We start from the raw sequence: 104,520 nt of genomic DNA, 5'->3' as shown, positions 1-104,520 counted from the left end.
ATAATAACAATACATTAACCATTTTATAAATTACAACTATATGTATATGGTCTCTTAATGTCGAATTATATAAAAAAACTATAATAATGATATAAAAAAGCCCGCAGGGCAGCTTGTGGAGTAACGACCCCACGGACCCGAGTGCTCCCGAGAGTCGGTCAGGGTCTCCATCTCCAGCTCTTTCTTTTTATGTTCATTTCTTGGTAAGCTATAAAAATGATTTAATTATTAAATTAAGATAATTTAGTTGGTATGAAGCGGGGTAGCATGATAAAATAAGAAAATATAAATAGGCAATCATAATATATCGATATCAAAGTCGATAAATAAAGTACAACCCTAGCTGAAATGTTTACATTATTTAAGCGTAAAAATATAGTTAAATAAATCCAATCACTTCATGATCTATAACTGCACAGAAGAACCTTGCTATTTATAATGTGAAACATCCTTAAATTTCCCAGGAACATTAACAATAACCAATATTTTTCATGTAAATTATAGCGTACCTGTGTATGGTTAAAGATGGCTGATTTGGTGGTTTTCTTATGCCGCACCCTAATACACTACACACTGGCATATTCGCGACGTAATTATTCACATTTGGCTTCAATTATTTTCAATCACAAGCAAAATATTGAAAGATAATTAATAATTTTTGTTTTCACCACGACTTTTTGACAGGACAAGTACCTGCTGAACTGACAGACAATGACATTTGCGTGACTAAACATGGCGGATTTTCGGCCGCATTAGGTATTTACGTATTTTCATGGAACACTTTATGTCCGTACTGAAATACTGTCACCTTTTTTTGCTATGGGTTAAAGTGCTGAGTAAAAACGAGATAGATATATATTTATGTGTGTGCCGTCAAAATGGGTGCTATTTCTATAAGCAATTGTACGTATAGAACAATATGTCTTGTCCCTATTATATAGGTCTATGTGCTTAACGCAATGCAATTGGTAAAAAACATGATTATACTCTGTCAAGCAATTTCCGTCAGTAGAAAAAAGCGACAAATTTAAACCTTGAACCGATAAGTATAGGCGCACTCACGGAAACAGATAATAATAATACGTCATAATTTCATAGAAGTTTGACTCTGAGTTTGACGTTCAAAATAAAGTGGTATATATGTCGCAGTCGGATCGTATAATCCGCCGTATTACATTACGGCTAGCCGTTTTCAAAAACAGGGGCGTTTTGAAATGCGGCGGTTTAACGATTAGCCGGATTGAATGCGGCTGAATGAGAATCCGCCGGAATGTATTCGGCGCCATACGTTCTTCAACGCGGCTAGCCGTAATGTAATACAGCGAGTCATTAGCCGCCGCTTTGACAGTTTTTAGTTCCCATTTTTAACACCCGTGGCGCTGCCTGACAAACGCTGGGGTGTCCATCAAATCTGGAGTTCGTCGGACTGTTTCTTTTCAAAAAACATTTCTTTCGCAACTTAACTAGACGGAGCCCCGCTTCGCGGGGATCCTATTTCTGAGCGGTTTGCCCTTCGGGCATCTGAAGCTACCTAACGAACCTAACCTACCTACCTATTGATTTAGTGAGACGTCCGTGAAAACATTACACTTTGGGGAAAAAAGCATAGGTAGGTAAGTAGGTTAGGTTCGTTAGGTAACTTCAGATGCCCGAAGGGCAAACCGCCCAGAAATAGGAGCCCCGCTTGCGGGGCTCCGTCTATTTAAGTTGTGAAGGAAATGTTTTGGAAAAGAAACACATGTAGTGCGGTGGGACCATGGTAAAAATAAATTAAATTGTAAATATTGTCAAACTCCGGTTACGTAGGCGACCGAAAGAACTGGTCACTCTACAATCTAAAATAGTAGTACGATGCGGCTAAACGTTGGCCGCCTTATTGAAGAACGTATCGCAATGACAATCCGGCTAATCGTCGAACCGCCGCATTTCAAAACGCCCCTGTTTTTGATAACGGCTAGCCGTAATGTAATACGGCGGATTATACGATCTGACTACGACATATAGATGAGATCGCTCGATTTGATCAGAAATGAAATGGCGTCAATCTCCAATTTAATCACCAATTTTAGATTTATGGTGATATTAGAGCCCTCTAAATTGAAAAAAATGCCCCAGAACGAAAATACTGGCGTCACAAATTGGTATTCTTGCGTCCGCACCGCACCTCATTTTATCGGTAATATCGGTCATTATCGGCGGTTGAATTGGGCGAGCCAAATTGGAACGTCCTGATTCGATCGGGCAATTTAATCAGACTGGCGAAAAATTGACTAGTCTGGATACGCCGTAACACTTGCACTGCGTGTGCTATCAAAATCGTTGCAGACTTTTCTTGGTTTACTAACTCTACGTTATGAACAAGATCTGCAGAAGGAATGATAATAGTGACTAGGTTTTTTTTCGTTGTTTAACCCTTTTCCAGGCATAGTACGATTTATCGACCATATACGTGCCACTAGAATTTCAACTTTAGCATTCCGATTTAAGATTCAAATTAGATTGCACTTTCGGGAAATTTGTCTTGTCTTCAAATGAATCATCAAAGCTGGATTAATTGGAATATATTTGGATTTTACGGGAAAACCTTGTAGATTGGTGCGGCCTGGAAAAGGGTTAAATTACATCTCAAAATAAAAAGCTAATAATAAAAAAAATATATTGATTAAATAACACTTGACATTAACAATACCGACGACGTAACTCGCGTAACATAAACAAAACAAGACAAAAATACCGGTCATTTAAAATAAAGACACGTAGGATGTGGACACATATGCATCGGGAAGCATTTATCACAGATTGTCGTAGGATTTCTTTTACAAGACAAGCAAGGTGACTTCATTCGACCACAACTTGGTCCAACACGTCTGCAACTACTTCTTAAATAATCTGGCACGGGAGAAGATCTCGGACAGTGTTTCGGACGGTTTAAGAATTCATTTGGGCATGCAGATCTCTGACAGTGTTTTGGACGGTTTAAGAATTCGTTTGGGCATGCGCTAGTGCATTGTCTTCTTGGCGTCGGTCTTTGACAAGAAGCTTCTGGGCGTGAGCGTGGTTTAACAGGAACTCTTCGTGATGTTAGCGAGGACCGGGGGCGACATACGGGTTCAGTATTTAAGAATGACGAAGGTATACATATTCTGCCAGATTCTTCAACGGGAGTTTGAGTTGCGATTTCTACCTTGTTACCTGAGTTCAAATCCAAATAATATTCTTTCACTACGACGTATGGGGAGCAGTCAGCCTGGCCTTCAGTCGATGGGCAAGGACGAGTGCTGATTGGCATTCGTTTGGTTTGTACAGCAGATTTAGAGCACATTTGTTCAGGCTTCTCTGCATGTTGACAAGATTTATTGTTGTTACAAGGCATGTCTGTTTGACTCTCGCGATTCAAGGGCGGTGGATTCACAGCGGCATCTCTACATTGTCGTGATTGTGTACAAGCTTCACAAAGCACAGCCCGCTCTCTTATTCGTTGCATTTTTTCCTGGTCTTCTTTGCTTAATCCACAAGGAGGGATAAAAGATGCACAGGACGGGTAGCTAAATCCCCTTGGAACGCGCGGCAGTGCAAAGTCTTCACATAAACAGTCATTAGTGAGTTTAGATCTCATTCCTTCAACAAATGCTCTTGATTCAGCAGTATTTTTTATCTTGTCGACCAATTTCTTAGCCATCTCTCGTAGATTGTTTTTATTCTTTAAAGGAAGCTTCTTTAGGTATGTGGCAATCGTTGCTACTGCGATATCTTCAAAATCGGGGTGAAACTCGTTCTCTAATTCTTGCAGTTTTTGCGCCATCAGTGTTACTACTTTACTCGTATGTAATTGTTCCGATATAGATTGTCTACTCATAGGCAATGTTTTAAGCCACTCATTGATAACGTCTTTCATTCGTACAGACTCTACTTCAGTTCGCATTGATTCATCGCCGGGTACTGGCACATTCTTTAAAGCATTATACAAGTCCTCGTTAAGCTTTCTTGTATTAACGGGAGTTGCTGGACACCGTTTCAAATAGTCATTACTGTATTTGTTGATTTCATCCATTATTCTGCGTTTAAATTTAGCCCTAGCTGTGTCACATTCTACTGAATAATTTAGGTTGATAAAAGCATCTGCAAGATTCTCTTTCATCAACTCGAACGATGCCAGGTCCTCTGCCGTTGGGCAAGCTATTGAAGGCAAGACATTTGATATAGTGTCGCGAAGTTGTTGCTTGTATTTTTTTCCAATAAAATCGTCGTGTACTTTTTGTTTAATTTGTTTAATTTGATCAATGAGTTCTTTTATACTGCCGTCAGTAATATGCGTTTCCATTGGCAACTCATTTACCCGCTGATCAATAAAATCTTGCAGTATTTCATCATATAACGAATCGTCATTAAATATATCTTGGTTCATATTTATTTCACCCACTTTTAATATTATTCTATTAGCAAGTTCTTGTTTTATTCGAAAAGCCCCGCTTGTATCTGAAAGCGGCAATGCATCACACCAATCTTTGACAATGTCATTTAAATGATTTGTTGAAGACATGAAAGAAGTCTTTGTTATTTGTGAATCCTGACTATAGTCCTTTCCTAGAATTTGTTTTAGAGAATTCATTAAATCATCAGTTTGTGTCATAATTGACTGCACCAATTTTTTATCTATTAAATTGTTCAGAACCTTATAAATTTGTTCTTTTAATATTTCAGATTCCTTAGCTTCTGAGATTTTTACTCCTGGATTTAGCTGCAAATATTTCCGCCTATCTAAAGTTTCATTTGCTATAGCTTCCGCTACTTCATTCAATTTCTTATTACTTAAACGGATGTTTAAATTTTTTAACCAATCTCTTATAACTTCAAAGACCTGATCAAATAATATTTTTTCTTCATTTTGAGTTGAAGAAGCAACTGGGAAGCCGCTGTATTCACTATAGCTTCGCGATGCATTCTCAGCCATTGCAAATATTTTCTTAGAGATATCTTCGAGCTGACAGTCCGGTACTTTTCCCTTGAGCGTACTATTGATGTAATCTTGAGCCTTAGATTTATCCAAACCGCGCATAACTAGAACGTTTACAATATCACGTATATGTTCTTCAACTTTGTCTCCTTTCCTCATGCAGACGTTAGAACAATACATACTTGTACTCACATTTTGACTATCCTCTATATTTTTACCTATCTCTAAGACCTTGAGTATGGTATTTTCTAATTTACCCTCCGGAATTTTACCATTAAGTATATTTTTAATAGACTGTTTAGCTTTGTCTGCACCGATTCTTTTCATCAGTATGTCGGGTACAAGACTTTGTAACTTTTCTTCAACTTTGCGTTTGTCTTTTATATCAGGTTCTAACTGATAAAGGATATCACTTATCTGTTTATCTATATTTTTTTTAGTTTCCGGATCTGTTGATTTAAATTCAAGTTTAGTTTTCGTGGCTGATGAAAGTATCTGTTCAGTAATCTCTTTGAGTTTATCTTCTGGAACTTTTCCTTTGAGTATAGATTTTATTATACTTTTTGCTTTATTTTCTTCTATGCCCTTTGTGGTTATATCTGACACGAGTTGACTTAAATCTTTCTCTACGTTCGCTCTATCTTTAATTTGAACATTGGAAAGGTCAAGGATGTCCCCTATGTCTTTAACTGTGATTTTTGGATCTACTTCACTTATTCCTGCCAATGTAAGTGTCTTATTAGTGATATTTTCAATTTCGCTTTCTGGAACTTTTCCGTCTAGTATACTTTTCATCAATCTTTCAGCTTCATATTTGTCAATTTTTTGCGCAGCAACATCAGCCATAACAACGTGCAACTTTTCCTCTACATTAACTCTATCTTTGATACGAACACCGGTTTCATCAAGCAAATTTTTAATACCTTTATCCAAGTTTCTTTTATGTTCCGCGTCTTTAGATACATTTGATAAGCGATCTGCAAGCTCGTTAGACAATTTATTAAAATATTCGTATTTATTTCCGTTACTTATAATTTCAAGTCCATCCAGTACTTCAAACGCCTTCATTTTTAACAGATCTCTGTATACTTCATTATTTTCTGGTTTATTAAGTGCTATTTTATTTAATTCTTTAATAATATCATCTAATGCTTGTTCTGTATCGACTTCCTTTCCAAACTTAATGTTATCAAAATAGTCTCGTGTAGCTTGATTAAACATTTTCATTTCTTGAACGCTTTTTATTTTTTCTAACAGGTTGTCTATAATATCGTTTTTTAAATTCTCTCGTTCTTCTTCTCCCTTCGGGTACCACATCGGCATTTTATCTATTGCTCGTCTAATTTCTTCTTTTCCCTTAATAGCAAAGTCCGCATCATTGAATTTACTAAGAGTTTCTGCTAATTTTTTGACAATATCTTCTCTAATCAATTTATCCTGTGGGTTTTCATTTGGATATACAGGTATATCTTTAAGCCAGGAAAATATAGCGTCTTCTAATTGTCGTATTTCTTGAATATCTTTATCTAGGGACAAATCAAGTAGTTATTTTAAAATGGGCTAAAGAGGTAATTATATACGCAATTTAGCTATTTGATATCTACAAAATATAACCTACCTATAGGTGATAGACCCGCGACAACTCAGTTTAATCATTAAGTTTTTGAAATGGGTTATTATAATTATTTTTATTTATTATTTAATTGTTTTTGACGAGTTGAAGAAAGATACTTCAGAAATTTACGGTAACACGCGAATGTAATACAGCTATTCTTCTTTAATAACTCTTTAGTTGACTGTAAAAGTTCTAGAGTTAGACCAAGATAAGTCTGCAACGATTTTGATAGCGATTTTGATTTTAAACGACAAGCTTCTATGAAATTATGACGTATAAATGAACACTTGAATGCTATCAAAATCGTTTTGTAGACTTATCTTGGTCTAACTCTATAACTTTTATAAGGGGGTGGAAAAGGGCGTTAGGGGGAAAAGGGGTTTGAAGTTGTATGGGGAATCAGTAAAAGATGCCCCCAGATATGTATTTCAGGATTTTTATACGAGTAGTATATTACCCCTAACCCTATAACTTAGGAGATGGAAAATTGTCGACGTGTTGCCTCCCTTTAACACTTACGTAGGAATTTACAAGTGCGACAGAGAGGCAACACGTCGAACGTGGTTCGCGGTAAGCACTCTGCGTGTGATTTTTCGCAAGTCTTTAGTTATAAACTTATAATTATAAAATTTAACTACAATCGAGTGGATCTGCCGGCCTAGCCAAGGTTACAATCGGCGATTGTAACCTTGGCTAGGCCGGCCACTCACTCTTCGATATTAGTGTGACAGTGACAGTTGCGTGACGATCGCTACGGAGCGTAAGCGATTGGCATCTTGGCTACGCGACCTGACGTCCGACTTTCAATCCGGAGGTCGTCGGTTCAAATCCTGGCTCGTACCAAGGTCCGTAGGTACGGAATATCATTTGATATTTACCACTAGCTGATCGGTGAAGGAAAACATCGTGACTATCGTGAGGAAACCTGCATACATCCGCGAAGAAATTCAAAGGTGTATGTGAAGTCCCCAACCCGCATTGGGCCAGCGTGGGGACTACACTCTCTCGTGCTTGAGAGGAGGCCTGTGCAGTGTGACGTATATAGGCTAAATTATTATGTCTTTCCCATCACGGAACAATGGTGTTCCGGACCTTTGGGAGGCGTGCGCGGAGCCGAAGCTAACACGTAGAGGCCCTTTTGACACTTTAATGAAATGTAAGGGGTACACCGAGCGGATGCTGCCCTTGCCCGTGTCATGGGACGCACGCAGAGGCAGCACCCGCCAGGGTGTAAGGGCTATTGAGAGTTGATGGAATCTAAAATGAACTATTAGGTTATTGGGTGAAAGCGATGGACTAAGTACTGAGCTATGGGGTAAAAAACCGGACGCCTCGCCTGCCTAATAAAACGGTATGCAATTTTATTTCCGGCAGACGGTGACTCGATTGATATTATTATTATATTATATTTTTTTATAGGGAGGGAAAGTGCCTCCGGCGCGCCTCACTCTAAGCTTTATATCTGCATACATCTCGCAACTATATCAACTTTGGTGTCTTTTTCGTGTAATTCGAGGATGAAGAATTCATTTCTGTGACTACATTTTCACTCACCCATACAAAAAAATCGAGAAATTCATAAATCAAAAAAAAACTTTAAATTTTTTTTTCGTTAATCCTCTAAAAATTTAAACTATGAGGATTTGCTCTATAAAAAAAATACCTGTGAATAGCCCAGTTATCCTACTATACAGAATAGTATACTTGACAAACATTTTTTTTCATAACTCTGTTAAAAAAAATATGTTTTGTGTCGCGCGGCGTACCTGCATTGTAAGAGCGGTATGCAACGTTTAGGATTTTTAAGTATGTTTAGATGATTTCTGATAAGTTTTTATTCTTCTGGTGGTAGATTACATTAAGAGCGATATTACATTTCGGCGTTGAGCGAGTTTAGGTATTTTACGCGCTGCGGCAGGCCGTGCGAGCTCAGTACGCCGATCCCTTCTACCACACTCGCACTACAATGATGGATTAAACATTCTTGATCCTTCGCGAAGCATATTGAAATCAACCATAACAACACTAACTGTACTTAACTTTTAAAGTTCTAAAACTGTTATTTGGTAAGTACGAAAATACTAAATGCAGTGCAAATGTACATAGGGGCTGTTCATAAATTACGTCATCTATTTTTGACGATTTTTGACCCCCCCCCCTCAAATCATCCAAAAATCAAGCTTCGGATGAATCTGGTTCCTCCTACGTCATGTTACCATCATCCGATGTCCAGACCCCCCCCCCCCACTCCTCCCATTTGAAACGACGTAATTTATGAATAGCCCCATACTTGTACTTATGAAGGTATATTACTCGAAAGAAATTATAGGTACCTACACGCTTATTTACATGTTTCGTCATTGCATTTGGTACCTATAGGTTGTAAAGTTTGTATCAACGAGGGTTTAAAAACGAACTGGTACTGAGGATCTGATGATGATTAAGGTGGTCACGGATACCAATCAACCATGTAGTAACATGATTAGGCTCGTTTGATTCGTCTCAACAAGATCTTTGACACTGAAGATACACAGGGTCTGATGATGGAGCTAGAAGGTGGCCACGGGTACCAGTCTATCATGTAACTAAACAACTTCGTGTTTGGGCTCGTTTGATTCGTCTCAACAAGATCTTTGACACAAGACAGTACTCAGGGTCTGATGATGGAGCTGGAAGGTACCATTACCAATCAACCATGCAACTAAACCACATCGTGTTTAGGATCGTTTGATTCGTCTCAACAAGATCTTTGACACTAGGTGATACTCAGAGTCTGATGATGGAGCTGGAAGGTGGTCACCGGTACCAATCAACCATGCAACTAAACCACTTCGTGTTTAGGCTCGTTTTATTCGTTTCAACAAGATCTTTGACACAAGATAGTACTCAAGGTCTGATGTTGGAGCCGGAAGGTGGTCACCGGTACCAATCAACCATGCAACTAAACCATTTCGTGTTTAGGCACGTTTTATTCATCTCAACAAGATCTTTGACACAAGGTAGTACTCAGGGTCTGATGATGGAGCGCGAAGGTGGCGACGGGTACCTGTCTATCATCATCAGCTCCATCATCAGACCCTGAGTAGTATCTTGTGTCAAACATCTTATTGCGACGAATCAAACGAGCCCAAACACGAAGTGGTTCAGTTACATGGTAGACTGGTACCCGTGGCCACAGTCCAGCTCCATCATCAGACCCTGAGTACTAACTTGTGTCAAAGATCTTGTTGCGACGAATCGAACGAAGCCAAACACGAAGTGGTTTAGTTGCATGGTTGATTGGTACCGGTGACCACCTTCCGGATCCATCATCAGACCCTCAGTACTACCTTGTGTCAAAGATCTTGTTGCGACAAATCAAACGAGCCCAAACACGAAGTGGTTCAGTTACATGGTAGACTGGTACCCGTGGCCACAGTCCAGCTCCATCATCAGACCCTGAGTACTAACTTGTGTCAAAGATCTTGTTGAGACGAATCAAACGAGCCTAAACACGAAGTGGTTTAGTTGCATGGTTGATTGGTACCGGTGACCACCTTCCGGCTCCAACATCAGACCCTGAGTACTATCTAGGGCTTCCAATACCGGGATCCCGGGATCCCGAAATACCGGGATCCCGTCTGTGAAAACGCTTTTTTCAATACCGGTATTTTTTAATGCAATACCGGGATCCCGGTATTTTCAAAAACAAGGAAAATGTGCCGATTATACCGTTTAAATTCCATTAAAATGATTAAATTCAGCTGTATCAAATATTACTTGCCCATTTAAAAGTATAATAAATATTAGGGGACATCTTACACAGATCAACCTAGCCCCAAACTAAGCAAAGCTAGTACTATGGGTGCTAGGCGATATACATACTTATAGAGATAAATACATACCTATGTAGGTACATAGATCACAACCATGACTCAGGAACAAATATCTGTGTTATCACACAAATAAATGCCCTTACCGGGATGCGAACCAAGGACCATCGGCTTTGCAGGCAGGGTCACTATCCACTAGGCCAGACCGGTCGTCATAATAATTAAAGAAGTTCATTTAATTGAAACAAGATCGGTGCATATACATAGATAAATATTTGGTGATGAATTCTGATGTTCAGGATAATGATATTAATATAGTTAGTTCTTAAAATTATATCAAAGAGTGGAAAGAAATGAGCAAGGAATTGTATTATAGAAAACGAATTTTTGGTGTCAAATGAATATAGTTGGCTGGTTTATTAGGTTGAACTAAAAATGTGACTAGTGAAAGTGGTCAAGTCAACAAGGCGGATAAAATGATTGCCAACCTGGAGGGTGAAATTATAATAGGGAGTCTTACTGCACTGTTCTGCCGCCAGAGTGTAGCACTAATTTGTTTAGTAAACCATAGAGTAATTTATACATACTACGCCTTAACCAGTTTTTTGACAAGTTTTACTATGACATTGATGCTTCAAGGCGGTTAGTTTACAGGTGGCTTACCGCGAAACGCGAAAATCGAAATTTCGTTATCTGTTACTCTATCGATCGAATAAGCAAGAGTGATAGAGAGGTAGAAACCGAACTTTCGATTGTCGTGTTTCACTGTAGGCCATGTGATTGAGTTCGTGACGCCCTCTATGCAGAGTTTTGCGTAATATTCCCTATTATTGCAGATGGCGATTATTGTTTAATATCCTAAGCTAAGGACATGTACATATCTGGTGTTACAGTGAGCCATTCTTTAATAAAACTCAAAAATTTTAAGCGATTCATAATAAATACCGGGATCCCGGGATCCCGGTATTGATGAAGACAGTTTCGGTATTAATACCGGTATTGAAAGAAGTCCGGTATTTGGAAGCCCTAGTACTATCTTGTGTCAAAGATCTTATAGAAACGAATAAAACGAGCCTAAACACGAAGTGGTTTAGTGGCATGGTTGATTGGTACCGGTGACCACCTGCCGGCTCCATCATCAGACCCTGAGTATCACCTAGTGTCAAAGATCTTGTTGAGACGAATCAAACGATCCTAAACACGATGTGGTTTAGTTGCATGGTTGATTGGTAATGGTACCTTCCAGCTCCATCATCAGACCCTGAGTACTGTCTTGTGTCAAAGATCTTGTTGAGACGAATCAAACGAGCCCAAACACGAAGTTGTTTAGTTGCATGGTTGATTGGTACCGGTGACCACCTTCCGGCTCCATCATCAGACCCTGAGTATTATCTTGTGCCAAAGATCTTGTTGAGACGAATCAAACGAGCCCAAACACGAAGTGGTTTAGTTGCATGGTTGATTGGTACCGCTGACCACCTTCCGGCTCCATCATCAGACCCTGAGTACTATCTTAAGTCAAAAATCTTGTTGAGACGAATAAAACGAGCCTAAACACGAAGTGGTTTAGTTGCATTGTTGATTGGTACTGGTGACCACCTTCCGGCTCCATCATCAGACCCTGAGTACTATCTTAAGTCAAAGATCTTGTTGAGCCGAATCAAACGAGCCCAAACACGAAGTGGTTTAGTTGCATGGTTGATTGGTACCGGTGACCACCTTCCGGCTCCATCATCAGACCCTGAGTACTATCTTGTGTCAAAGATCTTGTTGAGATGAATAAAACGAGCCTAAACACGAAGTGGTTTAGTTGCATGGTTGATTGATACCGGTGACCACCTTCCGGCTCCATCATCAGACCCTGAGTCAAACTATCTTGAGTCAAATAAATACATATAGAATGTCAGGTCGTTTCAAATATTTTTAATCCTGTCCGGTAGTTTATTAAACTGTACCATTATAAATTATAATACTATAAAAACGGTGCTAGGATCAAAGTCTCTCGTTGCGGTTTACATTACACGCACACAGTATAGCGTTTTACACGGCGCCCGCCGCACACAATGATAAAAAACCTCGTCGTCGCCGTTGAAAATGTGCGGAGCCGACCGACACACGTCCTGCCTCTACAAGCTCTGCCGCGGCACTGAGCTGGCGCAGCGCGCGTCACCGGTAATATAGAGTAGTTTTCAAAAAATTGCCAAAAAATTATAGTAGAATTTCATAAACACTAATGTATACCAACAGTATAAGCAAACGTTGCAGATTGCTTGAGTATGAAAATGACTTCGATATTAAGTAGATTTTCGTAGGAATTGACACTTGTTTCGGAGAGAAAATCGAGTTCGTTTTACTTTGATTTTCTCTTTCTCAAAGGTATGTAGGAAAAATATAGTTTGATATGCCTAAAGTACAGGGTATTAGTAATACAAAATAGCCAGGTTTAGCAGAGTAAAATTCTCAACATTTCCAAATAAGAGCTCGCCATTCAGTGCTTCACGGGGTTTTTCGGAAACGACCATCAGAAAAAAAATCATTACTAATTTAATAAGTCCTTTTTCTAATATTTACAACGATATTTATAAAGATAAGAAGACGCTTTTACTGGAACACGTACTCATTGTTTCTAATAATGAGCGCAAAGTCCTGAATTTCGTCGACTAGTATCATCAATTTTGCATTATTTCGACTTTTCTTGTAAGAGCGCTCTTAATAAATGACTTCTGGACGTGATATATATACAAATATAAATTAAATATATACCAGAAAATGGGGTGAGTTGAGTGAAATTTGACTTTCAAACCTCGATAAAATTTTATTTTTACATGTAAAAACTGAATGGTGTATATAATAAGTGGTTCGGACGTTTGTATTTTAGTTTGTATTTTATTTTGGGTAGTTCCATTTCATAACTTTGACGATAAAGAGGAAAACCCACCTCACCCCGTAGTGCCTCGTATTTTGGGTGAGAGGGTTTTTCATACAAAGTTGATTTTGGAAGATTGTTGGATCGATTTTTTTTTATTATGAATATAACTATAGCTCCATTTTAAATTGGGATACATTATTTTTGTAGCAGTAGCCTTAAAAACTCACCCCTCTCTCAATCCTTCTCTCCCCATTCATAACCCATAGCTCCCCGCGAAACCTACTCACCCCGTTTTACGGTAAATAAAGATGTTGGGAAAACTTTCGCTAATAGAGTTAAGTATTATAAATGTGATAAAATTAACATAGGAGATGTTTGACAAAAAATGCGGGTTAAAATAAGATATATATTGTTCTTGCCATTACATGCCCATGGGACTGTGCATTTTAGGTTTTTTTTTAACGCAGTTGCACCTCCCTGCGCATTTTGCTTTGCAGCGGCAACGAATAAGCTCTAAACAAGCAGCAGCCGCCGCAGGTAGGCTTGTCCATATGGGCTCCCAATAACCAAGTTGTTTGGACCAGCTCCAGTCATCAGGGCATGGTGGCTGTTGCTGAGGGGCTATAATCTGTCCTCAAACATAGATCAAATCCTACACCGGAACATGCGACACAACTGAAAACCGCCTTGTCGCCGAAATAATTTCTGCACCTTGTCAACCTGGTTGGCAAGGTGCAGAAAACCCTAGAGGAAAAGCAAACCGCTCTATGTGCGTTCCTTGATGTTGAAGGTGCTTTCGACAATACGCCCACAGAGACCATACTCAATGGTACGAAATCAAAGGGAGTAGACGAAACCACCAGATGGGTACATAGCATGCTCTCGAACAGAGTAGCCACTCTGACCATCAATACTATATATAGAGCATGAATTTTATACCACTAAAGGGTGCCTACACTGCCTACAAGGAGGCGTTTTATCCTCACTATTATGGACCAACTTCTTGCAATCATGTAAGGCCAAGACTTTGATACACAAGGATATGCCGACGACCTTGTAGTCATCGTCAAAGGCCCTTGCCTCAACACAATATCCAACCTAATGCAAGGAGCTCTAAACACAATATTCAAATGGTGTAGAGAAAATGACTTGTCCATTAATCCGAGCAAGACTGTAATAGCCATTTAACCATTCACAAGGAAACGGAAGCTCGATAAACTCACAAAACCAAGACTTAATGGACAAATAATACCGTTCTCAGCAGAGGTCAAGTATCTAGGGGTCACCTTCGACCAAAAGTTAACTTGGAACCCTCACCTGAGAAACATTATACAAAAAGCGAAAATGGCCATGTGGTCATGCTGTCGAATGGCAGGAGCAAGATGGAGCTTAAGACCCAAATTGCTACGTGGTTATACACAGCGGTAGTGAGGCCAATTGTCACCTACGCCTCCGCAGTCTGGTGTAACAAAACCAGCCAAAAGACAGCAATAGACACTCTAAACAGCCTGCAACGCACGGCTTGTTTAACAGTAACAGGCGCCTACTCTTTGACACCGGGATCAGCCCTAGATGCACTGCTGGACATCATACCACTCCACTTGCAGGTGCAAAAGGAGGCCAAGCAGTGCGTCTACAGAATATGCACGCTAAACAGGCCAAAATGGCGCTCTCAGGCATTAACCAATGTAAAGGCCTGGGTTTTTGCGAATAGAACCCTTACCATGCCCTCTGATGACACGCACACCGAATGTCATCTCACCAAACTGTACACAGTAGAAATACCTCCTAGAGACAAATGGATCAACAACCAAATGTACGTCGAAGAGGGAAGCCACATCTGGTATACAGATGGTTCCAAGAAAGGCAATGACGTAGGATGTGGGATCTATGGTGAGAGATCTAAGCTCAGAGATAACGTCAGCATGGGCACACTGGCCTCAATCTTCCAGGCAGAAGTCTTCGCCATCAACAAATGTGCGGAGATCTACCTGGATAGAAATCAAAGACACCACCATATCTACATCAACTCAGACAGCCAGGCTGCTCCGCTGGCACTAGAATCCCTTGAGTCAAACTCAAAACTAGTCCAGAACTGTAAAACAAACCTAAATGCACTGGCTTACTCCAACAAAGTTACACTTAGATGGGTACCAGGGCACTCCGACATTAACGGAAACGAAGAAGCGGGCGAACTTGCTAGAAAGGGCGCAGCCACACCCCTGGTCGGCCAAGAACCGTTCTGTGGAAGCACAAAACGAGATGCATATTATCTGCTCAGCAACTTAGAAAAAACGAGAGCAATAGATTGGTGGAAGTTCGTTAAAGGACAAGAACACTCGAAAGCTCTGATCAAAGGGTTCAACAGCAAAACTGCAAAGGAGCTTTTAGGACTCAAAAGGCACAAAACCTTCGCGGTGACCAGAATACTGACTGGACACTGCAAGTTGAACAAACATATGTTTCAAATTGGCAAGAAACAAGATGCGACATGCAGGTTCTGTCAGGAGTCAAAGGAGACTGCAATGCACATTCTCTGTTCTTGTGGACCACTAATGTCAAAAAGAAGTACCTACCTACGGCGACACGTAGTGCAACCCTATGAGGTACAAAACATTACGGCCCAAAGAATCTGGAACTTTCTGGATGCAACGGGCATTAGTAATGAAGGGCCTTAAAGGGCCGTCACAATAGATAGATCAATGCTGGTCAATGCACCAGACATCGTTGCAACACCAGACATCGTTGCAAACACCAGACATCGTTGCAAGGATTGCTATAACAAAAAAAGCATACAACCAGAAGAAACAACTATTGAAATCCCGTTTGTCATGTAGAAGCAAGAAGCTACTGATTAAGGTGTACATCTGGAGTATAGCCCTATATGGAAGTGAAACGTGGACAATGACCCTAAGAGATAGAAAGAGAATGGAAGCATTTGAAATGTGGTGCTGGAGGCGTATGGAAGGCATTAGATGGAAAGACAAGATAACGAATGAGGAGGTGCTAAGAAGAGTGAATGAAAGGAGAGCTATCCTGAACACCATCGCAAATAGACGCGGAAAAATGATTGGACACTTAATACGACACGACCACTTCTTTAAAACTATCCTGGAGGGGCGGATAGGACACAAGCGGGGAAGAGGAAAACCCAGACGCAGCTTTTTGGAGCAAGTGAAAGAAAAAGTGGGGGTCGTGTCGTACCAAAAAGTAAAAGAGCTGGCGCAGGATAGGGAAAGCTGGAAGATCGGCAAGAGAATAACTCTTAAGTTAATGATGATGGTCAATGCGACACTCAAAGGCCCACAACACCACAATAATAATAATAATAATGTCCCGCGGGGGCAGGTTGTGGCGAGCTGATGGTGAGTGGCGACACCGCGGACCCCTATTCCAGAGGGCCCTGTCATCTGGCCCTCGCCTCTGTGCTTGCCTTGATTGGCCGGCCAGAATGGAGTCGCAAGAGCGGGACCTATGCTCCAGGTTGGAAGTGTAAAACATCTTTTTCCCAACATCTATATTTATATATTTAATTTATATTTGTATATATATATCACGTCCAGAAGTAATTTATTAATGTAATCTACAACCAGAAGAATAACAACTTATCAGAAATCATCTAAACATACTTAAAAATCCTAAACGCTGCATACCGCTCTTACAATGCAGGTACGCCGCGCGACACAAAACATTTTTTTTAACAGAGTTATGAAAAAAAATGTTTGACAAGTTTACCATTCTGTATAGTAGGATAACTGGGCTATTCACATGTATTTTTTTTCTAGAGCAAATCCTCATAGTTTAAATTTTTTAGAGGATTAACGAAAAAAAAAGTTTAAAGATTTTTTTTGATTTATGAATTTCTCGAATTTTTTGTATGGGTGAGTGAAAATGTAGTCACAGAAATGATTTCTTCATCCTCGAATTACACGAAAGACACCAAACTTGATATACTTGCTGCTGGGGGGAACCTCTTGGCAACCGGGCTTAATCAGCTCAGATCACCCACAGGAACACCTGTTCCAAGCGGTTTGCTTTGTCTCCAAAATGCAAGGTGGTGGACCTTAGATCTCCTGCTATAACAATAGTCCTGTCAGTGATGATAGATCGATCCCAATAGAGCGTGGCACGACCATTTTCGAGAACTGGTTATTATTATTACCTGCAATCCGACGGGCGCGTTTGACAGCATCGCAGGGGCATGGCCGCGTTTTCAAGCACTTGTTACACGTCGGCAGGTTCTTCAAGTCCACGTGAGGGGTTTTAGAGGTCGTCTGCAAGCATGTTACAACATAAACATTTGAGCGTTTTAAAAAAAAATGTACATTTTATTCATGTCTTCAAAATATTAACTTCTGGGCTCATTTTACTCAGAATCATTTGTACATTCACGCCTCATACATGACAAAAAAGTGTCCCAAAATTTTGCATGAAAAAATATTTTTCCAATGCACCACGTTCATACAAATAAAAAAACTATTCATACAAAAATGTGACGATCTGGAAAGGAAATCCTGGGACATTTTTTTCATGTATGAGGCGTGAATTTACAAATGATTCTGAGTAAAACTGAGGAGTAAAATGAGCCCAAGAAGTCAATATTTTGAAGACATCAATGAAATGTACTTACATTTTTTTTTATGGAAAACGCTCATTTACGACTGTATAAAACTGTGCACTGATGGCACTAATAAGTGATCATTTGCAAACCGTTAAGATTAATCATGTAATACTGACAATCTCACAGGCACGGTATACATTTAGATTAACCTTTTCGACGCCGTGTCAAACACAAAAGCTGTCACTCGGACGCCACGTCACCGAAGTGTCAAAACTGAAATTGAACTTTATGCATATGCACGTAGGTCTATGTTGCTCCGTGGTCTGTGACCGATTAATCCGACTTTGGCGTTGGACCTGCGGTGCGGATACATCGGTCATTGGCGTCCAAAAGGTTAATTACGAAAGTGGAGGACCCATGCGAAATCGCCTTTTCTTCAACGTAGTCCTCATTTTCCTCTCTGAATATTAACATTATTGAAAATATTTTGCCACAATTAATTGTATCACAGCTACGATACTATCCTACGATTGTTTTTTTTGACGTGAAACGTAGGTAAACGTCTTTAAAAACCCGTAGTAGAGGTGCCGGATCAAAAACCGATGTAACGAAAAAGTGTTATGGTGCGGCGGCTTATATCTCTGAAACTATAATACCTATAAACATAGTTTTGATATACATATATCGAAGAAAGTAGCCATTACTCGGAACAGCCCGTGCCGCTGACATAGATGTCGCTGATTCTGCGCTAGACACGACGTATTCGGAGCAAAAATGACCCCTATTTTCAGTATTCATTTAGTAATGACTCATCAGCCCATTAACTGATTTCGGTAAAATTGATGTCATTTGATAGATCTTATTTTATTTTAATGAAATATGAGTAAAATAAAGCACGCGGAATTATAATAAGCTTCTAAAAAATAAAAATGTGACAGTTTTTACAGAATTTTTATCACTGCTCTTCTTTGAGGCCACAGTGTGCGAAAAAAAGGGCACAAAACTGACGCACAATACCTGAAATAGTAAGATAAAGCAAAAAGGGTTCTTTACATACCACTTTTACCCTAGTAAAACATGCTGATCTCCTAAAATAATGCATTAGAATCTACGGCGGCGCGGCGGCGCGAGTTACTTTGATAGAACGCATAGAACGTATGACGGCTGCTTGACAATCTCGAGTTCCTATTGCTAATTACTATCTTAGTTGGGTACTTTCTGATGTACCTATGGGAAAAACATATTTTAGAAAAGGTCACTTCTGTGGACAATCCTATAAAAGGTAACGACTCTGGTACATATATATCCCGTTTTTAGGGTTCCGTACCCAAAGGGTAAAACGGCACCCTATTACTAAGACTTCACTGTCCGTCCGTCCGTCCGTCCGTCCGTCCGTCCGTCCGTCCGTCCGTCTGTCACCAGGCTGTATCTCACGAACCGTGATAGCTAGACAGTTGAAATTTTCACAGATGATGTATTTCTGTTGCCGCTATAACAACAAATACTAAGAACAGAATAAAATAAAAATTTAAATGGGGCTCCCATACAACAAACGTGATTTTTGACCAAAGTTAAGCAAAGTCGGGAGTGGTCAGTACTTGGATGGGTGACCGTTTTTTGTTTGCTTTGTTTTTTGCATTATGGTACGGAACCCTTCGTGCGCGAGTCCGACTCGCACTTGCCCGGTTTTTTTCTCATTTGAGTCTCAAGTACTGAAAACAAATTATTCCGCATGTAAAGGTGCTGCGTAAAAAATTGCTTTTAGATTCTCTTATATTTGCGATGGCTACAGGAAAGACACGAACGAGTTTGCTATAAAACGTGTACCTATTACCCGTATAAAAAATCTATTCTCGTAATTTAGGGGCGTTATTTACAAAAAAATAGTACCTAATCGTTACATTCCTTACTCCAAAATGAAATGATCATATAATTAAATAGGTGTGACGCTGTAATTAATTGTTTTAAAATTACCCATCAAATGCTGTATTCAAGTTCATTTAGATAAAGTGAATCATTATGACCCCAAATAATCTTTACAGATAAAATTTAAGATATTACTCAAAATAATTATAATACATCAAGCATTCGCGTGATGCGCGACACTTCGGTATGGAAACACAAAGCAATAGTACAAGAGTCTAACTAAATGAGAAGGCCGAAGGCCGAGCTCCGCGTAGGGCCGAAGGCCCGAAGCGTCCAGGATGTTAGTGCTTAAACACAGAACAATAGTACAAGTGTTTAAATGCGAAGGCCGAAGGCCGAGCTCCGCGTAGGGCCGAAGGCCCGAAGCGTCCAAGATGTTAGTGCTTTGACACAGAACAATAGTACAAGTGTCTAAATGTCCGAGCTCACTGTTTATAAATTTAAATAATATTAAGTTAGTTATACACATATTTCTCGTGTAAGTGAAATGTAATTTCTTATGAGAAATAAATATCTTTAAACCGAAATTCGAAGGCCGAAGGCCGAGCTCCGCGTAGGACCAAAGGCCCGAAGCGTCCAGGATGTCAGTGGTTAAACACAGAAATGACAGCCTGGACGCTTCGGGCCTACGGCCCTACGCGGAGCTCGGCCTTCGGCCTTCGCATTTAAACACTTGTACTATTGCTCTGTGCTAAAGCACTGACATTCTGGACGCTACGGGGCTTCGGCCCTACGCGGAGCTCAGCCTTCGGCCTTCGCATTTAGACACTTGTACTATTGTTTTCTGTTAAAGCACTAACATCCTGGACGCTTCGGGCTTTCGGCCCTACGCGGAGCTCGGCCTTCGGCCTACGCATTTAAACACTTGTACTATTGTTCTGTGTTTAAGCACTAACATCCTGGACGCTTCGGGCCTTCGGCCCTACGCGGAGCTCGGCCTTCGGCCTTCGCATTTAGCAACTTGTACTATTGCCCTGTGTTTAAGCACTAACATCCTGGACGCTTCGGGCCTTCGGCCCTACGCGGAGCTCGGCCTTCGGCCTTCGCATTTAGACACTTGTACTATTGTTCTGTGCTAAAGCACTGACATCTTGGACGCTTCGGGCCTTCGGCCCTACGCGGAGCTCGGCCTTCGGCCTTCGCATTTAAGCACTTGTACATTTGTTCTGTGTTTAAACACTAACATCCTGGACGCTTCGGGCCTTCGGCCCTACGCGGAGCTCGGCCTTCGGCCTTCGCATGTAGACACTTGTACTATTGCTCTGTGCTAAAGCACTGACATTCTGGACGCTTCGGGCCTTCGGCCCTACGCGGAGCTCGGCCTTCGGCCTTCGCATTTAGACACTTGTACTTTTGTTATGTGTTTAAACCCTAACTTCCTGGACACTTCGGGCCTTTGGCCCTACGCGGAGTTCGGCCTTCGGCCTTCGCATTTAGACACTTGTACTATTGCTCTGTGCTAAAGCACTGACATTCTGGACACTTCCGGCCTTCGGCGCTACGCGGAGCTCGGCCTTCGGCCTTCGCATTTAGACACTTGTACTATTGTTCTGTGCTAAAGCACTGACATCCTGGACGCTTCGGGCCTTCGGCCCTACGCGGAGCTCGGCCTTCGGCCTTCGCATTTAGACACTTATACTATTGTTCTGTGTTTAAGCACTGACAGCCTGGACGCTTCGGGCCTTCGGCCCTACGCGGAGCTCTGCCTTCGGCCTTCGCATTTAGACACTTGTACTTTTGTTTTGTTTAAACACTAACATCCTGGACGCTTCGGGCCTTCGGCCCTACGCGGAGCTCGGCCTTCGGCCTTCGCATGTAGACACTTGTACTATTACTCTGTGCTAAAGCACTGACATCCTGGACGCTTCGGGCCTACGGCCCTACGCGGAGCTCGGCCTTCGTCCTTCGCATTTAGACACTTATACTATTGTTCTGAGTTTAAGCACTGACAGGTGGATGCTTCGGGCCTTCGGCCCTACGCGGAGCTTGGCCTTCGGCCTTCGCATTTAGACACTTGTACTTTTGTTCTGTGTTTAAACACGTTAGTGTTTGCGTTACACGTTAGCGTCCAGGATGTTAATCCTGGACGCTTCAGGCCTTCGGACCTACGCGGAGCTCGGCCTTCGGCCTTCGGATTTAGACACTTATACTATTATTATGTGTTTAAGCACTAACATCCTGGACGCTTCGGGCCTTCGGCCCTACGCGGAGCTCGGCCTTCGGCCTTCGCATTTAGACACTTGTACTATTGTTCTTTGCTAAAGCACTAACATCCTGGACGCTTCGGGCCTTCGGCCCTACGCGGAGCTCGGCCTACAGCCTTCGCATTTAGACACTTATACTATTGTTCTGTGTTTAAGCACTGACAGCCTGGACGCTTCGGGCCTTCGGCCCTACGCGGAGCTCGGCCTTCGCATTTAGACACTTGTACTATTGCTCTGTGCTAAAGTACTGACATTCTGGACACTTCCGGCCTTCGGCCCTACGCGGAGTTCGGCCCTCGCATTTAGACACTTGTACTATTGCTCTGTGCTAAAGCACTGACATTCTGGACACTTCCGGCCTTCGGCCCTACGCGGACCTCGGCCTTCGGCCTTCGCATGTAGACACTTGTACTATTGCTCTGTGCTAAAGCACTGACATTCTGGACGCTTCGGGCCTTCGGCTCTACGCGGGGCTCGGCCTTCGGCCTTCGCATTTAGACACTTGTACTTTTGTTCTGTGTTTAAACACTAACATCCTGGACGCTTCAGGCCTTCGGCCTTACGCGGAGCTCGGCCGTCGGCCTTCGCATTTAGACACTTGTACTATTGCTCTGTGCTAAAGCACTGACATTCTGGACGCTTCGGGCCTTCGGCCCTACGCGGAGCTCGGCCTTCGGCCTTCGCATTTAAGCACTTGTACTTTTGTTCTGTGTTTAAACACTAACATCCTGGACGCTTCGGGCCTTCGGCCCTACGCGGAGCTCGGCCTTCGGCCTTCGCATTTAGACACTTGTACTATTGCTCTGTGCTAAAGCACTGACATTCTGGACGCTTCGGGCCTTCGGCCCTACGCGGAGCTCGGCCTTCGGCCTTCGCGTTTAGACACTTGTACTATTGTTCTGTGCTAACGCACTGACATCGTGGACGCTTCGGGCCTTCGGCCCTACGCGGAGCTCGGCCTTCGGCCTTCGCATTATCTGTCCACACCACGTTTCACGTCAACCATAGCGGCTGTGTCCCTGATACAGCCTGTCTCCATTTTTTTTACAATTTTTAGTTAGGTTAGTTCGTTTTTAAAAATCTAAAGAAAAATCTCAACCGTAGGGGCAAAAGGGTAGCGTAGGTTTGACAGCGGTTCAGGGTCGAATCATGCTATCCCATTCTAATATATGGCACTATCCCTTTCGGCTATATAGGGTTGTCAAAATTCAAGTGATTATCTTATCTGTGGTCGTACACGCAAAAGGAAGTCAAGTGGTGCCAACCCTAATAATTGCTCGGAGCAATGCTGAGCCGAGCGGAGCCGAGCGGAGCCGAGCGGAGCCGAGATGGAGACGAGCGGAGCCGAGCGGAGCCGAGCGGAGCCGAGTTTGGCCGAAGTCAGGAGTTTCGCACCCCTGGTTATGGTTAACCCTTCAAGTGGCGCCAGCGAAGACGCGAAAAGTAGTCAAGTGGCGGGGCCCCGGTGGGTGGTCAGCGCAGATTAAGAAAATTTTACAAAATCGTCGATTTAAGCTTTTCTATGTTTGAAAGTATATTAAATCACATATTGTTAGAATCAGCGTTATATAGGCTATTTGAATATAGCAATTAAATTATTCTAATGTTTATACATTTGGCCAGACCTAATCAAACTCCGGAAGAATGACAGTTTTCCAGCTTCCTTGTTAAAAATGACTACCACCATAAAACTAATCGATTATTGGAGGTAATTGCTATTTCATTATCAAAGGAAGACTTGTATCTTTAAGATTAAATCAATAAAAGGGACCTAAGATACAATTTCATTTACCAAACAACCTCTTAAAAAACGAGACTGACCTCAGACTAGGCGGTCGCTCCCGAATCAATGGTCCTCATCTACAAATTTTATATCAAGTGTTTTTGTGTTTCTTATGGTATGCTATCCATCTCTAACTCGCTACCTAATTTTGGGCGCTAGAAGAGCGTAACTATACTTAAATGCGTTCAATTTCACCTCTAAATACTACACCTCTCACTGGTGGATGACAGTTTACTGGTTTTCGCATCGACCATTCACGGGTTGACCGCCACTTGAAGGGTTAATATACGAGTACATCAACTTATTCACCAATTACACATATCTGAATATACGTTTCAAGTTACTAAGACGTCAGGCCAAAAAAAAATGGTTAGGCTTATTCTTACCGCATGGTATTTCTTTAAATGCACCTCAAATCTGCTCCGAAGATTAGGGCAAACTGGAAAGGCAGTCTGAAAAAAACGAATGGTTAGAAATTACTGGTAAATTTCCTTTAGAAAATTAATGAAAATTTTAAAGATGACTGTTACTACCGGTATCGTCTTGGGTCGTCCCATTCGTTATTCGTCAAGTTCTTAAATTAGTCCTATTCTGCTTTCGTCACCCATTCTACATTCGTCACAATCGTCGGTGGCTTTCAATGTAGAATGCGTGACGAAAGCAAAATAGGACTAATGTAAGAACTTGACGAAAAACGAATGGGACGACCCAAGACGAACCTGACTACCTAACTTGTAAACCTGCCAGCGGCAGCGTTGCTCATTGGGATCCTACCAAAATACCTTATTTTTTTTTTACTTTTTATTCTACCCCTATCGCGTCATGATTTATGTATCCATGCCAAATTGCAGCTTTCTACCACTAACAATCACGGAGCAAAGCCGCGGACGGACAGATCGACGGACATGGCGAAACTATAAGGGTTCCTCTTCCTAGTTGACTACGGAACCCTAAAAGTGCCCTATGGCCTATGGCAGCACTTTTTTCTTTTTGCTTCTTTGTGGTCGTATCCGTCATCCCATATCGGATCGGGCAACTTGAAAAGAGAAGGTGAACGTATCTGTATGAAAAGTGTCCACCAAAAAACATTAAATAGGTGGCGCCACAATACATCGCGAACAAATTTATGACTTAGATAAAACAATTCATATCACTGAGAACTTCACTCCGTCATAACGCCCATGTTTATATGTCATGTCCCTGTGGGCGTGTGCTACCCTAGCGCCACCGGAGAGATTTCGAACTATTATTTACATCTGCTAGCTGGACACTTTTGCAACAGTTCTCCCAGAAGAGATTGTTCTCCTTACCTCTACCATAGACATCTACCCTCCATAATGAAAACGCTCTAATTGTTATAAAATTTACGCGGTATGACTATGAGCCGAGTAAACCTAAAGCTGTTTTCTGTAAGGATGTAATCGGCCTGCCTAGAGCGGACCAAGCTAATTCTGCATCGCATTTACAATGACAATGTAGCAATTTCATCACGAAATTTCTACACTCCTCTAAAATAATAATATGATGTTTATTAATGACACTTGCTCATTTTGTTCTATTCGAGTCGGTGGAAATGTGGCTTAGACAGACTCCTACATGCTTTGGAAGTTTGGATGATTATTAAATACGAGTAACTCACCACGGGTTTTCCTACGTCCCCGTTCTTCTCTCTAAAAACATTCTTGGTGATTGTATTATCGATTCTTTTAGTTAAGTGTTCTGCTGACGATTGGGCTCCGCTTTTCAAGTAGTCGAAGGCGGTTGCACTGGGAATAAGTCTGAGATGAAGGCAGTCTCAAAAAAATGATATCCTTATGGCAATAACTTAATATCCCTTCTTCATAAAATCAAAACATTCTGCTTCGAAAAGCACACCTATCTATCCCATATCCACTTACATCCTATTTCATTCTGTATTCATAATCATAATGCCACAAATCAGCCTACTAACAACAAGCCTCCTCACCTTACAAGTCCACGATGCAGAAAATATTCCTTTTCTTTTGAATCAACATGTGCGTTAGTGTGTTTCTTCTTTCGTGATCTTCTGTAACTTTCTTTCTGTTTATGGGCATAGGGATTGAGTGACGTGAAGATTCGCGGCTTGTCCCAATGGTGACGGCGCTTCCTTGAGGGTAATGCGGTCTGGGATTGTTTTGGAGCTGAAACAATTTTTGAACTCCAAAATGTGTTCTTTTTTCGCGAGTTAAGACAAATGTAAGAGAGCCCCTAACCCCTTTTTAACTTTTCAAGTCACGAGGTCCAATCCAGAATATTATTCGTATTCGTTAGTATGTGATTGTCAGTGTTATAAAATTGCATCATAACCCTCCTTTTGCGTTGCCGTAGTCGGGTAAAACGTAAGCCAATGATCTCCGGGTGACCTTTGGAATAAGTACTTAGATAGTGTTTGTCTACAATTAGTTTACACCGAGTAGACAATGACAATAAGACGTAGTATTTGGTGTGCAAACTTAGTGTAAACGGAATCATTGTATTTTCTAAATCCAATAAGACGAAAAATGTCTGTCATATGGGATTAAAGAGAAATATCGGGCTTACAGTGAATTCGATTCGGTTCGAATTCGAATGAAGTTTTGAGGAGTTGTTCCAGCAGTTGAGTGGACGGCAAATGCTCGGTCATGCTCGGGTACTTCCTGAGGGAGCTCACGAATGCATCCACGTCTCGGTCCTTATGCGCCCTGAACTGGCACCCTTTGAATATGTAATAACCAGACATAGAAGTTTTTGTGGCAAAATAAAGTGATTGACAAAATGAAATATCGACATGTCTGTTATTGTTATTATCGATGTTACCTTAACGTTATATTTAGATAGAGTCTGGCTACTGAAATATTACACAAATGTTTGGCGGGAAATTCAAAAAATCTTGGGCTGGTCACACTTTGTGTAGTAGGAATTATAGTTTTGATACTAGAAAATATTTTTTGATTTTCTGTGCACACGTAAGGTACCTAAGTTAAATATAAGGATAATATACGTAATATACTAAGGATATAAGTTAAATATACGTTGACGTGCACTCAAAGTCAGCTCATATAATTTCTACCACTATCTAAAGTACAGTCAACGATAAACACATATGTTAACACTTTCTCACCATATACCATTGTAACAAGGCGAAAAATGAAATGTAATATAAATAAGACCTAGCTCGATAATACCGTAATATTAATCCATCACGAAAAAAAATACATAAGTATTGCCAAATATGCTAAATACTAAGTATCAAAATATTTATAGAGCACCAACCTCCTAATTTGTTTATATTTGCTTAGGACTTGTAAACATTGCAGTTTTTCGTTATAGAACGCTACACGTCGACTTCGCATATTGTCGTAATTATTTACGAACTTAAATAATAGTTTGCGAACCTCACTCAGTATAGACATTATTAATATTATTTAAAATAAACCCCGTATAAAACCGCAAACAATTTGAATGAATGACCTGAATGACATAAATTGACAACTGACTTTTAGCTTTTTTTTTAAATCATAGACAATTGGTGATACAACAACGAAATATCTGTCAACAATTTTTGGCTAGCCAGACTCTATTTATTACATTTTATAATAAGATAGCTACCGCGAAATACACAACACGTTCGATATCTTCTTCTCTTTTGATATTGGTAGTTTTATATTCTCTTAGCACTAAATATACATATAAAGCGGTACATAATTTATTTATTAAGTACATTATAAAGAAATTATGTAGCGCTTTGTAATTGATTTGCATTACCTACTCAAATTTCTCGGTAACTTACCTACAGCAAGTAGAAGTTACATATTTTAAATATTGATCTATGACTTATCGATAACAGATTTATCGATATTTCATTTTCTCAAACACTCGTTTATGCCACAAAAACTTCTATGTCTGGTAATAACGTAAATTCAATGTGATTTACATGCCAGATTTTTAAGGTGGTTAAGAGATCACATGAAAAAACCATTGCTTTTATTTACATAAACAATAGGCAGTATCTTTGCTAAATGAAACATGATAAAGTAGGACAGATGTTTACTCGTATATATTTAAGTACAATACCTAAGAGAAGTTTTATGATAATGATCCAATGCGCTGTAAGACATCTATGATAGAATTTCTTGAGGAACTATAACTATTAGACTTATATCTGTCGTAGGCCGATCGTAAGATCAGGCAGATCGTAATGTTCCTGTGTAATGTTTTGACGATAGTCACATTAAACCAATACATAGGTAGGATAGGTTCGTTAGGTTGCTTTAGATGCCCGAAGGGCAAACTGCCCAGAAATAGGAGCCCCGCGCAGCGGGGCTCCGTCGACTCAGGGAACGAGTCAAAGATTTTCACGTTTCACGATATGCCTAGGAATTTCACGATATGCCTGATCTTACGATCGGCCGCCGACATATCGACCGGGATATGAACCGTGACCGTGATTACCTTTTGTTTTCGAGCTCCCGATATAGGAAATCATGCTTCACAATGTTCATATCCCGGTCGATATAAGTCAAGTGAAACTAACCGTGTATCATTCAAAACAACTATTACTATTCTTCTTAGGACCCGATTAATGTTGATCAGTCTTTGAAAGTACCTACGCGATCATGGAGTAATCAAGGTGGCTGTTTTTCTACTTATTAAAGGTTACATATAAGACTTCTAAGTAATTATAAATGACTTAATCAGAGAAGGTAGTGTTACCTAGATATTTTAATATGTTGATTTTAGTGATGAAAGATACATATATCAGGATAAGTAGGAACAAAGGTGAAAGAAGAGCTGACTAAGTAAAAAATTACCTCGGCTTCCAATTGTATCTAAATTTTTTCGGTAATTATGGATGTCACTATGTGCACGGGAATGACGTCTGATATTGCCCACCTCAAAGTTTCCAAATTCTAAAAACGTGCAAATATAATATAAGGTCAATAAAATACGAGTAAGTGTGGTTGTGGGGTAATCCTGGGTTCGAATCCTGGTAAGAGCATTTCGTCGGGTGAGAATACGTTTGTGCCATTGGCCACTTACATTGGTTTACAGGAGAGCGAAAAGAAGCAAAAAAAAATTGTCGAAAAGTTTTACATTTAGGAAATATTGAACTTATTTATCATTTAGGCACATATGTTTACTATTTATAGTACCATACAAATATTGTAAATATAGTGGTAATCATAAAATAAAACCATTTATAATATTGCCATATCCGTTTTTGATGAGTAAATGTTAAACGTACAATGTATGATATTACGACACAAACGTTTTGGATATGTCACACTTTTGTGATAATTTTCTGTTAAAAGAGTGTAATTATCCTACAGCAAAATGCGGATATGGCACAACATTTTTCAAAAATAGTTTTTTACAAAAACCGATTACTGACAATTATAGCTATTTTTTTGTTATTTTAGGAATCATTAAAAAACGATTTTGCCAAAAATTGATATGGCACAAACGTATTCTCAACCGACGATTTATTTGTGTGATGAGCACAGATATTTGTTCCTTAGTCATGGGAGTTTTCTATGTATTTAATTATTTGTATATTATACATATATATCGTTATCTGAGTACACACACGTGAAACTTAGTCGATCTATGTAAGAATGTCCTATGTAGGGGGTCTGACGCTCGCGCGGGTTCGTTCCTGGTTCAAAGGTTGTCCATCGCCATTCAACGTGATAATGCGGCTAGTACCTTTGCGCCGAAGACGACTCGAGGGGGACTTTTTGAGTCATATAGTCTTAACAGTTATAATTTTATTGTTATTTTAGGTGAATCAATCCTGAGACGAACCTGATGATGGTTTCTGCCTCTGTGGCGGGAACTCTGTGTGCTCGCAAGCAGCGGAACGGGTGTCCACGCCGCAGTGGGACACCTAAGGGCATAATATAATTATTAACACGTTTATTATGTTTGTTTATCTTAAAACTACGGAGATATGCAGGAGTGTGTTTATGACTTATAAAAAAATTACAACAATTATTCATGGTCATAAAAGTAGGTACGTACTTGTAATGTACGTAAGGAAGGAAATTAAGGAATGATGGGTCATCATCATCATCATCATCTCAGCCATAAGACGTCCACTGCTGAACATAGGCCTCCCCCTTGGACCTCCATACGTGCCGGTTGGAAGCGACCCGCATCCAGCGTCTTCCGGCGACCTTAACAAGATCGTCTGTCCATCTTGTGGGTGGACGTCCTACGCTGCGCTTGCTAGTCCGTGGTCTCCACTCGAGCACTTTTCGACCCCATCGGCCATCTTCTCTGCGTGCAATGTGGCCTGCCCATTGCCACTTCAGCTTGCTAATCCGGTGGGCTATGTCGGTGACTTTAGTTCGTCTACGGATCTCCTCATTTCTGATTCGATCACGTAGAGAAACTCCGAGCATAGCCCTCTCCATAGCTCGTTGAGCGACTTTGAGTTTTGAGATGAGGCCGATAGTGAAAGACCACGTTTCGGAGCCGTAAGTCATCACTGGTAACACACATTGATTAAAGACTTTCGTCTTGAGGCACTGAGGTATGTCGGACGAAAAGACATTACGTAGTTTCCCGAACGCTGCCCAACCGAGTTGGATTCGGCGGTTGACCTCTTTCTCGAAGTTGGACCTACCTAATTGGACTACTTGTCCTAGGTAGATGTACGAGTCAACAACTTCGAGTACCGAGTTCCCAACAGAGACTGGGATGGGCACAACATTGGCATTTGACATAAGTTTCGTCTTGTCCATGTTCATTTTCAAGCCCACCCGTTGTGAAACTCGGTTGAGGTCATCGAGCATCATGCTGAGTTCCTCCATCGACTTTGCCATGACTACGATATCGTCGGCAAACCGAAGGTGAGTGATGTATTCGCCGTTGATGTTGATGCCAAGTCCTTCCCATTCCAGGAGCTTGAAGGCGTCTTCCATTACGGCAGTAAACAGTTTCGGAGATATAACGTCTCCCTGCCTTACGCCTCTTCGCAATGGAATCGCCCTCGTGCTCTGCTCCTGTACTCGGACCGACATGGTGGCGTTACTATACAAACACTTCAACACTTCGATGTACCGATAGTCAATATGGCATCGCTGAAGAGACTCAAGCACCGCCCATGTTTCCACCGAATCGAAGGCTTTCTCATAGTCCACAAACGCTAAGCATAATGGCAAGTTATACTCTTCGGTCTTCTGTATAACTTGCCGCAGCGTATGGATGTGGTCTATGGTACTATAGCCTTTTCGGAAACCGGCTTGTTCGGGAGGCTGGAAGTCATCAAGTCTGTGTTCGAGACGGTTCGTGATGACCCTTGAAAACAGCTTATAGACATGACTCAGAAGCGTGATGGGTCTGTAGTTCTTCAATAGGTTGTTATCACCTTTTTTGAAGAACAGCACCACCTCGCCTCTATTCCATGTTTCAGGCGTTATGCCCTCGGACAAGACGGAATTAAAGAGCTTCTGGAGGACTTTAAGTACCGGTGTTCCACCCGCTCTCAGAAGCTCTGAAGTGATTCCGTCTTTGCCCGGCGCCTTGTTGTTCTTAAGCTGCTTCAGGGCCATCCTAATCTCGTACAGACTGATGTCCGGGATATCTTCGGTATAATGTCGGGACAGCTTGGCTCTTGGATCTCCTACCAAGCTGTCAACGGGCTTTGCGATCGAAGTGTATAACTGTCCATAGAACCTCTCGATCTCACCTAAAACCTCCGCTTTGCTCGACGCTATGCTGCCATCTTCCCGTTTCAGCTTTGTCAGCTGGCTTTGCCCAATAGACTCGTCCTTTGCGAACTCTTTGGAGCCTTGGTTTCGCTCAATAGTCTCTTTAATATGGTTAGTATTAAAGAGACGCAGATCATGTCGCAAGGACTTAGATATACGTCTATTGAGCTGCCTATATGACTCCGCGTCATCGGGAGACTGCAACTGTAGCGAGCGTCGTTCAGCCATGAGGTTTAAGGTTTGCTCGGTCAATTTCTGAGGTCTATCTTTACGGCGGGGTCTAAAAAACTTAGACCCTACTGTGTGGACAGTTTCCACTAGCCCGTCGTTGATTTCGTCCACTGAAGCCAAGTTCTCTAGGCAAGCAAAGCGGTTAGAGAGCTCGAGTTGAAAGCTTTCGGGGTTTTGAACATGGGCTCGAGTAGGTCGGAGCGTAGACTTCATCAGGCTGGACCTTTCAAGTTTAATATTGATATTCAGTGTGCCTCTTACGATTCGGTGATCACTACCGGTCTTTACCCTGTTGATCACAGAGACATCACTGAATATCCGTTTCTTGTCGGTCATGATGAAGTCTATCTCGTTTCTCGTGGAACCGTCAGGACTCATCCAGGTCCATTTCCTGTGAGGCGGCTTCTGGAAGAAAGAGTTCATCATGAAGAGTTCCTCTCTCTCCAGAAAGTCGGCCATCAGCCTCTGACCCCTAGGGTTCCGTTGCCCATACCCAAATTGCCCCACTCTCAACTCATCCCCGCTTCTCTTGCCCAACTTTGCGTTGAAGTCCCCCATAACAACAGTAAAGTAGGTTTTAGAAGTATGTATGATGGGTGTTAGAATTTAATTATTACATATCTCTACTACGGTCGTGATTTGTAATTATTTGTCAATTCCCGACTCTCTAAATAGATATTATGTTTATAGTGCAATCGGAATACCTGATAGGTGCTTGCATACGGCTCTGGAGATAGGCAACGACGTTTAAAATTGTGCTCAGAGACGGTTTGTGATGCTATTGCATTTGAGGGGTTGCGAGACGGCCGCGGTGCTACAAAAAATAGAATAACAGGTTGAAATACCTTTTTTGCAGTATCCAATGTCAGTAAGAGTAATGTACCTACTGTGTTTCTGTGAGATCTTCATGGTACAATACATGGTAAAGATCAGCAGTATTTGTATTTATCTTTCCCCAGGAGCCTTAACAGGCTGATTGTCAATACAGAGTCTGTCAGTAACTCCGTATACACTTGCTTATTTCATCATCGAACTCCTTTCCTTCCCTATTTCCTTTTTTCCTTTTATTGCCTTGGTACCTAATCAAGGCGACGGATTGTAGTTATCTACAGCCACTAAAACCAAGAGTGGTTAGGTTAGCTCACCCGTTAACTTTTCCGGGGGTCGGCATTGTCGCGAGTTTTTGAGAAGATTGAACGCTAGTCCTGCTTCGGAAAGCCAACTGACCACCGCTACCACGCCCTCGACACCACCCTCCATTATTGGTCAGGTGGCAGAGGAATGTGCTGGAAACATACATCTATTTATTACATATGAACCGTTGATTTTTGGTTGTTTCCTATGTCAGCTATTTGTGTCTAATATTATATTATGTGTTACACCACACACCTATAGTGATTTGGGTGTTTTATAGTCACTGTTGCATTTGCTCTCGGAAAGCATATTTTGGCGAAGTAGAACTGATGAAGACCAACAATTGATGGCATGACTGTTATCTGCAGTTGTTTTTTGCTAATGATGATGGTTACTTAGGGAGGATAAAAACGAGCAAAATTGTAACGTTGCCGTTACAATTTTGGTTCAAATCTCGATTGTGTTGTATATACCGGATCAAATTGTTCTCGAAGAAAAATATTAAAAGATGACTAAAAATTCAGAATCCTTATCACAGACAAGAGGTTAAATTAAAACCCAAATAGATTATAGTAACAGCATAAACCGAGATACCTAATTTATACATTAATGTAGGTGAAACTTTTTTAGATGTCTCTGTCTGGAATACTTTACGGTCATCTTCATAAGCCGCAACGAAGAAGCGCACACTTCGGGCTTGGTACAGCCCTGCCACGCGTCGTGATGAGGAACGGGCCTGGAAATTAATTCCAATCGAAACCAGGGTCAATTATTATAAATCACCACCAAGCTATATTAATGCATTCAAATTAATTATATTTTTTCCATTATGTGTTTAATTAAAAAATATCGCAGTATCGCTCCGTGAATTTTAAGCTGCCTAAATTTGTGCCCATTTAAGAGTTATACGAGCTGAAAACTCGCTGATAAAGCTCTTATTCAGTTTCAAGCGTATTTGTACTTCATTATTCGGCTGCTATACAGCTATCTGGTGCTACTTGGGCTGCTGCTATATATAGGCGTCTCATATATATAATGCCAAATTAGCGTATCCTCAACTTCCATCATCCTTATCATCAGTTCATAAGGAAGATATTTCCACCTGTTTTTCGGTATATGCCTATGATATCTAAGTACTACACATACACAGGCTAGAACTAAATAAAAAGTGTACCTAATATGCAAGACTGCAAGTATGCAGCCTGGGCCTCTAGCCCTCTACAGCATGAGAAGTTAGTTATTTATTATGTTTCCATGTGTTCTTATTTTCGAAGTTACTTACATGTTAATGAGAAACTATAAATAATTATGTATAAAATAATAATTTGGAATTTCAGTTAGTGATTCAGCTTCATTTCATGACAGTTTTGAAATATGAAGTTCGAATGTTTCTTCTTAGCGGCTATTTGAATAAAAAGGTTCCAACACTGATATCTCAGTAGGTATATATATTAAGTTACTCTATGACTAATATCAATGAGAATAGAGTGAGAGTAGAGAGGTGGATTGTCAAAGTAAATTATGTAGCCACTGTAAAACTTCTATCTTTCCATAATATTTAAATTTGTGTTTTTTACAAGTTTACATTTAAACTCAGCGGTCGGCAACCTTTTAGCAGCCAAGGGCCACATAGTAGGTAGAGTTAGACCAAGAAAAGTCTGCAGCGATTTTGATAGCCCACGCAGTGCCAGTGTTATTTTAAATGTCAAACTTCTATGAAATTATGACGTATAAAAAACACTTGCACTGCGTGGGCTGTCAAAATCGCTGCAGACTTATCTTGGTCTAACTCTAACGAAGTTGACGCGGGCCGCACTTTGTTAATATTTATTTATGACTTTATCAGACATTGTCGTTTGTCAATATTACATACAAAATAGCCAGGGAGGCTCGCAGGCCGCCTGTTGCCGACCGCTGCACGCTGCTCTAGTGATCCAAAGGACTCGAGCCTTTTAGCTCTTTTTTTAGGGCTCGCCTCATTTCTTGACGCCTAAAAGGCTAAAAGCTTATTTAGCTCTTTAGCCCCCGAGCCTAGTTCTATTTAAGATCCTAGACTCTTGGGGCTAATAACCTTATTAAGCCCGGCCAGCCGGTCGGGGGCTAAAGAGCTAAATAGGCTTTTTTTAGGGGCTTAATAAGGTTATTAGCCCCAAGATTCTAGGTGGAGTCTTTTGGATCACTACGCTTCGGTTAGGACCGTTAGCAGGTCGAACCATACTGTTCTACCTTAGGGATGGCCAGGGGGCGCCACAAACCTACGGAGATTGTCATATATACTTGGAAATTTCGACCCATGCCACCGAGCCCAGGTGGCCGAGCGGTTGCACGCTCGTAACGCTCGGACCGTGCGGTTATTAGGCCCTTAGTGTCCGAGGCATAAGAGTTCCAATATAGTGATAATATGCATGATATTGCTATGGAAAGATTATTTTCCAGACTGACTGGTACCGACTGCAGTGCTGATGTCACAAAAACGGGATCCCTTTGTTTCCCATAAACTTATTGTTTCGAATTTCGATAGCCAGAAATTGATATCCATATAATTTATGGACATAAACATCAATAGTCATAATTTTTGTTAAGTATAACGTTTCATAGTTCTAATGTTAAACATCTATAATAGTAAACGCTATAATCACAAAAGATATAAAATTGTTGAGTATAACATTCAAAGGTATATCAATAATTATTAAGAAATATTTTAAGGCATATATTTTATCGGACTAATGGTCGTTAATCATATCCTTTTAATGTCGTCTCTTTGTTTCCCATAAACTTACTGTTTCGAATTTCGATAGTCATAAAATGATATCCTCTAATATTCTAATATTTAGGATATTAGAGGATATAATATTAAACATTATGACTTTCAATAATTATGTCAAACAAAGGGCCATTTTTAATGACATCCTTCATATAAAGAAAAATGAAATCTGTTTCCTCAGGTAGGTTCGTTAGTTACCTTGTGTCCCTCAGAGCGGAAATAGGAGCCCCGCTAAGCGGGGCTCCGTCGACTCGTTGGCGGGATGAAATGGCTTAATAAACTACATGAAAAATAAGAAATGGCGGGAAATCAGTAAACCAAACAATAAAACATCTGATTCCTCAGGTAGGTTCGTTAGTTACCTTGTGTCCCTCAGAGCGGAAATAGGAGCCCCGCGAAGCGGGGCTCCGTCGACTCGTTGGCAGGATGAAATGGCTTAATAAACTACATGAAAAATAAGAAATGGCGGGAAATCAGTAAACCAAACAATAAAACATCTGATTCCTCAGGTAGGTTCGTTAGTTACCTTGTGTCCCTCAGAGCGGAAATAGGAGCCCCGCGAAGCGGGGCTCCGTCGACTCGTTGGCGGGATGAAATGGCTTAATAAACTACATGAAAAATAAGAAATGGAGGGGAAATCAGTAAGCCAAATAAAAAACATCCCCAGGTAGGTAGACAAGCATGCAATTTGTTTTGTTTAATTTTATAACTATTGACAATATGACTAATAAAAATTGTGATGGAAAACGATATGGTCTAAAAAAAATCGGAACTTAAAATTTAGAGAATGCAATAGATCCCCTACTTATCATTATAACCTGCAATAAAAGACCTTACAACGATTATTGTAAGCAAGTTTATTGCCTTCAATATTATGTAGTGGTATACCTTCTGGACTTTGAATATTATGAGTAACAAATTTTATGACTAACAATAATAGTGACCTGCAAAAATCGGAACTGCAATTTATATTGTTAAAATTTATGACTATTGACAATATGACTAATAAAAATTATGATGGAAAACGTTATGGACTGAATAAATCGGAACAAAAAAATTATGGGAACCAATAGAGACCCCACAAAAACACTTCATCAATGTGACTGAGCCCGATTTGTGCAGTTTAAGACCATATGCGTTAGATTTTCTATCGACCGACTTTTATTTGTATTGTTATTGACTTATTGTATAGTTGTAGATATTTAGGTAAGTCAAAGGTATTTAGGTAGGTAAAGAAAAAAAATACTGGGCATAAAGTAAACGATATTTAATTCCTCTTTTTCTTGCTTACGAATTTGGACCCAAAAACGTGTTTTATTGCTTTTTTGACATAGTATACACTAATCATGCCGACTATTATAACAAAAACAATAACATCGAGGAACATTTTCTCCCACCAAGGCATGAGGGAGGCTGGGGAGCGCAGATGCGGCGCGCCGCGCGTGCGCACCACGTGCTCCACCCAGTGCACCAGCTCTGTGCCCGGGGTAACGGGACGGTCGTGGTATATCGAAGATATTTCCTCTGCACGTTTCTTGAATCTAAAGAAAAAAATAAATAAATAATAAAAAAAAAATTGTGGTATCTCCTCGATTTCATGGGGTTTTGCGAGTCAGGACATAAAGTCGGAACTTCATAGCTTGACGATGACTGGCTGGAGAACCTTAAGCGGAAAAGTCTTCGACGTGCTCTACCACCTCCTGCGGACTCGCGTTTTGTGTCCGATCATTTTGGCAAGAAATGCCGCGCTGCTATAGGACTTTATAGCCATCAACGGCGATGCGGGACCCCATAAACCCACAAGCGCCGTAACAAGCATCTACGACAGATGATGTGGCCAATGATGGTGTAGCGAATCCTATTAGCCCCGTCACAACTACTTCGAACCTCTACGAGGGTAGTAGCAGAAACAGAACACTACATGGTTATTTTACCAATATCTTTAGGATACTATGAAAAATGGGCAACTATTCCCAGTTTCCATAAGAGCATAGTGTTTTATCAGGCAAACTTACGTTTTATCCTTAACCATCGTATCAATCGCAACTTTCAGGTCCCTAGGCAAATTCATTGACAAGTCCACCCTGAGGGCGCTTCCCCTTTGCACCCCTCTGTCAATGTTGATAAACTGGTCAAAGTATATGGGTACACCGATGACTGGTACTGCGTAATGCACGGATTCAATGGAAGACAGTAGGCCTCCGTGTGTGATGAAGAAGAGAATATTCGGATGAGCTGAAAACAAAGCATAGGTATTTACTATTTTACCTGTAATGTAACCACCATAACATTTATAGTAGAAGAGCCGGCCGCAAATTTTTTAACCGACTTGATACCACGATGAAATGCACAATGGTTTCCCAGAAAAGTTATGCTAAGTCCGAATTCGATAGTCTGCCACGGCGGAACTTGCCGAAAGTACGAAAAAGAAGGCCACTTCCGGTGCGAAAAAAGGGGCTGATTTAACCCATCTGATACCGAGATAGTAGTTATGGCAGCAGTTAGAAATTTACATGTAGACACAGAAAAGCGAAGTCTGCCACTATTTTTTTTGCCGGAAGTGCTTGGCAGACGCTCTCAAAGGTGACCATCGGGACCCCTAAATTAACCCATCTGATACCACCATGAAACCAATGCCAGTCGGTAGGTATGAACTCTCATGTCAGGAATATATAAGTCTGCCAAGGCTTTTCCTGCCGAAACACCATGGCAGACGAGATTATGTAAGCAAGGTCGCCATCGGTTACCCTACACTAACCCATCTGATACCACCATGAAACCAATTCCATTCGGTAGGTATGAACCCCCATTTTAGGAATATATAAGTCTGCCAAGGTTTTTCCTGCCGAAACACCTTGGCAGACGAGATTATAAGCAAGATGACCATCGGTTACCGTACACTAACCCATCTGATACCGCCATGAAACCAATTCCAATCGGTAGGTATGAGCCCTCATTTCATGAATATATAAGTCTGCCAAGGCCTTTCCTGCCGAAACTCCTTGACAGACGAGATTATGTAAGCAACATCCGCATCCGTGGGACCGGTATACGTGATTACTGTAGGCTTATTTATTACTTTATGCTTTTACATATTTGTATATTATTATGTTATTAATGAAATATATTTATAATTTATTAAACCTATACCTAATACATTGGGAATTCATTACCTGCTTACGGCAGTAGTAGGGAGTAGTGGGTGAGTTCTGGCTCACTTAGCCAGGCCAACAGTCCCTCCCCCTTTTTTTCCCTTGTTGAGGCCCTGCAACCTTACCTTGAACCCAACCTAATGTCATTGTAGCTCGAATCTAACCTAATCTATTTTTATTGCTTTTAGAAAATATTCTAATAACAATTATCTACTTTTGCAAAGTTAAATGTTGAATTCTTTATTTCGCAAAATGGAATTTTAATGTGACTATAATGTATGTGCAATCTACTTAGAAACTGGGTTTAGAAATATAAAAACACACATTTTATATAGGATAATAAGTTTATTCAAGTAATATTCTGAACATATGAGATATAGTAACATCATTACTTATTCTGTGTACAGTGGAGAAAACATGCAAGTTGACATTTTTCGTTTTAAAATAAAGATAAACTAAACAGTATTTGCCACAAACCGATGTTAAAAAACTTTGCAGTTGTTGGTTGGCATAATACCATCTCTTACAATTTCTCTTCATTAACATTTTATGATACCTTCCTGTTTTTATTTACTTAATTTAATTTTTTACTTTTTATGTGATCGGTACTTCATTTATTTTAGATTTTGGGCTAATATTAGTTTGTTAACCGACTTCCAAATCTCAAAGGAGGTTATCAATTCGGTTGTATGTTTTTTTTATTTTTTTTATGTTTGTTACTCTATATCTCCGTCATTCCTGGACCGATTTTGAAAATTAGTTTTTTGATCGTATGTATATGCATACAAATTGGTTCCGTTTTTGTCAAAACCCAGTTCTGATGATGGGATCCATGAGGAATCGAGGGAACTCCTCAAATTTTAAACGCATACATATAGTGATTTTTGGGTTTTATTCATCAAATTAAGCATACACATTCAAAAAAGTGACATTTGATGAAGTGCAACTGCTGATGATGATCAGAACGGAACTCTTCAACGACGCATAGTTCACGTTTGGCGATTTGTCGTCTTCGTTATGTTTGTTAAGCAAGTCAAGTTTTTAAGCCACATTTTTGTCAAGCTCGAGTTCTGATGATGGGATCCATGAGGAATCGAGGGAACTCCTCAAATCTTAAAGGCATGCGTATAGACATTTTTGTATTTTCATCAGAAAATCAAGGATTTTCATTAAAAACTGGCGCATTTGATGAAGTGGAACTGCTGATGATGACCAGAACAGAACTCTTCAACCACGCATAGTTCACGTTTGGCGATTTTTCCTCTTCGTTATGTTTGTTAAGCAAGTCAAGTTTTAAAGCCACATTTTTGTCAAGCTCGAGTTCTAATGATGGGATCCATAAGGAATCGAGGGAACTCCTCAAATATTAAAGGCATAAGTATAGATTTTTTTTGTATTTTCATCATAAAATCAAGCATTTACATTAAAAACTGTCGCATTTGATGAAGTGGAACTGCTGATGATGACCAGAACAAAACTCTTCAACGACGCATAGTACACGTTTGGTGATTTCTAATTTCGATTTTGACTTGGACTGCGACCCGGACTCGGACCCAGAACCGGACTCATACCCGGATCCGGTTCGGACCCGGACTCGGACCCGGACTTGGAATCGAACTCGGACCCGGACTCGGACTCGGACACGGACTCGGACTAGGACCCGGACTCGGACTCGGACCCGGACTCGGAACCGGACTCGGAACCGGACTCGGACTCGGACCCGGACACGGACTCGGACACGGATTCGGACCCGGACTCGGACTCAGACTCGGACCCGGACTCGGACCCGGACCTTGACTCGGAAAACCACTATAATATATATTATATTATAATTATTATTATTACACGTAAATTTGTTCACGAAGAAACCGTGTACCGACTCTTCATGCCATTATATTTTTAATTTGCTGTTATTCTCTACAAATCGACACTAAAAGTATCAAAATATCAAAATATGGAGTTCCGTTTGAGAAAGAAGCAAAACAATTTTGTCTTTGACAGTAATTGAATTATTGTGTGATTTTGAAAGCTAGACAATTCAAGATTTATATTTTTACTCACAAAGACAACACAGAAATTCAATCTCAAATGTAAACCTTCGAACAATTTCCATACATTGACGACATCACTCAAAATTCTTCTTTAAGTCAGATGCCCGCTGGGGCTGCACCGGAGCACACGTATAATTCTTCAAATAAAAATGACAGCTTGATTTGACATTAAATCATATACGCACACGAGAAAGTATACCAGTAGATAAATTGTATTTCAAAAAATAGGGTACATAAATATCAGCTCGCGTCTCCTTTAAATTTGATTTGCTGTTATTTACGGGTCATAATGGTTGAAAACCTCAGTAAACTATCTTAAAACAATACGATTACAGTCGAATTTAAGTATTATGTTCCTTCAAATCAAAACTCGCTTAAAATGAAAAAAGTTTAAAGACTCATCCTTTACTGATTGGGATTAATTTTCATTTTGCGTCATTTTAAAAACGTATTTGACTTCTGTACGTCAATTAATTTTGATGACAATTGTAATCTTGTAATATATTATAGAACTTTTATCTTAAAATATTGCCTATTAACAGGAAGCGTTATGTAATTCGTATATGTAATACCTGAAAGTCTTGTACCTAGATCTGTAATACCATGGATTGCGACGAATAAATGATTATGATTATGCCGTTCGTTCCGTCTATATGTATAATGCGAGTACGTGCTGTTCTCTGAAAATCTTCAAGAAAAAATAACGGCTAGACCAGCACGAAGTACTAGCGAGTTTTTGCGGCTTTGGAGACCGAGATAAAGCTTACAGGCCAATACCGCTGTGGCCTGGTTATTGTTATGTATACCTATGTATCGAATGTTTTTAAAAAAAATTTACTATAAAAAGCAATGTTTTATTTCGATTAGATCTACATTTTGTGCATATTGTATATCTGAAGTATTTTCGTACTAAACTTGAAACTTTCGTTGAAACTAAATAAAATAATTATTCCTAATATACAGTCACCTGCAATTTATGTTACACAACACACAACGAAGGCCGCAAAAATATCTGACACGATCTTATTTGTAGAACCATAAGAGCATGTCATATATTTTTGCGGCCTTCGAAGAGTAGGTACCGGTCATTATCACCAACTTTGCCCGCATTAAAAAAAAAACACGAATTTCTCAAAAAAAAAAACAAATCGTAATTACTTTTTTTGCTCAGCACGTCCATTGTGATCAAACGCATCAGTTTATTTGAAGAAAAAATATTTTTATCGTGTTTTTACCCATTTTTTTTGCGTTTTAGAGGGTGGGCAAAGATATCCGGAGTTTTCGCCAACATTGCCCACGTCAATTTGGTATTCAAATACAGCTCGTATGATGATGATGTCTAAGGATCACTGGTTTTGGGCAATCCTACCATTCCCTGTTAATAACTTAGCGATAAGTGTAAAAACTTTTAAATAAATTTGCTGGGCAATGTTGCCTACCCGTTTTTGCTCATTTCCATATAAGGCTCGCCTAAGCATTTTACAAAGGCTAGGGTTGTCACTTTTGAGAAAATCTGTTACAATAGTTTAATGGCCAAAAATATGATTTTTGCTGTGTTTTTCATTAGTTAACGGGATAAAACATCTAAGTAAAGGATAATAAGACAAATGAAATACAGTATATATTTATAAACTTACTTTAGTGTACAAACATAACCTTATTTTACATGCGAAGTTGGGTAAATTAGATGAAAGTGACAACCCTAATCCGTTTTTGGTGGTGGGCAATGTTGGTATGGATGCCAAATCACCGGATTACTTTGCCCACCGCTAAAACTCGCTAAAAATTACAAATTGAAGATATCTTATTGATACTGTTTTAACACCCCCTGGCACTGATTAAAATAACCGACTTGGTTTCACATTACATCTCAAAACTTTTTGAAGTGAAAATTTCTTTAGCGGCGTGTAATAGTGCCCTTGCGGCCTATTTGCTGAATAAATGTTGAAGTTTGAAGTTTGCATGCCAAGTTTCGTGCTTTCTGCCGGATGGGACAGGATTTAGGATGGGTCAGACCAGGACCGCATTTTTGCAGGTTCATCTTTTATTAGCCAGACTCTACCTCCATACTAAATCGAGCTAAGGAGTCGCACTATAAAGAAATATTGAACATTTTCTTTCAAGTTGATATACAGGGTGTCCATGCATTAGGGTATTTATATTCAATATTCAATAATTTATTCATAAAATCAATACAATTTTACACGTCAATGGTATTTAGAACCAGTATACAAAGTATCATAACAAATTACGATTTTTTTACTTTGGAGCAACCTGTATGTGTTAGTAGCTCCTGAGGTAATAAATAGTATAGATTTTGCCCTGTGCGCGGGGCCCGAGGGCCCCGCGGTCTTCTTGTAGTTTGTTGTTGGTGCTGTTGTTTTTGTTGTAGTAGTAGTAGTAGTAGTTTGTTTTCCAAAGGGAAAAAGAAATAAAGTTGTACTTTTGCTAGGACGAAAAGATCCGCGTGAAAGCACTACATTCCCGCAGCTCGGCCTGGCCTCGCGTGCTTGGGAACTCGTAAGGGACGCTCCGGGCCTTCGGCCCTACGCGGAGCTCGGCCTTCGTCCTTCGCTGGGTTTCGAAGCTCAGCGTCGGGCCTTCGGCCCTACGCGGAGCTCGGCCTTCGGCCTTCGCGAGCCTCGACGCTTCGCCGTCGGGCCTTCGGCCCGCCGGCTTCGCTTTTCAAGACAGTTGACTTTGTAGAACGCTTGGGGGAACTGCATTCATGCAGCTCGGCCTTCGGCCTCGCGTTTTGGGAGTCGGGGTGGAGGCTCCGGGCCTTCGGCCCTCCGCCGGGGTCGGCCTTCGGCCTCCCGGCCTGAAGCTCGCCCTTCGGGCTCGCTTAACACACTTTTTGTATAGGATTTTGCTTTGTTCGTCATTCCCGCAGCTCGGCCTTCGGCCTCGCCCAAAATTACTGGGGGCGGGGCACGCTTGGATATTCGGGGTGAAGCTCCGGGCCTGACGGCCCTACGCGGGGTCGGCCTTCGGCCTCCCGGCCTGAAGCTCGCCCTTCGGGCTCGCTTAACCTACTTGGAAATTTGAATTTTGCCCTTGTCGCCCGCCGTTTTGGATTTTTCCAAAAAATTTTTTTACATGGTAATGCTGGGCCCCCTAGCTCACCGCATGCCAAATCTCAGCGCACTCGGACCAACTTGAAAAATTAAAAAAAAAAGTCGGCCATTTTGAAATTTTTAAATGCAGTTTGCTTTGTTTCGGGGCCCTCTATGACATTTGGTCGAGCACCCCCCACCTACCTCGCACCGTTTAAAAGTTGCCATACAAAATTAAAATGACCATTATTTCCGCCATCTTGGATGTTTTCCAAAAATTTTTTTTCATAGGAATCTAGAGGCTTTTATCTCTCGCCATGCCAAATCTCAGCGCGCTCGGACCAACTTGAAAAAAAAAAAAAAATCGGCCCGTTTGAAAATGTTTAAATACAGTTTATTTTATCTCGGGGCCCTCTATGACATTTGGTCGAGCACCCCCCACCTATCTCGCACCGTTTAAAAGTTGCCATACAAAATAAAAGGGGCCATTTTTTCCGCCATCTTGGATTTTTTCGAATTTTTTTTTCCCATACGAATCTAGAGGACCCCGAGATTCCGTGACCAAAATTTCAGCGCGCTAGGACAAACTTGAAAAAATTAAAAAAAAAAAGTCAGCCATTTTGAAAAAAAATGGCGGCGTCAAAAACTGCCAGGGTGCCTCTATGACATTTGGTCGAGCACCCCCCACCTACCTCCCACCGTTTGGCCGGGCCGTCGAACATTTTTCTGACCGGAAGCGGTAGGCCAAAAGTCGGAATTTTCTGAAGTCACGAGACCGCCCTCTATACGACCGTACCAAAGTCTAACACCCCACGAACCTCCTTCTGGGAGAACAATCATGTCAATTAATCAGTCGTGTTGCAGCTTTAAATAAGATTAATTATTAATTATTAAATTATTAAATTAAATTAAATTAATTAAAACTTTCTTCGACCGTTTTGATTATCTTTTTTATTTATGCCATTAATAAGATTCTGACTTTTGACAAATGTCATCATTGCCGCACATTTTCAAACAAATTGTCAAAAGCACTGCCAATGATTAATACAGTATGTTTCTTTTTGTTGTCGATTATTGGAATTAACTTTTGTTTGATAATTTAATGTTTTATCTTTTGTTCTAATTAAAAAGAAATTACCGTTAGAGCATTTCTGAGAAGTAACCCTATGTGGGATTTCAGGGTTTGTCCAATGGCTAAGGTCACCCTGTATTTAAAAACGTAAACGTTAAAGTTTTTGGGATATATGTATAGTAGACTATTTATACTCCACATTCATACCATAAGAAGTTAATAAAACTGCCTGAAAGTTAGAGAGGACTATGGAGGAGATTACTATTTACTAGCTTTTGACTTAACTCCTGGCCCCTGTTTCACCAACGTGACAGGTGCGACGAATTGTAAAATCACTGTTGCTGACGTCACAGGCATCCATGAACTACGGTTACCGCTTACCATCGGGCGGGCCGTATTCCTGTTTGCCACCATCATTGTATTATTAAAAAAAAACTTTATGATATCGGAAAAAAAACAGATATTTCTCTTGCTAAGTTTATGACAATTGTCACAGAAACACTGCAATTGTCACGAAATTCCGACATATAACTCATTACCTGTCAAGAATTACCTACAATTCTTCTAGATCTTTGACAATTGTCAGAAACTTCACAGGAGAAATATCTGTTTTTTCCGATATAATAAAGTTTTTTTTTAATAATACAATGATGGTGGCAAACAGGAATACGGCCCGCCCGATGGTAAGTGGTAATCGTAGCCCATGGATGCCTGTGACGTCAGCGATAGTGATTTTACAATTCGTCGCACCTGTCACCGATGTGAAATTGGGGCCTGGCCTCTATTTCACTACGGTGGCAGGTGCGACACTTGTCGACATCACAGTTGGTACTGACGTTACAGGCCTCCATAGGCTACGGTAACCGCTTACCATCAGACGGGCGGTGTGCTTGTTTGCCACCAACATGTTAATAAAATAAAAACTCCATTATATCGCCAAATACTAAGTACTTATTTTGCGAAGCTAATGACAATTGTCACAAGAAACACGACAATTGTCGGTAATTCTTGACAGCAAATGAGTTCTGTGTAACACTATATGAGTAAAATGAATATAGGCGTGGAATCGAATGTATTTGCAGCCAACAAAATGCCAATGTTTGTTCAGCTACCTGTTCACCTGTTTAAATTGCTTATTATCAATTTAGATCTGGATTTTAAACCTGGCTGACATCGGATAGCCATTTATATTGATGTCAATGGTGTTGGTGAATATTTTAATTCATTCGGGCGAAAACCGGAAGGTTGGTTGGGTATCATAAAATGTTCATGGAGAGAAATTGTAAAGGCCCCAGTACACAATGGGCCATTGCCGGCCACTCCAAGGGACGCAGCCATGCGGTAGAATGAGATAGCAATATCATTTGCTCCCTCTAACGCATAAATGCGTCCCTTGGAATGGCCGGCGATGGCCCATTGTGTACTGGGGCCTTAAGATATGGTATTGTAATCAACAACTGCAAAGTTTTTTTTACATCGGTTTGTGGCAAATACTGTTTAGTTTATCTTTATTTTAAAACGAAAAATGTCAACTTGCATGTTTTCTCCACTGTACACAGAATAAGTAATGATGTTACTATATCTCATATGTTCAGAATATTACTTGAATAAACTTATTATCCTATATAAAATGTGTGTTTTTATATTTCTAAACCCAGTTTCTAAGTAGATTGCACATACATTATAGTCACATTAAAATTCCATTTTGCGAAATAAAGAATTCAACATTTAACTTTGCAAAAGTAGATAATTGTTATTAGAATATTTTCTAAAAGCAATAAAAATAGATTAGGTTAGATTCGAGCTACAATGACATTAGGTTGGGTTCAAGGTAAGGTTGCAGGGCCTCAACAAGGGAAAAAAAGGGGGAGGGACTGTTGGCCTGGCTAAGTGAGCCAGAACTCACCCACTACTCCCTACTACTGCCGTAAGCAGGTAATGAATTCCCAATGTATTAGGTATAGGTTTAATAAATTATAAATATATTTCATTAATAACATAATAATATACAAATATGTAAAAGCATAAAGTAATAAATAAGCCTACAGTAATCACGTATACCGGTCCCACGGATGCGGATGTTGCTTACATAATCTCGTCTGTCAAGGAGTTTCGGCAGGAAAGGCCTTGGCAGACTTAAAAATTTCCGAAATGAGGGTTCATACCTACCGACTGGAATTGGTTTCATGGAGGTATCAGATGGGTTAATGTAGGGTAACTGATGTACACCTTGCTAACATAATCTCGTCTGCCAAGGTGTTTCGGCAGGAAAAGCCTTGGCAGACTTATATATTCATGAAATGAGGGTTCATACCTACCGACTGGAATTGGTTTCATGGCGGTATCAGATGGGTTAGTGTACGGTAACCGATGGTCATCTTGCTTATAATCTCGTCTGCCAAGGTGTTTCGGCAGGAAAAACCTTGGCAGGCTTATATATTCCTAAAATGGGGGTTCATACCTACCGAATGGAATTGGTTTCATGGTGGTATCAGATGGGTTAGTGTAGGGTAACCGATGGCGACCTTGCTTACATAATCTCGTCTGCCATGGTGTTTCGGCAGGAAAAGCCTTGGCAGACTTATATATTCCTGACATGAGAGTTCATACCTACCGACTGGCATTGGTTTCATGGTGGTATCAGATGGGTTAATTTAGGGGTCCCGATGGTCACCTTTGAGAGCGTCTGCCAAGCACTTCCGGCAAAAAAAATAGTGGCAGACTTCGCTTTTCTGTGTCTACATGTAAATTTCTAACTGCTGCCATAACTACTATCTCGGTATCAGATGGGTTAAATCAGCCCCTTTTTTCGCACCGGAAGTGGCCTTCTTTTTCGTACTTTCGGCAAGTTCCGCCGTGGCAGACTATCGAATTCGGACTTAGCATAACTTTTCTGGGAAACCATTGTGCATTTCATCGTGGTATCAAGTCGGTTAGAAATTTTGCGGCCGGCTCTTCTACCATTACCCTTTTTGAAGGCTGGAGTCCTAAAAGGCGTCGAGATATCGTGGCCATAGCTCAAAATAAAGAGTCAAAGTAACTTCAATCAATGATGTTGGTGTGTGAGTAACATTTCTTACTGAAAATGACGGCGAATGAAAGGAGAAATAACTAAATTTAGTACTTAATTTAGTTCTTTGTGTTACCTAATATACTAGTTTGTGGTGCCCATTTCAAAATGTGCACGTTCTTTGGGACATTTTGCAGACCTTCCTCATACTTCCATATGACAGTTTCTTTTAAAGTTCCAAACATTTCTAAGAGACCCTTCGTGACTTCCTTTGGTATGTCCTTGCTTTTCCAAGTTGAACCCATGCTGAAGTAAATAAATCCGTGCTTGGCGTTGTCCAAAATTGTAAGTATTTCCTGAAAAGTTATTGATTAAGTATATCATAAAAAAATTACGCCATAGATATTAAATTCTTTGGGGCTGAATTTTAAGTTTTAATCAGGAAAATAAACTTCTTATTTAATAAAACTATAATTAGTACCTTTCACAAATATCATTAAGTACTTACATGTGGTAGGGGTTTTGGAGGTGTCTCGATATGATAACCCCCTATAAATTTAAAGTTTTGAGGTACGCTTGGCATCAAACCATTTCCAGGAAACTCATTCGACAGCACCATCGAAGCGTTATAGATTACATCTTCATATTCAGGTAGGCGCTTATTTCTTTTTGCAAAGATTGGTTCAAAGTACTGTTTGTAGAAAGTCCTTTCCTGGCGTATAACGTTGGTCCTGTATGTATAAAAGGATTAATTACTAACTTGGATAATACTAGCATGACTGACCACAATTTGTAGTATGCGTTATTAAATAGGAGATAGAGCCTGTTCGGAAAGAGGAGAGTCGTGGAATGTTCGACCCCGTACATTCCACGACTCTTCTCTTTCCGCACAAACTCTACAGAGAATGAGCGTTGTTATATTTTGTTTTCGTCATAGACCCGCTTTTTATAGCAATTGATTACTTAATGCCTTCTGATTGTACGGTTTCCCTATGTATTTAAGAACCATTTCTCTATCATCTATCACTTATCTATTGTACTGAATCCAGATAGCGCCATCTACAAATAGCTTTTAATTACCTTCCCTAATGCAGCGGTTGGGATTTGATCGAAGTACGTTGACAGTTGTGTTGGTGAGACCTAATACTCTTTGGGTGAGACACAGTTCTTGGGTTTTTTGCTCTCTTACGGGGCACTTTCTCAAGTGTCCACTAATTTTCTATCCTTCGCGGTGATATGGTTTAATTTTGGTTGGCTAAATATGTTTATATATTTGGCTGCTATAGGGCCAATACAGTAAATGAAAAAAAAACATATCAATCGCTGGGCCATTAGGTGTACGTCCGTGATATATTCTTTGTCCGTGATACCACCACATCCATCAAACGACCTCTTTTAGCTGCTTGGCCGGGACTGTCATGTCAGTGTCAGTTTCAAAGACAATGTTAAAATTACGTTGTAGGTATGTTGTATTCAGTATAACAGTTCTGTTTGAAAATATTTTTTAGGAGTTTGTTATGTTGTGAAAATATAACTTGTGTTTTGTGTTATAATTATATGAGTGAATGACTGTGGACACTATCTTGACTTCATATCCGACGCTGCGAGCTACTATGCGTGAGTATTTTGAAAATTACTCGGCTGCTTGTCAATTACATCGCGAAAATTGTACGTACATTTTTATAAAGAACCATTTGATCTGAGTCCAGAGCTTTAATAGCCGCGGTGCCCACATACGGAACGGCGGGATGTCAGGCGCCAAGTAGTCCATCGCGTACGCGGGGTTGGTGGTCTCATCGACGAGCCGCAGGGCCAGCCAGTGTGGACCCATGGAGTAGCCCCAGATGAACGGGCAATCGTACAGAGCGCCTAATCTGCAATTTACAGATAATAATGAATAAACTTGCCTTATATGACGTTGATGGTGGATACAATTTGCAACGATCCAAACTTTTGGCGTTTATTTTGTCAAATAATTTATCACTGAACGACCTGACTTTAACCTACATTTGATCATGTAATGTTTTCATCAACCCCCAACTGGCTTAAGAAGTCATTTGAAGGTAGATTTTGTTTACTCTTTTTTAAATTCCTAAAGATACAGACTTATATAGTTTGTCAGTCAGTAAGAACCAGGAAAACTATACGTACACATCCTTTTCTTGTGGGTGCTAGTACTAGAGTGTAAGACAAAGATAGTACCTATGATTCTCTCTGTCTATGATTGAAATGAGACAATCCTTTGACAAACTATACCTCTGGACATTTACTTATAAAGGTTAGGTACATTTAACCAATGCACCATAATAATATTATAATGTAGGTATAATAAATAAAATAAAAAATAAAAATTATTTATTTTCAGACAATTACAGTCCATAGCTGTTAGTATTAACTTACAGGCTATGTTACGTTACATTACAATACACTAAGTTACATAAATGAAGTTATACAGCTTACATAGGTAGGACAATGATCGCAAACGTATGTTTAATCGTATCTAGGTACTTACGCTGTGTACAATTCGGATTCAAAAAGATCACTGATTACCACATCAAATTTCTCGCTTGTGTCTTCTAGAAGTTTTTTGACTTTCTCATTTTCGAATGTAGTATATGCTGTTATAAGACCCATATTCTGTAGGTATTCTATGTCAGCATATTCAGCTGGTGGGTGCCGTATTAAGTGCCCTATGTTGAGTATATCGTCCTCTGAAATTATAAGACAAAGGTTACCTAATTCCACATATTATAAGAATTATTAATATTTGTTAATATTTTTAATTATCGACAAGTATAATGCTGTTATAATATGTAACCCCGTTTTAATGTCATTATTGTGCGTGTTGAAGGGTCTGCCATCTCGTGACCAGGCGGCTTAGCACGGTCGCGTTTTTATCCCTTGTCACCATGCCTGTCACGTTCTAACAAGTATGTAAGTGCGAAAGGGACGCGCATAGTGATAGTCGATAAAAATGGAACCGTGCTGAGCCCGCTGAATTGAAAGCGAAAACGATTCACGCTTCTAAGCAGGTGCTGCCTACTTAATACTCTTCACGCTGGCTCTGCGCTGAATGCCGACTCCGCCTTGTAGAGGAGCGCCGCAGGATCACTATCAGCATTCGACTGCGTAACTCATAGTAGGGTCTGCCATCTAGTGGCTTAAATCTAAAAATGGAAACTTGACACAATGCTTCGCGCCAATGAATAGGAAGCTTCTGTGCTGCCGTCTACAGGTTATTCATACTCCCTATAGGTACACAATGCGTATTATCAGTAACACGTTTAACTGACCAAATTGGCAGAGCCTATCTCGTTGTAATTTGGTTTATAAACAGGTTACTTAATTGTATGAACGATGGAATATAATGATATAGACCGGCGGTCGGCAACCTGCGGCCCGCGGGCCGCATGCGGCTCGTGAAACTGTCACTTGCGGCCTGCGAGCCTCTCTGGCTATGTAATATTGAGAAACGACAATGTCTGATAAAGTCATAAATATTAACAAAGTGCGGCCCGCGTCAACTTACTCATCGTTAACTACGCTACTAAAACTACGCAAAAAAGGTTGCCGACCGCTGATATAGACGACCGAGTGCGTTATGGAGGCATTTATAAATTTATAGGAAAAAAGGAAGAGAGGGGAGCCAAAAAAGGCATATATGTGGCATATAGTGACGAGGAAAGGGAACATCGTGTTGTATCAGGCTGCCAAGGGAAAGCTTTAAGAAAGAAAAACACGGAGATTGTTTCACTGACAAGAATGAAGCTCATATATTTATGATGATGATAAATATATCGAGCGAATTTACGATATGCGTAGTGAAGAAAATCTTTGCTTTGAAATTGTTTAATTTTGTGGAACTCGTCAGTGAACAGCTATGGATAAACTGTGTATTTAACAACATGACTGTCTACGTTGATGCTAATATATGTACGAGTATAGGACTCCAAAATAATACTTACGGCTTATAAGATCCATATGCGTACTGCTGAGGTCGATGTGACGAAAATTCTTTTCTGAGATGTTTTTTGGCGGGTAAACTGACATGTAGGTCACCTACAAGCATGAATTTGCCCTTTTATTGCATCTCAATTACCTACTAACATAATGTATGTACAGTCACCTGCAATAATATGTTACACAACGAAGGCAGCAAAAATATCTGACACGATTTTATTTGTAGAGCCATAAGAGCGTGTCATATATTTTTGCGGCCTTCGTAGAGTAACATATTATTGCAGGTGACTGTACCTACATTACAAACGTATGGACACATACGTCTGACGTCCTATTCATCTGACTGAAGGTATTGTACAATTAATGATTTATTTATTTATTATTTTATCTTTATTGCACAATACATGAAGGTACAAATGGCGGACTTAATGCCAAGGCATTCTCTACCAGTCAACCATTGATTATGCATAGGTAGGTACATCTAATCTGTTTACGTAATCTCTAAAATATTTTACTTGTATATACCTTCTTACCTAAGTAAGTTGTGTTTTAAGTCACAAAGGCCGGTGGTGGTTGACCGTGAATTAATGAGTCAATGGCTTAAGAGTTCCACAGTACGAGTACCTAAGCTTAGAATAAATTTATAAGTGGAAAAAATACTGTCTTGGGTGAGACTTGAACTCACGGCCTCTGGATCGATACTCCAGCGCTCTGCCATCTGAGCCACCAAGACCTCATCCATAGCCAGCAAATCTTTCCACCATATTATGGGTCAAGGGGACCCTAGCGACATCTACCGTAAAAGTGTTACACTTCTTAAACGCCAGAGGCTGTGAGTTCAAGTCTCACCCAAGACAGTAATTTACCCACTTTTAAATTTAATCACTCGCAGACGTTTCTGCGTGTTAAAAATTTAAATTAGTACGAGTACCTACTCTTAGTATTTAGTACCATTTTGTACCACAAATAATAGGAACACTATGATCCGTAAAGTAGGTAGTGCGAAATTTCTTAGCCGCAGTTTTAAACTTTTAACAGCTGAAGTTGATATCATTAATTATTTTGTACATAATAAAAACGAATACTGGGAATGCTGTTAAAAATAGTCAAGCTTAAAGCAGAATAAACACATAAGTGAGAGCCCATTGAGCAAGTTTATGAGGCTAGAAATCTGGGTCTCATGATGGACAATGGTCTCCGTTTTGAGAAGCATACTGCTGATGTAGTTAGGAGTTGTTTTTATAAGCTCAAGGTGTTATACAAAATCAGACCTTTCATTAATGAAACACTGCGCATTAGGTTAGTAGAGTCACTTGTATTATCAAAGTTAAATTATGTAGATGCGGTAATTGGGCCACGACTTCTTTGTAAAACCAAGAGACTTATACAACGTATCCAGAACGCGTGTGCTCGCTATTGCTTCTGCATTCCTTTGCGGGGCCATGTGTCACCATTCCTTAATCAGCACAATATTCTAAAAATGCACCACCGCCGTAAGCTGCACCTTGCTTCTTTACTCTTTGGAGTAATTAACTGTCAGACACCCATTTATCTGTACGAGAAGCTGTCCATAAGCAGGCCACGCGAGGGTCGGCGGTCTGCGACCCGACTTCTTACTCCTAGGCACGCATCGGCAGCCTTCCGGGGCAGTTTTCGCTACGCGGCCAGCCGATGTTGGAACAACATTCCTCTTCCCATCAGGAACCTGCAAAGTATTAACAGTTTTAAAATAACCCTAAAAAAATTCATGCTTGAACACCAGCTTAGCGAGGGATGCCTCAAACTTGAGACAAGCTGCATTTAAATATTCATGTATGTATAAGTACTTACCATCTTTTTCTGTCCCTTCCGCAACTGCCATTCAAACTCATTTTTATTGTTTTACGTAGTTCTTAATTTAATTCTCAATATGTTTTGTCGTAGTTCTAGTAATTGTAGTTAGTATGTATTATTTTCGCTTATAAAACTTTCCAACACGTGAACTATGGCTCACGTATATTTGTTGTTTTTGCTGTTTTTGCTTAACGCGTTTTAATCCTTGCTGTGTTGTAACAGATGGCGCCAACTGCTCGACACTTATGTCACAATTGGTCGCGTTCACATTTTAGTCTTTCGCCATTATTTCTTTTGGTTTTTATTTTATTTCCATAAAATGTAATTATTTTATAATATTAATGAATTACTGTTATTTATTTATTTCCAACTCGTTTGTTTTTTTGCCACTGTTCATTATTTAAATGTTGTGTACTATCCGTTTCCGTGATTCACTCGTCCATGGCCCCGACGGAAGACCAGCGTTGGCCCATTAAGGCTAACACCATGCTGAGTCGGGACCATTTCGTGGCTATTTACTTGTTCTGTTATGTAATGATATGTGTTGTAATGTTAAGTGTAAATTTTAATTTTCGTTCTTCTTTTTTTTCTCTTTTGTCTGTTACCAATTTTTTATGCCACGAATAAACTATTTCTATTCTATTCTATTTCTATAAAATAGTTTGACTCTATCTTCAACTTGTTGCCTAGGTACCTCTAGTCAAGGCCAGACGTCCTGGACTGCAATTCATAAATTGATTTGACACTGTCTTAGTAAACACTGACCTCATGCCCGGCGTGCAGCAGATGTCGAACGTAGCCTTCTCCCAGAATGTTTAGACTCCTCACTGGCGTTTGAGCCAGTAACAATATCTTGTACGCCTCGAGGCCCTCGAGACATGATAGGGAACACAACAATAATGTTAAGGTAAGTACCCCTATTAACGAGGGGGTTAAGCAACTTTTACAAAGAGAGCCAAAAATGAAGCATAAGCTGGCTCTGGATGAACAAAGACATATTTTTTTATGATAGTTTGTATATCGAAATTTATATTTCATTTGTTTTTGGACTTGTTTTGGCCAATTATATAGAAAAAAATAATTATTAAAACCAAAACGTCGAAATCGCCTATTACCGTGGTAATTGATAATTGTTACCCAAATACCGCGGATAAGGGTTCCTTTTTACGAGGGTAAATAAACCCATCGCATTTTGAGTTCCTTATTTTATATACCTAAGTACTTATATTTATTTGACAATAGTAGTTAAATAAATAGTAGGCATTGGTATTATATTTAATCTGATTTCCGATCAAAAGATTCAATTTATTTATTTTTTTGACTTTCTTTAACGAAACAAGAGTATTTTTAGTAAAACATAATTATGAATATTAATTCCTTTGAGCCTACACCTACTAACTACAGTTAGATAATAGATATGTGGTCGTATCAAAAATACATGCTGTATACGAGTATCTACATAAAATAAATAAATATAGACCGACAAGAAATTGTAGAAATTAAAAAGTCGGTCTATATAAGAGGACATCTAACACAGATCAATATAGCCCCAAACTATGCAAAGCTTGTACTATGGATAGATTGGATAGTATGGATACTAGGTGACGATATACATACAAATATCTGTGTTCATCACACAAATAAATGGCCATACAAGATATGTGAACTCAAATATTAAAATAAATTAATATTGTATGTTGGTGTATTATATGTTCTAATAATTAAAATAATACAATAGGTTTTATAATAATTATATTAAGTATTAACCTATTTATTTCCTACCAAAGTTGTAGGTGGATCGGTATTAGGTTCCCATACATCTTATTACCGAGTGATGTGTTTTGTAACCATCGCTAAACGGTTTATTTCACATTATTTTAAAACTCATTTACGAGTAATAAAAATAAATAGAGATCGTGTATATTTTGAACACAATAAAAAATGGAAGATTCTAAATATTACAAAACATAGTATAAAACAGACTTGACAGCCATGCTTTTGTTTTTATATCAATATTTAATCAAGATTCTCATATAATGGTTTCTAAGAAAACCTCCAGTTAAGTGCTTAAAACTGTAGCCAAAATTAAGAGTTCTTGAATAGATTTCATACCACGTTAATAGCTCTTTAGCTTTATAGATGGTTAAATATTTCAATAACATCAAGAGTTAAGGAAATGTGTATTTACATATGAATATACAACCCTTCGAACTTAAAATACCGTTTCCGCTATTACCGAGGTATACCTCGAAATTAGGAACCTCACCAAAAAATGGAACCCAACACCGAGGTTTTGAAATTCCTATTTTTTACTATTGGCAAGCAAATATTTACAAATTGAGTATGTGGGAACCATAAATATCATAATTAAGAATTGTTATAAAGTCTTAGTCTTTCTATAATATTCACCATTACTATGAAAATCACTAAATAAAATACCCGTTTGCTTACTTGAGGTGTTGCGCATTAGTATGGAGCATACAAATCATGCGCCCCCGGTGAGTTAGTTTACGGTTTTCGAATTATTTACTTTGTGTTTCTTTACTAGTGCTATACTTATTCGGCAGTCAAAAGAGACGGCTTTATTTGTGTGTACTTAAATTAAAAAAAAAATCAATTGACTTTCTTATAAAACGTCTTTTTGTACATACCGCGGTAATCACTGCCGATTTTAATGGGCTCGTTAATAGGGGTACTTACTCGTACCTTATTTTAAACATGTCGGGGGCACAGACGCAACCGTGCTGTTGTCAATCGCCCTCGCCGGTCTGGGCCGGAATGAATAAATTGGGTATTATTTTATTTGGCTTGCAGGCTAATAAAAATATGTCGTCCGCGACCTTCTAACCTCTGCCACCTTAGACAATTGGTACTTAGTTAGTTTTTGTTTTGTGCTCATGCAAGGGTTATCTGCGATCTTGACATTCGGCCCACCTTGTTGGACTGTTTGGGTTTGACAAAGCCTTTGATGTAGGCTTGTGTCGGTCATGAACTATTAACTGTTAAAAATGAAATCCCGTCAAGGACCGAAAGGAACTAAATTTTTTTACACGCTCTTAATCGGTCTTTAGGTCCGTTAGTTCAGTGGGATTGGTGAGCGCTTGACATGAGTGAAACAGAAAATAGACTGAACGAAAAGGTTCACAATTCACAATGACGCTGGCACGAGTGCGAACGAGATAAAAGAGTGACAAACAGTCCTAAACCTGAAAAGTATGAAGAAAATTCAAACATATCTTTTTATTTTATTTTTTTTTATGTTTAACCGTCATATAGTATCGTACAACTTGAATCGTAATTCAGTTGCCAAAAATTTAGAAAAAAACTACTGTAAAATCGATTCATACATTCCCAGCTCTCAAAGACCGAACTGAACTAAAGGAACTAAAAGACCGAACTAGTTCGTTTGACCGATTGACCGAGAGTAGAGCGCTCTCTGTAGTGACCGAGCAGGCACAAGCCTACTTTGATGATAAAAGATAAATAAATAAATATATTAGGGGACATCTTACACAGTTTGACCTAACCCCAAACTAAGCAAAGCTTGTACTAGGCGACGATACCTATATATACTTATTCATATACCTACATAGGAAACAGCCATGACTCAGGAACAAATATTTGTGTTCATCACACGAATAAATGCCCTTACCGGGATTCGAATCCAGGACCATCAGCTTCACAGGCAGGGTCACTACCCACTAGGCCAGACCGGTCGTCAAATAAGGTCGATAAAAGTTATATTAACCTATTTGCTTAAATATAATCAGCATTCTAAATATGAATGTATGTATATTTATGACGTATGTAATGGTACCTAGGTTCTGATTTCTGATTCTGTCTGACCTTAATGAAACAAAATTTTAATTGTATTCGTTCGTTTATTTTAACTACCTAAGTAACATACTCGTATTTTAGTTAAAAAAAAAATTACAAATACGTCCAAAATTTCTGAATATAATTTAATTATGCTTTTTCTCCATGTTCACTTTGCGAGAATTACGACTAAACAATCGTATGAATAAAATAAATGCGGTGGCTACAACACTAATGATTATTGCAGCGACATCTAAGTACATCTTCTGGTACCAGGGCAGCATCAGCGCGGGGGAGCGCAGATGCGGCGCGCCGCGCGTGCGCACCACGTGCTCCACCCAGTGCACCAGCTCTTTGCCTGGCGGCACCACGCGGTCGTGGTATAACTGGGACAACTCCTTCGCTCTTTCTTTGAACCTGGTAAGTAAACAAGTTCATAATTAACTTATAATACTTACGTATTAAAATTTATTTGACAAGATGTAGTCATAATAATAATAATTCAGGGTAGCAAAGATCTCAGTGTCATACAACCGATGTCTTTACACATTTACACTTACGTCGAATTTGCAAGCATGTTGTTAATAGCGATCTTCAAGTCGTTGTGGAGATTGTAAGTGAGGTCCACTTTAGTGGCGTATCCGTTGGCTACGGCCTTGTTAATGTTGATAAACTGGTCGAAAAAGATCGGTATCCCTATTGTAGGCACGCCAAAATGGACGGTCTCGATGGAAGACAAGTGGCCGCCGTGGGTGATGAAAAATAGACATTTGGGGTGAGCTAGAAAGTAATTAGCAATCATTTGTTAGTTAACATATATGTAAGCATTCAACGATGCTCGAATACTATCTTTAACCCAAACAAAAGTTTCACTATGGTAAACTGTTGCTGATGCTGAGCACATGGTTCTATAGCATTTAAAAATTTAAAAATAAAATGAAAAGTATCTTTCGTAAAATGTAATTCCTTCTTAACCCATTCATGGCCACGTACCGCTGAGCGTACACAATACGCCGGGCCACCATACAAACCGTTTTTAGCTAAAACGTATGACTCAGCTTATGGGTCTCGAGCCTGGCGCGCACGGTAAATAAATCGCCGCTTATGAAGCCGGCCAGTTGAACAGCATTATGCAACATTTTTACTAACCACCGTTTTTCTGTGCCTATAAAAAAAACTAATTACTTATTGCAGTTTGGTTAGGCGGGTTCAAATTCTGGTAATCCATAGCCATGGTCACAAAATACGAAATCACTAAACAGCACAGGAGGAGTATAAAGTCGCCTACGAATAAATCGTGACTAAATAATATTTCCCATGTTACTCCAAAATACATCTCTAATCTATACAATAAAATACATAACTTCTTGAACTCTTGTGACAAATATCACATGAAAGATAATACCGCCGCCTCCGCTCCGATGCATTCCTTGTTTATTGTCCAAGTGTGTCCGATAAGCTTACATCTGGTCGGTCATTTATCTTTGTTTTGGTAAACGCCATTATATTAGTAACAATAGAGAACTTAAAATGTATTATAGTACTTACTTTCTAATCTGCCGTAGAAACCACGATGTTTTAAAGAACTTGTAAATATTTGTCACAAACTATTTGTAATATATTAAGTTATTAATATTAGTTAGTGATGACTGTTTCAACCGCCTTGTTTTATATTGAAACGAAAAAAAAAATGAACCTTAACATAATTGTTAGTAGGTAATTGCCTAAGATACAATACAACGATCACCAAATATTATGACATAAAAGTACAGTGGGAGAAAATCCTAGTTGTCTTACCCCTCATACAAAACAAAATATTATAATACTACGGTTTGGTTCCTACAAAATGTGGCTTACCATCATCCAAACAGTAATGGATTGTAAAATGGTACAATATCAAACAGCGTCAACATGAAATAAGCTTTAAAACCAGCCAATAAAGTTTATATTAGCCTGCTACGGAAACATTAGTAGTTTTTACAAGTAGCGCCAGGCCACGGTGACCCATACCTTGAGCCATGTCAATAACTTCTGAAATATATATATTTTTTGTATTTTTTAAATATGGATTTTTCTGTTTGCTTGCATCGCATATGTATCTAGAATTTCAATATATTTACTATATTGCACTGATAGTAAACCAAACTTGAATATTCTAGACCCTGTTTTCATTAAAAAATACGTGTTTATAATTTTTTAACCTAATATACCTTATAGAAATGGTTGTTAGCTTATATGATACTTACGTTATTACATCAAATTACGTTTCGTTTAAGTTTAAATCAGAATTTATTCAAGACTCAGATGTGAGTCACTGGCCCTGCGGAACTGTTTGAGCATGACCCATACGCTGAGTCGCTGGCCCTGAATGGGTTAATACCTTAAAACTATAAACTTACCCAAAATGCTGGGCTGCGGTGCCCATTTTAGAATGTGAACATTTTTTGGTAAGTTAGGTAGCACATCTTCGTATTTCCAAATGACTGTTTCCTTCAGTTCACCAAACACCTTCAGCAGGCCGTTGACAATGTTGACGGGTATGTCTTTGCTTTGCCAGATGGAGCCCATGCTGAAGTAAATGAAACCGTGTTTCGCAGTGTCCAATATTTCTTGAATATTCTGAAACGTAAAGTTGTATTGTTGGGATATTTTGTGCATAATCCAAACTGGTTCCTTCTCACCTCGATGGTAGAAACAACACACATTTAATAGTTATCAAAGAACCCTCGTATCTGTATAATATTTACCTTCCCTTTTTTCATTGCTGTTGACTCTAACTTGAGGAAAGTACATCCGTTTGCTACTAGTTTAACTAAATAATCGATGTAGTTTATCTACAAACACCAACTTACTTCTGGTAGCGGTTTCGGAGGTGTCTCCACGTGGTAGCCTCCAATAAATTGGAAATTTTGAGGCGTACTCGGCATCAGACCGTTTCCTTTATAGTCATTAGCTAATATCAGAGAAGCGTTGTACATAACGTCGTCGTAGCTTGGAAGAGACAGCCCTCGGTTTTCGAATATCGGCTTCAATAATCTCTCGTAAGTAGCTTTTTCCTTAGGCAATGTGTCGGCCCTAAAAATGTTTAAATTAATTCCAGAGTCTGTAGTGATAAGCTTGTAAATTGTGAGTTACACTTTTTCTGGTGCTTACCGGTGATCAAAATCTACCTAGTTAAATTATGCCTATTTTCCTTATAACTTTAATTTAAGTGCTGCAAGTTGAAATGAAGTTAAAGAGTTATGCCATAGACTTAGTTTGATGATGAAATCTGCAGGTGCAATTTTAGCACCTATGGTCTCGTCAGAAAATTTTGATTATTTGATGATTGATAAAATCAGAGTACAATCTGCAGTCATTTTTTTCTCTACGATTATAAGAATCTTACCATTTAATATAACTCCACTGAATTTGCAGCCAAAGCTTGTTGAGTCTTCCATAAAAGTCGAATGGAGGTACCTCCGGTGAGAGATAATCCGCGGCAAACGCTGGATTGGTGGCCTCTGCGACCAATCTTAGAGCCATCCAATGGGCACCCATTGAGTAACTCCAGACTAATGGGCATTTATATAACGCAGCCAATCTAAAAATTTATAATTTCAGTCAACTTATTATCTAACGCTTCTCTTAAAAGGTGACATTTAATTTTTTTTTAATAACATGGCAAAATTGGAAAATAACATGGATGAATTAAACTCACAAAGTTCGAATGCGGGTCGATATCAAAGAGAATAAATAATATTCCAACTATATATAATAGGCTGATGCTTTTAGTAGTTAATTTTTAAATTTCTAATCTTTAGTTTTCCGGTAAAAATAACAAGTATGTCAAATGAAAGTTAAGGTTGTAGAAGGAGTAAGACTTCTGTCACTCACGCGGCATATAACTCTGTTTCGTATAGTTCACTGATGACCACATCGAATTCTTCTTTGGGATCTTGTAAAAGTTTCAAAAAGTGTTTATTTTGGAATGTTTCATTTGCAATTATATACGCTACGTCTTGCAGATAACGAATGTCGTTCATAAGCTGAGGGTTTTCCATCACCCAGGCTAAAGTGAATGAAGCACCATCATCGTTACCTGGAAATGAAATGTTGGTCAATTGCGAGGGTGGCTAATAATATGACAATACAATATTAAACGCGGCGAGTCAACAAATCAAAGATTAGCCCTTAAATGCATGATTTTTTCTTTTTGCACGAAATTAATATATGTATCACATAATTGTTTTCAATTTCAAGGAAAAATAGTTAAAAAAAATATAACTTCGATTTTCACTGCGAAATCAGTGTTAGAAGCTGAATTGGCTAAATCATATTTATGTAAATATGTAATTTTCAGTAATAGATATATCAATTTTTTTACTACCATTAGAAAGGTACACTATTTGTGATAAAGATTTTAAATATAAAATAATTACAAACCCCGAAAACACCGTTCATGATCACATACTTAAAATTATCAACTTCTGGATGTTTCCATGCTTTCCGACTTTTCGTCTTAAAACGAATGTAATTCTTATAAATTAAAAATATTCCGTAAATTTAACCGTTTGGTATAAAGGTGCGTTCAAGAACGTAAGCCTTTTTTTTAAATATGTGAGCTGTCTAATGCTTTGTAGACATTTGGCAATACTATGCATTTAAGGGTTAGGCGCTATGACGAATTGGTGTGTAACTGCATTTAGCGAGTTCAACTTCATTACCGGGGCTTTAACTACATAATATGTCAAATTGTTGTCCACTCTGAATTCTGAATACCCCTTACCGCTTAGAGCAAGTGCATTGTCGCTAACATCGATTTGACGATAGTTTTTAGTATTTTCCTTTGGAAATGCCGTGACAAATGTGACCTGAAATAGAGATAAGTAGATAATTTAGTTACATGTATATTGTAGTATAGAGACGCCCAGCCAGAAACAGGCGGGCTATCGATCGTTTGTTGCATCCGTTCATCCCAAAATTGCCCGAATTTAATAACATACCGTCATCAAATTACCGTTTACCTCTCATCCTACCATAAGCGCAAACATGGTGTGATAAATTGACAAAAATACGTGGAACAGGTAGGTACCTACGTACTCAACTACTACTCACCTACCTAATTTAAATGGGTAAGAAGGTAATGAGGTGATTTTGACGTTACGAAAAAGCGTTTTTACCAATACACTTAGGGTTATAGCGAATTACAAAGTACGTGGTAGGTATTTTTATGGTATGGTTAGTTATTCGGTCATTATTCAGTGGATTGAATTGACTTCGTTAGCCCATTTTTGTACGCTCCAATAAATGAGGTAGGTAGGTATGAAACCACTACCGCACCCGAATGTAACAATGTTGTGATGCTTCATGATTTTCATGAATTTAGTTACCTATCTCACATTAAATTAGAATCCAATGGAGATTTTTTTATAGACGAAAAAATTGAAAGGCCTGCAATTTTTATGCGATATCTATGTTTTATACTACCGATACATTTGCAGTGTTATAGAATAAAGTAAAAATAATATTCTAAAGGTACCTATAACATATTGCAATTCAGACATTTTCTCTTAAAAATAGAAACCATGACAATACCATATCGCGACAAGCGGTAATCTCCCGACAACATCAGTTTATTGTATGTAGGTAATTTTAAATAAACCTTTAATATGATTTACCGTAAATACAATGCATAGGTGGGTCGTTCTACCGTTTCGTGCCGATTTGGTGTCCGAGCCCACATCAAGCCTTAAAATTATATTTTTTTACATGTGGTTATTTTTAAAAGGTATGTTTATGTGGTACGGAAAATGCGCCAGTTTTGGAATTTAGCTAAACCTAATGATCTATTAAATAAAAATTAAAAACATGCGAAAAATTCATTTCCCTCGACCTAAAATGGCGTACCATTGGGTTCGAAAATTTAAAAACACTATTATTTGCAGATAAACCGTACTTTCCATTATTGTTTATAAATAAGCAAATAATCAGTATAATAATGGTACATGGTACCTACGTATTTTAAAAGTTAAATTATCATAGAGAGAACGCACTTTTTATTTTTGTCACGCGAAAGACTTCATTTTCACTCTAAAAAATTGCCACTCATTCCAAATCTAAACGCGCCTTTATTCACGAATACCTGTGATTGCTACGTGTTTTTACTACCTTAGTCTACCGCAATACGTCAACGAAGGAGGTTTCGCGCTCTTGATTTACGAGTAATTTTGGTTCTCCTCACCGGAAAAGCACTTTGTCACGGTTACTACTCATTTTTATCCATTAAGTAATTTGGTGCTATCTATTGCAAAAAAATCACCTTGTTAATAATCTGTCAGCATTTTGGTATTTCTTCATTACTTTTACTTGATGACATTCTAGCCTTAAAGACGATAAAGAAATTTAAAAAAACGGTCGAAAGTTCATTCCACTCCAATTCATCCCTCTCCATTTCTTCCAATATTTTCGGGTAAAGGAAATGAACCAGTTTGGAAGGAAATGAACAATAATTTTGTATGACAGATGTGATACCTTTTTATGTTTTTAGCCCACATCCCAAGAGTTATATGCACATACGCTCTCAAATCATAACTCTCATGTTTCGAAACGTATGTATGTCCCATTCTTTCGACTTCGTTAGACCGTTTGACAGAGTTTCAGGGTATAGATTCTTACCTATACCCGACACTATGTCATGGGAATCCTGTTGGTTGTGGATATTGCATATAAATAAGCAGATAGGCGCGTAAGCGTAAGTAGTTTTTTTTTCATGGGAAATATTGTAAATATATCGGATAGATACATCATATTTCCAACATTTTATAAATGCGGAACATTTTGGACAGGTGACCCTATTGAAACTTATCTAACGCCTAACTTATCTGCTAATTAAAATACTGAAAACTTTTGATAGTCCTTGAATAAAGCTCAAGAGCGAGCCCTCCGACGGCAGATATTTATGAGGAGGGTCTCACAAAGATCTGCTCCCGGGAGCCTCTTCTTGTGCTAAGTTAAAATACGGGTTGGCCGTATCAGGGAAATTTCTTGTAACTTTGTAACCGTCTAAAGGCCAAGCTTTAGAAAAATCTAGAAAGTTCATGAAACAATGGTCCAACACCATCTAGAACTGGAGAGGAGCGTCCCATTCCCACCCCTTTCTGCGAGTTCCGCAAAGAAAGAGCAGCCAGCTCGGAGCGTCCGATTGTGGCGCGCTTTCCTGCGAGTGCGAGGCTGAAAGCCGAGCTTTCGCAGGAGAGTAGACCTTAAATTGTTTCAATGCCCAAATGCAAGCGATGTCGAAAGCCGGGCTCCGCAAAAGGTGTTCAAAATTTCTTTTAACTATTGGCAGCGGGCACAATCGTACGAGGTCAAAGACTGAGCTTCAGTGGAGCTGACCTCAAACAAGAACCAATAGCCGAATGTATTAAAAAGCAAGGCCGAAGGCCCGGGTGAGCTTCAGATTTCCGTACAAGGCCAAATATCAATCTGCAAGAGTGCAGAACTTTGCTAAGTGAGGCCAAAGGCCGAGGTCCGCATAAACGCTGAAGGCCCAGTCCGTCTGATCACGTTGCGCTTCCATAGAAGACCTAACTTGAGAACTAAGAGAGCTTGAAATTTAACCAATGTGATCTCGGACCCTCCTGCGGCTTGACCTAACATTTTTCCTCGAAAGTGCGACTTTTTGAGTCTACAACCCTATGGAGTTTGTTATTTATAATAAGTATTTTGTTTATTGGGGCGTACTCGGCCTTTGGCCTCTATCTACATAGGGTTTTGGTGTTTCGTAGAGTACGCTCTTCGACCTCCAACGGCTTTAGAGCTGCACATCGTGTTTGCAGTCCGCTAGTTTTGCTTTTTAATACACAACTATTTGTTCGTCTCCAAGCTCTGCTGTCCTGCAGCTTTACCTCGGCCCGCCGTTCCCTTTGAAACGGCTTATAATGGTCGTGTCCGAAATGTAAATGTAATATAGTGGCCCACTTCATTATTTAAAAAAATCAGCATCTGCCCTTTACAAAGACGGCTAAGTCACATTACCTACATCGATACTGGATAGTTTAAAATTATACCTCAGTTCTTTCCCGAATAATATATTTTATCATAAATAACGATTGTTTTTTATAACAATTTCTAGATAATTTAAGCTTTTTTAATTTCATTTATGTAAGCAGTTTTTTACATTACAAATCTCATTATTATATGTTTCTAGTTCTGACAAATAATGAGACCGAAGACGAATACTGAAACATCGTAAAAAGTATTGTTAAAAAGTAGGTTATTATATTAAACAGGTCAACACTACTTTTTAAAAGCCAAGATATTTATGGTTCCATCGTTTAAAATATTATTACTTTGATTTTGACCAATAAAGTTAATTTGTATTTAATCTAATTTCATTTCCTTCTATTCGTGTTTCATTACCTTCCCTTGGTTTTTCATTTCCATATGTGCCTTCATTACTTTCCTTATTTGTTTTCCAAAAGTATAACTAGTATATAGGTGCCTTTCTTAAAATAATATACACAATACGTATTCACATTCACAATATCAAAATCTACACTGTAACTTCAAAATAAAAAAAATCTCCAAAAAAGTGTCAAATCGGCACGAAACGGTAGAACGACCCAGGTATAGTTTTTAGTGGTGGCGACCTTAATAAATGGACATAATTGCGGTTTATGTCTTTTTGGAGTGGTTAATTCACATGTCACGGATTTTTAGACCAAGTATCTACTTACTTCATGTTTCGCCTCAACAAGATGCCTCACAATGGCCTCACCCAGCACACCCAAACTCCTGAACGGCGTCGGAGCCAACACCAATACTTTGTACGCATCTAAACATAACACTAAACTCACAAATACCAAAACTTTAAAAAACATTTTGTAAATAATATTTTCAGCTTTACATATTATGATACTGTTTCATTTAGGTAACTTTAGATAAGATCAAATCGATAGTTTATCAGTGTCGCTATATGGAACGGTCTGGTAGGCGTCTCTGCGGCACGGTAGTTGCCTTGGTTACTGATTGTAACTGCATCGTGCTTGGATACGAAACTTAATTCGTTATTGTTTATTAATAAACAAAGGTTGGAATGATACAAATATACACTAGCAAAACTAGAAGTATTCGTAAATGAATATATGTAGAAGTTAATTATTACCTAAATAAATTACCTACTTGTCTAAAGAGTGTCTGATTAGATAATAATATTGTTCGAATACTGACCTTGCCGATTCTAATAATAGGCGCGGGTCATAACAGCATGAAACCAAGGTCACGGCCAGTTTATTTGAAATAAGAAAGAGTTGATACATAGTAAAGAGAGTGCATAATTGTTTTCCTTCGTATTTTCACGGAAACGTACGAACGTATCTTACTATTTCAGTCAGTCTCGGTACAAAAAGTATTGAGGTTGACTGTTTCCGAGAAAATACGAAGGAAAACAATTATGCACTACATCTGTACCTAGATAATAACTTCATTGCTTGCACTGTTTTCATAAAAACCAACACCTATTCTGGGATATTTCCTTCGTCCTTTACTTGTACCCAAGACAAATAAATATCATACCCTACATCTTACTAAGTATAAGCTGATATATACTTGCACTTGGATCATAGACTTGGATTGATGTCATTAACTTTTGATTGGATCTTTTCAAACGATTCATACGTTTATTTTTTCCTGAAGAATGTTTAATAGTACTTATCCAATTTTGAAACTTTGTGTCGGACTTGCTAAATTACAATTACAAAAAGGAAAAATTAAACAACAATAAAAATATAAGGCGCGGTATATATAAGCTTTTCGGTCATTATTCATTGGTTTGAATCGATTCACTCATCCCATGCTTCACTCCAATATAATATAATAATAAATCAGCCCCTCTCATTGCGCGAGAGAGCTTGGGCTATAGTCCCCCCGCTAGCCCAATGCGGATTGGAGACTTTACATACACCTTTGAATTTCTTCGCAGAGATGTAAGTATGCAGGTTTCCTCACGATGTTTTCCTTCACCGAAAAGCTAGTGGTAAATATCAAATGATATGTCGTACATAAGTTCCGAAAAACTCATTGGTACGAGCCAGGATTTGAACCCGCGACCTCCGGATTGAAAGTTGGGCGTCATATCCACTAGGTATAGTTGAATTATCGAGAAGATGGAATTGCATTTGTAGTGGTTGTATGCTGATAGTACAAGAAAATAGAAAATTCAAATATAGAATGCCTGTAAACAAACAATACTACTACATATGCAATTCCACGCTCTCGATGATTCAACTATACTAAAACTGATGTATGGAGTGAGCACTCTATTCCTACTATACCTACATATTTCTCTATGGCATTGCTTAAGTTTGAACAGTGGATGCTGGGAACTGGTTACTTGTAAATGATAACGCATTAATTTGGTGATCATTAGATTACTTGCATTTATTTATTTAACAAATGTACCTAGGTATGTACAAAATAAAGTAGGTATGACTATTTTTTCTTTTCCTTCTTTTTCAGTGTGGTCTGTTTTGATTTTTTCGGAATACAGCTTCTTAATATCAAAAGAGCTAATATAATTAATACAATGAGATCTAAATACATCTTCTGGTACCAGAGCAGCAGCAGCGCGGGAGAGCGCAGATGCGGCGCGCCGCGCGTGCGCACCACGTGCTCCACCCAGTGCACCAACTCTTTACCAGGGGGTACTGGACGGTCGTGGTATATCTGGGATATTTCCTTTGCCTTTTGCTTGTACCTAAGACAAATAATAAACCTTCTTACAGAAAGCCAAACACTTACCGAGGTGACTCTATAAGTGCTATTTTGCTAAAAATATAAACTACTTTAGGAGTAGTAAATATTCTTGCTAGGTTCTCCTAATACAAATAAATATATATGTGATTTTTTTCCATATCAAAAAGTATTTTTCTCAGTAGATCGTCTATAAAAAATACCTCGAAGGACCAAACTTCCAACAACAAGCTAGTGTTTGTTTCCTGGATTAAAAATGTCGACGTTTTATATTTGATCAAACATGTTCAAATATCAATCAAGAGTTATTTAAATCATTAATGGCAAAAAGCGGTGTGCACATGTATAGCTTACGATGGATTCGCTAGCATCTCCTGGATCGCCACATAAATATCTTTGGCCATATCCTCGGCCAGCTGGATCTTGATACCGAATCCTTTCCGCACTACAGCTTTCATGTTCACGTACTGGTCTCCCAATACCGGGATGCCGATCACGGGCACGCCGTAGTGTACCGCCTCGGTGGTGGATAACTGACCGCCGTGGGTTATGAAGAAGTTTAGGTTGGGATGAGCTGAAATGTACATACATTTATTTATTTACTTATTATGTACAGTAGGTAGTTAGGTTCAGTATCAACACGCTAAAAATTCGCATTCCTTATGATTGTTCTAAGCTAGGTGGTTATTGTTAGCGTCTTGAATGCTGCTGCTGTCGGAGCGCATGCGTCCTAGTGGTGTAGAAATAAGTGAGATAGTGCAGCAGTGCACCTACTCGTAGTCTTACTGATTCACTTGTTCATCGTTTAACCTGTAACCACCTGTGACAGTATACTTTTTAGTAGGTACTTAACTGGCGAGGTATAAGAAGATAAAAACGCTGTCACGTTTAATTATATCTGTAGCTTATAGTTAACGCATTTTACATTAAGAGTAAGTAGAAATATTTTTTCAGCAATTTTTCCAATTTGCAATAGGGATAATCAGCGCCATCTAGTTAATTCGTGATACATAGGCGTATTAACAAGGAAAACCTAACAAGCCCAACAACATTACAGTGTATGCTGGCAGCCAAGCTACGAGTGTTCTAGCCAGAATGTGTAGATGGCAGCATGTTAGCAGTGTTAGCACCAATAAGGACAAGCGAAATAATCAAAACTGGTATAGTCATTACGAGGTTGCGTTGTATTGTATCGTTGTATTCTTCTTCTTCTTCCTCGCGTTATCCCGGCATTTTGCCATGGCTCATGGGAGCCTGGGGTCCGCTTGACAACTAATACCATGATAAACGTAGGCACTAGTTTTTACGAAAGCGACTGCCATCTGACCTTCTAACCCAAAAGGGAAACTAGGCCTTATTGGGATTAGTCCGGTTTCCTCACGATGTTTTCCTTCACCGAAAAGCGACTGCCAAATATCAAATGATATTTCGTACATAAGTTCCGAAAAACTCATTGGTACGAGCCGGGGTTTGAACCCGCGACCTCCGGAATGAAAGTCGCACGCTCTTACCGCTAGGCCATCGTTGTATATTTGTTACATGAATTTGACCCATATAAATAGGATGGTAAAATTGCTTTTTAAACGGGCTTGTTCCCGTTCACTTATGTAGTAGTTATTGCTGCTTTAAAGAACCGATACCTTTTATTTAACAGATTAGGGGCCCAAAAATCACTTCAGAAAATGCAAAATATAGTATACAAGCCCTGTAAAACAAATAATAGGGTGCACCATGGTGGGCTCTAGGAGTATAGAAAGTAATAGAACATTTTTTGTATGTGTTTTCCAAGTATTATTTTTTCTTGATACCCAGAAAAAATAATACTTGGAAAACACCTACAAAAAATGTTCTATTACTTTCTATCTAAAACAGCCATAAAGAACGCTCTAAACAAGGTGTTTGGGTCTAAAACTGAACCAGATAACGCAAAACGGCCTTTATCATGAAAAAACAAGGTCCATTTTACTTACAAAAAATGCTCTGTTGAGGTGCCCACTTGACGAGATGAATATTTGACGGAACATTATCGAGTTCGCCCTCGAATTTCCATATGACTGTTTGTTTGAGCTTGGCAAACATTTGTAATAGGGACTCTCTCATCGCTGTTGACATGTCGACGCTCTTCAAATTTGAGCCCATGCTGAAGTATATGATCCCGTGTTTGGCGTTGTCCATCAACTTTTGGAGATCCTGAAAAATATGTTTTATTTATTAAATATGCCGCTTGTGTTGTTTTCTAACATTCGTTTCAGCTTTGTATTCGTTTTGCACTACCTACTGCATATTTAATTGATATGAAATTGTTGTTAAGTGAGAGTTATGTTTTTGATTGTTATTCAAATATGGGTGAGTGATAAACCTCGGGGAAAATAGCTGGATCGACTTTTGATCTTCGTAATCTCCTATATTGTAAATAAGTAGGTGAATTACTTCAAGGCATGTTATAATGACATATATATATATTTCATAACTATTAATTAATGCACTGATATTGATAGATTCATTGTATTTCAAGACTACTCCTTTTATCAGTATCATTACAATGTTAGTAATTGACTTATTGACTGATGTTAATATCTCAAACAAATTATGTGTTTACAACCAAATATTTGTGTGATGAAATCTTGACGAAAAGATGCACTATAGCTGCGTTCAATTTTAAACTAAACTTCGTCAGCAAACTTTAGCACCTGAAAGGATGACCACGTTCGTTCATTCGTCTAAGATAGAAATCTTCCGAAGATTTATGTTCTTTCATAAATGGTGCAAAAAAATGTGTACCTAAATCTAAATTTGGCAAAGCTCCTCAAATTGCAATAGGTAAAAGAAATGCTACGTGGTCCCAAAGGACTGCAGGAGCAACATCTCACTATCTTTACTATGGCAGCTTCCCATGCTGAGCTGAATTTTAAAAACAATCTACCGCATTCCGTACTTCTATCTCCTTGTTCGAACCTTGGGGGATTGTAGGGGCAAATTAATGTTTACTGGAATACAAAATTTTCCTTTTCCTTGAGCAGCGATCAATAGATACCTCTGGGAGTAGCGGGCTCTCTGCCACATTAAATAGCATAAGTGCGATGATCTGCACGACCCCTCAGGGAACGGTACTCAGAATATACAGGAATACCTGAATGCGATCGCATCCTTCCAACGTTATGACAAGACGGCAAGACAAATGTTTGATACCTACTGGAATGTACATATTATTACTAATTATTATCTAATGATGAACTAACATTTTCTTGTATGCCCTAGTAAAGGTGAGTAGAATCAGTGAATCCGTATACCGCGGGTGCCAACTGTACCAAGTAATTGGTCTTATTGCGTGGTTATTTTGTAGTAGAGGAGCTTAATTTTGGCACTAAATGATTACAAGTGTTTTCATTTATATTTACCTAATATAATAGATCTATTATATTAGGTAAATGTATCAATCGCACGCACATTATTGGTAATGTAAAAGAAGGCTTGGGCCTTCAACCATCTATAATACCTATGTATAATAATTGCCTGCTTGTGCTTACCAACGGCCTCAGTTGTTAAGTGTAACTTATAGAATACAATATTGGATCATATGATAAATACTATGTATTTAACGAAGGTATTTATTTACGAACTACTTAATGTAGTATACCGTTGCAATGAGTAATAATATTAATTATGGACGTACATATTGAAACCTATTTAGTCAAAGGGTGAGCAAACTTTTAAGGAAATAGTTCTAGTATGTTAATAATCATAATTATTAACATCCTTGGATTTAGAAGCTGTAAATTTTTAACTTTTTGTAAAACTTGTAGGACCTACAATCTACATTTTACTAATACTTATGGCTAAAAAATTGGCTGTGACATACGGACATACAGACACACGGACATGATGAAACTATAAGGGTTCCGTTTTTGCCATTTTGGCTACGGAACCCTAAAAACCATCATTATCTATGCTTCTTGATCCACGTCTATTCCACGTTGACCCACAAATGTGCACATCTTATACTGAACAAAAAATCTCGGCATTTCAATTCAGCCGAGCGATACGAGTGTTCGTTAACAGGCTACGTATTCGGATTCCAAATGCAATGTTTTCCAGGAAGCATTCGGGGGTAATGCAATTTCTTTCAAAAATATGACGACTCGTCGCATGGAATTCTGTAGAGATATTTTTCCACGTTATTAAATCAGAATTTACTCTCACATTGATTACAAGTTTTCAGATATTCCGGAAATTTGTTAAAACTGATGAACACTGATTGGGAACTTCTAGAATCTGTGCTTTATGAACTTATATATTGTTTGATCAATTAGATATGTTGTTCGTTTTTTGCTAATTATAATTAGTATAATTTTACACTACAATTACCTACACACATTGTGCTTTGATTTCCCCTACATGAATGATTTTGATAAACCGAAGTAGTTTAAAAAACTACATAAGTTATCTTATCAATTTATAAAACTTAATATGTAGCGTTATATATACGACATATTACTACATAATTAATAATTATATTGTGTCATATGTTATTTAAATTCTGACATACAGTTAAACAACACCAGCTTCCTCAACAAAACTGAAAGCAACCTCGTGCCTAATGCACATACAATTATTATAATTTAACTTTTAAACCCGCTCCAAAACCCGAGTCGTTGATGTTGGGGTTCAGACCGCCAGGCTAAAGTGGGACTGGGCTGGACATGTCTCGGCAGACATGCATGATGAAAGATGGGCCAAAATAGCCACTAGCTGGCATCCCCAGGGTAGTCGTGGCAGAGGCAGACCGAGAAAGAGATGGCGAGACGACTTGGATGCATTCTATCGGGATTGGCGGGATCTTGCTCTGCACAGGGAGGATTGAAAAGGGAGAGGGGAGGCCTTTGCCCAGCAGTGGGACACACACATAGGCTTAAAAAAAAACTTTTAGATAGTAGAGGTTCTTACTTCAGGCAAAGGTGGCACTTTGCTATCAATGTGGTATCCTCCCACATATTTTGCACTTTCAGGCAAATTAAACGGAGTCCCAATAGACGGATGCGAGTTCAGTAAAAGAAATGATCCATTGTATACAGCTTCGTCGTATGAAGGCATCTGTACCCCTCGTAAAGCAGCTATTTTTGGGTAAAATGAATCGTATAATGTTTTTTCTTTGGGGGTAATAAAGAAGCTGTAAATAAGGAAAAAAATTGTATAAGATGAACATAAAAACGGTAAATGTGTGTACTAAACAACAGGAAAATGTCTAAGTATAAATTAATATATTTATATATATGTATTTCAATACTGCAGTACGCTGTACCTGTGTCCATAATGCCATATTCTCTATTCTTAAATATTGTGCGTTTTCTTATTTAATAAAGTTAGGGTACCTACCTAATAATATCTTCTATAAAGAAATAAATAAGCGTCATGTTCCTGGCCGGGCTACAATACTATAATAGATTTAGCGAATGCACAATTTGTCATTTTTTAGGTGATTTTTATTGCCACTAATCCCATGACATGCCGCATAGTTTTCAAAACATCACAGTTCTCATTTTGCTAATGCACAATTTCATTATTTTTAGGTGTTATTTAGTGCTACTAATCCCATGAATTTGTGTCTCATGGTTTTCAAGGTAACGAGGTATCATTGTGGTCGGCCGGTCCTACAGAAGTGTAATTTTCTAGTGTCATAATATATGTTACTTATGTACAATAATTCCATACCTGATCGTAACAATTTTTTTGACCATGGTCCAAAGCTCTTGGATTCGCTGCCAGAAGGTTAGAGGCGGTGTGTTCGCCGAGAATACGTCAGCGTTGTACGATGGGTTGGTAACTCCGTCTACCAGCTTCAACACCTGCCAGTGGGCTTCCGTGGAACCCACCCATATCAACGGGCATTGGAATAGAGGAGCAATACTGAAATGCAATTATATCCAATATTAAATTCCATAGTGAATAAAATAATAACACTTTCAATGCGTCTGGGTTTGCCCTGTTTATAACTATGTATTTAAAATTACAAACAATCAATTAGAGATGTGAAAAACAGAATGGAAGGACAGAGTCGCGCTAATAAGTAAGAATAATTTTACCTTTTTGATATGGAACCCCAAAAAGGTCTCATAGGTTTAATTTTTCTGTAAACTCTACAACTTTAAATTGTTTTGTTATTTGATGCTCGATAAAAAAAAGTTGAACTCACCCGGCAATTACATCAGAGAAGAACCACTCGATAATTACTGCATCGAACTTCTCCTGTGGATCACTGAGAAACTGTACAATCTTTGGTTCTTCAAAAAATAGTTTGTGAAAGTTGAACACTATGTTGAAGAAAAACGATGAGTCAGCGGGGTTTCCCGAGTTAGCTATGTTCTGCAAATTGAAGGCTGCGACTGGAAAAAGTCGAAGTTTTACGGTTGAGTGATCTATGAACACTGAGACTCCTCTTGAGGCGGGATTCCACCAGTTTGCGGCACTGTGCGGAACAAGCATTTTTGTACTGAACATGCTTGTACCGCACAGTGCCGCACACTTGTGGAACCGCCTTTAGTGATAGCGGTACAGCCTGAAATTCGGAAATCAGCTGCAAATGGTGTTAAAGGTATGAAAATCGGTACAGTGTATCTAACCCCAAGAAATTAATTTCGAAAATATTTAGTTTTAGTATATTTTTTAATTTTTTTATTATTACAAATTGTGAAACGGCCTCCTAGCCTAGTCGATAGTGACCCTGCCTATGAAGCAGGAGGTCCTAGGTTCTAATCCTGGTAAGGGCATTTATTTGTGTGTTCATCATCATCATCACACAAATAAATGCCCTTACCAGGGCTTGTATATACGATTATACGTGTATATTATATATATCGTCGTCTAGTACCCACAACACAAGCCTTATTGAGTTGTAGGACTAGGCCGATCTGTGAAAACTTGTCCTTTAATATTATTATTACAGTGAAACCTGGTTAAGTGGGACCTGGATAAGTGAGAAACCTCTATAGCTGGGACTCATGGTGCGGTCCCGACACTTTAGCACTGAATTACCTCTGTTAGTGAGATAAAACGAACCTCTATAACTGGGATTAGTTGTTGTGATTTTATAGTCATATTTACCTCTATAATTGAGACAGAGAGTGTATTTTACCTCTTTTACTGAGACTATATTTATAAGATTACATTTTCCTAATTGTTTTTTAGAATTTTATTGGAATTGACCTCTGTATCTGAGATAACGTCAATCTATGACCTCTCTAACTCGGACTTTATTGATCAATTTCCGTATTCTTACTAACTTTTAGTCTATCCACAAATTCCGCATTTGCTTAATTGTGTCTAAACGACTTCAAGTTTGATTTAGTTACTTTATGTAGTTAAGACTATCGAAACGAAAGCTGAAATCTTGATAAGTAACACGAATAAACAAATTTTCATTTCATAAATTTCTAAGAAGCAATGAAGTCCGTATCAAATTTTATTTTATTTTAAAATATCTATCCTTTGGAGAATCATTCATAATAAATTCAAATAAATATTTAAACAGACTTAAAAAATATTTAGGGACAAGGATTATTTTACCTTATTTATTTTTAAAGATAATTACAAAATATATATGTACCTTATTAACCACCTCTATAACTGAAATATACTCTATTCTCACCTCTATTAATGAAACCCTCTGTAAATGAGACACAAATTTATTTGTACCTGGCTAACTGAGAGCCTGGGTAAGTGGAATACCTCATTTAAGTGAGACAAATCTGCTCGTCCCTTGAAGTCTCACTTATCCAGGTTTCACTGTATTATTTTATTATCAATTAGTATCAGTTTAAATATTAAATTCGACATCACACTTTGTAATTATGAAAAATTAAAAAAATATACTAAATCTAAATATTTTCGAAATTGATTTCTTTGGGTTAGATATGAGGATATTGGGTATTATTTGAAGTATATTTTACAAAAAATAATTCAACGGTTTCGTATCTGGAGGAGCCCAAACTTGGTATGTTTTGAAAATTATTTTAATTTTAATTGAATACAAGTGACGGAAATATAATAATGTGATATATTTTTAGAACCCGCTCAAAATGCCCTTTCATTTAATACCACACACGATAGGTTCCTGAACAAAAAAAAATTTTTTTCCATATAAAAAAAGATGACGTCATATAACCTCCTTTCCGTTTGTTTTTTTTTTGGTGCTACGGGTTAAATTGATTCAAATGGCCTAAAGATTAATCGTGCCGATTTTCATACCTTTAACACCATTTGCAGCTGATTTTGGTCAACCGCTAGTACTACTTTAAAGTCAATATTACCCAAGCCACGCAAAGAAAATGATCTAAGTACCTACTCGTACCGTAAAATGTGCCTACTTCGCTCCAACATTTTAAATAATTTTATTGTGGTAGTTATGTTGATAAATACAGTGAAGCTTGGTTAAGTGGGACCTGGATAAGTGGGAAACCTCCATAGCTGGGACTCATGGTGCGGTCCCGATACTTTAGCACTGAATTACCTCTATTAGTGAGACAAAACAAACCTCTATAACTGGGATTAGTACCTTGAAAATACAGTCATATTTACCTCTATAATTGAGACTGAGAGTGTATTTTACCTCTTTTACTGAGACTATTTTTTAAAGAATAATTAACAATTTTGCTAAATTGATTTCTTTGAATTTTGTACCTCTGTATCTGAGATGACGTCAATTTATAACCTCTTTAACCCTTCGAGTGGCATTGTCCTCCTCGAGGTCTCTACGGTAAGTGGCGGAGGCCGCGAGACGGACAGACATAACAAGCCGGTTGAGTGGCGCAGCCATTTTGGAAAAATATACGTCAAGTGGCGGGGCCTCAACGGGTGATCATCGCGAATTTGGCGCGTGTTAGAAATATGACCGTTTCCCAAAAAAAATCTATGAATGATATATACAAACTATACTCGTATATCACTGAATTCAGCATAAAATTGGTTATTTGATTGTATACCAATGAATTCTATTATATTTATGTGAATTATGCTAGACTTGTTCTAATCTCATATTACCAATTTTTTTCTACTTTCATGTAAAAATACGTATAATTACGAAATAAAACAATTGATTGTAGAAAAAACAGTCTTTATGACAAAACAATACATTTAGTAGTAGTAGTAGTAGTAGTAATCACTTTATTGTACACAACACAGGTTTACATAATATTTACAGAAATAAAGGTACAAAGGCGAACTTATCCCTGTAAGGGATCTCTTCCAGCTAACCTTCGAGTAGATGAGGGGAGAATTCAAATTAGATAGACAAACTTACGGAATGCACAGTAACATTTTAAAAGTAAACTAACCAAAACGTCCAAAAGTAAATAAAATACATAAATAATATTATAAAATAAAATACATGCTACATACATAAATACTAAACATATATTACATATAATATAATTATATATATTTATATATATATATATACACAAGTGTCAACAAAAAAAAAAATCAGTACTTAACCAAATCACGCTTGGTTGGAAAGCATACGTTTCTTCAAATTAGCCTTGAGTGACGCTACAGACTGGGACCGTTTGAGCGACAGGGGCAACTCGTTCCACAACTTCACCGCGCGTACCGTGAACGAATTCGCATACGATCGTGTCTTATTCGGGGGAATAGCAAGCGTAAGATTAGCACTTGAACGTAAGCGGTGTTCACTGCCTTCAGCCAGATAATTAAATCTCTCGGTAAGGTAAGATGGAGAGCAGGGGTTAAAGAGTACGTTGAAAAGCAACGACAAGACACGCACATTTCGGCGTCGGCGGATCGGTAACCACCCGAGCTGAGAGCGGAATTCAGAAATGTGATCGTACTTACGGAGGCCAAATATGTACCTGATACAAACATTTTGTAGACGCTCAAGTTTATCCAGCAATTCCTCAGTAAGGTCCAAAAATGCAACGTCACCATAGTCAAGAAGAGGGAGCAATAGAGAACGAGCAAGAGTTAGTTTGGTGTGAAGAGGGAGGAAATTCTGTAGTCGTCGAAGAGAATGGAGAGATCCAAAAATCTTTTTGCTCACCTCGGCTACGTGAGGAGCCCAAGAAAGCGTCTGATCCATGATGATACCCAGATTTCGGACAGTAGAGGAAAGAGGGATAATAATCCTATCAAACAAAATGTCAGGTACCACCATGTCCGAGAGCTTGTCTACATAGTATGGACTGGCAATGACAATCGCCTGTGACTTCTGAGCATTAATTTTTAAACCAAATTTGCACGCCCAATCCCGTATGGACTCTAAGTCATAATTAATCTGAGCAATTAATGAGGGAAGATCGTCTATACTAGCCGCTGCATAAATTTGTAGGTCGTCTGCATAAAGATGGTATGAAGACGTAAGCGATGTGGTGATACCATTAATAAAAATAGAGAACAGGAGTGGAGAAAGCACCCCTCCTTGCGGGACGCCAGCGGTGAGCTCACACCAGTCGGACAGTTTGTCATCTACTCTAACACGCTGGCGTCTGCCAGAAAGGTAACTACGGAACCAAGATAATGAAGTTTGGGAAATGTTAAGTGTGTTGAGTGTGCCTAGAAGGATCTCAAAGTCTACCGTGTTGAAGGCACTACTAAAATCAAGGAGGACAAGGACAGTAAGCTTTTTTGATTCTATATTAAACCGAGTATCCTCGGTGACTTTAACCAGAGCGGTAACTGTGCTATGCCCGGGGCGAAATCCAGATTGGAGGGGATTAAATAAGGAATGTTTATTAAGATGAGATAGGAGACGACGGTTAACATAATGTTCAATAATTTTGGATAATATTGGGAGAATGGAGATAGGACGGTATTGGGAGAAAGATGCAGGATTGGAGGTTTTTGGGAGAGGAATAACATGGGCATACTTCCAGGATGCCGGAAACGTGCCATTGGATAGAGAAAAATTAATGATGTCGGAGATGATGGGTGATATGAAATCCGCCACGAGCATAAGCATATCCACACTGAGGTTATCATCACCGACGGCCTTCGTTTTAATAGATTTCAATATTTTAAGTGTCTCTTGTGAAGAAATAACGCCTAATTCAAAGGGAGCTAAATAAGAGTTGGTTGTAGTAGCAGCAAGAAGCGATAGAGTAGAGCGTTTAGTAAAAGGATCAAGAGTAACCGGCGAAGTACTAAAGAATTGGTTTATACCATTTACGTCAAGAAAACTAGAACCATGCGATTGAGATTTGCCAACCCCAAGTGTTTTTAAAAACTTCCACAACTTAGCCGGGGGACATTCCTCAATGGACTGGTGTATGTAGCGGCGCTTTGACTCCCTACAGACCTTGTTGCAGCGGTTACGTAATGACATATACTTCTGGCGATTACTATCCGAGGGATTTTGTCGGAATTTTACTCGAGCTCGATCTCGCTTGGCCATCAGCAGCTTGATTTCCGGCGTGAGCCACGGCGCAGGGAAGTGTTTAACGCGCGTGGGTTTCAGCGGTGCGTGTTTATCAAAGTTCCCAAGCAATATGTCATTGAAAGCCCTCACCTTCATATCGATATCTGCGAGACTCTCTAGCCCTTGCCAATCCGCACTCGTTAAGTCGGCATAGAAGGCTTGCAGATCCATGTCCCGCAGATTTCGCCGCATTATAATTTTATGCTTCCGCTTTGGAGGACGGATCCTGAATCCCGCAAAAATTAGATCATGATTGGAGAAGCCGGCAGCATGAAACTGGCCATGAAGAGAAACCAAGTCTGGAGAAGAGGTAATAATTAGGTCTAATAAAGAAGGAGGGCCATTATGCGGAAAATGTGTAGCCGTGAGCGGTAAGACACTGAGGTTCAGAGAAGTTACAAGTGAATAAAGCTTAGAGGAGCGAAGATCATTTTTAAGGAGGCAGGTGTTGAAATCGCCCATGATAATGCTATGGTTAAACTGGGGGGTTAAATCAACTAAAACATCGTGCAGAGCATCGAAATAATTTATATTGGAAGACGGGCTGTAAAAAACGCCAAGAAGGACTTTGGAGTGATGTAACGTGGCTTCTAAAAAAAGGTGCTCGGCAGAGTTCGAATAGACTGATGGTGACTGCGAGACTATCCGACAAGCGATGTTACTTTTAATATAAATAGCAACACCACCACCGCGGACGGTGCCCGATCCACCTCCTCCGGTGCCGGTCCGGTCGTTCCGTATCAGACAGTACCCTGGCAATGGATAAAGCGTAGAAGGAAGAGAAGGTTTTAACCACGACTCAGAAATGAGAATTGCATGAATATTCTTGTTAGAGCTAAAGGCTGAGAGCAGTTCAGGGTAGTGTGCCGGCACACTCTGTGCATTGATGTGAACAACGTTAAAGTTTTTACACGAAGAGTTGAACGTATATTGCAATTGTTCACCCAAATCAGGCAGATCTGACGCGTCACTCAAAGAATCATAAAGGCTTGAAGAAGAAAGAGAAAAAAACTCACTGTCTAAACTAGCATTAAAAACGTCTGACATTGTATATGGTTTAGTACTATTTTATAATTTATATAAATATGTCTATAATATGTAAAATAATTAAAATATATATTATGTAATTATCACTATTAAGTACTACTAAGAGTACCTTAATAGTCAACCGCCTCATTTGCTCGCCAGCATACAAATAGTAAACACAAACTTTAAAAAAAAAAAACAGGAACAAGTACAGCACTGACATTAGAAAAAATAGCAGAAAAATACACCTCTACGATGCAAAAACAAAACGCTAAAAACGTCAAATGTCAAAGTGACAGCATGGCAGGGTAGGTTACAAAAGCAGATTTTTAAATCAACTAGAAATTTTAAATGTACCGCTGCAAAAACTGAAGTGATTTCTTAACGTACCGTTATAAAAATAAAGAAGATTTTGATCTTGTGACGTCACAGGAGGACGGAATTTAAACACGAGTAACATGGAATGGACACATACAGAAACACAACTACGCATTGTTTCAACGCTTGCCGACACCGGAGCCCGCAGTAAACCTCGCCTGGCGTGGTGGCCTCGGCGCCACCACCGCCGGCGATGCCTTCCCTTCTGCCGCCGCCTCCGTCTCAGTCCGCACTCCTCCAACGACTCCGTCAGCACTTGGCGGGGCCGGTAACGCGTCCAACTCGGCCAGCGTAACAACTTTACGGCGCACCCCGTCGTGGCACTGCACCACAATGCGCCCATCACTTGTCCAGCTGCCCTTAACACCATACTGCTTGCGGGCCTCCAGAAAAACTGCATGCCGGGTGCTAGTAAGAAACTCGGAAAGAGTTCTGCCTGAGCCCTTCAACAGCTTCTTAGCAGCCCAGACTGCATCTCTAGTCCTGTGGCAGCCGAACTTAAGAAGGATAGGCCGTGGCTTTGATGGTATCAGATTCCTGCCCAGCCGATAGCAAGCCATGAGAGTTATTCCGTCCACCTTTAAAGTCTGTCGGAGAATGTCCACCGCTGCAGACGAGGTGTCCTCGCCCTGTGCCTCGGGCACACCATGAAGCAGAAGAATGTTGGTTCGAGAACGGGACTCCATCTCTTCAAGGGTTCTCAACACAAATTCCATTTGGTCCTGGAGACTTGATACAGCTTTCAACATAAAGTTTTTAAAGGCACTATACTCGTCTGGCAGCGCCTCTGTACCCTGGGTGGCCACAGAGCTCTCAAAGGTGGCCATTCGAGTCTCGAACATGGCCTTCATGCCATCAATACTCCTCTGGAGCTTCACCAGGTGATCCATGATGTGTCAAAAGTTAACACTAACTGCGACCTTTGAACTTTAGTGTAAGATAGTGTTTAAATTGTGAGTAAAAAGTGGTGATAACTGCTGTGGGTGCAAATGAGGTGCAAAATATCACATGTAAGTTATTATTACATTAATACAATGTAAATTACTATTTTTTTCGAAAATTAAATTACAGCTCTACAATTTTGACGTGTTGTTTGTTTGGCTACCCGCACAAAAAAAAAAAAAAAAAAAGCATTTAACACGATTCACACAGTTTATTTCACTTTTTATCAGTGCGTATTCCGTTTGAATGTTCGCGGCTCGACGACAGTCGGCGCGTAATGGGCGAGGTGGGGCAGGAACATCACGTCATTTCTAACAAACTTTGTTTTACGCGGGAATTCGACCGTTAGGGAATACCATCCTTGTTTATTGACGAATGCATCTTGCAAGAGTGAGCAAGCAAGGCGTAGTTTTAACGGTTTTATTTTAGGCGCGAAATGCAGCGTCGCACAGATGCCGCGAGACGGTCTCTGCCAATTACGGGCTTGTTATGACCGAACCTTCTCGCGGCCTCTGCCACTTAGAGGCATTTAAAAAAAAAATGGCCGCGCCATTTCTCCTACCGTTCAACCGGAGGTGCTGCCACCCGAAGGGTTAACCGGAACTACTGCAAATAAAGGTCGGCACTTGCACCTAAATTATTTGTGTTTTAGTTTGGTATAGCAGCTAACATCCGGACGTTACTTACAATTAGTTTAGTATGGAATTGAATGTAGCAGTTTCTATTTTTTGAAACTCATTCAAAATAAATTATAATTCAGTCTCAATATTCTGAAGCAGTCTCGAAACTCTCGAACTCATGCATAATGTTTACAAAATACGTTATTTTATTTAATAATTGCACCTCTATAACTGAAATAACCTATGTTCTCACTTCTATTAGTGGTACCCTCTGTAAATGAGACAGATATTTATTTATACCTGGCTATCTGAGACACTGGGTAAGTGGGATACCTCTTTAAGTGAGACGAATTTGCAGGACCCTTGAAGTCCCAGTTATCCAGGTTTCACTGTATATCATTATGCCGATTTAAAGTAGACCATCACTACTATCACGTTGTAACTTAAATGAGGTTGTGATATAGTTTTCCATATATAAAAACTGTTGGAGCACAATTGCCCAGTGGCGAGCAATGTAGGCACATTTTATGGTAAGTACTAAGTAGTCATAATGTAACGTAAATATGCAAGAGATTCTTATATTGCGCAATTATTGCTGTATTTACCAATTATAAGTTAAAGTCGGTGGAGAGTCAGCTTAGACCTAGAATCATCTAGTATAATAAGAAGAATTCTCAAAAGATTATGCAAAAAACAAATGTGATGTGACTTTACGATTAGTGCCTGGTAATTTACAAGGACTATTTATATAAGTAGGTATCTGGCAAGCGGCGATACCGTGATATGAATATTTATTGCATAAGTATGTTGTGTACTGTTAAACAAGTATTTAATCAGATTGAGAACTGGAGAGGAGTTATTTTCAAGATACTTGTCCTTTGTAGGTGTTTACAGATTAAACAGCCTGAAGGTATAAGGAGCATGTACTTAAGTACCTACATTTTACACAAACAGGAAAAACATAAAAGTATATCTAGTATGTTACATTACGGCACAAGATAAAAGGCCAAGTATTTACAATAATTAATGACTAAACAAACCAACTAACAAACAAAACATATATTACAATACAATCTCAAATCCCAATATATGTGTTGTCATTATTAGTATTAGAAGATGGAAGTATAAAAAGCTGTTACAAATTAAATATCTACTATACTATAATGCAGCGAACACGAATGGCGCGGCCTATTTTATGGTAAACCTTACTTGGCTATTTTATTTATTATTCTAAATTATTCAGTAAATGTGTATCTTACATCCCGCTGGATCTTCTTTAGCAATTGCCATGAAGATGTTAGGAACGACGATTTCTTTAAGTTTTGGCGCTGGCTTGTCACGTGGAAAAGCAGTAACGTGGACGACCTGAAACACAAAACATTTAATTGCATACGTCTCGTCCAAAGTATGGAACCCTTTGTTTTGTTTTACCGGTACGAATCCGTACTTTTGGAAAGGAGAATGTTAAGAGGAAAGGGTACGATCGGTTCTCCATACAAACGTAGTCCCCATTTTTCTCTCTATGGAAAATATTTTTTATGAAATTAGATGTTTATGAACTATAACTATCTATCTATGCTGTTTCCTTTGACATTTTTTATTATTATAAGATTTAGGTTACAACAACAAATGTACAATTTTTTAAAGGTGTCATTACCTATTATAATTGAAGTGTTAACTTATAATAATTAAAAAAAAACAAAAGATGGGCATAGCTATATTAGCTATGGTCATCATCATCATCATTAATCTATAATATTTAAAACTTTCGCGTTTTGAACACATAATAACTCACATTTATAGACGGGTCTATTGCGAATTTATTATAAACTTTTTCATACACTTTTCGTCCGGTAGTTGCACAAATTGACATTTTGCTGGGACATCATTAAGCCGCGACCACGACCAGTGAAACCTGTGTCGAAACGTTGGTAAATAAAGGTAATATAATTAATTAGCGATAGACCCGTCTATAAATGTGAGTTAATATCATTAATCTATACTATTTACCACACTGCTGGGCACAGACTTCTTGTATATAAATGTCTATACATAATATTAGTTTTTCGTTAGTCGAATTTTTAACTTTCCTTTAATTTGACTGTTTAAAACTGTTAAAACATCAGCTATGTATGAAACACAGATTTTATCTAGGCAAGCCGGTAGTGTAATACAGGTTTGGGATGCGCTCCGAACTATCTAATTAAAACTTCCCGCGGCCAAGTGGGGCTCATTCCCTGGTTGCGGTCGTGTAAAATAAAAACTTACCTCGGCTTGCATTCTGTGAGTCTCAATCTGATTCCAATTTATTCTGATTATCTGTTTTACGCCCTGGGTGATTTCAATACGGAATCTAATAAGTCAAATTTACATTCGAGAATTGATCTATTGTTATCACGCATGGCAGGGAACACAAGTAGTGTAACCACGAATGTAATGCGCGAGGAAGACTGCACATTAATTTTCCACTGAATAAATTAGATAAATAAGTTTTTGGCAAAAATTTCATGTTTGGTACAAGCTTTTATCGCTGACTGTACTTTTCTTTCCACAGGCAACTAATGCTCATCGAGACAATTCTAAAAACCTCAAACACAATTAGGTTTCGTTGTTTTATCACATAGTTCCTATGGCCACCTCCGTCATCAGATCAGCTCGATGACAACATAATAATGCATTGTCACCCGACTTACGTATGTATGCAAAATTTTAGCTCAATTGGAAACCGGGAAGTGGATCAAATTTAACTTGCAAGATTTGATTACAGACAACGGTCAGGTGAAAGTAAATAAAAGCTTGTAAAAAGAATGGGGGCGGGCAGTGCACTGTGCAGTAACAGAGAGTAATTACGTTATTGAGAAAGCAAACAAATTTGCCTTGCTATTTCTATAAAATCTTTAAAAGTAAGATCTGCTAAGCTGTTCCAAACTTGACAAGCCGGAGAATATCAAGTTGTATGGACGTAACGTGGACGTAACGCAACTAGATCTCACGTGCGCAAGTTCTGTCACGTTGTCATTACTACTAATGCTTGACACTCTAATTGTAATAGATAATTGACACCCTGCTTGTCGTCTGGCACTCTTATTCTAATCAATTTGATTGAACGTGCCAAGTTACCAACTAATTGGTAATTGAGCAATGTCGACTACTGGGGATTTATCTTAAACTTTTGGCGATTTATTTATCAAACAACTATTCCCCCTACCAAATGCATAACCTAGTTAAAATAAACCCGAGGTTCATACGTCAAACATCCCAGGGATTCTCTCTTTCGACCTGAAGCCGAGTACCGGAGAGCTCCCAACTTATTCCTTTAAACTCGTTAAAGTTAACTTTAAAAATAGCCGTTGTTTTCAGCTGAATATTTGTTTTGGAATCGTCAAATTTATCGTTTGAGAAAGTTTTGAGACTGCGATTCAAACCATATTGAGGTCGAGCAAAGTTTTATTGAAATGTTTACAATTTCAAACAGGGGAGAATAAAACCGAATTGCGGTCTGTCTTACTATCCCATTATATTACTGTACATACTAGGGACGATTTTCGTATTATGGCGTGTCCGACCAGTGTCTAGGGTAGCTAACAATTGATTGGTCCTTTAGAATACAGATTTCGGTCCCCATTATATGTGTTAATATAAGTGTGTCCAATTATATTAATATCAGTTGTAGCTACGCCTCTCCCGTCGAATGATGGTCCCTCTATCATAGTTCCTTCATATTTAATAACACAAACGGGTCTACCGCGATATAATTTCATTGTTTTTACCTTAAATTCCGACGTTTCAGCTGAGTTGCACCAGTACGGCTACCACCAGTTTTGACATTGACATAACGCTCACGTTTACGTAACTTACTTTCTATGCATCTCGCTCGTACTCGCATATGCGAGCAATAGTGCAAGCGAGATGTACAGAAAGTAAATTACGTAGACGTGAGCGTTATGTCAATGTTAAAACTGATGGTAGAGGCTCAGCTGTGGTCACGGAAAGTCTTCCCGTGACCATAGGCCAAAGGTGTGGCGCCATCTACTCGATAATGACTTTTTATTGATTTCCGGGTACGTTTTTTCTTTAGACTTTATTTATCTTATACGGAGTGACATACATCTTTGCTTCAAGTCTCTTTTGGGCTTAATTGAAGATATATGTTTTTACCGTATTTTATTTTATTTAAATGTAACATAGGTACCTAATTAATCGGGTCTAACGCGATAAAATTTCATTATCATTGAATACCAAGCAACTAAGTTAAAACGTTTAAAAAGGAAAAAGACGCACCTCATGGCCAGCCTGCAGCAAATGGTTTACTACGCCATGGCCTAGTATGCTGTGGCTCTTCGACGCCATGGGGAACACCACGAGAAACCGAAACGCTTCGCATGACGTCATCGTCAGAAGCAGAAGTGCCAAGGCGATACTTCTGTGGAACATCTGAAATAAAAAGGAAATTAAAAAGCACACTTTAATGATTTGTGAGTCTCCTCCTAACTAGGGCATTTCGACACGAAAGTCCGTCAGTGCCTTATTTGGGCATAAAAAGCATACCTATAATGAATTAATTCATAAAGTGGCCATGCACTTTGGCGGCTGGGTGTATGTACAGTCAACGGTAAAAATATGGGTGTACAAATCATCTCAAAAATATGTCCCATAACTCTTATGTCAGTGAATTAAGAACTATGGGACATATTTTTGAGTAAGTTGTATACACCCATATTTTTACCGTTGACTGTACATACCTACATAAATTACGTAAATATTTGTTAACCTCCCATAACCTAATTGGAGGGTAAACAAATCTGTCACACATTATGTTATTAATGATGTAGTATAAATTGTACATTCGTCCAATAATACTTCTAATTTCTAATTTTTAAACTAAATTAAATGTATATGTACCTATTTTACTGCAATGAAATTGTAATCAATTGCCGTAAAGTATACATACATATATTTGTTATTGGAAGAAACATGTAATGAATTTTGATTTTCCTCTTTATCAACAAAACTCGTTCAAATTAAATCGTTATTATCAGTTAAACAAAATACTTTTAATCAATAATAACATTGGTATATCAATAAGAACTAACCTTTGTTAAAATGTAATATCACAGTAAAATAACAGGCATCGCAAATGAAGTGCCCCTGCGCACTGATCGACCGTCAATATTGGATGAGATCACGTGAAGCTCGGGCTGGTGCACATTACAAGCGACAGCGATTTAAATTTAACTATACCTAGGTACTCGCCATTTGAGTTACCTACGTAAGCGGTGTTATGTTTGACGACCGGTCTGGCCTAGTGGGTAGTGACCCTGCCTATGAAGCCGATGGTCCCGGGTTCGAATCCTGGTAAGGGCATTTATTTGTATGATGATGCAGATATTTGTTCCTGAGTCATGGTTGTTTTCTATGTATTTAAGTATTTATATATTATATATATCGTTGTCTGAGTACCCACAACACAAGCTTTCTTGAGCTTACCGTGGGGCTTAGTCAATTTGCGTAAAAATGTCCTATAATATTTATTTATTTATTTATGTTATGAATCGACCTTTATAATTATGAGGCGTACAGGCTACAGTTCAATTTTTTGCTCGTATTACAGGCCACACCCGGTGTATTATGAAGTAGGCACCGTTTAACTGATTAAATTGATCATTGATCTTAGCTTCATATAATTATAGCGTGTAACAGTCAAGTTATAACTGTCAAGAATCAATTGTTTCAGAACTCCGACTATTCTAGTAAATTATAGTTTTTATTATTCACTAGCTTTTGCCCGCGACTTCGTCTGCGTGGAATTAGTGACAGCTGCTAAAGTAGGTATAGTGCCTGAATAATGCTAATAGCAATCATTCAATTCGCGTGTCAGAATATTGTTGTTCTATGTACAAATACGTGTTTTACGTATCAAACTGACCTGTTTCTCTTTGACGTCTAATGTTGATAATATATTACACTATTTAAACACTTTGTTAAGTCAACATCACGTGAATTTTACAGAATTTGTTATTTATGTGGGTACGATACGAAACCACGGTTGACAGGAGAAACAGTAAGTTAACCTACTACTAAGATTTGTAAACTACTTTGAAGTGATTATATTTCGTATTAATATTACTGATTAATAATTATGTATGACGGAGTTTATTGAAAAGATGGTCTAATAGTTTTATTCTGCATAATTCTATAAATAGACGAGGTACATGAGAAACTACTTCTGTGACGTCACTTATCGAATGACAAGTGGCATGATCAACCAGTTGCCAGGTAGAAATGACCGACCGATCCAGTATTGGTCATTCTGCATTCTACATTCTGCATTCTGCTTCGAGCATTCTGCCTTGCGCATCAGCACTGAGTTAATCATCGCCAAAGGAATATTGAAAGTTATGTAAATACTATGTTGGTAATTATTGTAATAATTATGTACTTACTTGATTAATTAGATGGATTAATTAATTAATAATTAATTAAATCATCTCTTACTGAATTATAAACTAATAAACTAATAGTGATTGTGTTTATTAGTTGTTGATGATAAGGTGAATAAATTGGATTATTTAATTTAATAAAACAGTTTTATTTTCAATTACATCTGTTTATTATTTTATTTATCTTACTTAAAACTTAAATAGTATCCAGTTATTGATTTAGCAGTTTTACATAATTATGAATCAAGTTAAATAAATAACGTCCTGACAAATTTATGCCTTGAAAGTAATATTTACTATTAATTCTGAGTTATTTAAAAAAATTATCCATTTATCCAACACGCGATAACACGACGCGAGAGATAACAGACGGACAGACAGAGACAGACACACTTTCGCCTTTATAATATTCAGTATGAATTTATAGACAGTATTTATAATTACTAGAAATTTTGTGTAGTGTATAAAGTAGTGGAGGTGATTATGAATATTTTGATTGACGAAGTAATAAATCCTCTATGCGCTTGTGACTCAAACATATTCCTTTTTGTAAAGAAATCCTATCGGGTATTTACCGTATAGGTACGTATACCGTGCCCTAACTATTTATTGCAGGCTTAAAGTAAACGATAGTTGAATGTAGTTAGTTGTCCTACAATTTGTGCACACTTCGTTAACGATTTTCCTCTATGTTGTACAATGTTACGTATAGGCCCCATGCACATGCAGTGGCACGGCGGAAATATTTATAATAACCACAACTATGCCGCTTCGCAGACTTTTTTCCGATTTTTAATTATTATAAGTGTTAGGAGCGGAAAAAGAATTGAGGACATATTTTTGGAAGCTCCCAGGACAAATGGGAACTAGGGTGACTGCTATAGTTTTTGGCCATTACATAGTAATTGGCCAGTTTTAACAATAAGGCTTCAATTGGGTTGTTTTTTTTTCCTGATTTGTTAGGAGTGGCCAATTACTATGTAGTGACCAATTACTATGTAGTGGCCAATTACTATGTAGTGGCCAATTACTATACTTATAGTGGCCAATAACTATAGCAATCATCCTACGTTTGACTTGGATTGGGAACGAATGTTCGTCCAATTTTCTCTTGATAAACGATGACATTGTCGACCGGTCTGGTCTAGTGGATAGTGACCCTGTCTGCTAAGCCGATGGTCCTGGGTTCGAATCCCAGTAAGGGCATTTATTTGTGTGATGAACACTAATATTTGTTCCTGAGTCATGGTTGTTTTCTATGTATATAAGTATGTATTTATCTATATAAGTATGTATATCGTCGCCTAGTACCCATAGTACAAGCTTTGCTTAGTTTGGGGCTAGGTTTGATCTGTGTAAGATGTCCCCTAATATTTATTTATTTATTTATTTATTTATTGTATGGGAAGATGTAATGATCATAACAATGTCGGTACCTAATATAAAGGTAAGTATTAATAACGATCGCAAAATGCCTGTATTATGGACATGCCAAGGATCCGGTTTTAATTACCAGAGTCACTGCACTCTAGTGTTCTGACCAAACTGGTTAGAACGTGGTTACAACAATTTGTTACTCTATCATGTAGATAGCTGTATGTGGATTGAAATCTGTTCACAATCTACCAATAAAAATAACATACAAACACTAACAATTACGCCCACGCGCAGCTGCTTATTCACGATGTAGTATAAGTACCTACCATATAACAAGGAATACCTAGTACAGCTAAGTGCAGTTGCCATCGGATATATTGCAGTGGCTAACGTGCTCAGAAATATCTGAACATGGACTTTAAAGTTTCGATAATAGAGGCTTCATTCGGATATTAAATTTGTGAAAATCTTGTCCGCTCCAATATCTTAAGTAACTTTGAAAATACTATAATTTATTCATAACCCACTCACCGGTTGCATTTAGATAAGTACTTAAGTTTCGATTCTGTCTCTAAGGGGAACTGCGAGTACCTAAGTGGCTCATTGCTTAACTCCATAAGTGCCTTGAACTGCATTAATGCATTTGAATAAAGTGCAAAAATGATTGGATTAAGAAATAACAACGAGTAAAAATAATTATTAGTAGGAGAAGCGTACACAGTGTTCCTAACATATATAATATTATGTTTATTCTAAGACCTTTACTCTTCTGTATTAGTTTATACTAGCGACCCGCCCCGGCTTCGCACGGGTTACACAAAACCTCAACAAAGTAGGTATACACCTAAACCTTCCTCAAAAATCACTCAATTGGTAGGTGAGAATCGCATGAAAATCCATTCACTAGTTTTCGAGTTTATCGCGAACATACATACCTACACACAAACAGACAGACGCGGCGGGTGACTTTGTTTTATAAGATGTTAGTGTAGTAAATGAAGCAAGTTGTTGTATGGAGACCCATGCATTAATTTCTCAGTCGATGAAATTTAGCTTGGTTATTGTATAGTATGAGCCGAGACTAACATTATAAATATCCAAAAAAAAACACTCCTAAGTTAGGTAAAAACACAAATCTGATTATATATTGAACCGAGTAATTCCTCAGTCCAAAATTATTTTACAAAATAAGTTATTTGTATCAATATGTGATACTAGAAAAAAATCTAAAAGTTTTGTCAAACATGAGAATATTTTTTTATGATACTTCCTTTTTTTGACGCTCATTTTCATCGGAAAATTGCTCTGTCATTTTTTTCTTCTTATATGATCTTAGAATATAATTTGGCGCAGTGGGTAAAAAAAATCCAAAAAAAATGCGTATCGAAATGTATGTATTACTTATAGAACTATTAAAAACTGAGAGTGGAAAATTTTTAGATTTTTATTTTGTAGGTATAAAAAGGCAATAAAATGGCATTCCAGTGAAAAAATTAGACTGAGCAATTTTCCGGTCCAAGACACGCCAAAAAAAAATATTTTATTAATACTGGTATTTCTGCTGGGATAATTTTTTGATATTTCATATATTGTTGCAATACGTTACATGAATATGACATGTCTGGTGAAGAAAGTTTGAACGGAACATTTTTCCGTAAAAAGATATTAACGATTTAAGACTTTAGGTATTTACTTTAATTCTATTATTATTATTCTTTGGAAATTTCTACAATACTTTTTATTTATTGATACTTTATCATACTGTAAAGTTTTTTCTGGCTGAGGAATTACTGCGGGGTCCACTACCTTTATTTACTACACTATGTAGTGATAATGCGCTTGAGAATGTTACAATTAAAACAATTTCAATTGTGCCCATAGATTGTGCTGACAGTAGTTACCTACAAATTTTCTGTTATTCTAAAAAAACCTCATAGTAACACACATTAAATCTCCAGTTTACATCAATTAAGGATCTGATAATTTTCCTGTTTACACCTTCACCAACAATCAATCGAATTCGATCTTTAGCATTAGTGTATTAAGGTTGAATTTCGTAGAAAGCGTGTAAGATGACTACCGAATGAGCAACGAACGCGTAACTAACTCAAATTGTGTTCAGTAACGCGAGAAGAGTTTAACTGTTGAGGTGGACGGGAATGTGCGGTGGAGTGGGATAAAGATTCGGTTACATTACATACAGGTACGTGAACCATTATAGAAGGTATTTTAAATAATGTAGGTAACACTAACAGAATACATGACGAGCACGAGCAACCCGGTCATCTTTAACAAAATTACAGTTAGAATAGTTGTGCACTTATTTTTTCGACAACCTGTATAACGTTGGCCAAAAAATAAGTACATTCCCGTTTGCTAGGGATTTTGGGATAATACTGTAAATAAATCGCGAAAAAAAGATTTGACTGTTTCATATAATTATTTTGGCTGGTCCATTTTCGTTCGGATGGTTAACTTTTTTTTCGAGATCTGGGTTGGTCCCATAGTAAAAGTTGCTCAGTGTAATCCCAAAACCTCCCTGACAACGGGAATGCAGTTATTTTTAGCCACCGTGTAGAAGTTATTTTAAATAATGTAACAGAATTTACAGAATACATGAAGAGCACCAGTATCCAGACCACCCGATCATATTTAACAACATTACAGTTAAAATAGTTATATAGCGCGCGAGATATTTCATATTTAAATTATTTAATCAATAGTGCAAAATCTTATTATTATGTATTGAATAAAAAAAATTAACTTACAGTCTGGCAAAAAAGAGTAGAAATTAAAAAGTGGCAGCATTGTAGTGTCGCCCCTTTCAAACCAATTTATATAACATAATTTTTAAGAAAAAAAAACCGACTTCTATGGGGGCCGGTGAAAGATTATTGTAGATGGTGCACTATGTAGAAAAGGAGGTAAAACCACCCACTTTTCTACTAGCATTTCGCTTCTGTAAGGGTCGTAGTTCTAGCCTAACCCAATCCACCCCTCGGTTCTGTGAGGATCACAGTTCGAACCTAATCAAACCCACTTTTCAAGTAGCATTTCGTTTCTGTAAGGCTCGCACTTCTAACCTAACCTAACCCTTGTTCGGTTCTGTGAGGATCGCAGTTCAAACCTAACCTAACCCACTTAACAGCGCATGCGGTGCGGTGTACGGGGGTTTGAGATTTACCTCCACCTCTGGTCAGAGCGGGAGGGGCTAGTAAGATTGGCATCATCATACTTTATGCCTACATTTTATGGTAGGTAATCATAGGTAATCGGTTCCGAGTCCGGGTCCGAGTCTGGGTCCGAGTCCGGGTCCGAATCCGGGTCCGAGTCCAGGGCCGGGTCCAGGTCCGAACCGGATCCGGGTATGAGTCCGGTTCTGGGTTCGAGTCCGGGTCGCAGTCCAACTCAAAATCGAAATTCGAAATCACCAAACGTGTACTATGCGTCGTTGAAGAGTTCTGTTCTGGTCATCATCAGCAGTTCTACTTCATCAAATGCGACAGTTTTTAATGTAAATGCTTGATTTTATGATGAAAATACAAAAAAATCTATACGTATGCCTTTGATATTTGAGGAGTTCCCTTTCCCCATCATCATAACTCGAGCTTGACAAAAATGTGGCTTTAAAACTTAACTTGCTTAACAAACATAACGAAGAAGAAAAATCGCCAAACGTGAACTATGCGTCGTTGAAGAGTTCTGTTCTGGTCATCATCAGCAGTTCCACTTCATCAAATGCGACAGTTTTTAATGAAAATGCTTGATTTTCTGATGTAAATACAAAAATCTCTATACGCATGCCTTTAAGATTTGAGGAGTTCCCTCGATTCCTCATGGATCCCATCATCAGAACTCGAGCTTGACAAAAATGTGGCTTAAAACTTAACTTGCTTAACAAACATAACGAAGACGACAAATCGCCAAACGTGAACTATGCGTCGTTGAAGAGTTCCGTTCTGATCATCATCAGCAGTTCCACTTCATCAAATGTCACTTTTTTGAATGTATATGCTTGATTTGTTGATAAAAACACAAAAATCACTATATGTATGCCTTTAAGATTAAATTTTGAGGAGTTCCCTCGATTCCTCATGGATCCCATCATCAGAACTGGGTTCTGATAAAAACGGGACCAATCTGTATGTATATACATACAATAAAAACAAAAAAAATCAAAATCGGTCCAGTAATGACGGAGATATGGAGTAACAAACATAAAAAAAATAAAATAATAAAAAAAAAACATACAACCGAATTGATAACCTCCTCCTTTTATTAGATTTGGAAGTCGGTTAAAAACGGGACGACACTACAGTGTTGCTTCTTTTTAATTTCTACTCTTTTTTGCCAGACTGTAATATAATGATGACAATATGTAGTCAGTCTGTTGAATTATTGGTACCCGGTCTGTATTTATTTTGTAGATACTAATATGCCGGAAATTACTAACTTACCCAATGATCTCGGTTTTCTCAATTAATTTACCTACTCTTAGCCATATTGTTATGACGGCTAAGAGGTTAAGAAAAACCCTTGTTTGTAGTTTATTGGGTGTATAGTTGCTAGAGTGTTAACATATTAACACTTAAAAGGATTTGATCAGATTTTTTTCCCTTGTTACAATAATTCAATTGAGCAGACCTAACACTATGAAAGGCTGTTTCACTTCTAATTGGTTTCACATGACGGTACGTGATGTACGGCGGATATAATAATAAAATCAACTAAATCAATCTACGAACCTATATCAAATTTGACTACAAATAATCACTCCCAGCATCAAAGTCCCATCAACTGTAATACGTCAACCCTCTTCATCGTACTGCCTACAGCAAGTTTCCAAAGCCTCTTAGCACTTCATTTGTCACATATAGTCAGCAAGACAAGGCTGACAGCATTGTACAGTCAGCGCCGGAAATTATCAAGTAAACCGGAGCTACTACGGTACAGTCAGATCAGTTTCGTATAGTATTCAAATAGTTCGGTACACCATATTATTTGTATGGCGTACCCCACTATTGGAAAACTTTGGATGCTACCTACTATACGACGCTGAGTGTACAAACTGTGTCTCTGCCCACATCTAGAATGACGTTTGCACTTAAAGATTTCAACTTGCGCTTATTTATTATGAAGTGTACAAAAGGGAAGTATCAAGTATATGAACATTCCATGAGTGCAAAAGAGGCGGACTATTAATTGAAAAACGTGACCACTTTTGAGCGTCATAGCGGCCGTTAGCGGCCGGCTTGAATGTACTTACAAAACGTAAGTCTAGCCGACTGGCAAATACGAAAAGTTGCATTTAGGAGACACGATGGGTGGTTTGGACTTTCATAATCCAGCAGAGCGTCTAGGAGCTACCTTAACATACTGTAGAAGAGTATTAATCTGTAAGGTACAAAGTACAAACAGTAGGTACCTTAAATAACTCTGATTCTTAGAAAGAAAACATATTATTAGGTTAAGTAGTTTCTGTAGGAAGTTTAGCTGAACTTAAAGCAGTTACAACATGCAAAAAGATACTTAATATCTTCTCTATCATATATAAATAGTCACGGCATCAACTTATGTTCCACACATGCACACCAAACTTATTAAGTGCCATTAACCATCTCTCTAATATCCACATTGCAACGTAACTACAATCATTCTTCACCGCTATCTGACACTACAACCAAATTATATGACACGTAATAAACTGCTTAGTATAAAATATGGTCGTCGAGTGTGATAGTTCCATTTTCACCATTTAAAGGTGAGCACCCACCAGTAGGTACTCTGTATGATGCAGCGGAGTTGCGCAAAAAAAAAAACATCGATACTACCAGGTACTACACCTACCTATTCTTTACTTTTCTTGCCGACCTCAGCTAAGATAAAGTGGACATGAGTTTATTGGAGTGTGACATTGTACATACCTACAAAACATGACAAAAATGTGTGGGAGGGCTGAGAGCAAAGAATGAGTGCAAGTAGTGCGACTAATCTGATAAGAAAAATCCTTGCATCGTTCAGCTGCATAAAGTTACACAATTCAGAACTTCGCTACCTACCCATCTACCCATCCTCGCTCCGGCCCGCTTCCTCGCACGCATAGTCTAATAAAACATGGCCTTCTATTCCCAGAGTGACACAGGCCTACGTCACAATAACATGGCCGCTATATATAGCGCTATCGCATATTATCATATAGCGTTGTCGCATGATGACGTAGGCTTGTGTCAGTTAGGTGACCTAGAAATGACGGGAATGGAGTACCAGGCGGAGTATATTATTATACCATGCTCGCACGTCTCTGTTGAAAACGCTCACAAAATTTCACAGCTTCGCTAGTTATGCTATGCAACATCGCACCGAAGCCGCCGAACTCCGGTGGAAGCTCACCTTTAGATTTGGCATGTTGCCATAATTAGGAGACTTGGTGATGTCTCGAGTATTTATGACCTAGATAGGGTAAAAAGGTGGAGCCATTTATCATTGGCGATGAATGATGGCCTAGGTCATATTTGTGTTAAGCTTGTTTGAAAATTAACGCAGTTAGTACTTAGGTACATTCTGATTACAGTGATTACAAAATCACTGTCTAGTGAGAGTGTGTTGTGAATGTTTGACAATTTAAGTAGCTGCATTTTGATTTGTTTTTTATACAGGGTGGCAAAAAAATAATGAATTCCCATTGCCAGTGAGGTTTTGGGATTATACTGAGCAACTTTTACTATGGGACCAACCCCGAAATCGCGAAAAATGAATTTGGCTGTTTCATAAATTTTGGCTGGTCCATTTTCTATGAGAGGGTTTTTTTTTTCGTAATTTCGGGGTTGGTTCCATAGTAAACGTTGCTCAGTATAATCCCAAAACCTCCCTGGCAACGCGAATCCAGTTATTTTTTAGCCACCGCGTGTATACGAGTTGTTAGTTAAAGTGTAAAACATTCCCAATTTGAAATTGTTCGTTTTCAGCTAAAAATGGAATTCATTCATCGAACAACCTTGGTAATTATTCTGAGTTCCCTCGCTGAAATTTGTACCAGTTACGAAATCCTAGTAATATTTCCGGAACCTACAAAAAGTCATGGAATTTTGGGCGATGGCTATGTACGAAATCTCTTGGATGCCAATCATAAGGTAAATTGAATGAATTCATAATATAAATTTTCTTATAAGTAGGTATTTACCTACTTACCAAATCTACAAATATATGTAGGTGTATAACTACAACAAGAACACACATTCTGAGATTTCTTTGATGTTTTCAGGTTACGTACATTACTCCATTCCCCTGGAAGGAACCACCGAGCAATCTGACGCAAATAGATATCAGCTCTAATCTGGAAACGTTTGGCGGTGAGCTCCAATAATACATATTACAGTTATATTCATAAAAAAAACAATAACTATTGAAAGTTAAGCTCGTACAGACTATTTATTAGTTATATTTCGGTTTTAATCTCAAAAACTATGAGGCGATTAATAAAGATATTCGACTGTGATAGTGGTTACACGAATTGTTGAATATCATTTACCACCCGGAATCATCTAAATCTAAAGTAACAATACTCGTTTTTTTCAGACTATTTCCAGAACTTGACAATAGAATATCCGAATAACTACGAATTCCTGCAAATGCTGTCATACACGATGGGCCGACTCGTTGTCACCCATCCTGCAGTGCAGGCCTTTCTGAGGAAGCCCGACGTCAGATTCGACGTAGTGGTCGCCGAGTGGATAGACTCTGAAATGTATTCTAGGTAAGATCATTTCAGGATGCCGATTGACACGATCGGACGACTAGACTAGACTCACTTTATCTACAGGATTTCAGTTTAAACATATTTTACTGTAGTTTTCTTACTTTAATACAACTTTAAGGGGATTGGCTCTTAAACTAGGGAGCAGGGCACGTCTGCTGAATGCGCTCCCAGAGGTTGGCTAAATGGACTGTGGGGGTGGGGCTCGCTCGACGCTTTGGTAGGCCTTGACGGAGGTGCTGAGTCGACTTGGACAGGACACTGCAGGCCAATAAGAATATTAATAGTATATTTTCTTTCTTTAAATGTATGGTTATAATAACATTATGCAACTAACACGTAAATGCTCCACAGTTTCGCGGGCTACTTCTCTGCTCCTCTGATCTGGTCTGTATCGACGCAGCTCCACTGGCAGCCAATCCGACTGATGGACGAGGCTCCCAATCCCTCGTACTCGGCCGACGTCAACTCTGGATATCTACCGCCTTTGAGCTTCGTGCAAAGACTGAAGGAACTCAATGTGCAGATTAGGAAGCTTTGGATATTACGGTGGGTAATAGTAATAGTACGAGTACAATATGCTCTCTTCACAAGATTTTTGTAACTAGGTAGGTACAGTCAAAGAGAATAGATAGTATAGAGGGCTATTGCTATAGTAAATTTTGTAGTCACGGTACATTTACTGCCATCTATCGACACACGATTAAAACTTAAAATAAAATTGAGAATGTATAAATTAATCAAAATATGTTTACGGATAAATGATTTTTAATTTTTATTGTTCTATTTGACAATTTTAACACATATCAGTGAAAGAACATGGGTCAGTACCATGTTCTTTCACTGATATGTGTTAAAATTGTCAAATATCAAACGGTGTCGTCAACGCCATCTAGCCGAGAATAGGCCAAAGGTATGGCGCCATCTAATCGAGAATGACTTTTTCTTGATTTTCGAGGTACGTTTTTTTCTTTATCTTATACGGAGTTACATAGTATATCTTTGGTACAGTCAAAGAATTTAATTTCCGATTACCCATTTACTTACCCATTTAATTTCTTTTACCTACCTTGTCACAGTGACAATCAATATGAAAGTCGCTAGGCAACCTTAAATTATTATCACTGTGACAAGGTACGAAATGGGTCGGAAATTAAATTCTTTCACTGTACAAATATTTGAATGCAAATGCACACTAAAACAAGCTATTGTGTAGTTGTAAAATGCCCAACTTTAAAATCTAATAACGGGTTTTTAATTCGTAAAAAGCCGGTCAAGTGCGGTTTAGACTCGCGCACCGAGGGTTCCTTACATTACAAACTTACCTATTATATTTCCGATCCTCAATATTTGTAGCCATTTTTGCATAATATAATTTTCTACATTATTACCCAAAGGTTATCTAAAAGAAACCAGTAGGTAGGTATTTAGCGATAAGACCGCCTGTTGTTTCCTCTACTCTACCTGATTTATTTTGTCTCTCTATACTGTATTTTACGTTTTTGTGTTGTATTTTACTGGCAGACCTAATTATCCCATTACGTGATTTTAGAGAAACGCTTTACAAAGTACCCCTTGAACGAGTCGTGTTGTCGTAAAATGCCACCTTTGTCCAAAACTCGTCTGTTGTTACCTACTATTATAGAGGTGCCTAGTCACAGCTCTTTTATGTGAACAAACTTTCGTAGTCCAGTTACGTGAAATGAAAATTTGAATGGACGGAATATTACTCTCACTAAGCGTACCACTTGCATGGTTCATTCCAATTTCTATGAAGCTGTTTAGTGTGACGTGCATAATTTATACATCGTTTGACTGACACTGACACCATCACTGACGTGTGATAAAAATATTCAACGATGTAGACTAATTTTAGTAACCCATTTACCTAATATACCGAACTCGAACTAGGGTTCTATCTGAGATTAGATGTCAAAATTGTGTCCTGGACTAGTCTTTGACGCTGCATACTCAATGTGTTTTTCAGCGTTTGGGCCGGTAGCGAAGAAACATTGTTGCAATCACACAATTTGCCGTTCCAGTAAGAGTAAAATTAGGTTATGTGTGCAAAAATATATCAAATTTTCCATTCCTGAATCACAACTCGAAGCCAACTGAGGCATCAATTACCTTTCTGCTAATTTGTTTCTAATGTCGTGCTGGCCTTTCGAGAGCTTTACAAATTTAGTTCATAGCGAGCATGAATTGTACAGATTAGAAACTGGAGAGACCCGTGTTTGCAGTTGTTGATTCAGTTGTGAACTACTCCGGTCGCTGCCGGTGTCCGACCCTCTGCCATCTTTTAGCCACGCTCTAACTAGTTTTCGGATAAATACGTTAGAATTTCAACTAGGTCTACATAGACCCTATTGATGGGTTTGTTTGGATTGTGAATAACAAAGTAGGTGGTAAAAGACCATATCTGTTAGTTAAATGTTAAGGTCATTGAATAAACAAAAGTAGAGTACCTATGATATTAAGCCGGCGTTAGCGTAAACGTTAATCTACTTATTTGAATTTTGAAACATTCCCTAAAATAATATCCTCTTTTAAGTTTGAGAAAACAAAGGGCGCTTTAAGATTTAGATGTTCGACGACAGACACATCAAGATTTGATTGATATTGACTATTTACGATCCGGGTGCGATTTTGAGGGTGGATGGTGGATGGTGAGTGGGCGCCTTAACATTCAACAACTTCGACACAAAATGCCGGGACGTATCCCTTTAAGAGGAAATACCAGCTGAACCCCTTCTCAGATTTGAGAATTTTGGGCAAATATTTCCGTCGCGCTGACGGGGGTGGCTCCTAAAATGAGTGCGATAAGGACAACTGCAGCTTAGGCGAAAAATCCTGAGTAAAATCACAGAAATCGATTTTTCGTTCTCAACTATTTCCTCCTCCAAAACTTAACCAGTCGTAACGAAATTTTGGGAACGGAATGAGAATGAAATTATCTGTGTCTGACCGTTTTGATTTATGCTAGGCCAAAGAGCTAAACTCCAGAAAGGAAAGATGACGAGAACGTTTGTATGAAAAAATGACCACTTATGTTTCCTCTTAATGGGTCCCGGCATCGATTGTTATTAAACGTAAGTTATATATGTTTCAGAAACAAAATCCATCCTCTTGAACTAGAAATCTACGACACAATCTTCAAATCGGCTGCCATGACGACGGGTAGAGATCTCCTGCCATACACAGACATACCGAACAATTATTCAATGATGTTAGTAAACACTCATCCTTCAGTTGCAACGCCGTGGAGGGTTCCCCCGAGTGTGAAGGAGATAGCTGGTTATCACATAAAATTGCCGGTTGAGGATTTAGATGCGGTAAGTTAATTTGTTGGTCATAAGTCATAACAGTAAAGTACCTGAAAACATATTTTCAATTTAATTCTTATCTTAGTATTCATCATCAACATTATTCCACGCTAATCTTATTCATTTGTTCGCAGAATTTACAATCCATTATGGACGCATCACCGCAAGGTGTTGTTTACTTTAGCTTCGGGACCACCAACTCTGGAAAAGACATGGAAGACGTAATCCGCCGGAAAATTTTAGAACTGTTCCGAAGCTTAAATCAAACGGTTTTATGGAAATTAGATGTACCCTTGGAAAATCTTCCGAATAACGTACATTTGATGCAATGGGCTCCGCAGACTAGTATACTGAGTAAGTGTTTGTTTCGAATTTTAATGAGTTTCAAATATAGGTAGTTTTATAGGCTACAAAAAGTTTATTTAAAAATTTCAGACCATCCAAATACAAAAGTTTTCATTACCCATGGCGGTCTTCTCTCTCTTATCGAAGCGATACATTTTGGGGTGCCCATGATAACGATACCGCATGCTGGTGACCAATACAATAATGCAGCAGCTGCTGTCAAGAAAGGGATCGCCATAAAGCTGGAAAATGGCCCCGGTCTTCCGTCAGAATTGAGAGATTCGTTGAAAATGATGCTTATGGATTGGAAGTAAGTCTACGAGTATTGCTATTTTTCTTCATTCGGCAACTAACTATACCTACATATAATATAATATATGGCCAACATCAGTCCCATGGCGAGTAAAGGGCCAATTATATCGCATGCTATCAGCACGCATATTTAATAATACATCGGACATGTAAAAAAATATTTTGTCTCTAATTGCCAAAAATGTTCAATGTTTGATATTTTTACATATGAACCCTTTATGTAGTAGGTATTGAACTATTTTACATTTCAAATATTGTTAACGATGTGCTGATATTTTGTGAAACGGACAAATAGTCTTGCTTGGGCTCGTCATCGAACCCGATAGCAAGTGTGGATCTAATTGGCCCTTAAGACTGCCCGTCTATTTCTGTTTAGAGACGACTCAGGTCTACCGTCCTTCAACTATTGAGAAGTCCGTCTTACTAATGGAAGTCTTTTGGGTGATAACGTGCATTTCCATTCACACTCATTCTCATATGACTGCCATTTCAGGTACCGGGATAACATGAAACGTGTGTCTCGCACGTACCACCACCGGCCTGTATCCCCAGGCAAAGAGCTGGTGCACTGGGTGGAACACGTGGTTATCACTCGCGGGGCCACATACCTGCGCTCCCCTGCACTCCTGGTACCTTCGTATCAAAAAGGGTACCTGGATTTAGCTGCATTAATTTTATTTGTTATTACTGTCATAGTCCTAATACTTTTTTTCAGTATTCGTTGGTGTTTAAGAAGGATAAGGCAGAAAAGTAACTGTAAAAAATAAAATGGCTAACTATTATTAAATTCGTATTAAACAATTATTATATTTCTTTACAGTCTTCCAAAAAAAAAACAGCACGATGCAAAATATGTAAATAAAGGACAGATTAAATAAAAAAATACTACAGCTACTTGTATGCAAAACGCGGTTCCGAAATGGTGAACCAAACAAGGACGATTTGCAAACTAAAATCTCTCCTACAACCTCAAGCTTAGGCGTGTGACACACAAAACGTAGCGTTTTGCCTCTTTATACAATATTTTTGATCATTCTTATCTGCATAATGCTCATTGCTCACCCACACAGATTGTTTACATTTCTGAGGATCCACCTAAATACAGAATACAGATCCGTAGACATAAAATCTATTGAATTGAATTGGGAATAAATCAAAATCGGAAACTAATAAAATTCTGCTGAGATGGTAATATTTGGTTTTAAAGGAGTGGAGGTTTGACTTCTGAAATAATAATTCGATTTTCTATCGCGAAAACTTTCTTTGATAATGTAATCATTTTAGAAACTGGTTCGAACTTAACTAAATACATTGTTGAAACTTTATTAACCATCTAATTACACAATATTCTCTGAATAAAAAAAAAAACGCTAATCGGCCTCATTCACTCGTTCGTGTTTTAAGTTTTAAAACAAATATGTTCTTGTCGCATCTCTTTAAAACACAAAAGTACCGCGTGTTAACTTGACTGTTATTGGCGTCATTGCTGTAAAAGTTTCACTTGGAAAATTTTAGGTAATCACATTTACGTCTAAAGCCTGACCATATATGTATGATCATTGTCAAGAGGGCGCTGTTATTCTCATGTATAGGGTGAGAGTTCAGTATTGTATGAAAAACATGCAACATGGCGCGTGATCGTAAATTCCTGGTCAGGCTTTAATATTACTTTAGTTATCTTCTCTTGTGTGACAATCTTTTGTTCGATCGATTTCAATCTTCGTTCTAAACGGTAACGTGCTTTTGCATTTCAAATTAGGAACAAACGAATGTACGTCGTTTTGGGATGCCCCTAGTTTCCGGGTACAGTTACAAACATAAATCTATTTTACCTACATTTTTAAATTGTATAAGCTAGAAACTTAATTGGGTCAAAAACGTTTGAAAAAACCGGCGTCTTTTCTGTTGACATTACAAATGTAAAAAATGTCGATACATTTTTCTAAGACTTTCAACTTACACATTGAAAAAAGTAAAACGATTTAACATGCCGATAAGGATAAAGTGCAAAAATTAGGCTTTAGAGCCCTTTTTAACCGACTTCAAAAAAGGAGGAGATTATCAATTCGACCGATTTTTTAATTGATTTATGTTCACGGGAAAGTCACATTACCTTAACGGATACCTACAAAAAATATTATAACTCAATTGCGCTTATTAACAATACCTCTATTATTTGGAAATCTAAATTGTTCATTAATTAGTAATCTTGCCTACCCATATTGTACTTAATTTGGTTAATAACTGAAAAATAACATTCGACCTTATATCGTCTCTAATAAGGTTTTAGAAAGGTCAGTAAATTTTGTCGACGATAGACAACAATC

The 104,520-nt window shown here is 38.6% G+C and overlaps 6 protein-coding genes and 1 long non-coding RNA gene across 7 annotated transcripts; 1 reads left to right on the top strand and 6 right to left on the bottom strand.

Annotated features, from left to right (window-relative positions):
• Positions 1-2,698: 2,698 nt before the first annotated feature.
• On the bottom strand, positions 2,699-15,007 carry LOC134802848 (uncharacterized). Its single transcript, XM_063775891.1, has 2 exons — positions 14,974-15,007; positions 2,699-6,480 (listed from the first exon to the last, which is right to left on the bottom strand). Exons 1-2 carry the CDS (start codon positions 15,005-15,007, stop codon positions 2,738-2,740), a joined length of 3,777 nt encoding a protein of 1,258 aa, XP_063631961.1. The 3' UTR covers positions 2,699-2,737.
• Positions 15,008-17,412: 2,405 nt separating this feature from the next.
• On the bottom strand, positions 17,413-25,893 carry LOC134790221 (uncharacterized). Its single transcript, XR_010144166.1, has 4 exons — positions 25,691-25,893; positions 25,364-25,490; positions 24,111-24,176; positions 17,413-17,524 (listed from the first exon to the last, which is right to left on the bottom strand). It is a non-coding gene; the product is annotated as an uncharacterized LOC134790221 (long non-coding RNA).
• A 370-nt stretch (positions 25,894-26,263) lies between these two features.
• LOC134801935 (uncharacterized) lies at positions 26,264-33,551 on the bottom strand. The gene is made up of 5 exons (XM_063774860.1): positions 33,459-33,551; positions 32,816-32,956; positions 32,375-32,484; positions 29,530-29,611; positions 26,264-26,439 (listed from the first exon to the last, which is right to left on the bottom strand). Exons 2-5 carry the CDS (start codon positions 32,928-32,930, stop codon positions 26,264-26,266), a joined length of 483 nt encoding a protein of 160 aa, XP_063630930.1. The 5' UTR covers positions 32,931-32,956; positions 33,459-33,551.
• A 3,269-nt stretch (positions 33,552-36,820) lies between these two features.
• On the bottom strand, positions 36,821-54,563 carry LOC134790052 (UDP-glucosyltransferase 2-like). Its single transcript, XM_063760813.1, has 8 exons — positions 54,468-54,563; positions 51,875-51,968; positions 50,422-50,620; positions 49,586-49,783; positions 48,418-48,640; positions 48,046-48,265; positions 37,584-37,803; positions 36,821-37,109 (listed from the first exon to the last, which is right to left on the bottom strand). Exons 2-8 carry the CDS (start codon positions 51,957-51,959, stop codon positions 36,836-36,838), a joined length of 1,419 nt encoding a protein of 472 aa, XP_063616883.1. The 5' UTR covers positions 51,960-51,968; positions 54,468-54,563; the 3' UTR covers positions 36,821-36,835.
• A 3,099-nt stretch (positions 54,564-57,662) lies between these two features.
• Positions 57,663-66,507, bottom strand: LOC134790034 (UDP-glucosyltransferase 2-like). The gene is made up of 8 exons (XM_063760790.1): positions 66,239-66,507; positions 62,287-62,371; positions 61,395-61,599; positions 60,907-61,101; positions 60,371-60,593; positions 59,918-60,137; positions 58,079-58,298; positions 57,663-57,935 (listed from the first exon to the last, which is right to left on the bottom strand). The coding sequence occupies exons 1-8, from the start codon at positions 66,380-66,382 to the stop codon at positions 57,665-57,667; spliced, it is 1,563 nt and encodes a 520-aa protein (XP_063616860.1). The 5' UTR covers positions 66,383-66,507; the 3' UTR covers positions 57,663-57,664.
• A 1,476-nt stretch (positions 66,508-67,983) lies between these two features.
• LOC134790028 (UDP-glucosyltransferase 2-like) lies at positions 67,984-87,828 on the bottom strand. The gene is made up of 9 exons (XM_063760777.1): positions 87,734-87,828; positions 86,922-87,074; positions 83,900-84,005; positions 74,443-74,632; positions 73,962-74,156; positions 73,197-73,419; positions 70,223-70,442; positions 68,607-68,826; positions 67,984-68,256 (listed from the first exon to the last, which is right to left on the bottom strand). Exons 2-9 carry the CDS (start codon positions 87,072-87,074, stop codon positions 67,992-67,994), a joined length of 1,572 nt encoding a protein of 523 aa, XP_063616847.1. The 5' UTR covers positions 87,734-87,828; the 3' UTR covers positions 67,984-67,991.
• Positions 87,829-92,441: 4,613 nt separating this feature from the next.
• On the top strand, positions 92,442-102,962 carry LOC134790042 (UDP-glucosyltransferase 2-like). Its single transcript, XM_063760802.1, has 9 exons — positions 92,442-92,660; positions 97,423-97,587; positions 97,719-97,806; positions 98,033-98,210; positions 98,565-98,759; positions 101,323-101,545; positions 101,671-101,890; positions 101,972-102,191; positions 102,687-102,962. The coding sequence occupies exons 2-9, from the start codon at positions 97,429-97,431 to the stop codon at positions 102,958-102,960; spliced, it is 1,557 nt and encodes a 518-aa protein (XP_063616872.1). The 5' UTR covers positions 92,442-92,660; positions 97,423-97,428; the 3' UTR covers positions 102,961-102,962.
• Positions 102,963-104,520: the final 1,558 nt, after the last annotated feature.

Source organism: Cydia splendana, chromosome 1 (genome assembly GCF_910591565.1).
Source record: "Cydia splendana chromosome 1, ilCydSple1.2, whole genome shotgun sequence".
Classification (NCBI taxonomy): Eukaryota; Metazoa; Arthropoda; class Insecta; order Lepidoptera; family Tortricidae; genus Cydia; species Cydia splendana.
This window is presented reverse-complemented; position numbering and strand designations above follow the sequence as displayed.

Bases quoted from the DNA above. Each gene is read 5' to 3' on its own strand.
- LOC134790028 (XM_063760777.1), bottom strand. From the start codon at position 87,074: ATGTTCCACAGAAGTATCGCCTTGGCACTTCTGCTTCTGACGATGACG. The intron at 74,633-83,899 runs GTAAGATACACA...GACTTTTTCCAG, and splicing joins TAAAGAAGATCCAGCGGGAT to TCGCAGCCTTCAATTTGCAG. The intron at 68,257-68,606 runs GTAAGCTATACA...TATTTGTCTTAG, and splicing joins GAGATGCTAGCGAATCCATC to GTACAAGCAAAAGGCAAAGG.
- LOC134790052 (XM_063760813.1), bottom strand. From the start codon at position 51,959: ATGTCAGTTTACCCGCCAAAAAACATCTCAGAAAAGAATTTTCGTCAC. The intron at 49,784-50,421 runs GTAAGTACCTAG...TGTAAATTGCAG, and splicing joins GAATCCGAATTGTACACAGC to ATTAGGCGCTCTGTACGATT. The intron at 37,110-37,583 runs GTAAGTTTGCCT...TTTTTTCTTTAG, and splicing joins ACGATGGTTAAGGATAAAAC to ATTCAAGAAACGTGCAGAGG.
- LOC134790034 (XM_063760790.1), bottom strand. From the start codon at position 66,382: ATGTTTTTTAAAGTTTTGGTATTTGTGAGTTTAGTGTTATGTTTAGAT. The intron at 61,600-62,286 runs GTAAGGGGTATT...TTTCATTTCCAG, and splicing joins CAATGCACTTGCTCTAAGCG to GTAACGATGATGGTGCTTCA. The intron at 57,936-58,078 runs GTAAGTGTAAAT...TTTACTTACCAG, and splicing joins AACATGCTTGCAAATTCGAC to GTTCAAAGAAAGAGCGAAGG.
- LOC134801935 (XM_063774860.1), bottom strand. From the start codon at position 32,930: ATGGAGGGTGGTGTCGAGGGCGTGGTAGCGGTGGTCAGTTGGCTTTCC. The intron at 32,485-32,815 runs GTGAGCTAACCT...TATTTTTTGTAG, and splicing joins ACCCCCGGAAAAGTTAACGG to CACCGCGGCCGTCTCGCAAC. The intron at 26,440-29,529 runs GTTCGTCTCAGG...ACATATTCAAAG, and splicing joins GAGGCAGAAACCATCATCAG to GGTGCCAGTTCAGGGCGCAT.
- LOC134802848 (XM_063775891.1), bottom strand. From the start codon at position 15,007: ATGACATTCGGTGTGCGTGTCATCAGAGGGCATG. The intron at 6,481-14,973 runs GTAAGGGTTCTA...ATTTGTCCCTAG, and splicing joins GCGTGTCATCAGAGGGCATG to ATAAAGATATTCAAGAAATA.
- LOC134790042 (XM_063760802.1), top strand. From the start codon at position 97,429: ATGGAATTCATTCATCGAACAACCTTGGTAATTATTCTGAGTTCCCTC. The intron at 97,807-98,032 runs GTGAGCTCCAAT...CGTTTTTTTCAG, and splicing joins TAATCTGGAAACGTTTGGCG to ACTATTTCCAGAACTTGACA. The intron at 98,211-98,564 runs GTAAGATCATTT...AATGCTCCACAG, and splicing joins GACTCTGAAATGTATTCTAG to TTTCGCGGGCTACTTCTCTG.